Below are 144,179 nucleotides of genomic sequence, written 5' to 3'. Positions count from 1 at the left end.
ATATTTCCCTGGTTAAAAGAATAGGGTGGTTGACACTAGCGAGCCCTCTTACCAAAAAGTTAGATGATACCAGTAAGGTCCAGTATTATTTATAATATGTGGCCGAGAATTATTACTGTTACATATATGTCTGGCTGCTGATCATCTAGCGATTAAATGGAAAGTTATTTCATTTATCAATATATACCAGACACTTTGTTTATAAAATAAGACTTAGTTTATTTTATGATATATTTAATATACACACTTCAACATAATGACGGCGGTGAGGAGTTCATGGTAGGGGTGGTCGCAAACTGTGTCAATTTGTGTCCCGCATCTTTCCGTCTCTCTGTCTGCTGTTGCTTTGGTCCTCTCCTCTTTTTATTGATATCTCTTCGACCTCTAAACCTATTTCCTCACCAGTTTGTTATTGAACTTTTGCTGGTTTTTGGTCTGACCCATGACTGATTGACGTCATGGATCCAGGTCACTACAAGTCCGGGGATTCCATTGTTTATTTTCGTTTGCCTAGATGTAGCTTAGGTCACCTTTCCTGGAATCCATTGTTCTTCCTGCTTGCCTGGACATTAGTTCGCTCGCACTTCTCCTTATTATGCTTTCAATTCCTAACATGAAATCAAACTTGTGTGTTAACGAGTTAATCTTTGTTAATGATTCGTCAGTAAACAAATTCGGTTGCTGCTTAGCCCTAGCAGCTGCTGTAGTCTAAATTGACCAGAGTTGCTGGCTAGGTTTGGGTGAGAATTCTAGAATCTTTTCTTTCATGGTAGCCTGTTGTTCAACAGTGTTCTCCTTCAGGTTTGGGGTCAGTGTAGCCTGGACTCCAGAAGGCAAGTGTAAAAAAAAAAAAAAAATTTGATTGATGTGTTTTCTGCCGAGGAATTAGAAAGTTCATTAAACTGTCTTTAAAACTCTGTAGGAAACTGTTACGGTTTCAACCAAAAGAAAACTGCTCATTAAAAAAAGATCCAATTCAAATCATAAACACCACAGCCGATGACCCTTCGACAAGTACTTCGACATGAATAATTATCCCATAAACACTAATAGTACAATTCCTGCTAGAATAATATTCCCAACTTTAATTTGGTATGAGACATAAATATGAACCTCATACAGATGCCTCCCTAAACAAAAACAAACACAAATCAAAAATGAAAACGACGACCAGTGCTGTCTACAACTACGTCCGCTGGACGAGTGTAAATACAGTGAGTTGTTTCAGCCAGAGACAAACCAGCCCGGCTCGTCAGGCAGCGAGTGTAACCCCCCCCCACAAGCAGCTCAACCCAATGCAGCATCAGCAGCAACCAAACCACTACAGAACGGGCTAGGCTAACTCCCCAGACAGCAGCCGAGCCCAGCCAAACCTAGTAGCAGCAGCAGCCGCAGCCGCAGCCACTCGTCATCGATGCGTTCGATTCCCAGCAGCCCAGCATCTCAAGTCAGCATGTATTTCCTATAGCCACTGGCGACGACCTCGTAGCTATGCCAGTTCAAACACCAGCTGGACTCCAACCCTCAGCCTGAGACCTTCTACTACCATTCAGTTTTTTTTTGGAAAATAGACCGAAACGGATTTATATTTGTTCATGATGGTATCTACTGCGTTTGCCAATCTCTTCTTTGCCATTGTCGTTTATCATCTTTTTTTGCCTGTAACATCTTTTAGTTGTAGGGTCGATTGCCACCGACATTCAGCCCCGCAACAAGACCTGCATGAGCATAAAAATAATCTGCTTTTCTCTGATGCAGTGTTGTCCTTCAATACCTCTGCTTTTAATTCCTCATAAATAGGAAGTTTACAAAAGGGTTTTAACAAGTGGCTTTTTTTTTTTTTGTAACAAAAAACTGGAAACATTATGTTAGTTATTAATTGGTTAATTTGGTTAGAACAAAGATGGCGGCTTAGTTCAGATCAGTAAGCAAGATGGCGACCAAGAATCAAATGCAGTACGTCGCGTAGCAAATGGCAAACTGATTGAATCCGAAAGGATTTTTCCATTATATCAAAAAAGGGTGTGTGTAAAATGAGACGAATGGATTCGCCAATCATTTTTATAAACAATCAAAATGTCGCAAAATTATTATAAAATCGTTGAATTTTGGATTCAATCAGTTCGCCATTTGCTACGTCACGGACCGCATTTAATTCTTCACCGCCATCTTGGTTACTGATCTGAACTACGCCGCCATCTTTGTTCAATATAATATCTCAAAACTTAAGAGGTTAACTACGTGACGGACCACATTTGATTCTTGGTCGCCATCTTGGTTACTGATCTGAACTAAGCCGCCATCTTTATTCAACACAAATGTCTCAAAACTGGAAAGATGGTGGAATCCTTCTACCGCTCCAGAAGATATCTCACTACTGATGCAATTCTCTATCTATATAAAAGCCAAGTACGTCCAAGGATGGAATACTGTTGCCATATCTGGGCAGGAGCTGCTAAAAACAGCCTATCCTGCCTTGACAGAGTACAAAATAGACTTTGTGGCTTAGTGGGGGATGCCCTTTTCTCTACCCTGCAACCTCTCTCCCACAGAAGAGACGTTGCGAGCCTATCTTTGTTTTATCGTTATTTCCATGGCAGGTGCTCGTCTGAACTCCAATCTCTGGTCCCCCCTCGCCAATCTTTCACGAAAAACACCCGTCTAGCTGAATCCACTGTGAAAAATTTCCCCCACTCTATATCTGTGCCTAAATCAAAACGCGGATTCCATGAACAAAGCTTCTTTCTTAGAACTGCACACGTGTGGAACTCTGTTCCGTCTGCCTGCTTCCCACCGGACTACAACTTGGATGTCTTCAAATCCAACGTTAACAAATTCCTAATGAACCGCCCCCTTAAGTAAACACTTCATCAAATCTCCACACTAATCTAATGTACTTGCAATAACCCGTATCCCTGAGTGGCTTCCGGGCCTTGATAAGTGGTGATCACTGTGTAAAAAAAAAAACAAAAAAAAAAAAAAACTTAACACTGGAGATGGGTTTATAATTAAGTCTCGGACTGTTTTTTGCTAGAGATGCAGACATGTCACAGTACAACACACATAACTATTGAGGAGAAACAGTGTGTATTTCGAAGAATGTGCCTACCTACGCGAACCACACTTTTGCATCGTTTGCATATGAAGGCAGTGATTCGAAACACATTGTCGCCGTTTAGACACAATGAAAATTTATACAACAAACCAACCAATACTTCTGTTAAATAGAAACAACAAAAGCAAATAATTTAAATAAAGTTCCAACAGCTGGGAACAAGTTTGCTATGTTTGTTGCAATTATTTTTCTTTTTTTCTTTTTTTTTAACTGTGAGAGGGGAAAAAAAGAAGATGGCTGCACGTGTTGCTATTGTAATATTCTTATCCTTGAAGAATTTTTTTTTTTTTGAGTAAGCTGAAGTTTTTTTTTTTTTTTTACATAGGCATCACCACTTATCAAGGGCTAGAGGCCACTCGAGAATAAGGGTTAAAGAGTGTACCGCAGAAATTGGACACTATAGTAATCGTTAGTAATGGAAATTCGGTAAATTTGTTAACTTATATGGAATGGCTCATCAAAAACTTGTTTACGTTAGACTTGAAGACAACCATATTATTGACAGCTGGAAAGCAGGAAAACGGAAGTCAATTCCATAGGCCTGCAGTTCTAAGAAAGAAGCTTTGTTCATGGAATCTATGTTTAGGTTTAGGCACAGATAAAGAGTGGGGGAAATTAGTGATAGTGTTTACAGCTAGACGGGTGTTTCTTGTGGAAGTTTAATGAGGGGGAACCATAGATTGGAGCTCAGCTGAGCACTTGCCATGAAAATAGTGATAAAGCAGAGACAAACTCGCACCATCTCTTCTGTGAGAAAGTGGTTGCAGGGAAGAGAAAAGGACATCCCCTACGAGACTACGAAGTCTATTTTGAGCTCTATCAAGACAGGATAAGTCCTTTCTAGCAGCTCCTGCCCAAATGTGGCAACAGTACTCCATCCTAGGACGTACCTGGCTCTTATATAGATAGAGAATTGCATCAGCAGTGAGATATCTACTGGATCGATAGAAGGATCCGACCATTTTTCCAGCGCCTTGGCAACGGATTTAATGAATGTGTTCCATTTAAGATCAGGAGTAAAGGTCAAGCCCAGAAGCTTGTCAAGACATGAGGCTTCCCCAAGACGAGAGCCATTCATTCCAATTGATGCCAGGTGGGGATCAGAGCATGGATGATGTAAAGATAAAAGCTTGGTTTTAGATGCATTAAAAGTAACAAGCCACCTCTTTCCCCATTGTACCACTTGCTCAAGATCAGAGAGAGAATCAGAGAGAACTTGGTCATTTACGGTCTTAGATGTGCTACCATAGATAATTGTGTCATCAGCAAAAATGTCTACGAATGATGTAAGGATATGATTTGGAAGATCATTAATGTAGATCAGGAAGAGAGTTGGGCCCACGATGAACCCCTGAGAGACTTTTTTTTTTTTTACAAGGTGGTCACCACTTGTCAAGGCCCGGAAGCCACTCAGGGATAAGGGTTATTGTAAGTACAGTACGTTAGTGTGGATATTTAAAGTATCTACTTAAGGGGGCGGTTCATCAGGAATTTGTTTACGTTGGAGTTGAAGACATCCAAGTTGTAGTCAGGAGGGAAGCAGGTGGACGGAACAGATTTCCACAGGCGTAAGTTCTAAGAAAGAAGCTTTGTTCATGGAATCTACGTTTTGATTTAGGCATAGATAAAGAGTGGGGAACATTTTTGACAGTGGATTCAACTAGACGGGTGTTTTTGTAAAAGATTGGCGAGGGGGGACCAGAGATTGGAGTTCAGACGAGCACCTGCCATGGAAATAACGATAAAACAAAGATAGGCTTGCAACGTCTCTTCTGTGGGAGAGAGGTTGCAGGGAAGAGAAAAGGGCACCCCCCCACTAAGCCACAAAGTCTATTTTGTACTCTGTCAAGGCAAGATAGGCTGTATTTTGCAGCTCCTACCCAGATATGGCAGCAGTATTCCATCCTTGGACGTACTTGGCTTTTATATAGATAGAGAATTGCATCAGTAGTGAGATATCTTCTGGAGCGGTAGAAGGATTCCACCATCTTTCCAGCGACCTTGGCAATAGACGTGATATACGTGTTCCATTTCAGATCAGGAGTGAAGGTCAAGCCCAGAAGCTTGTCAAAACATGGGGCTTCTCCTAGACAAAAGCCATCCATTTCAATTGATGCCAGATGAGGATCAGAGCGTTGATGATGTAAAGATAGGAGTTTGGTTTTAGATGCATTAAAGGTAACCAGCCACGTCTTCCCTCACTGAACCACTCGTTCGAGATCAGAGGAGAGAGAATCCGAGAGAGCTTTGTCATTTACAGCCTTTGATGTGTTGCTGTAGATGGTCGTGTCAATACTGAGAGCTTCTGATTTCTGCCCATCAACCACTACTCTTATGAACCTATCAGAGAGAAATGATTTAATAATTGAGAAGACATTTCCAGCTATACCATAGCTGGAGATCTTGTGAAGTAAACCTTTATGCCATACTCTATCAAAGGCCTTTGCTATGTCAAGAGCAATTGCCCTAGAAAGGTAGCCTCCATCGAGAGATTCGCTAATCCTATGAGATATAACTGTAAGCACATCTGCTGTAGATCTAGCAGAACGGAAACCATATTGAGTGTCACTAAGAAGGTTATTTTTGTTGAGATGTTTGATTACTTCTCTATGTAACACAGATTCCAGCAACTTACTCATGACGCACAGGAGACTTATTGGCCTGTACTGAGAGGGAGATGAGCGATCACCTGATCTTCTTAAATACAGGGCATACTGATGAGATTTTCCAGGGTGATGGGAAGCAATTCTCCTTAAGACAACGTTTAAACAGTTTTGTAAGGATGGGCATTAGTTCTGGTTGAAGTCTTTTAAGTACTATAATTGGAATGCCATTAGGGCCTGTTGCTTTACTGGAATCAAGGTTCTTGATTAGCTTGGCAACATCACATACAGATATTTGTATATCACATAGTGTGTTTTCTGATACAGGAGGAAATATTGGAGGTTGGTAGCCTTGGTCGCAAAGGGTAGAATTAGCTGCAAAGTTCTTGGCAAAGAGTTTGGCTTTGTCTAATGCTGACAAGATTACCTCAGGTCACTTTATGAGAGTTGGGATAGAGCACACGCTTCTGTTCAGGATCCTGTTTGCTATTTGCTAAAACTGGTGGGAACCAAGCCGTTGCTCAGCTACTTTGGACTTGACGGACTGAGCATACAACTCTCTTGCGTTCTTTATTACTTTTTTACAGTGGTTGCTGGCAGTCCTGAAAGCGGCTTTAGTCTCAGTACATCTATTATGTTGGAAGCAATGGAAAAAGTGATTTCTGTGCACAATGGCAGCAGCACATTCTGGAGAGAACCACGGCTGGCTGTTAAGTTGAAACGTGTTTGGTGGTTTAAACACGGGTTTGTTGGCCTGTCATGTTTGTTTGTTAGGATATCTGTTTGCTACAGTTAATCTGTTTACTTGTCGGGGTCACCATTGTAATAAGGTTGTAATTGTTCATTGTGTCTCTTTGCGAGTTGAGTGCGTCATGTCGATTGCGTACTTGCAGGTTGTAGGTTCGAGAATATGCATGCCTGCACCAATCAGCTTTGACAAATTAAAGATATTTTAACCCGTAAACCCACAAAACATCTTTGCTGGTTTGTCACGGATGTAAAGAGACCCTGCAGGCATTTTTTCTTGTTCTCACATAGCGCTCTACACTACTTGTTTTGCGAACCAAATAAACATCTTACATTAAACGAAAACACTAAAAACTTATTCGGTTAGGTAGAAAAGTAACTTATCTTGCCTTTGATAACATTTATTTGCTATATATTTGTTTTTGACAACTTTTTCATGCCTCTGTGGATTGTAATACAAACCCAATAATTATCTTGTGCTCGTACTCGGAAAAAAAAAATTACAAATTTTTTTTTGTCTGTGCATAGCATTTCTTTTTTGTATATTTTATTTGGTGAGTTGTTGGCGTTAAGCCAAAGAAACCGGACATCTTACTTAACTTCTCTAGTAGGCCAATGTAAATATAAAGAAAAGGTCGTATTTATGCTGTGTCATGGCGATGACTCAAAACATTTTAATCTTGTGGTTACTGTCCAAACAAAAAATCCTTTCTTGAGTGATCATAAATAAAAAAAATTTTTCTTGTATTTAACACACACACACACACACACACACACACACACACACACACACACACACACACACACACTGATGGAAATAAGTTACACACTATCGACTATAATTATGCAATTCTTAGAAACTGGAGCTGTTAAACCTGACATAGTGATATGAGATAAGAGGGAGAAAGAAGCAACCCTAGTGGAAGTCATAGTCCCTATTGAAGCTGGCTTAAATAGAGCTGGGAGGGAGACAAAAGCGAAATACCATGGTCGAGAACTTTGGAAAAATCTTCATCATTCCAGTAATTGTAGGAGCAACCAAGTTCATGGAAAAGACTTAAAGAAAATAAACTACTTGGTGAATATACCCGATGAACCAAGTGCAAGAGAGATATAAACAATTGCAGTTTAAGGGATGGTTAGAATCTTAAAAGAAATCCTTTGGTTGGAGTTTCTGAAATAGCAGGTAAATGTCTGGCATCCGATAGAAAAAGTAGAAAAGGAGAGAGAGAGAGAGAGAGAGAGAGAGAGAGAGAGAGAGAGAGAGAGAGAGAGAGAGAGAGTCATATCGCATCACAATGATTCTATGATACCTTTCGACTTTTGTAAGGAATGATGTAAATAAATCAAAGAGATTGAGAGAGAGAGAGAGAGAGAGAGAGAGAGAGAGAAATAAAGAGAGGGAGAGAGAAAAAGTGTGTGAGAGAGAGAGTAATAGAGAGAAATATATTGAGAGAGCCTTATAGCATCACAATGTATTCTGATTTCGTGAGAGCCTTTGATTTTGTAAACAATGATATCAATAAAGAGAGAGAGAGAGAGAGAGAGAGAGAGAGAGAGAAAGAGAGAGAGAGAGAATAAGAGAAAAAGAGAGAAAGAGAGAGGGAGGGAGAGAGAAGAGGTAAGAGTACAACAATAAGGAATAACAAGAGATTGAGTCATTTTTTTAAATCAAGGCCCGGAAGCCACTCGAGGATAATGGTTAATGAGTGCACAAAAGTCAATTGCACAATATCCTAGTAATTGTTAGTAGTGGAAATTGGGGATGGTTCATCAAGTACTTGTTCACCTTGGACTTGAAGACGACCATATTGGAAAGCAGGAAAACGGAATATTTTCCGGATATCACAATACGGAAATGTGAATTTATTTCAAAATTCCGAGAAAATTCGATATAAAAACATACACATAAAACAAAATAATAAAATGAATAAAACTCACACTAACATTTCAAGTTTAAAATAAACTCGTCAGACAAGTTATCGTCTGCTTGTGACAATTCTCGTTCAAACATAACTCTTTCAATAATTTTTAAAAAGTTATGTGATAATTTTAAACAACTTTATTTAATTGATGTAATAACCAAACGATCAACTGAGCACGCGTTTGTTTTAAAAAAGTTAAATTCTTGTTGATTCGTTCATTTAAATAATAAAAAAGGTCCTTGTCCAGAATTCGCCCTATATAAAAACAACAAATATAAAGAAAATCTGTTTGATGTACGTGCCCATAACGGAAAGAAAATATCAGGCACCAAAAATCACATAAATTGATTAAGTAGTTTTATTTTTTATAAAGAAAATAATTTTTTTTTAGCAAACGTGAGTTTTTTTTTTCAATGTCTCTCCTCTGCTTTCCATATTAAGAATGGCATTCTAAAATCTTGAAGTTTGAATTATTTGTAGTTATTTCCTTTGTTCCTTCAGTGTGTTTTTAAAATGGCATCACAAGACAGTCGCTTCTTGGTTAGCCATATTATTTGATTTGTTCTCATCATGTGTGTTATTTTCAAAACGTTTTGACTGATGTAATCTCCGACCTTCTTCAGGTGTAGTTCGTCGAACTCGGGAATCTTTCTGTTGAACTCAAAAATCTGCAAGGAATTTCGAATGGAGCCCTTTATTAAATCCACGAGGGTAGCATGCTCTCGTTTTGTTAGCCATGACTCGGTAAAAGTTCTAAGTAATTCGTAATTGTATTTAAAAAAAAAATTTTGATTGTCTTTTTTTACTCCAAACAAGGCACAGGACCACTTGGATGTAGGGGGCTACTATTTGGGACAAAATTTGCAGGAATACTATGTAGGGAGTTGAGCAACAAGATGCTTGTTCATGTTACACTTGAACTTCTGCATGTGAGTACTGTCAGGGAAGCAGAGACCTGAGAGGAAATTCCAATTTGAGTGTCGCCTACATTGAAGATCGAACCTTCAACCTCCAGAGGAGTGTAACTTACAACTGAATTTTACCAAGTACCACAATTCCACTGGCAATGACCCGCAGCATAAAAACAATAGTCTGAATAAACCAAATAATACTCACTATATTCTTTATTTCTATGCTCATCTCTTGCTGTCTCTATACCTCTTTCTAATAAAAGCAATACAATTAAAATATATAAGTATTAGGAACGGGCAAAATGAATGGCGATGCTCAAAATGTATAAACATTCTAACCCCTCCCTTTACTTAAAAAATCACCCAAAATCAGGGAATTAACCAATTTTAATGAAATTTTCAGTATTTATCAAATAACGATCGCGGAATATAATGAACTAATTATTTTTATTTGAATCTTAGTGGAAATGTATTATTTTGTTTAAACAAAAAATACCTTTATTAAATTTATAGTTTTCAATAGTAAATAAAAAAAATGCAAGACTTTATTTTTGCTTTTTTTTTTATATATAAATAAAGCATCGTAATTTGTAACAATAAAGATAAAATAAAATAATTTTTATAGGAACATTAGGAAAAAGGCCCTAAAATCCGTATTAATGAATTCTATATAACTCGAAGAAAAATGAATTTCTCCAACTACCGATATTACCATTGAATTAAGCATTGCTATTTAATATTTTCACACACATAAAAAATATAATTGCAAAAAATGTTTTTTTAATTACAGGTTTCGCATAATTTTTATATGCAAGATTTTAATAATTTCCTTGCTCGCAAGAATGTGAAACTTTCGGTGTAACATATTTTTTATATAATATTGAACAATAATTAAGAAAAAAATTAATTTAAAAATACAAACAGAAAAATAATTAAATTAAAAAATTCAAAAATTAATACAAACGTTCAAAAAAGGAATGTACGGATGGGGGGGGGGAGAACTTCCTCCATTTTAATTACATGACGTCATTTTCACAACTAGGTCCGTCCATTTTTGCCCGTACCTAATAAGTATACTCTATTATTTATCCCAATACCTCTGTAATCTCTTTCTCTTTCTGTAGCTTTATACCTCTCTTTACCTCAGTATATGCCTCTTTCTCTCTTCACCTTTATATCTCTCAATACCTCTCTTTCACTCACTCTCTCTTCCTGTATCTCTCTCTATACCTTTGTATTTCTCTCTGTACCTCTGTACCGCTCTCTCTCTCTCTCTCTCTCTCTCTCTCTCTCTCTACTTTTGTAACTCTCTGTACCTCTGTTCCTCTGTCTATATCTCTGTATCTATTTACCTCTCTTTATCTCTCTCTGTACTTTTACACCTCTTTCTATTCCTCACTCTCTTTCTCTCTCTCTCTCTCTCTCTCTCTCTCTCTCTCTATATATATATATATATATATATATATATATATATACTAGCAGGGAGACCCGACGTTGCCCGGGATTTAATAAGGATCAACGAATGTTTCACCATCTCATATTTTATTGTCATCGAAATCGGTAAAATCGTCCATTTTTCAATCCTCCCCGCAGTGACTTAGTCCACAATACATTGTAGTCTACATTGCACTGTAGAGAACCTACTGTTGATTTTATAAAATTCAGAAACATTCATTTCAAACGCGCCCCTGTCATATCAAAAAACCTACTGTTGATTTTATAAAATTATTTTTATATAATAACTTATAGTTTAAAATGCAAATATCAAGTATCATCATTCAACTGTGCTCTAAACAGAAACATTCATTTTAAATGCGCCCCTGTCATATCAAAGAACCTACTGTTGATTTTATATGCCGGTCTTTTCTACTTGTGTGGTGATAATGGCTTGAATTAAAGTTTAAATGCAAAAGTCAAGTATCATGGTTAAATTGTTTTCTAAACAGACACATTAATTTTGAATGTGCCCCTGTCATATCAAAGAACCTACTGTTGATTTTATATGCTGGGCTTTTTTACTTATGTGTTTCTCTTTCTCCGTCTGTATCTCTCTCTCTTTCTCTCTCTCTCTCTCTCTCTCACTTCCCCTCTCTATACCTTCTTATGTCTATCTCTTTCTCACCCTCTCTGTGTCTCTATATTTATCTTTCTCTCTATACATTTGTACCTCTCTCTCTCCTTCATATTTCATTTCTTATGATAATGCTTACGTTGTTATGGAGTTTATTACAAAATATTTACATCCGTTGCAGAGCACGGTTTATATTATTCTTTTGTAAATACCTATGATGCAATCAGGCTACGTGACCAAGTCTTGATCTGTGTGTGTGTGTGTGTGTGTGTGTGTGTGTGTGTGTGAAACGCCACTAACCCTATTCGAGTTTAACTGAACTCCTCCAAAGTTCGATGGGGATATGAAAGTGGTCTCCAGTCGCATGTATATTCCTGTTAGGGAAGATGACGACATTAGGTTTTTGCAACTCTTGCAGGGAGGTGTCGACATTCTCCTATATACAGCACCTAGAATTCCCAAATTGGTCACCTATTATAGTAATGACCAGACTCAACGTTGCTTAACTTGGATGATCTGCCGGGAACGGGTGTGTCAACGTGATTATGCCGTATATCTCAACGCATATCTCAACGTGATTATGCCTTGATCTGGTCTAAGATTAATAAGAAGGTGAATCTGTAGAATTGGTCGACAAAGTCTCATTCTAACATCTTAAAAACAACTTTTTATTGATTATCTTTGCTAGGAAGAATGGAGTAGAAGAAAGAAGTGGGTCAGTCGTAGAATAATTCCATATGTATGAACAAAGCTTCTTTCTTAGAAGTTCACACCCGTGGAACTCTCTTCCGTTTCCCTGTTTCCAACCTGACTACAGCTTGGATGTCTTCAAGTCCAATATAAACAAGTTCCTGATAAACCGCCCTATTAAGTAAGACACTTTATCAGATCTCCATTACTAACGATTACTAGGATATTGCCCCATTGATTACTGTATATGCAATAACCCTTGTCCCTTAGTAGCCTCCGGGCCTTGATAAGTGGTGACTTCCTTGTAAAATAAAAAAAAAAAAAAAAGAGTCAAAAGGTTAGGAAGTCCTGCTCAAATAGAAAAGTTCATATATATGTACCGTATTGAAGTTAGGGTCTAGCAGTAGTCATGCTGGATTATTTATCTCTGCATCAAAATTAAAACCAAGTCCGGATGACTTTTGTTACACTTCAGAGGAGAAGTTTGGGGATTGATCCGAGAGAATAATCTTTTATCTTCCAGAAAAGAAAATACAGTCATTTTGAACCAATTTCATAAATCCCTCAACAATTTCTTTGAGAACTGAAAAAAAAATCAATATCCTCATAACAGCCATGATAGATTATTTATCTCTGCATCGAAATCGAAACCAGGGCCAAATGCCCGGGTGGGTTTTGTTACACTCTAAAGGAGAAGTTTGGGGACTGATCTGAGCCAAATGAAGTGTGTTACCAATACCGAGAGTCGAAAAGGAATCAGTTGTTGTGTGCTTAAGCCATTTTATAAACTCTGTCGATAAACATGCATATTAACTTATTCAAGCGTGGTCAACGTAAATAGAAAGTAAATAAATATTAAAGTCACATAACCTACTGAGATGCAAAATAAAGTACAATGGCCATGGGTAGGTGATAGGTTACGAGGATTTTTAAAAAAATGGATACATTTTAAAATTAATAATTAAATACATTAAAAAAAAAATAATAAAAATACTTCCTTTTAACGTCACGTGTCCAAACGTAAAATAATTCTTTATCTTTCAGAAAAGAAAATGCAGTCACTTTTGGACCATTTTTATAAATCCTTCAGTAATTGAAACAGAAAATAGCTATCCTAGTCATCTAATCGTAGCCATTGTGTACTTGATTATGTGACGTCAGCAGGTTATGTCACTTTAATAGAAGGGCCTTCTATTTACATTGGCTTGAATAAGTTAATATGCATGTTTGCAACTCTGTTATATGTTTAGCTCGTCTGAGAGATGCCGTCTGATTGGGCAAGCTAGAAGAGAAATTGAATTTCTCAGCCAATCAGCACTGAGTTTATAAATCAAAGATTCAAACCAGTAATCTGCGAAGTGTCACTGCTGCCTGTAATCGCTGCTGATACAAATCTGACAAAGAAAAAATTGATACTTGGCTGAGCAAACTTGCCTTAAATTCTTATGTTCCTTAAGGAAACATTAAATGAACTTGATTTTATTATAGAGATGACCTTCTTTTCGCCTTCAATTCAAGTCAGCTGAGTCAGCTAAATATAGGCATGACTGATTCAACAAAATAATAATCTCTCATTTACAGCCAGCGACTCTTTAATTCGCTCCAACCATCGGTTATACTTTTTGTGATTAAAATCGAAATATGTAACCTCACGTTGCTGTCTACGTTCTACACTTTTGCAACAATTTAAAAAATTTTTCATTTTGTTCTAGCTGGGGATGGTGTACCCTACACTGCGCCATATCTGCAATATCATAAATTCCAACTGAGAGATCCTTTTAAGATTCTAATCGTTCCTTTAAGCGCAATTGTTTGTATCTCCCTTGCACTTGGTTCACCGGATATATTTGCCAGGTAGTTTTTGAAATTCTTTTTTTTTTTTTTTATTATGAGACCGGTTGCTCCTATAATTACCGGAATGGTGAAGATCTTCTTAAAATTCTTGTTTCTTTGTTTCTTTTAATGTCGGACATAAAACCTTAGTATTTCATTATCGTTTTCTTTTACGTAGGCCAGAGTGTGCTTATTCAAATCTGATGACATTGCCAAACCACACTTGACCTTTTATTTTTTATTAAGATGCTTGAGAGTGAAAATGTTATAAATTATATTATTACCTTCCCTTGCATTAATTCTTAAGTCAGTCTGTCTCTCGCTAAGCAAACAACTGTATAAATCTTATTCTTCTCATTTAAAAAATCTTTGTTACACCTGCTGTAGAAGTCACATGACACATCTATTTTTTCTATATGAGTTGTGGTGTCAGTATTTGAATAATAGACAAGGAAGAACACAGTAAGAGTTAAATAAATATGTATTAACAAAAATACATGAAAAAGGTAAATTGGGCAATATCTTTGCTCAGCTGCTGGACTAGTGAGTGGTAACCATACTCTCTGCATGTCTGTCTCTGACTGTCTTGGTAACTGGTCCTCTTTACCAGCAAATGACATCATGAACAGAAGTAACGTCATGGAATAGTTCATTATTCCAGGCAGTAGGAGTACATCCTCAACAATATGTACATGCAATCTCTCGCATTATGTTTAGTTGTTGTTCAGTTAGCTAAAACAGACATATCCAAACTCATGTAGTGATACACAAGAGGATTAGTATATAACTGCACATACTTTTTACTATGATTTCAGCAAAGTTTGGTTTGTGTGCAAATACAATTCAAGTTCTCTATGAGATAAATACCAAAGTCAGAATCTACCAGGATCCGCCATAGCTGTGAAACTCGACCTGTATAGGATAGCAACCTACGCAAACTGGAGGTATTAGACTATTACAGCTTACACTGTATTCTCTGTGTCCGCTAGCAGTAGTTTATCCCCAACAATACAATTTGTACTCGCTGTAAGATCTACTCCTTCTAAAAATCTCGTTGCCAGACGCCTTTGTTGGCCCTTTGACAGCATCCAGGTGACTTAATCTGAGAAGTCATCAATCGAGCACTGCCACGAGGCTTAGGACAGTGACGACAGATGCTGAATTGATTCTGGATCCTCATCTTTTCAGGATCATAGTAAAAGCAGCCTTGAAGCAGCTTTTTTTACATAGGAGTCACCACTTATCAAGGCCCGAAGGCCACTCGAGGATAAGGGTTATTGCATGTACAGTAATCGATGGATAATATCGTAGTAAACGTTAGTAATGGAGATTTGATAAATTGGATTACTTAAGGGGGCGGTTTATCAGGAATTTGTTTATGTTGGACTTGAAGACATCCAAGTTGCAGTCAGGTGGGAAACAGGTAAACGGAAGAGAGTTCCACAGGCGTGCACTTCTAAGAAAGAAGCTTTGCTCATGGAATCTACGTTTTGATTTAGGCACAGATAAAGAGTGAGAAAAATTATTGACAGTGATTTCAGCTAGACAGGTGTTTTTTGTGAAAGATTGGTGAAGGAGGACTAGAGATTGGAACTCAGATGAGCACTTTCCAAGAAATAACGATAAAACAAAGACAGGCTTGCAACATCTCTTCCATAAGAGAGAGGTTGCAGGGAAGAGAAAAGGGCATCCCCCACTAAGCTACAAAGTCTATTTTGTATTCTGTCAAGGCAGGATAAGCTGTTTTTTGCAGCTCCTCTCCAGATGTGGCAGCAGTACTCCATACTTGGACATACTTGGCTTTTATACAGATAGAGAATTGCATCAGTAGTGAGATATCTACTGGAGCGGTAGAAGGATCACACCATTTCTCCAGCGACCTTGGGAACAGATTTGATGTGCATGTTCCATTTCAGATCAAGAGTCAAGGTCAATCCAAGAAGCTTGTCAAAACATGGTGAAAGCCTGGTCAGCCAATGTTTGAGACTTGGTGAACTTGTTGGAAAGAACTGGCCCAACCCACCCAGGGTGAATGATGCAACTATGACCATGATATGACTGTATGAGATGCTAAAAAGATGTTCTTGTTCTTTGCTAGAAAATGGCAAAATGAGATGGAATTCTGGAACTTATAATTCTGTCTTTAGCTTAATCCTGCATACTGAGCCAACTTGTTTTACAAGATTATTTTACTGTTTTAATGAAACATTAATTAAAATTGATTTTATTATAGTGAAGATGTTGGTATTTTACCTGGAACTTGGTAATGCTTTTTTCTTCAATTCAAACCAGCTCAACCAGATAAATACAGATATGGCCAAATCAACAGAATGGTGATCTTCCGTTTCTGAGAAGTGAGTCTTCAACTCACACTAACCATTTCCTATAATAATATTGGTTCTAACAAGCATTTATTATTTTTAAAGGAATATTACTATCAACAATAGCCTCATAAGTCTCTCTTCCCTTATTTTCTCCTTCCATCTTCACATCTTATGAGCAATTTTTCTGACAAAGGGGAAAGAATTGCTGTTATTTGGAGCAGAAATATATCCATATAATATTATTATTATTATTGTTTGCAAACTTTTTACCTTAAGATGGTATTTTTTCCGTTCTTGACATCAAGTGGCTTCAAGCCTTGTCTTGAGCAATTTCCATTAAAAAAAAAAGTAAATTATATATATTGATAAAGAACGCACCGTGGAATTTCTATGGAGTCTCACTAGTACATATAGTCTGGACAATCCAAATATTTAAGTTTAAGGCTGACGTAAATACATATGGAAGCAAACACGTCCACAGACGCTTAACAATTATTCATATATGAATTACTAAATTACAAAGACAAAGGCCTTGGAAATATCGATTGTAGCATGGACAAAACTTCATTAGTATTCATTAGATTAGAGATAGATAAAGAGGTAGATAAATGGAGACAGAAATATCTATATTATACTAGCTAGGAGTGGGGGTGCGCCCAGCTTTGTCTGGCCATAAAATAGGCTTAAATATGATATTTGAATTTGTTCAGATTTTGTATATATTATTATAGATTTGTGATTTCAAAAGTAAAAAATAAAAAAGAAGTATTTGGGTGCCATAGGCTAGAATTGAAACCGAAAGCAAAACTGTAGCATTCAAAGATGGTGACGTTACCACTGCACCAATTTATAAAAATAAATCAAGAAAATAAAATTTATAACGATTTTTTTTCAATTTTGACCCCTTTTTGATCCTTTAAAAACTATTTTAATCAGCTAAAAACCCATAAAATAACGGTTAATAAAAAATCCAATCATTTGAGGCCCCCAGCGCTGCTCTGCGACTTTTAGTTTCAGAGGAGATAGAGTTTGAAAATATGGAGACAGACAGACATATAGCCTTTTATATATTAGACTAGCCTGGGTGCCCGGCATTGCCTGAGTGTTTAGAGGTGTGTGTTGAGCAAAAAAAAAAAAAGTGGTTGTTGGCAGGCAGGAAGGCAGGCTCGAACCCATACTGCAAAGGAGGAAAAGAAAGTGAAAAAAAAAACCCATGACGTTTTTGTCATTGCATTCATTGCCAACCGGAAGTGATGTGGGTTTAACTTAAGCCAAGTCAGAGGGAATGACCTTCGAAAATATCGGCAAAAAAAGCGACCTCTCCTTGTAGAAAAATGCCGAGTTGAGAGTGAAGGAATTAATGTTTTTAGCCAATTTTTCGATATTTGTCACCCGAAGGATTAGTCTTCAAAATGATACTGATCTTGTGAAAATCCGTCGCCTCTGTCAGAAGTTTTAGGCAGACATGCATACATATATTTAAACAGACAGGTCAGATTTATATTATAGACTAGCGGGGGGTACCCGGCGTTACCCGGGAGTTTGGAGGTGTGTGTGTTAAAAAAAAAACATTGGCTGGGTGTTTAGAGGTGTAAAAAAAAAAGTTTAAGTAGGAAGGTAGGATTGAACCCCGAAGCCTTGACGCAAAGGTGGAAACGAAAGGGGAAAAAAGCCAGACATCTAACCATCTTGGCCACAAGGGGAGAGCAATTGATAAGCATATTAAGATAAGGTTTATAAAGTGAAATATGCAGGTGCGAGGAAGTGGCGTGATGTTTGACTGCAAGCCAGTTACTGTTATCCCCGCTTTTAAATGACGCGACAAGCTGGTAAAAGTTGGGTAAAATAAATACACACATGACCCCCGTTCTTAATTCGTAGATATAATGATTTAGGCGTGATATAAAATGTTTTAAGAAGGAGCGAGAAGGCCGACGAAAAAAGCCTTTTGCAGACATACACAAAAAGCGAGCATACATCCATACACACACACACATTTTCACTTTTATATATATAGATTTCTCTTAGTCTGTCTGTTTGTCTATTCCACCTTTTTTTTGGAAACTACTGAGCTGATCTGGCTGAAATTTTGTATTGATCTTTGTCATGATGAGATGTAGTGAATTAAATATTATGGTATCCATCCAATGCCCAGTTAGGGATTAATAGAGATTAGTATCAAAGTTCTACTTTTTCTTGGAAACAACTGGACCAATCTGACTGAAATTTTGTTTGGACCTTTGTTATGGTAAGGTGCAGCGAATTAAATACTATAGTGTCTGTTCGATACACAGTTAGAGATTAATAGGTATTAGTGTTTTGGTTCCACTTTTTCTCAGGATTTACAAGGGGCCGATCTGGCTGAAATTTTCTATGACTGTGATGATAAGGTGCAGTGGACTAAGTATTATGGTATCCGTTTGATGCAAAGTTAATGGTTTATAAAGATTAATATGGATTAGTATTTAATGCAATAATGAGCATAAATGTAATCATATTTAATCATCGATATAGCATAAAGCACTCATCTTAAGTAAACAGATGGAACTTTTGTCCGTTTTTAATGGGTTAAAAATGTTTTAATGGGTGTAAAAATTTTTTAATTGGTTAAAAAGTCTAGTTTGGTTTATATATTTGTAGAGCACCTTTTATGTCTCTGGGAAACTGGACGTCACAACACCATAATCTTGAAACTATCAAAGCATTCAGATAAGTATGTTTCAGTTTAAACAAAAATTGATACAATGATATTGTGGGGTCTTCGTCTGCACCGGATGTCCATATAATGGCAATAAGGTACTAGTGCACTTATTGATCCGTGCTGAAATAATAATGTTATTATTTAGAAAGCCATTCTTAACAGGAGGAAGAGAAGAGTGTCTTGTACCTATTTTGTACTTTAACCTTACAATTTGATAAAAACAGATATCATAAAACTTTAAACTGGAAAATGCTATTTAAAAAATAGTGCAGATCAATAAGCGCACTAGCACCAATAATAATAATAATAATAATAATAATAATAATAATAATAATTCTTATAATTATTATTAATTATAATAATAATAATATTAATAATAATAATAATAATAATTATAATAATAATAATTCTTATAATTATTATTAATTATAATTATAATATTAATAATAATAATAATAATTCTTATGATTATTATTAATTATAATAATAATATTAATAATGATAATAATAATAATAATAATAATAATTATAATAATAATAATTCTTATAATTCTTATTAATTATAATAATAATAATAATAATAATAATAATAATAATTCTTATTAATAATAATAATAATAATAATAATAATAATAATAATAATAATAATAATGCAACCTACATAAACAAAGTCAACCAACCAATCAGCCACAGGTATGTTGAACTACGAGAGAGGTTACAAAAGTAATGCCTCCTATTTTTTATTCCGCCTGAATGGATCAGAGAGGATTGCAAATTGCATTGTTATGATGACTGAACTTATGCATTCATGACTTGAAAGTTTCATCTCATTGTTGCAGATATTGACCGTGTGAAACTCTAAGAAAGCAACCCCTGTCATGGACGTGCATCAGAAGCAGAGATGCATCATTGAATTCCTCTATGCAGAAAAAAATTGGACTGATCAATATTCTTCAGCGCCTGTTGAACGTTTATGAAGCTGATGTAGTTGATGTCAGCACGGTTATGGGATGGGTTCGTTGATTTCAGAGTTGTGTCAGAGATGTTAGTGACAAAGTACACTCTGGACTTTACAACCGAGGCATCAAAAGAGGCTGGCAAAAGTGCATTGTGATAACGGTGGTTACTATGTAGAAAAATAAATTCTGGAACACAAAGGTTACTCGTTTTAATGGCACCACTCCAGTTTTCATAGCTCTACAACGTTTTAGTTTTAGAGTTTAAAAATAGGATGCATTATTTTTGGAACGAACCTAGTACAAATAGATCAGAAAAATATAGAAAATATATTACACGAGTCCAACGAAACTGAAACTGCCAAAAAATCCCGTAATCTATCATTTCACCCTCGAAAAAAAAAAGTATCAGTCAAACACCAGTGTTTGTGGGGTGAGTTCTCTGGTAAGGTGTATCACTTGCCCTGATTTAGTGTAAATGCATAGCTCTTCATAAAAGAATAGAGCTCTCTAGGTAGCTGTTGTGAAGGAACATAACTGGCTATACACCGGTTACAAACTGTATATATATATTGGACTGTTGGGCAGACCGCGGCAGACAAGCAGTCGCAGTAAGACGGATAGTCTTACGTGTTGATTATCAGACTTTCTTCCCCATACTTGTTACTATGTACTTCTATTTACCTTAGGCGAGCAGCCTTACGTTTCTGTATTATAAATAAACCCCATTACACATACCACTCGGTGTAACTCACGTTTGTCTTTATTTCCTAAGTATTTAGGAATATAACAATGGCGACGAAAGGATGTTCTTTCTCTTAACAGAGATAAATTACCGTACCAAGGACTGTGTACAATGCAAGGATTTTTTGTTTTACGAAAAAAACAAACTACACAAGGATTTTTGACCACGTGCGTCAATGAATTTAAAAATTTTTCCTACCTAAAGTAGCGAAAAGTACGGATTTTTCTTCGTAAAGAACTCACAAGAAATTATAGAAACATGTTCAAGGTAAAGTGGAATTTATATTTATTTTGACAAGTAAAAAAAAAAAAAAAAAAAATGGTCGCAAGTTGAATTCGAAACTACACTAAAGGATTACGAGTTTGAAAGAAAAAATATAAATACAACGACTATTGTACCATTTTATGCCACGTGGGAACGGCAGCCATATATTTTTTTTTTTGGAAAATTAATTGTTTGTTATTGCCTTTATATAAATAATTGGAACTATTTGTCGTGGGAAGTAAGAAATATTTTGTGTATGAACTTACGTTGTTGAAAAAAAAAAAAAAAAAAAAAAAAAAAAGAATTATTTTACAAAGCCTGTTGAATTACTATGGATGAACTTTGTTGAAACGTGTTGTGTCTGCATATTGCTACTAATTTACGATATACGTAAATTTACGATTTTTCTTTGGAATTATTGTGTAGAATTCGAAAAGACATTTTTGTACTAGAAGCTAACATGGAACAATTAGCAGAGTTAACTAAGGCTCTAGCCCTTAGCATCCAGGAACAGACAAAAATGACTCAACAATTTTTAGCGCAACAACAACAACAACAACAAATTCAACAACAACAGCTACAGCAACAGCTGCAACAACAACAAGAAAGAACACAAAAAACTTTAGAGGCACAACAAGAACAAACAAACATACTACAACGACAAATGTCGACACAGCAAAAGAATTTAGAAAAGCTAATTCTAACGTCGACCGGGAAGAAGACTAATTTTTCTGCCGAGGGTATTTCAAATTCACTAACGGAATTTCGTTACTCCCCGGATACTGGTGTTACTTTCCCTGCATACTACAGAAGATACGAAACAATTTTTACGAAAAGATGTTTAGACTGGACCGATGAGGAAAAAGTTACCCTGCTACTACAAAAACTGGGTACTGATGAAAACACCAAGTATGCAAATCTAATTCTACCAAAAAAACCGGAGGAGGTTTCGTTCGAGGAAGCAATTAGTACCTTGTCGAAAATATTTGATAAAAGGGATAGCCTATTTCACTCTAGATACAAATGTTTGAACATTCAGAAGGCAGAAGCTGAAGACTATCTAGAATATGCTTGCACTGTGAACTGTTTATGCGAATCATTTAAATTGAATGAAATTTCCGCAGACCAATTTAAATGTTTAATCTTTGTACAAGGTCTCACAGCACCAAGGGACAAAGATATACGTTCACGGATCCTAACAATTATGGAGGCGGATCCTAACATAACATTGCAAAAAGTCACTGAAGAGTGTCAACGTCTGATTAACATAAAGAAAGACAACACTCGCATTGAAGAGAAAAATATTTTTAAGGTGCAGCAAGTAAAAAGGCAAGGGACCACAAGAAAGTCCAGGTTCCAAGAACACAGGATCCTTAAAGGATACAAAGACCCAAAGCTAAAGTGTAAATGTTGTGGTAGTTTAAGACACAACAATAAGACCTGCTGGTTTAGGAACAAAATATGTTATGAATGTGGTCTCAGAGGTCACAAGGGAACATACTGTGCCCAGAAGAAAAGACAAGGGACCGATAATGTAAATACGCTTCGCATGAATAAAGAAAAAAGCTGCGAAAGACGGAAATATGTTGATGTTCGGATAAATGGACATCTGGTTACATTGCTTCTGGATAGCGGTGCAGATATTAGTATTATAAATGAAGATATATGGAAAAGGATAGGTCGACCTGAATTAACGAAAACCAGAAAGACGGCGAGAAGTGTGTGCGGCAAAAGATTAGAGTTCAAGGGAGAATTAAAATGCAAAGTGACATTCGCTAACCAGACTCATAAATCCAAAGTGTACGTCGTACCAGGAAAGAATACATGCCTGTTTGGGGTAGATTGGATTGTCCTGTTTAATTTATGGGAGAAACCCATAAATTCGTTTTGTAACGTTTTAACTGCAGAAAAAGCAAACCAAAGGGAAGACTTCCTGAAGGATTTGAAAACTGAATTTCCCAATGTTTTTGCCGAAGGACTAGGACTCTGTATTAAGACAGAGGCAAAATTTGAATTAAAGAAAAATGCCACTCCAGTATTCAAACCTAAAAGGAATGTGCCTTTTTCAGCGATGGACGCAATCGAAAAAGAGTTGGATAGACTTCAACAACTGGAAGTCATTGAAAAAGTTAACCACACAGATTGGGCAAGTCCAACCGTGTATGTAAAGAAAAAAAATAACAGAATAAGGGTCTGTGGAGATTTTTCAACGGGTTTAAATGACTGTCTATTGGACCATAATTATCCCCTTCCGTCCGCAGAAGATCTGTTCTCTAAGCTTAACGGAGGAAAAATTTTTTCTAAGATAGACCTCTCAGATGCTTACTTGCAAATTAAGATCAGCGATGAATGCTCCAAATACTTAGGCATAAATACTCATAAGGGCATTTTTAAGCTAAAGAGGCTTCCTTTTGGATTAAAGGTTGCTCCTGCTATTTTCCAGCAAATTATGGACACGATGCTGGCAGGGTTGGAATTTTCAATGGCCTACCTTGACGATATCCTAATTAAAAGTGAAAATTTGCAAGATCATAAGAAGCATGTAAAAGAAGTATTCAAAAGAATACAGGAATTTGGTTTTAAATTGAGCCCAGAAAAATGCGATTTTTTTATGAAAAAAATTAAATATCTAGGTCAAATAATCGACAAAGAGGGTCGAAGACCGGATCCACAAAGGACTGAAGCAATTGAAAAGATGCCTGCTCCAGATTCAGTGACAAAATTAAAATCGTTTTTGGGATTAGTTCAATACTATGCAATTTACATCCCTAACATACATAATTTAAGAGCTCCTCTTAACGAGTTACTGAAAAAGGGTGTTAAATGGAACTGGAATAAGGAATGTGAATCTGCTTTCCAAAATATCAAAAGATGTCTACTGTCAGACTTAGCATTGGCACATTTCAATCCAGAAAAGGAACTAATACTAGCAACGGACGCCAGTGATTACGGTGTTGGCGCTGTATTACTTCACAAGTATGAGGATGGTAGGACAAAAGCTATCGCCCATGCTTCAAGAACGTTGGTTGCAGCGGAGAAAAATTACAGCCAAATTGAAAAAGAGGCGCTGTCGATAATATTTGGAATTACAAAGTACAATCGATTTCTCCATGGACGATCTTTTATTTTGCAAACCGACCATAAACTTACCATATTTGGATCAAAGAAAGGCATTCCCACACATACTGCGAATCGATTACAGCGATGGGCTGTAACCCTCTTAAACTATCAGTTTAAGATGGAACATGTATCCTCAAAAAAGTTAGGACACGCAGATGCATTATCACGGTTGATCCCTAAAAGAAGCGAAAGTTTCGAAGAAACGGTAATTGCTGCGCTTAAAGACGAAAGTGAATGTACAAGTTCAATGTGTAATATGATACGTGAACTTCCGGTAACTTTCGAAAAAATAAAAAAAGAGGCAGTAAATGACATTTTCATTAAGAAAATGAAAAATCAATTGGGATGGATAAAAAAAAATAAAAAGGTAGATCAAACAACGCCTTTTTCCATCTGTGAAGATGTGCTCATGTATGGTGAGAGGATCGTAATTCCACTAACGTTACAGAGGAAAATTCTGAAGGAATTTCATACAGGTCATCCGGGCATTTCGAGAATGAAATCCCTTATGAGAGGATATGTGTACTGGCCTGGTATGGACAAGGAAGTTGAAAAATGTGTCAAGACATGCAGAGGATGTCAATTAGCAGCTCGAGATCCTCCAGTAAAAACGACGCCATGGCCAAAGACGGACCTACCCTGGTCACGTCTGCATATTGATTATGCGGGACCTATAAATGGTTATTTTTACTTGATTATTGTAGATTCTTTTTCAAAATGGCCAGAAATATTTAAGTTTAGACATCCAACAGCAAAAAACACTGTGAGTGCGCTTAATGAAATTTTTAGCCGTTTTGGAGTGCCAAAAACCTTAGTGAGCGATAATGGAACAGCATTTACTGCTCATGAATTCAAAGAATTCTGTGACTCACTAAATATTCTACATATGACAACACCTGTGTACCATCCACGATCGAATGGGTTGGCCGAAAAATTTGTAGATACGTTTAAAAGGGCACTTAAGAAAAATCTTACTACGGACACAGACGAACAATGTATTCAAACATTTTTAGCAATTTACAGGGTGACACCAAATCCTAATAATAATGTCAATTCTTCCCCGGCTGAGCTAATGTTTGCAAGAAAGATAAGATCTGTCTTCGATAGGCTGCTACCAGAGAAAAAGAAAGTTTTCAAAAAAGAAAACCTTAATACCAAGTGCTTCTCCCCAGGTGAAAATGTATATTTCAAAAATTTTCAAAATGGACGAAATCAGTGGGTTGAAGGTATTATCAAAAAAAGGATTGGGAGCATGGTCTATACCATCCAAGGATTAAGTTTTGTCTGCAAAAGACACAGAAATCAAATACGTCCCAGACTGTCTCCAAATGTGGAAGAGACACCAATGGAAACATTGTGCGATATTTTTGATATACCAAAACCAGCGTGTGTACCGCAAACAATGAATATTTCACCTGAACCGACCATACGGGCTGGACAGAAACCTTTACCCCGGGTAACGCTGACCAGAAGGAAAAGCGCAAGAAAGAGAAAAGTTACCAGGAGATTAAGCCCTGACCCTAAAAGGAAGAGGTATTTAAGCTAAAATCAGGAAGATTTCAGCTTCAGGGGGAGGTGTTGTGAAGGAACATAACTGGCTATACACCGGTTACAAACTGTATATATATATTGGACTGTTGGGCAGACAGCGGCAGACAAGCAGTCGCAGTAAGACGGATAGTCTTACGTGTTGATTATCAGACTTTCTTCCCCATACTTGTTACTATGTACTTCTATTTACCTTAGGCGAGCAGCCTTACGTTTCTGTATTATAAATAAACCCCATTACACATACCACTCGGTGTAACTCACGTTTGTCTTTATTTCCTAAGTATTTAGGAATATAACAGTAGCCGATTACTCAAATAAGCTAGCATTATAGATTATCATTACTTTGAAGTCAATAACACATTAATAAAAGCTAGTGTTGGGACGATTAATCGGAACTTCTGGGCGTATCAGAATCGGTATCAGAATCAAAAATATTTTGCTTGTTTTCTGATGCCAAAAACGATTCTTTTAATTGTTTCACTTTTTATCTTCGTTTAAAAATTAATTTTCCATTACTGGTACTACTAATAAAATAATACATATTAATGCGATAGCGTGTTTGTTATTTTGTGTGTCACGCTTACATCTTTTTTTTTCTGAGTGACTATCGTTTAATTCTGCATGTCAGTACAGTTGGGGAAACAGGGAACTGGAAGGGAATTCCAAATTGTGAAAGGGTGGGATTTAGCTGCTTGTCTGGTTTGTCGGGGGGTATTTACGTTGAGGGGGTACAAGTGCTTGCAGTTCGTCGGAGCATTCATTGTTAAAGTACTTGTAGAACAGGCAGAGGGATGCTACATTTCGTCGATGGGACAGAGGCTGAAGCTTAGATGACAGTTCAGGTTGGCGACTCTCTTTTGAACCTTGTCTAGGAGCGAGAGACTAGTGCATCTGCTATTCCAATTCTTTAAAAATCTCTAAACTATAAACTATAAAAGAGCTATTTTGTCCTGATTACTGTAAAAACGCATCATAAATGTACATACATTTTCTTAAACGTAAAAACAAACTTGTGAGGGGGGGGTGATCTAGAGATTTTAATCATACTGGAAGTTTAAATCAATAAAATATTCATTATTTTATTATTACTACAAGCAGTGGAAGATGTTTCTTAAACCAAAATCAAATAAAAAAGACAATTAAATGGAATTGGTTTTGGCATCAGAAAATAGGCTCAATTTTTTCGATTCCGATACCGATTCTGATACTCCAGAAAGCTCCAATTTTTTCAATTCCCGATTCCAATTCATCATCCCAATACTAGCTTGAAATCATATTTCCTTTGTCAATTATGATGCATGTTTTAACCATACGTTGACACAATTAATCGATTAATCTGCTGGAAAATGTTTGACATGCATTTATGTAACATCTATTGATCATCACTTAACGCAAATCAGTGGGAAGTTCATCCGATCTCATTTGATTATGTAATCAAAGTTCATAACATAAGCAACCTATCAAACAAAGAATTACATGATCTGTTGATCAATACTGTTCTTGTTAATTCATCTTCCGGTTTTGTTCCATGTGAACAGTCCTTGTTAGTAACTGGGATGACGCCCCTTAAATGTCTCAAACATGCATATACATTGTTCCTTTTTGTTTTTATTTGTCTTTTTTCTTTCATATTTGTAATTAACTTGCTTCATCATATATATATATAGTCATACACACAGTGGGCTATAATTATATAAATCTCTTTAATAATATTTGCCAAAGGCTGTGTCAACTGGCATCAATAATAAGATCGACAATGTTAATGTTGTATAAGTTAATAAAAAAACCTAACACGACAAAATACTAAACAAAATATTAGTTATAATGCAACCTCATCCCAACATAGGATATGTGTTATATATTTATTACAGCCAGTTGTCTAATGTGTTTTTCAGTCTATATAATTTCTCAATCGATTTTTGTTGCTGGCCTATGATATATACACACCGACAGAAAATAAAACACAACAGAGCTGATTTATAAAAATATTTTGTTTATTCCACACTGACAACAGTTTTCAATTTAGTATGACAGGTGTTGACATCAGTGAAGGCACATGGCGGGGGGGGGGTGTTGCAGATGTTTTGGCAGTGAAGAAAATGTGTCAGCTTGTCCTCGCTCTGTGACCAATTGTTCTGTCCGACTGTTCTGTGTGTCAATTTATATAAACATTCTTTCATCCTGGAATGTTTAATATTTCCTATTATCTACTGTCTCGAATTTTTGATCGATATCCTCTGACATTTTTCTGGTCAAATTATGCATTCCAATAGACAATGGGGGAAAGCCTTGAATTCCTCAAATGGAAGTAATTTTCATGTGTGCAACTCATCAAATGCTTCTCACCTACCAAATATCCAACACATGTAAGTGTTGTAACACATTTAATTGCATCCTTAACAAAAACTGCTTTACTAATAACATAATATCTATCTATTTTTATACTAAAAGTTTGGATTTTTTTGTCATCGTCTCAGATTTTAATGTCATGGCATCATTTCTAGTGTAACAGAGCGCAGACATGCGTGTATGCAAATACGTACGAAATGTGAAATGACGTCACTGTATAAAAACGAGAGACAGCATGTTAGAGAGAACGATCACGTGAGTGACATCATAGCCATAATTGAGAAGTCACGCGTGGTGGTAGAATGAAGAAATAAATACAAAAAGTGCACGAAAAGTGAGTTCGAGTTATTCTTTGTCTTGATCTCCTTTGTGATGTAGACCGCATACAAAGTGCTGGGTCCCATGTGTAAACATGGTGTGTACGACGTTACTCTAGCAAACTTTTTAAACTTAATGACTAAGGTTGGAATGCCATATGTTTTGGTTTTGATTCTAGCTGATGGCACCCAAGTCATATTTTTAAAAAACTTTTAAAATCACTAACATATATTAGATACAAGATAATAATCAATGGAGTATTGGCTCTACAATAATAAATACGAAATCTGCATGAATTAAAATATCATAATTAAGCATACTTTATGACCGAGTAATATGGAGGGAGTACTAAAATATATAGGGCACATATAATATGATACCTAATAGGCATTTCAGCCAACTATTCTGGCTCTGGTGATTGCTGAAAAAGAGGAATAGGGAGGCAAAAAGGTACTTGCTCACTAAATTTCGAAAACGGTTTTGTACCTTGTCAAGACACGAAAGATTACTCTTAGAAACTCTTTCCAACATGTAGCAACGGTACTCCATCTTGGGATGTATTTGATTTGTATACAGGTAGAAGATTGTGCCAGGAGTAAGACACTTTCCATAGCTATATTTTTCCAGTGATTTTGGCAATGGATTTTAAGGGTACTCATATGTTACACCAAAAAATGAGTGTAAGAGTTGCATATAACATACGACACAATCACGTTGACACTGTTGTGGACCAGGATATAAAATGCCCTAACTAGCTACAAGAAAAAATAATGAAACGAATTGAATGAAGGAAACAAAGAACTCAAATGCTGGAATAAAATAAATATGTCGTTTATTTTCTGTTGAGAAATGAAAGTCTTCGGTGTACACGTATTCATTCAGCCGTTGACGACAATGCGTGTGGAAGGAAAGGGAGAATGCAATAGAGAAACGCGAAGTGGCAAGCCGGCCTGTAGAAAGAGAGGGTTAAGCTCAGTAGAACGTCGCGCACATGTCTGTTTTAATGGACCAAAGGCGAAGGGGAGATAAAGTGACGTTAGAGCACCCGGTCGGTTCGTCGACTAAGCAGCTCGAACGCTGGTCCGGACGAAAAAGGGGAAGTTAACAGGTTTTGTTGACTTTTATACTGGAGTTAGTGTTCTGGGTGCGCATGTCTGGTTTTCACTTAAAAGGAAGTGACGTCACAGCTCGGGTGTGTGTATGCGCATGAATGTGAGTGTATGTATGAGGCTGTGTATATGCGTGCGTGTGTGTGTGTGTGCGTACGTGCGTGCGTACATGTGGGTGTGTATATGTAAGGGAAAACATGTTCGAACAACACACTGGTTCTTGTAAGATCACCAAAGTTGAGCAACAATGAGCCTAGCCAGTATCAGATGAGTGGCCGTTTGAAAGGGCTAGGCGTTGTATGTACCGCGCCGAGTCATAAGAAATTTCCAGGTTGGTATCTGGAGGCGCAGTAATTCACTAGAAGGGATGCACCCCTAGTTTTAGTTAAGACATGCATATAGGAGAAGGTAACTCTGATGACGTCGGCAGCAGAAGGTTAGATGCCCATGGAGAAGGATGAATCTTTAGCAGAGTTACGTTATTCTACTGCAGTTATAAAGGAGTCGAGTTATTGTTCTATGCTCCTTGTGACATAGACAGCATACAACGCGTGTGTAAAGGTGGGCAACATTACATATGTTTGACATGCTCATTTGCTGGGGAGAGTAACTTCGATTGTTTGCACTGTGGAGACATTTCTTGAAGGACTGTTACATCCTGGGTATAGCACAACCAGCTCTTTTGAGGGTAAATGATAGATACATCTCGTTCAATAGAGGAGTTAATGCAGTTTGTAGTCTTGAAGGGTCTTTCATCGGTTGTCAGAGTTAATAATGCGCAAGGTTTTTGATGACAAACTCTGAAGTCGCCATGCTTTAATAATGCACCAAGCCTCAAAGGAAAAGAAAAAAACTGCTCGGCGAATGGAAAAGATATCCAGAAAAATCGGAAAAAAGAATAACTTTGTCATGTTCAATCAGACACGCTTGAATAATGACTTGCTGCCAATATATATATATATATATATATATATATATATATATATATATAAAAATAAATGTTTAGAAGTACAGAATTTAAATAAAGTTTTAAATATAATTGGCGGAAGTTTCTCGAGAGCTCTTTCAGCTATCATCTCATCAGGAGAAAATCAATAGCATTGTGCCAATATTTTAATCGTTTTTTAAACGTTAATAAACTTTATTTTAGTGTCCCCGTAATTTTTTGGCACATTCAATAGTTCCCCATTTTACTTTTGACATAGTATTATTATTTTTACACTATCGATTTTCTCCTGATGAGATGATAGCTGAAAGAGCTCTCGAGAGACTTCCGCCCATTATATTTAAAATATCGGGTATATTGTACATATGCAATTTCAGGATCTGGGTAAAGCCAGATGTTAAATCCGATTGCTGATGTAATTCAATTAAAACAAAGTGAACAATTGACATTGGGAGCCATGGAAAATGACCTAAAAAACGGAAACAATGGAATGACATACATAAGTGAAATGTTGACCAAAGACGAAGAACACAATGAAACATTCCGATCAAGACCCACCCTCACTTCACTTGTCACTTCGTAACCCTTGTCACTAAATGACATTTATAGTAAATAAATCATTATTTTTATAAACTCTGGCGTGAAGCGGTTGTTATTAAAAATATATATCTTTCAGTTTTAAAAATCATGGTGAAAGAATAACAATGTGTATATAAATTGGCATGCAGTTGATAAAAGTGCCACCATTAAATTATATAGACTTGACTAAATAACATATATATATATATATATATATATATATATATATATATGTTATATATATATATATATATATATATAATAAAAATATTATATATATATATATATATATAATAAAAATATTATATATATTAGTATATATAATAGTTATATTTATGTCTCGGAAGTAGAGTGAAAAGCATATCTTATTTTTCTTTTATTAATATTATTGGAATCTTTTCCTTTTTTTCCTTGTACACATTTTTGTGAATTATTCCATGGATTTCTGCCTTTGGATTATTATGGACCATCTTTTTTTTTTTTTTTTTTTTACATAGGCATCACCACTTATCAAGACCAAGAGGCCACTCAAGGATAAGGGTTAAAGAATGTACAGTAGACATTGGACAATATAGTAATAATTAGTAATGAAAATTTGGTAAATTTGATAACTTATATAGAACGGCTCATCAAGAACTTATTTACGTTAGACTTGAAGACAACCATATTGTAGTCAGCCGGAAAGCAGGAAAACGGAAGACAATTCCACAGGCGTGCAGTTCTAAGAAAGAAGCTTTGTTCATGGAATCTACGTTTAGGTTTAGGTACAGATAAAGAGTGGGGGGAATTATTGATAGTGTGTACAGCTAGACAAGTGTTTCTTGTGAAAGTTTGGCGAGGGGGGGACCATAGATTGAAGCTCAGTTGAACACCTTCCATGAAAATAACGATACATCAGAGACAAACTCGCAACATCTCTTCTGTGAGATAGAGGTTGCAAGGAAGAGAAAATGACATCTCCTACAAGGCTACGAAGTCTATTTTGAACTGTATCAAGGCAGGACAAGTCCTTTCTAGCAGCTCCTGCCCAGATGTGGCAACAATATTCCATCCTTGGACCATCTTCTTCCAATTACGGGATGTCCTTGGATTTTACTTGTACAATTGGAAATTCTTTTAACTTTCTTGAAGTTATACATTTGGATTTTACCGTCACTGGATTTTTTTTATCTTCCACCACACTATCCATTCATGTGTAATCACCTTTTTCTCCACCATATTCCCTCTGCTTCACTTTTTTTGTTTTCAAGTAAGATCTTTGACTTACTTGTTGTTTCATCAAATACTTCTGCATGCAAAATCCGATCCTGCATTTTGCTAATTCCTACCCTCTGATGAGAAGGAAAGTATTTCTTTGAAACTCCCCGGATTAAGGACTATCCACTTATTTAGTGTTTCCTTTTCAAATTAAATATGTTTTTAGCTCTTTTTCAAAGTGATTTTAACATGTTTTATTAAGTATTAGCATGGGCGCTCGGCGTTGCCCGGGTGTTTGGATGTGTATGTTAAGCAAAAAAAAAAAAGTGGTAGTTGGAAGGCAGGCTCAAACCCCTACCGAAAAGGAGGAAAAGAACGGGGTAAAACCTAATGTTATGCTGTTACGACCACCACCAAACCAGAAGCAACATTTTTAAAAATTAAGGCTAGACAATCTAAAGGAGAGGATAACTTTAAAAAATATCAGCGAAAAAAGTGACCCCCCTGTAGAAAAGTGCCTAGTTGAAGGGGAAGATATTAATGTTTTTAGCCAATGTTTCGATATTTGTTGTATGAAAAATCGAACTTTAAAACGATGCCGATCTTGGTAAAATCCGTCGCCTCTATTGAAAGTTTAAGGCAGACATGCAAACATACATACATACATACATACATACATACATACATACATACATACATACATTCATATATTGTTAACTAAAAAATTTCGACCCAAACTGATGAAAAAGCTTGCCTTATCTCTGAATACCCTTTATGTAAAATTTCAAATATTTAGACCAGAAATTGTCTGAGTAATTTGGAAGAAACCGCAGAGGTCAATTTAAAAATTTTTTTTACCCCTATTATGACCCCTTAAAATTTATTGTTTTGGGCTCAAATCAAGTTATTAAGTTAGATCCATGTCCAAGGAACCTATATCTAAAATTTCAAGTGCATAGACCCAAAATTGTCGGAGGAGTTTGGTAGGGTTCTAAAAGGTCAAATCGTTGAACTTTGACGCCTCAGTCGCCAAATTTCTGGCCAAAAACTGATCACATCGATTTTCCCAAATCTCAGTAACCTGTATATCAAATTTCGAGTCTGTAGACTAAAAATTGACAGAGTTATTGCGTAGGGAAATGTACACAGACACACAGATACACAGACACCTTCACTTTTATATATACATAGATTTGCTCTTATATATGTGTGTGTGTGTGTGTGTGTGTGTGTGTGTGTGTGTGTGTGTGTGTGTGTGTGTGTGTATGTAAGATTTGTGGGAGAGAATCTCAGCAAAGTGCAAAGAAAAGTCAATATAAGAGTTTAATATTTATTTATATATATGTGTTACAGAAGACATTGGTACCGTCGATTGGTTGAGATTACTTTATAAATATTAATTCTTTAATATTTATAATATACTTTAGTTTTACCATCTCGGATCATTTTGGTAAATTCAATTGTAATTTTTTATTTTATTTTATTTCATATATATATATATATATATATATATATATATATATATATATATATATATATATATGTAATTTAAAGGAGATTAGAATAATAGTCTAAAGAGCTAAGTGTATTTTAATGTAATAGTGAAATTACTAGTTTAATTAAAATACAGGAAATGCTCGTTGTAATTTAGATATATAATAAGCTCGATAGTTAAATGTCCTAGAGCTAATTCAATATTAAGTAATGTGATTTATAATTTAAAAATTTAAAAATTTTTTTTTAAATTTAAAAATCAAATCTTAATTAAATTAAAAATCAGTTTCATAAGAAGGAACAACAACAAAGTCAATTATCTGTACGATCGTTTCGGAAATCCGTGCTTTTTATTTATGGTATACATGAAGTTATGTAGAACAATTATATATATATTTTTTTGGTAAGCACGGTCTCCTCATCAGCAAATTTAGGAGGATTTTTATTGAATTTAAAAGACACCAAAAAGTTTATTTGTATGTATATATATGATGATAATTCCTGAAAGGATGAAATACTAGTGTCTTTAGATATTCAATAATTATTATAGTAAATAATTATGTCAGCCCCTTTAAGAAACTTGTTTCTTATTGTTGAGCACTTTCAGTTGAATTAAGTTGGTTAATTTAGCTCTTATGCGCAGATCATCATATAATGATTAGATCATTCTGACAGACATTAAAAAGCATTTAAAAAAATAAATGTTTAAAATTCAATAGCATTTCTTGTGGTTAACAGTAGCTGAATGGATTAGGTCCTTTCTAATGAAGCCAGGGATGTCTTCTGTCGTTGGGTTCGAATCTATCGACTGGTTTTAATCGTGACATCCTGCACTGATGATTCCTGAAAGGATGAAACACTAGTGTTTGTAGGTATTCAATAATTCTCAGGTACATGGTATTATGAAAACCTAGACACCACAAAAGCATGTGGACCCAATCTCATCCTGGCTGTGCTATTAAAAAAATACTCCACTGAGGTTGCTCCAGTTCTCTTCAAACTTTACAACAAATGCCTTAACGAATCCTGCTTTCCTGACTGTTGGAAAACTGCTTCTGTTGTACCAGTTTTCAAGAATTCTGGCAAATTATTGCTCCATTCACCTCCTCCTGCTTTTTGTCAAAATATTTGAGTCCATAATTAATCAAGCTCTAGTCCATCATGTTACAGCTGCTAAACTCCTGATCGGCAATCAATATGGATTTAGACAAGCCCGTTCCACAACAGATATCCTAACTGTAATCTTTAAACATATATACCATTCACTGGAGAAAACAGGGAGGGTAGAGCGGTAGCCCTCGATATATCTAAGACTTTTGACAGGGTATGGCATGATGGTCTTCTAAGGAAAATTAGATCATATGGTATCACTTGAAGAATACACAATGTAATTAAATCCTTCTTAAGTAAGAGAAAAATCCAGGTTGTCCTCGACGGTCGTACATCTAAACAATATGATATAAATGCGGGAGTACCTCAGGGGTCTATCCTTGGGCCTTCATTATTCCTGATATTCATAAATGACCTCCCTGATAAAATTGTTTCTGCGATGGGTATATTTGCTGATGACACCACTCTCGATAACAGGCACGAGGGGAAAACAAATGAACACATATCTAAGGAAATGGCAGAAACACTAGAGGATGACCTTCAATCTGTAGTGAAATGGGGACAAAAATGGATGGTTACATTCAATACTGCCAAGACTAAACTTGTTTCCTTCAATAATTACAAGAAACCTTCTCTACCACCAATAGTAATGGCCAAGAACACATTACCTCAAAGTAATTCCTTTAAACTCCTTGGCAAGGAACATGAACTGGAATAGATACATTGAGAGCATTGCCAAGGCTGCTGCGAAAAAGGTGGGCTCTCTCTACCATGCTAGAAAACTACTTACGCCTGAAAGTATCCTATACCTCTATAAGGCCATCAATCGCCCATGTATGGAGTACTGTTGTCACATTTGGGTTGGTGCATCTGCTACTAGTCTCTCACTCCTGGACAGGGTTCAAAAGAGAGTCGCCAACCTAATAGGTCCTGAGCTGTCATCTAGGCTTCAGCCTCTGTCCCATCGACGAAATGTTGCATCCCTCTGCCTGTTTTACAAGTACTTTAATGGTGAATGCTCTGATGAATTACAGGCACTTGTACCCCATCAACGTGAATACCCCGACAAACCCGACAAGCAGCTAAATCCCACCTCTTCATTGTAGAGATCCCTAGGTGTAAGAAAGCCTTCTACTCCATTAGTTTCTTGCTCAGAACTACTAGACTTTTGAACTCCCTTCCGGGATTCTGCTTTCCCAACTGTACTGACATGCAGAAGTTCAAGTGTAATGTGAACAGACATATTGCTACTCATCTGCCTTCATAATACCCCTGCAACTTATGCCTCCTATTTCAAAGTGGCACTGTGCCTTATTTAGGGTGAAAATTGAATATATATATATATATATATATATATATATATATATATATATATATATATATATATAGTATAAAGCTGAACGTCTGTGTGTGTGTTTGGCCATGAATAGGCTCCTATATGGTTGACTATTATAGAAAACTGATCACATATAATGATAGAAGATGTATCGAGACCCAGAAATAGGTATGTTTGATCTGGCATAATGATAATTCATTAAAATTGTGGGGTCTGCGTACGCGCCTGGTCCACAAAGTATGGAAATAAAAAATTTAAAAAAAAAAAAAAAAAAAACGTTTACAAGTGTTTTTGATATAGGTGTACATAATAATACTTTGATAAGTATGTTTTAACTTAAATAGGGATGGTATAATAAAATTGTGGGGTTTGCGTCCGCACCTGGCCTCCATAGAATGGAAATAGGCACAAACTTTAAGAAAGACTTTTCATATCTATCTGCGTAAGTATACTTTGATAATTATGTTTCAGTTTGAAGAAATATGGTATAATAAAATTATTGGGTATTCGTTCACGCCTGACCTCCATAGAATGGAAATATGTCACAAAGTTTAACAAGGTTTTTTAATATAGATCCACAGAATATTGTGATAAGTGTTTCAGTGTGAACAGGTATGGTATAATAAATTATGGGGTTTATCTATTTTATTTTTACTTTCATCATATTTTGCTTTTGTTTTGATACCCCCAAATTCGAAGCTATCTCTTTACAACCTTTCCTTTTCATAACCTATCATACTTTCATAAATCAGAGTCCATTTTCTGTAGGCTGTTTTTGAACCCAGTCAACGATGGGTACTTTTGCTAGTATATATATATATATATATATATATATATATATATATATATATATATATAAACATTATTGGCTACATGTACATGTTTCTGCTGCAACTTCTTTAGAGAAGCAGCATTTTCAGGTGTAATCTTCTTTTTAAACCAAACTTTAAATAGTTGTTCTTTTATACAATTATACAATTTTTTTTTCATTTTAACAAATCGTAATCTGGATCTTGGACTGACACCATCTTCACATAGGACGTCAAACAACCCACCTCAGCCTTCAGGCTCGACTAAGACAAAGAGATAATGAAGCCAGCATGTCAAGTGGACTTTAGTACGGTTCATAAATGAACTCTTATCTCTCTGCAGTGCTGTCTCTAATCTTCTGTGCCCATCCATACACACTGACGCACGGTTCTACTACTAACTTAGACACACACACATACATGAACTCTTTCTCTTTCAACAGACCTGTCTAATCTTTAATCTACAATCTACAGGAACTCTTTCCGCGACGAATCATTTTTCTATACAAACCTACTAACGAAGATAATCAATAAAGCTGTTATTTAATGTGAGAAAGAGATTTCTTGTCTTGCCTTCTATTTCTACAGGAGATTTGACCTGATGTCGTCCGTGTGATTTTGTTTACTCAGATAATGCTGACACATTTCAAGCCTACTTTTCTCAAGTTTACATGTGTAATACTAAGTTGATTTTAAATCAAAACGATTCCTCACCTAATAATATTTAAGAAAAACAGCAACATAAGAAAAAAAAAACTTATAATACAGTTTTTCTTGCGTTCTTCTCTACCCATCATGTGCCCTAAAGAAAATGTTATTTAAACCATAAGTGTGACGGTTCAAAGAAAATGTTATTTTGAACGCAAAAATATTTACTTCGATTTCCACTGCAGAAAGATTTGACACAAGGCCAGGGAGGTAAGTAAAGTCAAGTCAACAGATCGTAAAGGAGGAGCACTCTGGTGTTGTAAATAATGCCTGAGCAGACTCGTCGGTATTCTTAGTTCAGCGCAACCGAGGCAGTAAGCTATAAACTTACTTTACCCAAAAGACGGGAGGTAACGACCTGGGAGAATGGACCTCCTTGAACTACACCTCAGCCCGGCATATGCAAGGGAATTTCCCACTAAAAAAATGACCAAGACTCTGTCAGACTAAGTGTCGAGGACGTATCTTCGACTGGCGTGAATATAACCTACTCAGGCTGTGCACGGTGGGCGTCTAGTGAAACTACACGTTTAATGATGGGATAGCTATTTTAATAGGAAACGTGACTGACGAATAAAAATAAAGTGAGGGGTGGGGCGGGAATCAAATAATTTAACAGCGTTTCCGCGTTCGGTTATTGGGTTTGGCTTTGATTGGTTAATTTCATTTCAACCGGATAATATCCGTTACTGATGGCCAAACGATATATAAAGAGAAAACATCCTATGACACACCAATAAAACATATTTTACCCCGCTGTTTAGACTATTGACTTCGATGTAATAGGCAAGAGAAACACGAGTGAACAGCATAACACTTACGTGTTAACCTATTTATTGAGTGGCTAATATAACCTTCAAGGGAATCCTAAAATATGGCGCTCAGTACATATTGTTTGACTGAATACTCCAAAACAAAATTTACAAAAAACAATTTGGAGTATTCAGTTGAACAATAAATTTTGATTGTAAAGTTCAACTTACAGTTTTAATTTTCTTTCTCTTATAATAAGCTCTACTCTCTATTGCGTATTGAGCTTTTTTATTCGGTTGGGATTAAATTATCTATTTATAAATACTGGTATTTATATTTGTTTGAAGTTTACCATTGCGTATATCAGGTAAACACTACATCCTTTTGATTTCATTACTATATATATATATATATATATATATATATATATATATATATATATATATATATTACTGTAACTATTTTTTTAAATACCTACAGACACTAGTGTTTCATCCTTTCAAGAATCATCAGTGAGGGATGTCACGATTATGGGAAGAATATTGGAAATAGTATTCCGACAAAATAAAAAAATAAAACAAACAAACAAACCAACAGAAAGAAACTGAGACATGTGCATGCGAGTATTATGTTTTTTCTAAACAATTCAGTTCTTGTAAATAAAAAAAAATTGCTCAAGCTGAGATCGAAACCAAAACCTAAAGACAGTGACTCAAGCATAATAACCATTAGACCAGCTTGACATGATCTTTAAAAGGTGTTTTCAAACCAACTTATACTTAACATAAAGAAGCTGTCATGTTTCATAACCTTGTATGTGCAGTTGTGAAACGGGTGGAAACAGATACACCCCGATCATCCCATGTACGAATTTTTCAATTTTTACCCTTTATCCCATTTTTCTGGATGAAAACCGATCAAAAATTTTTTCCATATGTCTGAATACTCTATATACCAAATTTCAAGACAGTAGATCAAAAATTCGTTGAGTATATAGGTTGAGAAGTGTCCTCACACACACACACACACACACACACACACACACACACACACACACACACACACACACACAAAATTCTCACTTTTATGTAATATATGATGGTTTTATATATATATATATATACTCGGGTTTTTTTATTTAAAAGTAATTGACTAATGAATTCAACGAGGTTGTTAGATAGTGCTCAATAAAAAGAGCTGATAATACTTGTTTATTGTTATATAAACATGTTCATCAACAGATATCATCAGGCAGCGACTTGACTATTCAAAAGTTCATTGAACTTTTGAATAGTCAAGTCGCTGCCTGATGATATCTGTTGTTTGATTGAAACAAGTGGCTATTTGTAGCAGCAGGATGTGACCATGTTTATATAACAATAAACAAGTATATATATATATATATATATATATATATATATATATATATATATATATATATATGTATATATATATATATATATATATATATATATATATATATATACACACAATAAGATGAGTAAAATCACAGATTAATTAATCTTGTAGTTTACAGTCTAACAAAGTATCGTTGAAAGGAAATATTATGATACAAGGCAATCCCAGCCGAATAAAATAGCTCAATATACAAGGTAGACCAAAGTATGAATTGTATGATCTATATTTAAATTTTTTTTGCAGGCAAAATATAGAATTTTTAAACAAAAAATTAATCTTTGAAGAAAGGAATACACGATATTTAAATAGTGTGCATTCCTTGCTTCAAATAATAAATCTCACTATATTTAGCCACTCTGATAAGTCATAGACGACGAAACACGTGTCAGTGGATAATTAATAAATTTTTGTTTAAAAATTCTATATTTTTACTTCACAAAAATTTAATTATAAACCATACAATTCTCTTTCTCTCTCTCTCTCTCTCTCTCTCTCTCTCTCTCTCTCTCTCTCTCTCTATATATATATATATATATATATATATATATATATATATATATATATATATATGAAATAAAATGGAGATGGAAGGACCTGGATACTCAACGTTTCGCCCAATTTATGCGGGCTTCTTCAAGAGGGATGGTCATTGAAGAAGCCCGCATAAATCGGGCGAAACGTTGAGTATCCAGGTCCTTCCATCTCCATTTTATTTCATATCGGCGGATTTAATCTAGTTCAACAATCATATATATATATATATATATATATATATATATATATATATATATATATATATATATATATATATAAAATAAAAAGCTATAGCAAACATCTAAATGACTACTTTAAACACAGTTCCTGATTTCAAAAAAAGAAAAACTAAAAGATTCATCTGCCTTATTTTTAATGCTAGGTTTATTTTTGGTGTCTTTTCAATTCAATAGAAATCCTCCTAAATTTGCTGATGAGGAGACCGTGCTTACCAAAAAAACTATGTATAATTGTTCTACGTGACTTCATGTATACCACAAATAAAAAGCACGGATTTCCGAAACGATCGTACAGATAATTGACTTTGTTGTTGTTCCTTCTTATGAAACTGATTTTTAATTTAATTAAAATTTGATTTTTAAATTTAAAAATTTTTTTTAAATTTTTAAATTATAAATCACATTACTTAATATATATATATATATATATATATATATATTTATAGTAAGTTTTAAAATATATATGGCAATTAAGCTACACAGAATATTCCACGTTTCATCCATGCTAGGATTTGTCAGCATGGATGAAATGTGGAAAATTCTGTGTAGCTTAATTGCCATATATATTTTTATAACTTCGTCAATAGATTCAGCAGATAACCTACCGCCATAGCCGTTAAGGATACTTCAGCTGCAACAATAGCCAGAGCCATACTTCAGGACTGGACAGTCATTTTTGGAGTACCCACAGTCATTACAACAGACAGAGGTTCGCAGTTCCAATCGATACTCTTTGGAGAATTTAATCAATTACTGGGAACGAACCACATCAAGACTACGGCATATCACCCCTCCTCGAATGGGTTGGTTGAACGCTTTCACAGGCAGTTAAAAACCTCCCTGGCAATGAGTCTGAACAGCACAGACTGGGCAGACAATATACCTTTGATACTATTAATGATACAGAACTCTGTAAAAGAAGACTTACAAAGCACACCATCAGAGGTAGTTTTCGGTTCCACTTTAACTCTACTGAGTCAATATTTTGATCAACACATGGGGATCTCACCTACAATGACGTTCGTAACAGAGTTGAAAGACAAAATGTCTCGTCTAAATTTCACACCCACCAGGAGGACAGACAGACAATCCTATATCCCAAAAGATCTTTACACCACCAAATACATATTTGTCAGGAACAACTCAGTGAAAAAGCCATTTTGTCCAAATCATTTGGGTCTATACCCAGTTCTGGAGAGGCAGGATAAATATTTCACTGTTCCAAAAAACGGAAAAGAGACACTATCGCGTTGGACCGTCTTAAACCGGCATACGTAAAAGAAGATTTTTAGATCATTTCCCACTGAAGCAACCTCTTACAGAACCTACTGCTGACGCGACTGCCAAAACGAAAACCGGCCGAAACGTTTTAAGGAATACATTACATAATGAAAAAAAAATAGAGAAAAACAGTTTTATATTTTTTTTTCAATCTGGGGGGAGTATTTGTGCTGTCACACACACACACACACACACACACACACACACACACACACACACACACACACACACACACATGCAAATAAACGAATGTTCATTGATTTTAATTTCCCCGCGCATTTGCACAAAAATGAGTTCTCCAGCAACGACATAATTTAATTCAAATACGCCCACACGCTTTTCTCACAACAACAAAAGCAAAATGGACATATTTCTGGCGGACGTAGGCAAAGACAATATCACGTGACAATATCGACCAATGAAAAATTTTAGAAGATTGTTTTTTTAACGCTTTCCTAAACCAAATATCGGCAGCAGCAATCTTGTGCTGGAATCTGATTCCAAAAGTATATAAACGCAACAAACATTCTTTTTCTCTCTCTCTTCTCGCTCCAACTTGACACGAGAACATGTCTCTTGTTTTCATCTCATCGTTGTTTTCAAATCTGTCGAAACCATAACTACACACGGCACACGGGTATCCAAAAAAAAACACACTTATGCACACACGCACCAATTCCGTACATTTTCTATAAGAATTACTAACAACGGAATACTTTCCTCATGGGACTTTCAAATAAGGCGAACTTCGCCAGTTAAAACAAAAACCTTGAAATAAGGACATTATTTTCACAAAAGACTTTCACCTTCCAATCTTATTATTTTAATGCTAAGGCAATTGCTCTTGACATATCAAAGACCTTCAATAAGGTATGACATAAGGGCCTACTTCACAAGATTTCCAGCTATGGTATAACTGGAAATGTTTTCTCAATTATAAAATCATTTCTCTCTGATAGGCTTATTAGAGTAGTGGTTGATGGGCAGAAATCTGAGGCCCACAGTATTAATGCTGGAGTCCCTCAGGGGTCCATCCTGGCCCAACTCTCTTCCTGATCTACATCAATGATCTCCCAAAACACATACTTAAATCATTTGTTGACATCTATGCTGATGACACGACCATCTATGACAACACATCAAAGGTCGTAAATGACAAAATTCTCTCTGATTCTCTCTCCTCTGATCTTGAGCATGTGGTACAGTAGGGGAAGAGGTAGCTGGTTACTTTTAATGCATCTAAAACCAAGCTTCTATCTTTACATCATCAACGCTCTGATCCCCATCTGGCATCAATTGAAATGGATGGCTCTCATTTTGGGGATGCTCCATGTTTTGACAAGCTTTTGGGTTTGACCTTTACTCCTGATCTTAAATGGAGCATGTACATCAAGTCTGTTGCCAAGGTCACTGGGAGGATAGTGGGATCCTTCTACCGCTCCAGAAGATATCTCACTACTGATGCAATTCTCTATCTGTATAAAAGCCAAGTATGTCCAAGGATGGAGTACTGCTGCCACATCTGGGCAGGAGCTGCTAAAAACAGCCTATCCTGCCTTGACAGAGTGCAAAATAGACTTCGTGGCTTAGTGAGGGATGCCTTTTTCTCTTCCATGCAGCCTCTCTCCCACAGGAGAGACGTTGCGAGCCTGTCTTTGTTTTATCGTTATTTTCATGGTAGGTGCTCGTCTGAACTCCAATCTCTGGTCCCCCTCGCCAATGTTTTACGAAAAACACCTATCTGGCTGAAACCACTGTGATTAATTTTCCCCACTCTTTATCTGTGCCTAAATCTAAGCATAGATTCTATGAGCAGAGATTCTTTCTTAGAAGTGCATAACTGTGGAACTCTCTTCCGATTGCCTGTTTCCCACCTAACTACAACTTGGATGTCTTCAAGTCCAACATAAACAAATTCTTGACAAACCGCCCCCCTTAAGTAAGACACTTTGTCGATACTACGATACTATCCCATTGATTACTGTACATGCAATAACCCTTATCCCCGAGTGGCTTCCGGGCCTTGATAAGTGGTGACCTCCATGTAAAAAAAAAAAGAAAGGTGGACTTTCATCTAACATGACCTTTTAATCTTAGTAATTCCACATAGGATTTTCACCTAATTTGAATATTCTAACCTCAATGATTTCACAAGAACTCTTACCGATCGGATTTTGCTTGTTCATCTGGTTACTTTGTTGAAAAATAAATGTGGCGCATTTTAAACGAGAAAGAGGTGTCATTGTGTTTTATTTCTTTTTTATTATTATTATTATTTTGTTTTGGGGCAGAGGAATATAATTTCTCTTAAATTTCTTTTCCCCTAGAAGCTTTTTAAAAATAATTATTTTTTAGAATTCTGTTTTTTGTTGTAATTCAAATAATTATATTACCGAGAAAAAAAAAAAATTTTAAATAATTTTTTTTTTTTTAACATAATATGTTAAAAAAAACATGATGTTATGATAATAATATTGATGTTATGCCCAATTTTATTTACAATTTTAAGGTAAGTGAAATAAATGACGGGATTTTATATATATATATATATATATATATATATATATATATATATATATATATATATATATAAAACTATTTTTTAATTATTTGATCTTTTCAGCTTTAAAAAAGGCCAAGAACAACAGAAAAAAGGCAAGCCTCTTAACAACGAATAAATATCGAAAATTTCAGGAAAATATGACGATTATTTGATTTTTGCTAGATTTTTAAAACATGGGTGTGTCTATGGCTTAAAAAACGTCACTACATAGGAACGTTGTTTTAAAGTGTCGATAATGTAAACACGATTTTTATCTCGCATTTTAACTATTTTTATATGCTGTAAAAAAATTTTTTTTTCAACATATTAGCAGTTTATTCGAAGCTTCTTAGGATGATAATATTAAATTAAGTACATCCATACATACGGGGAGGAGGATAAAACTGTGGCGCGCGTTGGAGGTACCTGATGAGCAGGTAACGCCTGGGAGGATGGCCTTGGTGTCATGGAGAGGTGGTGATGATAAGACACTGTTTTTGTTTTCTCATAAAATTTTACTTTCTTGGTTAAAAAAAAACATACAAAAAATACTTGATCAATTTACGTGATTTTTGGAATATGGCATTTTCATTTTGTGGCGAGTACGGTTTTTCTGTATTTTTTAGGATTATTTTTTTTAAAAATTAGGTTGAATTCTGAACTTGTGCCCAAGTTTTCATCGCATTGTATTCAGGGCACTAAACTAACTGCGGTATTACCGTTAAGTTTTAGGTTTAGTTCAATTCACATTCTGTAGAAGCAACCCCTTAGCCTGATGAAGGAAGATTGTATTTATTTGCTTCCCCACTGAGCAAAGTAGGCACAAGGCCGTTTTTAAATGTGGGGAAGAAAAACCAGCTCCCCCAAGGGGGGCACTTCGGCAGGGTCCAAAATTAGTAATTGTTTGATACGGTGGGTTACCCCCACATTGACCAGAACTGATTACTTCCTTTTCCCGCTTCTCGCCCGAAGGCGAAGAACAGCCTCAAGGAAGATCACTGTCGATTCTGAACATTGTCAAACAGATACTACAGTTTTTGTTTTAAGCAAGAACACGAACACCCCAGTCATTGGACAGTCCAGTTTACGCACGACAACAATAAGACGGAAATAACTTATATAAGTCGGGCGTGTTTTGCGTTTCCTTGTCACGTAACATACACACGAGTCGATTTACACCTACGGTGTTCTAGATAAAGACTAAAGTTACAGGAGTGTTTGGAACAGTGACACAGCATTTTTTTTTCGCCTTTATCGTTTATAGTATTTAGATTGTATCACAAGTCAAGTCATTCATTCTTTCCGTCCGCGACAAGGAGTAGAATAACAGAATTACCGAATCAGCCCATTCCATTATTCTCGGTAATCTGGGAATAACCTCGTGGAGAAAAAGAAGATAAAAAGAGGAGGAGAGTATTTTGGCGCTCGCTTCGCCCAACAAAGGTTCATTTCCTAATTATTGTTGCGGGTAAGTACAGTTAAAAGAAGTTTTACAAAAAGAATGGAGTAGAGGTATTTCCTCTGTAGTTTATATTTATTTGTCTGTACTCCGTTTCAATAATGAAATATAATACATATGTGTTACGACATAATACTTAACAAAAAGAACTCTCACTTATTAAGTAACAAACACGATCTTTCAAGCGGTTTCAAACCTGACCCCCCCAAAAAAAAAACAACAACTGACCATTATTCTCGTCTTGGTTGTTATTTTTCACAACGCTTCGGCCGATGTAATCTCCGGCCTTTTTCGAATTATTTTTTTTTTTTTAATTTTTTATTTTGGAGAACCTTCTAGTAAAACTCTGGAACCCGGGCTTTCTTCAAGCAAAATTCAGCGACGCTTGCTGCAGGCCTGTCAGACTAAAATCAAACCTCATAAAAACCAAACACGCAAAAAAAAAAAAAAGATCGGTGCTTATTCAAATTGGCACTTGTGGCGGCAATTAAGAGTAAAGAAAATACAGTATGTATGACGTAAGTGCTCGTTACAGAACGAACGAATATATATTCGCAAAATTTTATTTAAGACTAAGAAAATGAAGATTTACGATTTTTAGCGATTTTCCTACTAAACTGTATTGAACATAAGGCTGGTTTTTCACATCGACATTTCGGTTTGAGTTGTCTCTTCTTTATTTCATAATCACGGCCGAAAAAAAAACAACTCGTTTAGTCGTAACATTTGATTGTTTTGAATATAAAAAAAAACTTGATAAAATTATACGATTTTTGAAATATTTCATCTTCGCTTCGTACACACCTTTCTGTATTTTTTTTACTTTTAATTGTCCTCATAAGTGCCAATCTGAATTAGCGCGTGCGCTCACACACACACACACACTAATGCATACTATTCCCCCAAAGTTTTTATTTACTGAAATAAAACTATTTTGGGAATATTCTATATTGGACATGGTTATTTGGTATTATTATACAAACACCGTGACAGCGTTAGGGTTAGGGTTAATTCGCTGTCACGGTGTTTGTATAGTTTTACCGGTTATTTTTGGTTAACCTGTACGGATAGGGTCCCGACTCGTTCCGAGTTCGGGGAAAAGCCGGCTGCCGTAAGCGGTGTCGAGGCAGAAAATTACCCTAACCCTAAAACCCCTTCAGCATGGATTTGACAAGCATGAGCAAATTTTGGAGTAGTTACAATGAGTCGAAAATTTTCTTACGAGAAAATAACATCTTACGAAAAAAGAACAAAAATTATTGTTGGAGGTGCTGTGCTCTTCCCTTTCACATGAAGAAATTATTAGCAGCCCAAACAAAATTAAGGGGCCCCGGAATAATTGTGGGGATAGATGAAAGTCAGTGTCGTAACGAAAAGAAAATACAACCTAGGGCGCATACGACAGAAGTTTTTATTTTTTTTTGAATTCTGATTTGAACTGTTGAATTAAAAAAAAAAAAAAAAAAAAAAAATCGGTATACCAAAAATTCTAATTTGTGGAGTTTATAAGGGGATAAAAAATACTAATTATTTGAACTGTGAAAAAAAACAAAACAAAAAAAAATTCTAATTATTATTGGATTTTTAAAATTTTTTTTTTTTTTTTTAAAGTTAGTAACTTGGCACTTTATTGAAGGAGTAATTTTTTTGCCTCGACACCGCTCACGTTAGATGATTTTTTCCCCGAACTCAGAACAAAGCTGGACGTCGGGACCTTATCCGTACAGGTTAACCAAAGAAAGTTGTTTTCTCGAATTAAAAAAGGAAAAAAAGTGAATCTGAATAAAGTAGAAAGTTACATCGGCCGAAACGTGGAAATAACCAATATGAAAACAATAGTTCAAATAATCCAAGTTCTCAATCCTCATCTAAAAAAAAAAAAAATCCGATACTTATAGGTACAACTGTTATTTTTACTTTCATTTTGATTTCGTTTTAACATTTTTTTTTGTTTACTTGCCTCCCCACGAGGGCAGAGTTAGACATGAGATCGGTTTTTAATGTGGGGGAAACCACCAGCTCCCCTCCAATAGGGGCATTCTGGTTAGTAACAAAAATAAAGAATTTATCGGTCATGAAGGATTTTTCCTCCATTAACCGAGGCCAAAAAGTGCACTGCACTGCACTAGTGCACTGCAGCATCTGAAGAACAGATGGTGTTTATTTGCTCCCCCACCGAGCAAATTAGGCACAAGGCCGAGTTTTAATGTGAGGAGTGAAGGGAGGGGGAAGGGAAAAAGGGGACCAGCTCCCGAGAGGTGGGAAATGGGAGCTGGTTAATGGTCAGGCATGTGGGGTTTCCCCCACATCTGGTCTTTGCTAGTCATAGCTAGTCATAGCTTGCAGCATCTGCCGGAACAGATACTACACTTTGATCTTGTCCCGAAGGCCAAGAAAGAAAAAAGGCAATCTAAAAAAAAAAAAGATTAATTATTTTTTTATTTTAAACTGTTCTGTTCACTAATTTAAACTGGTCACTTCTAGAATATCTCCGGATGATGACCTACTCCCCTCGGCTGTTACAATATCTTTTGTTATGGCGTACAGAAGTTTTTTGGGAATTTTTGACAACCCTAACAGAAAACTGCGAATAAAATATAAAAAAAAAACTCGTAATTTCTCTTTTTAAAGTGGGTTGTTTATTTTCTGTATGGAATATACTTCCATAATAAACCATTAAAGTTGTTTGGGCCGAGATCAAAGTGTAGTATCTGTTCTTCAAATGCTGCTGCACTACAATTTCTTGTTCTCTCTCATTGGAGAAGTCCTGCACGACTGAGACAATTTTTAATTTTTGTTCCTTTTTTCCGCGTTAAAAACGACCCTGGTGTGTCCTGTGGGGAGGCATTGTAAATAGGAACCATTAAAGTTGTTTAAAAAAATAATAGAAATATTATTTTTTATTTAAAAAAAAAAAAAAAGTGTTTACAAAGTGCCGGTTCGGTGCGCATTCAACCAGCCATTTTTTTTTTTTTTTTACGTATGAAATCAATAAAATTTTACGAGTGAAATTTTTTTTCAATTTTTAAACTTTAAAAATCTATCAAAATTTTTCTATTGGTTCAATTTTTACGATATTTTCAGGGTCAATGTGAAATTTTATGCTCTTTCCAATAAACCGAATATAATATTTTAAAATATATATATATATATATATATATATATATATATATATATTTTTTTTTTTAAATTACCCCCTCCCCATTTTGAACTGTCTATTAAAATTTTAATTATTAATTTACTCACCAATTGAAGATAAAAAATAATTTACTCACAAATTGAAGATAAAAAAATCAATAAATAAAATATTCTAATCTAAAACAAGTGTTTTTTTTTTTTGAAAATTTACCTGTAAAGTCCAAAGTGTAAAACCCTTTTTTTTTTTTTTTTTTTTAATGAAAGCTCATGTTATGCTTATATATCGTCAATTAAATACAGGACGCTGACGGGAATTTTTTCTATTTCATTCAATGTTTTTTTTTTTAATTTAAAAATTTTTTAAAAATTTTATTTAGATATTTAAAAAAAAAATTCACTCGATAAATTAGAAATAAAATATAATCAAAAACTCGTGTATTTCATTAAGAGAATTAAAAAAAAAAAAAAAATCGGTCGACTGGGTTTTTCGTTTCACGGCAAAAATTTATAAGTAAATGTGTGCCTTTTTTCATCTATGGAGGCCCAAAAATTCTAATTTTGGTTAACAGCACGCAATAAAAAGAGATATTAATTATGGTGTTTAGAAGTCACTGTAAAGATAATTGCAGAAAAAAAATCAGATTTGTCTCCTTTAATTTGAACAGTCAAAAAATGAGTTTGTGGCTTTTTTTTTTTTTTTTTTTTAATCTTTATTTAAAAAAGTATTTTATTTAAAAAGGACATGGAATATAAGGTATAAATATAGATAAATTCTTAACAATGGAAGTACACATTGAATAGAATTTTTTAAAGGTAAGTGATTTTTTTGGAATTTATATTTTTCATAATCGAAGTAAGTAAAATTTCGTTGATTTTCTTTAAATCTTTTTTAAAGAAAACAGATTTAAAAAAAACCAATATTGTGTAATTTGCTATTTGTTATTTTTTTTTTTTAAATTTGGTCTTTGCTCCTTTTAATTGAAAAAAAAAATTAGGGTTTGAATTACGTTTTTCAAGTTGTTATAAGTTTCGAAATATAGTAAGTTGATTTATTCAAGTTCATATACGGCATTTTTAATGGCCGATTCTGATACACCTAGGCATACACATGAGCCCTTTTGTTTATTAAGTTGTTAGGTAAAAGTACAGAAGAGTGTTTGTCTTGTTTCGATTCAAGCTGATGCACCAAAGTCATATGGATATTTTTTATTTTTGAAATCACAACTTTATAATGTATAAAAATCGAGAATATTTACTCTGTAATGATATATACGAAATCTGTAAGAATTAAAATATATTTAAGTATACTTTACGACCGAGCTACGCTGGCCATCTCTGCTAGCCTAGATAAATACTTTTGCAGTTTTAACAAAAGAGCTACAGAATATCAAAGCGTCTCCATTTACACTGAACATCTACAGATTGCCACTGGAAAGAATTAAATGATCCTAATTATGATATAATAAAATTATTAATTTTTATGTAAATTATAAAATTATTAATTCCATCTACTAACTAACTAACTAATGAATTAATTTTATTCAAACAATTTTCACTACATAAATATATGCAAATAATAGGGGGGAAATAAGTTAAATCCAGCGACTGACACCCTTTCTAACTCAACAATAAACAACAACATATGCAAATAATAAATAAAATATTTATCAATATTCAAATTTTATTTTTAGCTGCAATATTTTAAGTCTAAAAAATTCTTATTTTTTACTTTACTAGAATATCTTGTTCTTTACTTTTCCAGGTTGAATTTCTTGTCCTTTACTTTTCCAGGTTTAATAAAGCCTTAAGAATATTACTTTTCATGCGCGCATTTTTCCATATAATTACATATGAATGAGTCGTCCGTGGAATTTCCACAGGTCTCGCTTGTTCGGAGTATTATTGATTTAAAAACCAAATTCGGTTCATATGAACTTTCCGTGCCCTCCTTACAATTTTTTTCCTTTTAGTCTTTCGTCAATTATTTCTGCGGAATATTAATATATATCAAAGCTACTAGCAATGTCAGATGTTGCCATTAAAAATGAGTGATAAAAATCTGAATAATTAGACTCCCTATCTTTTGAAGCTTATAACTACTTGAAAAATGTAATTTAAATCCTAATTTTGTTTTTTTAATAAAAGGAGCAAAGACCAAATTTTTAAATAAGTTTTAATAGAAAAATGTGCAATATTTTTTTTTTTTTTTTTCTTTTTAAAGATTTCAAGAAATTCAACGAATTTTAACTTCTCCAAATATAATAAATATATATAAATTCCAAAAAATCACTTACCTATAAAAAATACTAACCAATGGGTACTTACATTCTTCATTTATAAGAATATGTCCATATTTATATTTTATATTCGATGGACTTTTTAAATAAAAGAATTTTTTAAGCAAGCATCCGAAAAGACTACGATTTTAAATTCTAATCTCAGATGTTCACAAAGCGGATTTGTCTCCCTTTCTTCCAGTTGACAAATGCAGAGGCCTAATTAATTATTTCTAACATGTGCCTTATCTCCCCTTTGTATTTCTGACATGTTTGCTGTCAACAACAAAGTTAGTGGATATGGGTCACCGTACTTGAAAAATGATCACATTTCAATCATAAGTTTTCCATTGTTTTTTTTTTTATTCTCTTAAAGAAATACAGGAGTTTTTGATTTAAAATATTTTACACAATTAATTTTTTTTTTTTTTTAAATATCTAAAAAAAAACAAAAAAAAACAAAAAAACATTGAATGAAATAGAAAAATTGTGAGTGTCCAATATTTACTGGATAATATTTTCAAATTATGAGGTTCCACTTAAAAAAAATGAAAAAGGTTTTAAACGACTTCACAGGTAAATTTGCACAAAACTATTTTTTTTTTTTAAATTAGATTATTTTATTTATTGATCTTTTCTCTTCAATTTGTGATATATAAACTTCAGATGAGAAAATTATTTTCATTTTAATAGATATTTCAAAATGGGGGGGGTGAATTTAAAAAAAAAACGTTTGTCTAGAATATTATATTCGGTTTATTGGAAAAAGCATAAAATTTCACATTAAACCTGCAAATATCGTAAAAATTGAACCAATAGAAAAATTGATAGATTTTTAAATTGAAAAAAATTTAGCTCATAAAATTCAATTCATTTCATTACATAGAAAAAATGGCTGCATGAGCACATTCACTTTGTAAACACTTTTTTTTTTATTAAAATAAAAACAATATTTCTATTTTTTTTTTTTTTTATAAAAACTTTAATAGTTTATTTTGGAAGTATATTCCATAAAGAAATTAAACAAACTATTAATTAATTAAACTTTAAAAAGAGAAATTATGAGTGTTTTTATATTTTATTCTGCAGTTTTGTGTTAAGGGTGTCAAAAATTCCCCAAAAATTCTGACACGCCTACTAAGCTACCAGATTATAAAAAAAGTTGAAAAAAAAAAATGCAACATTTAAAGATTTGGAAGGGAGTTCAATTTCACAGGCAACGTTCTAGTAAATCGATCCCCCATTTCTTAGACTAATTTACGATAGCTTCGTTTTGACCTTGGATCCTTCACCCCCTCCCTCCCCAAACACCACTAAAATTATTTTTGAAAGACTATCTAGATTCCAAATGAGAGAACTTTATGAAATTTGGAGTATATAAGTAACTCTGAGGACTCTACCAACATGGCTTTTTCTTTTAGACTTCCGTCAATTCGTACTAAATGTTCAGGGCTACCCATCATATTCCCATCTTTAGCCATTTTGCTAGTACATATCTCTGCAATATTCGTACCACTGAATTGCAGATTTACACAAAATTCCATTCAAAGTTGCTGAACCTGTCACAGGTAGTTGACAAAAAAAAAAAAAAAAAATTAACACTAATACCACTGATAAACTATGGTGTGACCTTTTAAAGAAGGTCCCACTCCTTATTGTAAATTGTTTTTTACGCTTAGAACATCTCCAGCAAACTTTATCTAGTTTGGCTTTTGAATAAGCCTGCATGAACATAGGATGTCCTCATGAACAAAACTTTTTTGGGGCAATTAAATTTTTGGCTTGACAATATTGTACAGCTGAATCCTTGAAAAATTATCTCCATACATAATATTTTGATTGCAGAAATTCCCCTCTGGACCAAAGTACTGTAGGTTTGCATCAACAGATGCCACATACAAATTTATTATGTCTAGACTATTAGCCACTATCTTATGTAACTTTAGAACAACATTTTAGACACGTTTAGTCGTTATCATAAAATCCTACATTTCATCCTAGGAGTAACACCATCACAATTGCAACCATTTGTAGAGGAAGTAGTTTCTATTTTCCCCTCTAAATATCAAATTCTCTGACCACCCCCAGTCAGCACCAGGAAGAATTCTGCACTTTCGACAGATATGGAGTTTCGCTTTTCTAATTTGATCATAAACACATAGCATACCTTTAGCTTTTCCTTTTCTGACTCCTAAATAATGTCTCCCTAGACATATTCTGTCCAATCTGATTGGTTGAGACATGGGATTCTTATATTCCGGAATGAATATATTTTACATTCGCTCCACCTTCTGACTATGCTGATTTTTGTAAATTTTTACATCCACAATTTTCTTTAAAATGACTACTTTCCAACTATGCTGATTAGAGACAATTAGTTTTCGAGATATAAAGACTTGGCTTATGCACTGTAATTTATTGGCCGTCGGGTTTATATGCACGTGCGATAAACAAATCTACTTTTCTCCTACCGATATTGTTGCTCCCGATTTTTTTTTTTTTTCATATAACATTTGCAGGTGAGTATGCTGACAATGAATATCACTATTAAATTTTGGGAAAAAGTATTTTCCCTCTGCCTCCAAATGTTCTTTACATGTGGAGGTTGGGGGGTGTCTATTCCAAAAGTCGTACGTAACCTGGGGAGGTTGGGGTTGTCTATTCCTAAAACTGTTCTTAACATGGGGAGGTTGGGATGTCTGCTCCAAAAGCCGTTCTTAATATGGGGAGGTTGGTGGTGTCCATAATAATGGTAGTGGGTTGGGTGAGGGGGAGGGAGGCTAAATGACCCAATGTCAAAACGAGGCTATAGTAAATTCAAGTTGAAGAAATGGGATCGATTTATTACAACATTGTATGTGAAATTGAACCCCCCTTCGAAATCTTTAAATATTGATTTTTTTTTTTTTTTTTTTTTTCAATTTTTGTTTATTATCTGGTAGATTAGTGTCCAGTCGATGATAATCCGCATAAATAGTTGAAAAAAGATGAAAAGGAAAAATTTGTAAGGAGGGTATGGAAAGTTCACATGCACCTCAAATTCTTATTTTATAATTATCCTGTTAAAATTTTAGAGAAGGGTTCAGTCTGTTAAATTTTAAGGTAAAATGATCCCCCCCCCACCTTCATTGACTATTCGGAAAAAGGTGTTTGTAAACAACTACATTTTCAGGCTAAGTACCGATAGAAAAGAAAATTGTTACATTTGCATAAACTAGGTGCTTCTTAAAATAGTCGACAGATCACGTTTTTAAATATGTGGTTTTAAGCAAAAATAGTACTTGCCATGTTGAAAATAGTAATATATCCAAAAATTAGGAAAATTCGAGTAAAACAACTATTGTGTTTTTAGTGAAAAAAAAAAAAGTATTGGTTAAAATAAAATGCCAGCCATTACAGTGACGAAAAGGGAGATAAGTATGTTGCCTGTATTCACCATCTTCAAGGTTTTCACATCTAGGGAAAATGCTATTTCCCCATTTTTCCGTAAAAATTACTTTTAACTATAATTTTCTAATTGATGAATTTTTAGAATTTTTGAATATATTGCTATTTTGAACATGACAATTAAGTATTATTGCTTTTGCTTCAAACATTTAAAAAAAAATCGATCTGTTGACTTCTTAGAAGCACCGAACTGAAACCCTTTTCTAAAAATTAAAAAGGCAAATGTCTGCGTGATCCCCCCCCCCCCTCTATATTCTGCAATTTATTATTAGCATTTAGCGGAAGAGACAATAACGAAGAAAAGGGTAAAAAATTCAAATTACAAATGTTACCAAAGGCAAAATAAATACCTGGATAAGTTTGGTGTATTTTAACGGAATTTTAAGCGTTTATTCAGTTCGAAAGACAAGTAGTGTCGAGTAAGTAAATTAAACAGGCAATCAACATGGCTGACAAAAGCATGCTGTCTTCAGAGCGTCGATAATAGTTCAAAAGTGGAAAACTTAACAAAATACTGATAGAAATCCACCATCACAAAGTGTCACTGTATAACTTATTGGGTGAATATAGTAAGAATTATTGAGTATCCAGGATTAACTGATGATCAACAAAGGTTTCACCCTCCTAAACTTTTATTGTCATTGAAATAAAAAAAATTTTTTCTTTTTTTTTATCAAATCGATTGCTTGCCTGCTTTAGTTAGGCCCCCTCCCCAATCCACAGTAGACTGAAAGGAAGCTTCACATGCCTCCCTGCAGTGACTTCATACATAATATCTTGTGGTTTACTGTTACTTTTATAAAATTATCTGTAAATAAAGACTTTACTTAGTTTAAAATGCAGAAGCCAAATATAGTTCAGTTGTGCTCTAAACAGTAAAAATTCATTTCGAACGCACTACTGCCTTATGAATAAACCAATTATTTATTTGATGGAATTATTATATAATCAATTGAAGTAAAGTTATTGTATTTATTTGCTTCCCCACCAAAGCAAAGTAGGCACAAGGCCGTTTTTAATGTGGGGTAAACAATCAGCTCCCCTAAAAGTAGGCAAAAAGGGGGCACTCTGGTTACCAAAAATAATAATTGTCCCAGTATAGAGGGTTTCCCCTCCATTGACTGGTACAAATTATCTTAAGTGCAGCATCTGCAGAACAGATGGTATTTATTTGCTCCCCCACCGAGCAAATTAGGCACAAGGCCGATTTTTAATGTGAGGAGTGAAGGGGAAATGGGGACCAACTCCCCGGGGAGTAGGGGAGCTGGATAGTGACAATTGGTATGAAGGGTTGCCCCTACATTGACCAAGGTCTTATCTGTGGGGTCGCCCCCACATAGGGTCTTTGCTTGCAGTATCTGCCGGAACAGATACTACACTTTGAGATATTAAATCTTTTATTCATGTTAAAAAATACAGAAAAAATCAACGATGAACAAAAAACTTAGGCACATGGCCAACTCAAAAGGGGGGATTTTGGGGGTCGTTGGTCATCCTTGTCACTCCAGAACTAAACAAAGTCAAAAGTTTCTCCCAGCTAGTATCTTCTTTCACCATAATACCGCATTCACCCTTTCATATTGGGGGACGTCCTAGTAACTCCCAATTTTTAAAACATTTTTTATTGACGTGTAAAAACAAAAAAGATAACAATAAAATGGTAACAATAATTCATTTGTGTCGAGGGCGGGGAAAGAAAAAACAAAAGGTGATTAGTAGGACCCTCCCAACCCCGTCTAATTGATAGACTGCCCGTTCCACTAGGTTTGTAAAAGGAACCTCGCTTCTGCGGGTCAGTCTCTAGGTGGGGATGCCCTCTAGATGGGGGTGAATGGAGAAAAGAAGATTTTTGTGGGTAAGGGATGGAGGTTAGTTTGTATTTCTTTTTCTCCAAGATGGGTAAAATTTAGAGGAAGGGGTGAAAACAAAAATTGCAGGTAAGAGGGGATGGGGATCTTGGAGGCTTCCTAATCGGGGAGGGATGGAACACACACTCAGCTAGCTGAGAGACTACTTGTTTAATTTTACTTAACAGAACTGCGCGTTCCACACCTAGGCGGGGAACACGTATTCAAATTTGGCTCCTCTTCGTATCCCGGCCCAAAGGCCAAGAACAATTGAATTAAAGTTATACAGAAGTCAAGTATATTGTCACATTGATTATTTATTTGTAACACAAATTTAAAAAAAAAAAAAAACATTTTGGGGTCATTTATTTATGTTGGTAATGTAGAAGAAAATGTATGAATGTTTTAAAAAAGGTGTATTAAAAATGGAGAATAAATTTTTAAAAAAATGATGCCGGTGGATAAATTGCCGTTGTAAAATGCTCTTATGGTTGTCAACGGGTTAAAGTAGATTTATTTGTAAGAAAATTGCATTAAAATAACTTAAACGTAATACGGAAATAAACGATGTAAAAAAATGCAGAAAGTATTAAAAATTGTTTACTTGGATAATTTAAACGTGAAAATAAAACAGTTGGGATGCTGAAAACGTACACAGTAAAACAATACATTTTATTGTCGCGTTGATTATTTGTTTATGTACGCATGCGCAACCGGAAGTCGTAAACCGGATGTTGAGTTACAACACCAGTTACAAGGTCATTTGTTTTATAATTATATAGGTATATTATGGTTGAGTGGAAGAACACTAACCTGTAAAGCTAAGGTTGTCTTTGTTAGTCCTGCGACCAGCAGTAATAACCACTTCCTACACTGATGATTGCATAAGCATGAAACATTAGTGTTTGTAGGTATAAAAAATCTATATTTATTGAAAAATATATTAGTTAAGCATCAGCTAAACATAATCTGTTGTAAAACTATTCTGCAAGCACCTCTTCCTTTCTTGCAAAATATTTCAAATTTGTTGATTTTTAAAAAATTCTTTTGTGTCAATAATTTATCAAAATGAATACAGATGTAATACTGATTTCCTGACAACTTTTGATCTATAAAAAAAAATTGCAATCCTGCTGTTGCCAAACTGGTTCACTGGGTAACTAACGGATGGCTCCATATATAGTGTGTCATCAATTTACTTAAACTGCACCTGCTGGTGGTAATCTGATATTTTTATTAATGCAGATATTCCGCAAAATAAAATATTTTGTTTGCACGCACACATATATGTATATATATATATTTTTTTTTGCCGTTAAATATGTTAGTAGTATTAGAAAGTAAAGTCCAAAGAAAGAATTCCCAACTATTAAGCTTTCCTTCTCGCATTTCTTGGTTATCAAACCCCAGTGTACATCTGTCAGAACTTCTCTCTCAGAACGCTCTCTCTCTCTCTCTCTCTCTCTCTCTCTCTCTCTCTCTCTCTCTCTCTCTCTCACACACAGGCTTTTTATTTGAAAAATCGACTGCATCTCATTTGCATATTTTCTCCAACTCTCGTTACCTCACGTGACCACCAGTTCAGGAGCGGCCATTTTTTTTTTTTTTTTTTTTTTCTTTAACCCTTTCCTGAAACAGACGCCATGTTGTACGAGGTCGGTTTTGTACTACTTCTTAATCATACGCTCCCTTGTTCTTTAAGATTAATGATTGGTCTCATAGTCTACCATCCATGCCTTCATTTTTTTAATTTATTTTTTTTATTACATTTTCACCCCAAACAAGACACATTGCAACTTTGATATCGGGGGTTACTATCTGGGACATAAGCTACAGGGGTACTATGTAGGGAGTTGGGCAGCATAATGTCGGTTCACGTTACACTTGAACTTCTGCATGTCAGTACAGTTGGGGAAGCATGGACCTGGAAGGGAATTCCAAAGTCTAGCAGTTCTGGGGAAGAAACTACTGAAGTAGAAAGCTCTCTAAAATCTAGGGATTTCTACTGTGAAGGGGTGGGATTTAGCTGCTTGTCGGGGGTAGTTACGTCAAGGGGGAGGTCCAAGTGCTTGCAGTTAGTTGGAGCATTCACCGTTAAAATACTTGTAGAACAAGCAGAGGGATGCAACATTTCATCGATGGGACAGAGGCTGGAGCCTAGATGACAGCTTAGGACCTATCAAGTTGGCGACTCTATTTTGAACCTTGAGCCCAAATATAACAACAATATTCCATATATTTGTGGTGCGACCGTTGTATAGGTTATTCTTCAGGAACTTCGTCAACCTCCTCTTCCTCTGCTGGTAAGGAAGCTTTCTGTATGTCGAAGTGAGGTTATTTCATTAAATGGCACTTTGTTTTTGGAGAATACTTCAGTTACAGTATGTCTTTCCGAGTAGGTTTTCCAACGAGAATTGGATGGTTTCATTCGCACCTCCTAACCCTAGCCTCACCGACACCTCCTCACCAACCATGATTTCCATGTGTGCCTGTTCCACTCTCTGTTACAACCAATGGATGTTGCCATTCGTATGTAAAAATAGATAGTGTGGCACTGACTTTTCATCTTGGCCGGCCTTTGATGCCGTATTATACCAAAATACAGCTTCTTTAGCCAAAATTAGTCTTCTCGATTCCACAGCTTTTATAGTGCGATGGTGCCTCTCTATAATTCCATTACCACTTGGGTGGTATGCAGCTCTAAAATATAGCCTAATGTTCCGCTTTGCACACAAGTTTCTAAAAACTTCTGAGCGGAAAGACATACCGCTATCCACCAACACCTCCTTGACAACTTTTTTCACCTCTTCTGTCATTTCATTTCTGATTATTCACTATATTGCTACTCTCCCACAGTCAAAGGTAAATACGATTCATAATGTATGATATCAATAGCCATCGTCGCCAATTTTCTTTAACATGCAATTCCCCCTTTTCGTGTCTAGCTGGCACAGGGTCAAGTGATTGACATTTCCTACATTGTTCCACCACCTCTCGGACATCTTGCATTGTGATGTGCAGATTCACTTTTCTTGCTAGCTATAAAGTCAGTTCCTTTCCAAAATGATGCATCTTGTGCAGGTGTTTTAGATGCACTACTGCACAACACACCGGAGCCATGTCTTTCGCTTTCCTTAGACAGACTTTCTTCACTCTGGTTAGCCCGTCTGTTTTATTTTTCTGTGATGGAACCAAGGTGACAGTTACCTTAAGTCTGAATTCTTGGATCAAATCTCCAAGAGCTCCAAGTCGACACTTAATAAACATCTCCGTTGCTCTTTTTGTCTTGATCCACTTATCAGACGGCCCTGTCAGTGGGGGATTAGAATATGCTGACTGCCTCCCTGCAGAGGGTAAAAGTCCCTTAATGGGGGTCCTGGATATGACCTTAAACTATATCCAGTGGTGAGGCCCCAGCTTGTGGGCTTTGGGGAGTGTGGAGCCATCCTTTAATTACCATTGCTCCCAGGTCCACTCTGACCCGGAGTGGTAGTATCTGTTAGGGTTCCAACTATGGGTTAAATAGAAACCGATGTGAAAACAACAAATATATTCTATTAAAAAAAATTTTCTTCAAAATCTTTGGATTCGGCATTAAATAACCCGAAAAGGGTTGATATGCCGTAAAACAAAAACAACCAACCAACTGCTTATCAGACATTTCTGATTTAATCCATGATGCCATATGTGCCATATGTCCGCTAATTGCAGCCTCCATTTTAAAGACAGATTGATCCCCTTCATCATAGCATCCAGTTCTGCAACATTAATATTAGTGCTATCATCCTTTTTTTTGTAGCCAAGCAGCATCTTCAACAGTCACTCCTATTTCCAAAAATACCTCTAATGCCAGATTGCTAGCATCACTCCATATTACCCCTTCATGGCTCCTTTTTATATGCCATTCTCCTTTTATGGGGTCCATTTTTTTTTTTTTTTTTTTTTTTTTTTTTTCACTTCTGCAATGGCTTCTTGCATCATGAGCAGCACTGCTTGATCAATTGCATCCTCCCAACTGTCTGTACCCGTCTGCCTTTCAATTAAACTGCACGCAATTCACAACCATCCAACTATAGGGTAATAGCCAACCAACCAACTTTCCACATACAAAGAAAAGCTCTCTCTTAGTCCGTCCATCCTTGGTTCTATTCAGCAAGATACACCTGCAGAAGGTCGACGATTGCATCAGCCAAAGTGTTGAAATAACACTCAAGAGAACAGTAGTCTGAAGAATCCAAATATGATCCAATTCCATAGTCACAGTATAAAAAAAAAACTCAACTTTTTAGTACGCTATTAATACCGGAAGGTTAACTAATTTGCATATTTCTTCCTGAAAGGACATCTTATTAATCAGTTATTTTCTTTTTCCTCATTTTAATCTGACGATTATTTCTATTTACAAATATTTTATTTTTTTTATATTTTTTTATATCGTGAATAAATGTTTAGCGTTTTGAGTGGAAAGAGTTTTTCCAGGCCTCTTATTATTGGGGATTGTGACTCTTGGTTTCCTTCATTTTCCTGGACATCAAGGGACCAGTTTTCTGCTATTTTAGTAAAATCTTATTCACTGTAGTATTTGTTCTTATGTTGGTTAGGGTTAATCCTACCTCTAACTCGCAGGGTTTTGCATTGGCAAATTTAAATAAGTGATATTCTTTTTTTTTTTTTTTTTTTCTGGTTAATGCTCTAATTGCCAACCTCGTTTATGCTCTCAAGCGTTATTGGTCGATGTGACAGCCATCAAACCTAGTGCAAACTTTTATTTTTTTTTTATATATCTTCAAAAGCATCTATGACATTCTTTGTAATTGGGTCAAGTTGTTTTTTTTTTTTTTTTCTTTTTTTTTTGTTCAACAAGTGAAAACTTATTGAAATGTGTGTATAAATAAATAAATTCTGAATTGAAGTCAGTTGTCCTCCATTTCATTGATCAGTATAGCTCTGTAAACAAAAGTTGCGTATAATTCTGCTTCGTATGTGTTTCAGTCCAATTCTTTACGCGTCTTTGCAGAAATTATAGGTTTTTGTTTGTATTCAGCCTTTTTAGAAAAAAGATTTTTACCAGCAGGGGTACTCGGCATTGCCTGGAACAAAAGTGCAACATACAGTAGCGTCCAAAAGTTAAGTCGATCATTTTTTTTTTTTTTTTTTTTTTTTAATGGTTTCTAACTTTATCTATGAAAAAGGAAAAGAAAAGTTTTTGAATTTTTTAATATTTAAAAAAAAAATTTTTTTTTTTTTATTTTGAATACATATTAGTTTTTTTTACATATAAATAAATTTAATTAAATTACAGACATCCAAAAGTTAAGGAACGCGGAAAATTAATATAAACTTTAGCAATTTTAATAACAACTTAACAAAATGTTGACTCTGAATATTCGAAAAAAGCTATACAAGAAAAACAGCTTATTTGTGATCAATATGATGAAAAGAAGTCCAAATAAAATATAAAGGTCTAAAAGTGTTGTTTTTGGGTTATATAAAATAGAAAAAAAGGTTTACCATTGACTGAAAAAAAATATCGGGTCAACCCCAAATAACAACTAAGAGGGAGGATAGAAAAATCACTCGATCATCTTGTTCTGATCGCTTTAAAACTGCGGCTTCAATATCCCGGGATTGTACATCCGAAACTGGACAAAAAATTTCCTGAGAAACAATCTCACGAAGATTAAACGAAGTTGAATTATTTTCCAGAAGTCCATGCTCAAAGCCTTTAATTTCTATGAAAAATAAGAAGGCCAGATTGTTATTTGGCGAAGAACATTTTTTTTGGGAAGAAAAAAATAGGAAAGGTCCATTTTAGTGATGAATCTTAATTCAATCTTTTCGGATCAGACAAAAGACCACATGTCAGAAGAAAAAAATGAAGAAAGACTGTCTGCTGTGCGTTAAAAGTGTAGTAAAATTTGGCGGGGGCAGTATAATGGTATGGGGCATGATATTTTCAAAAGAAACTGGCCCCCTTCTGAGTATTCATGGAAAAATTAATGCCCGAATGTACAGGGAATTGATTGGAGAACATGTGGTTCGTAATCTTTCTGATTCTGATATCTTTATGCAAGACGACGCACCGTACCATAAAGCAAAAATAGTTTTAGAAGAACTAAATGGATCCAATTAAAAATGTTTGGAAAATTATTGGTGATAAGATCACAGAAAAAAAACAAAAAAATCTTGATGATTTATGAGAATGTATAAAAAAAAAAATCCTGGCATAATATCTTGCTTATAACATGTGAACGATTGGTTCTGTCTTGCAGCAAAAGATGCCATAGTGTGATTGAAAAACAAGGGTATTTTGACTAAATACTGAAAGGATTCTTTATTTTTTTATTAATAATTTCCGCCGTTCCTTAACTTTTGGACGCCTGCAGTTAAATTTATTTATACGTAAAAAACTAATATATATGTATCCAAATCAAAAAAAAAAAAAATTTTTTTTTTTAAATACCATTATTAAACATTAGAAAATTCACCAAACATTTTTTTTCCTCTTTCATAGATAAAGTTAGAAGTCCTTAAAAAAAAATGATCAACAGTTCCTTAACTTTTGGATGATACTGTATTTCTATTAAAACTTATTGGTCTTTAAGCAAAAAAAAAAAAAAAAAATATAAATATTTATTTAAAGTTACTTTTGAGGAAGTCTGGTGATACCAGATTAAGCTGCCTAAAAATATTGGTTTCCCCATTTGAATACACTAAACATTGATGTTATTTTTTTTATTTATTTTATTTTTTTTCCCCTTTGCAAAACTTAATCATGTTCTGCAAATCAAAAAGCATAACTTTTCTCTACACAACAACCAAACCAAACACTATGAATAAGTATTTAAAACATAAAAACTTTTTTCCAAAATTACCGGATTGAATATGAAATAATAAATGTGAATAAAGAAATGTAATGTCCGTCTATCTGAATCCGAAACTATACTATTACTTAGATTATTATTGAACTATCTTTTAATACTAAACTAGCATGGGTGTCCGGGTGTTTCGAGGTGTGTTGAGCAAAATAAAAACAAAAAGTGGTAGTAGGAAGGCAGGCTCGAACCCGTACCACGAAGGAGGAAAAGAATGTGAAAAAAAACTTGACATCTTTGCTGTTATGACCATCGCCAAACCGGAAGTGATGTAGGTTTAAATTAAGGCTAGACAATCGAAAAGAGGGGATGACTTTAAAAAATATCAACAAAAAAAACAACCCATCTCTGTAGAAAAGTGTCCAGTTGAGGGTGTTTTTACCAATTTTTCGATATTTGTCGTCTGAAGGATCGAGCTTCAAAACGATATTGATCTTGTGAAAATTCGTCGTCTCTGTGGAAAGTTTTAGGCAGACATGCAAACATACATACATAGATTTATATATTTGTAGCTCAAATTTTCGACTCAAACCGATTAAAAAGCTTGCCCTATCTCTGAATACACTTCATGTAAAATTTCAAATGTTTAGACCAGATATTGTCTTTAGTAATTTGGTAGAGACTGCAGAGGTCGAATTTTTAAAAAATTATTATGACCCCTTAACATTTATTGTTTTGGACTCAAATCAAGTTATTAAGTTAGATTCATGTGCAAGGAACCTATATCTAAAATTTCAAGTGTTTATACCCAAAATTGGCGGAGTTTGGTAAAGTTCTCAAAGGTCAAATCATTGAACTTTGAACTTCAGCGAAATTTCTCCTAATGAGGATATACATGCGAATAGGGACTGCTTGTAAATTTTATACTCCCATGGAACTGCATAAGGGTTAGTGCTGTTTAAAGAAAAAAGAAAAACCCAAACGTTCAAAGAAGAGCACTAGGAAAACATGAAAAGTTTCTAATTAAAGAAATATTGCAAACTTCCCTCTCTTTGATTAGTTGGACACTTAATGGGGATAACCTTATTTGTTAAATGAATCGTAGAAACATTTTCCTTTCATTGTTAAATAGCGGTCTTAGTGGAGGCAAAGATGTCCACTAGAAGTCAAAGGTGATGTTAGTTCAGAGTTCAAATCTTGTGACTGGTCGTACAATTACACATAGCCACACTGATGAGTCCTTGGTTAAGATGAAACATATCTCTGTGCATCTTATAAATACATGTGACCTTGTCTGTTTAAGGAACACCAAACTTGTCAATCTTTATTCTACAAGCTTTAAACTTATATCTAGGATTGTGACTTGTGGAACAAATTAGATTTGGTTTTTAGCTAGTAAAAATAGATGCTGAAGGGGTTAAAATTGAAAAGAATTAGAACTTCATAGATGCATAAAAGTGCCTTTCTACACATATGCAAATATACACTCGTGAGCAAAAAAAAATGGGCCAAACAAATTTTATAAATTTTATTGCACTAAAATCTATATTGAACAATGAACAATTGAACAAGGAAACTTAAACGAGACTAATAACACAGAACAAGATATTTACTTTAATAAATGCTTAATATGGAATCGCATTCTCTTTTGGTTTCTTTAAAAGATCGATCCTTTTAGACATGCTCTCAACCAAAATGGAACACTGCGAAGAGGAGATGCTATTCCATTCGTTTTGTACAGCTTCCCACAGTTTGTCATTATTCAAAAAAGTTCTTCCAGCCAATGCACGAGATATTATGGACCAAATATTCTCGATTGGGTTTAAATCGGGGCTTTGACCTGGCCAAAATATCACATTAATTGAATAATCAAAAAAACATTTTCTTGTGACTTTAGCAGTGTGTGCAGGGGCATTATCATGTTGAAAAATAATGTTCTGGGATATTCCCAGCTTCTGGATACTTGGTAACAATCCTGTTTCTAATATTCGAATGTATTTCTTTGCATTGAGTGGCTTCTCACATCCAATGTTCCCCGACTCCTCCTGCAGTAAAAGTTCCCCATACCATTATCCCTCCATTCCTGGATTTAACTGTCGTTTTTGTGCAACTTGGCGAAAATCTTTCTCCAGTTCTTCGATCGCACCGTTCATTGAGCATCAGGAGCATCACTAACAAGACAAAATCTTAATTCATCTAACCAGAAAACATTCCTGAACCAGTCTGTATCTTTTCTTGCCATAACATGAGAAAAATCTCTATCATTGATGTCCTTCTTAGATAAAAATGGCTTCTTTGCACACCTTTTAGAAGAAAATCCCATTTCTTTCATTCGTCTAGATATCTAGAGATTTCCAGCCCGTTTTGAATTCTTTGCTATGCTCAACATAAGTTTTCTTTCAATCCTTCAAAACAGTTAATTTAAGCCTATGGTTGTTCTTCAAAGTGGATGCTCTAGAGCGACCAGATCCAGATTTCCCTTTTACTAAGCATTCGACATCGAACCTTTGACCAATTCACTTCACTATAGAAAGAGATGTTTTCACACTTTCTTTTCTTAAAATGTCAAAAATCTGCTTGTAAGTCATTTTTGACTGCCTTTTTTTATGTCCTCGCCAAAATGCGGTCCTACAATATTTAGGATTAATTTTTCCACTTATGTTATAGTAATGATCTGCAAAATAGAAATTTTCAGTTAAAATTAAAAAAAAATTCATAGAAAAATATTGAAAAATCGATTTCTTGACCCATTTTTTTTGCTCATGAGTGTACATCTATAGGTTAAACAGTTATTTTTTGCATGCGTATGGATTTTGGTTTGACAGTAATGGATAAGGCTACAGAGCTAAATCTGTTGGTTTCGATTCTAGCAGATGTCACCCAAGTCATATTTTTTATGAAATTTTTTAAATCACTACTATATATATTGGGTACAATATAATGATCAAGAGAATTGGCTGTATAATAAATATGAAATCTGCATAAGTTAAAATATCATATTTAAGTGTATTTTATGACCAGGCAATGCCAGCAGCATAATAGTATTTATATATATTCAGTTAACTGGTGTCTCATTGTTTACTGATTTCATTATGACAGTAGGATTGACGACTCCTCTCACAATCATAAGTCCCCTTTTAACCCACTACAACGTAACAGAAATACACTACAAGTCTAGTTAAGGTCTTTTTTTTTTTTTAAATCCTACTATTGGTACAACAGTTGTATCCGGCTTGGAGAGAGTGGTACCTAATAGACATGAAAGAACTCGATGTATGTGTTCATGTAAGCTTAGTGGCGGTAGGATTGGCTCATAACACCCATAGTTATCATTGAAGACACATGCTGGCTGCGGTCAGCAAAGTACCCTAAGGTGGTGGAACTAAATGCTTTATTAAAAGAACTCCACCTTATGTCCAAATGACAAGTCACAGTTGTGCACATGAAAATAGGATCTCTTTGCATGTACCACTTGTATATGTTTCGGCATTCACCCTGGAATGATTGGATCAGCTTTATCCAGAGAATTTATCACATCTCAAACAAGTGCTGACCGGGTGCGATGGTCCACTACAGCAGCAAACACCACAAAGACAAGAACCCAGGATCAGCATGGCATGCTGTTTCGCTATCATGTGCCATGCTTTCAGAGGCTGCATTGGTGGCTTTGTGGATGAAGTTATCTAGATCAGCGGTTCTCAACCTTTTTTGACCCATGGACCCCTTTTCCCTTCTTTTTTTTCTTGGTGGACCCCCTTATAATTTTTGGTCATAAAACAATATTCTATTTCTCAATATAATTTTTTGAGCTTTTAATAAACAAATAAATATTATATTGGATTTACTGAAATAAATTGAATATTCAAATATTATATCGGATTTACTGAAATAAATTGAATATTCAAAACTGACAATTCATTTATAAGAGAGCAATTCATAGGTCACGTGACCAAAGTTTCGCACTAATAGTTTAGCTATGCGTTTATACTTTAAAAAAATGTAAAAAATTTACTCGCAAAAATGTCAATTTTTCACAGATAAAATTGATTGAAAATCGCCCCCCAAAATTTGATTTTCGCCCACTAGGGGGCGATTCGCCCCCGGTTGAGAACCGCTGATCTAGATGATGAAGAGCGTTACCGAACCAACAAAGATGTTTTGTGAGAATATGTTGCAGTGAGAACGAACTGCAACATTTGAGATGAATTGTTGTCAGTAGTAATCGAACATTTCAAGCTTTCCTAGGTTGCTTGCTTTCGAAAGCTTGTACCACTGGATAACTGATGTCCTTACAGGAAAATTTCTGAATACCTAGCATAGCAACCATCATGCGAGTCCGCAAGGATAAAAAGTGAGGGTCGCACAGTGTATCGCTCATCGGAAATTGAACTCTGAGCAATACGTTTAAAAAATAGAATCTTGTTATTTGTGTGCGATGACGAGACTTCATTTATACAAATGGGCATTCAAACAAAAATAAAGGAAAATTTGTATAATGTGACAAAACAAAAGCATCGTATTCCAAAAATCACCTTAATTGATCAAGTACTTTTATTTTTTATAAAGAAAATAATTTTTAAGCCATTAATATAATTTGTAAGCATTACAACATAATTTGAGTATGAATGATTGTCTCCCTTCATTTCTGGTCCTGGATATGACCTTAAAGTATATCCGATGGTGAGGCCCCAGCTTGCGGGCTCTGGGGAGTGTGGAGCCACCCTTTAATTGCCATTGCTCCCAGGTCCACTCTGACTTGGAGTGGTAGTACCTGTTAGGGTCCCAACTATGGGTTAAATAGAAACTGATTTGCAAAAAACAAATATATTCTATTAAAAAATTTTTCTTCAAAATCACCGGATTCGACATTAAATAACCTGAAAAGGGTTGATATGCCGTAAAACAACCAACCAACCAACCCTTCGTTTCTTGACTTTTTTTTTTTTTTTCAAAATGGTGGGTGACAGGGTAGGGTGACTCCTCAGATACTCATAAAATTTTATATTTTTTTATGTAGAAATAAAACTATTTGATCAATTTATGTGATTTTTGAAACATGATAGTTCGGTTACAGCTTTTTCATTATACAGATTTTTCTGCATTTTTGTTTAATATAGAGGAGTTTTGAATAAGGACCAGAAATACTTAAAAATGTCAATTTGTGACAACCGAACATCACGTATCATAGAAACAATAATTATTAGATCAAACCCGTCTAAACATGGTGCAAAATCCTCTTCCTCATCGAAGAACTCATATGGTAGCACAACTTTATGCATCTAGCTTTCATTTCAATAGTTAACACGTTGAATCGAGTGCGAGTTTTTTTTTTAATTGTAAATCACCCCCCCCCCCCTCTTAAATTTGGACCATATAAAAGCAATGTGGCAAAATTTAATTCAGGAAAGTTTTAAATTGTATTTTTATTTTTATAAAAGACAACTTAAATCCTTATTAATTCAACCATTTTCTTATTTTTATTTTTTTTATTACATTTTCACCCCAAACAAGGCACATTGCCACTTTGGTGCAGGGGGCTACTATCAGGGGCAACAACTACTGGGGTACTATGTTGGGATTTGGGCAGCAAGATGTCAGTTCACGTTACACTTTAACTTCTGCATGTCAGTACAGTTGGAAGCAGGGACCTGGAATGGAATTCCAGAGTCTAGCGGTTCTGGGGAAGAAACTACTGGAGTAGAAAGATCTTTTACATCTAGGGATCTCTACTGTGTGGGGATGGGATTTAGCTGCCTGTCAGGTTTGTCGAGGGTGTCTACGTCATGGGGGCACAAGTGTCTGCAGTTCGCCCGAGCATTTACCATTAAAATATTTGTAGAACAGACAGAGGGATGCAACATTTCGTCCATGGGACAGAGGCTGAAGCTTAGATGGCGACTCTTTCTTGAACCTTGTCTAGTAGCAGATGCACCAGCCTAAATTTGACAACAATACTCCATACATGGGCGAATGGTGGCCTTATAGAGGCACAGGATACTTTCGGGTGTTAGTAAGATGGAACTATTTTTCATATGTATTAAGACTGTTCACTTCTCGGGCTTTTTAGCTGTCAACCCCAAATTTACCAGATTATAATATTTCTGTAATGACCTGTTCCCTATTGATTGCCATGTAATAGTGGTTCTGTGCAGTTCTAGGAGGTCCACCCTCCCAGCCTTTGCCTTCTTTCATTGAGAAGAGGTTAATTTATTGCTAACTGCGTGAGCTTTCCTGCTGGGAATACCGATGGGGTTACAGAGGCATCTTTTGCAGAGTCAGAGAGCTCCTCCTCTTTTCAATCCCACTTTTTGACCCTTGTGTCACATGTCTTGCGGTGGGAAAGAACGAAATATCCAAAACACAATATCACAAATTTGTAAAACTCGATAAAAAAAAAAAAAAAAAAAAAATCTATCATTACCAAAAATAGTAACCCAAATAGAAGTAGCCTGGAAACAAAAGAAAACAAAATTCATGACACAAAAAAACAATTGTATATTTATAGAGAAGATTAAATTCTGTTTATATAAAAAATTTTTCCAAATAGCCTTCAAAATAAATGAGATAATGTAATTTGAAATTGAACATAAATTCATATTTTTATTCACTTTGAACGCTTATCCTCTAGTGTCCTTTGGGTCTTGATAAAAAGGCGATTCTCTAATAAAAAGAAAAACCAACTAGATTGTTTTATGAAGGTTCTGCTATAGTTTGCCTTGAATAGCTTATTGTAGTTTTTATTTTATTGGTAAAAGAGAAACGGTCTACTCAAAGACTTCCGGTTTTGGTATCTGAAAGTGACAAGCAATATTTATCAAAAAGGAATCTCATTTTTGACTGCTTAGATTCCAGTTATCTACAAGAATTTTTCTGGTGCCATTGAATAAGAGACAATTTCTTCAAAAATATTCTGTATTGGATATTGTGGACATTGCGTGACAAGGTGAACATCATGCCAGTCGATGCAGAAATGGCACTGCATATGCGCAACTGCACTTAAAGCAAGGCATGTATTCATGTGAATATGTGCAAGCCTTGTATAGCATAAAAGATGGTGGCTTTTCTTATGTGGGTAGTATTTTGTTTCAGTTAGAGATTGCTGTACATCCTTAGTTTCAGGAGAGTGAGAAGAAATGGGAGATGATCAAACAAAAACCTTTAACAGATACGTTATTACTATGATTACTAGTTAAATTTTGTTAAATTTCTATTCATAAAAAACTGACTAGTTAAAAAAATTTTCAATATAAACTATTTGATGAGTATTAAAAAATATAAAACGAAACCTCTCCATTATTAAAAAAAAAATGTTTAAAAAATATTTTCAAACACAACAAAAAAAATCCCAATCATAAAGGTTTTTTTTGAAAAAATTATTTTTTTTATTAATAACGAAAAAGGTGAAAATGAGTAACCGTTTTCTAATTAAAAAAAAAAATGATTTAAAAACCCAGAAGTCATGATCAAGTACATTGCTTCTCTTTTCTCTATTATTTATTTATTTTTGTAATAAAAAAAATCTGGAATCCTATATGTATAATAAACCTGGGTATAGGAATTTACTAATCAGAGAGGTGGTAGCACTCTCTATATAGGGATGGCCCGTACACGCCTATATACGCCTACAAAACAAAACTATCCAAATCTCAACTAAAATCAACTTATAAGTTTCAAAAAGCACATATTCTTACAGAGAAGCGTCTTACGAATCTAGCGAGTGTCAGAACGTCGGTTAAAATGTCAAAAGAGAGAAAAAAAAAGGGTACAAAAATGGCCAATTGTTCTTCTTTCTTCTTTCTTTTGAGACGATGTATCTCGGTGTACGAACGGTCTCTGACGACAGTTCAAGCATCAATCGACTGCTCTTTACACGGAGAAGTGCAGTGACCCATCGCTTTTTAGCTAACTCCATAATTAAATAAGATTACGTGTAATAACAAGTTTTAAACACTATATACCCAATGTAGACAGACCACTTCGAACACGGAACTTCTCTCAAAAGGGACAGCTCCAAATAATACACCGGATGCTCACAGACGTTCCAGTTTGCCAGTGGCCTATATTTCTTGGACGCTGAATATTTGAATATTTTTCTTTAAACAGTAACCCACCAGCGTTAATGAAACCACGAAATCTTTATCTCAGTTGATCAAAATTGTTATAAGAGTAACCTATCAGCAAGTACGATGTCAAAAAACAATGTTATAAAAACAAATAATTCTTCAGATTTTGGACTGTATAATATGTACAAAATGTCAATGCTGTGACCAGGATTCGAACCTAGGTTAGCACGGCAACAACGTGGGGGTCCTAACCTCTAGACGATCACGGCTAACACTGACGTATGTCGTTCTTTGCAGAAAGACACATGACTACTGTCAAACTATTGAAAAATAAGGAGGAAACTTGAAATTCTCACGCATGCGCAAAAATACACTATAGCAACCATTGTTAAATGCAGCTGAATCTCTTCGCTCGCTAAGAAAAGTAGATCAGACCAGTTCTTCTAAGAACTCACCAAACGCCAAAGGAAATAAGTTAAATTAACCGCAAAAGAAACTGCAAGAAAGTCATCTTCTAAGAACTCACTGGAAGCTGACCAAAAAGAATCAAAATCCAAGCCCTAGCCACAAAAATAACTTGATATTGTGGCTACTATACACAATCTACTAATAAAAACAAGTAAGTTTTCTAAAATAAACTACAATAAATTAACCAAGTAACCTCACCCTGTCACTGATTAGAACTTCATATAAAGATAAAAACTACACTATTGGTGTATATACCGTTCCACACTAACTATTGGTGACGGGGCAGTATCTCAATTCTACGAGAGTTGTCTTGCTATAAGTTAAGTGATATTATAGTAAGATACACATAAGTGTTATATGTTTACATTTAATAAAAAATGCCAAAGTCAGCACGTAGTAAAAAAGCCCAGAGAAATATAGACTATGAAAAAAACAAAGTCAAGGTATTATCTGAGCAAAAAGAATATTATCAGAAAAATGCTGAAATAATAAAAATTAAGTATCATGCAAATCCTGAGGCAAAGAAGGCTGCCTCACGTGCTGACTCAAAAGCATGGTATAACAGGGATCCCGAGGGGAAAAAACTGCCTCACCTGCTCTTTATAACAAAGAACCAGAAAAAAAGAAGGCTGCCTCGCGTGCTGACTGAAAAGCACGGTATAACAGGGATTCTGAGGAGAAAAAAAGCTGCCTCACGTGCTCTTTATAACAAAGAACCAGAAAAAAAGAAGGCTTCCTCACGTGCTGACTCAAAAGCACGGTATAACAGGGATTCTGAGGAGAAAAAAGCTGCCTCACGTGCTCTTTATAACAAAGAACCAGAAAAAAAGAAGGCTGCCTCACGTGCTGACTCAAAAGCACGGTATAACAGGGATCCCAAGGGGAAAAAAGCTGCCTCATGCACAAACTATTATAAAAAGACCTAAAACCCAGCAGGAAGCGACCTGCTACTAATGGAGGCGGCAATGAGCCGCCTCCTAAAAAAGACAATACTATCATGAATGTAAGTTTAAAAATAAGACTGTAAGTAAAAATACTAATTAACAAGAATAAAAAAGCATTGGAAATGCAAAAGGATATAGGGATGGTATGCCAAAAAGTATACAAACAAGATAGCTATGAATGGCTAGGCACATGGAAATAGAATTGCATCCAAAGTATAGCCCTATAGCTTTTTACAACCGTAATTTTAATCTGTCTTTGATAAAATATAATAAAACCATTTTTTAAAAATCTTTTTTACAGAGATCCCATGAAAAAAAACAAAACTGTTCTATATATTTCATATTAAAAACAAAAATAAAGAACAATCTATATGATGTATGTACGCATGACGAAACAAAAATATCATATTCCAAAAATCAAGTAATTAATGGGAATTCATACACATAAATCTGGTAAGTATGAATCCTTGTCGAATTATCTCCATTTGTTTCTCACCATTTCTTTTTCAAAATGGCGGACGAGATAGTTACTCTTCGGATACTCATAAAATTTGATGTTCTTATTTAAGAATAAAACTACTTGATCAAATTATGTGATATTTGGAATATGATATATTTTATCATGGCTATGTACATCGTACACTTTTTTTTTTTTTTTAAATATAGGAAGAATTCTGGATAAAAACTGAATTTTGTTTTCTCCAGCGCAACTTGCCTCTTTCAGGAATCAAAAACAAAGCCCATTCAGAATAGACTCCATTCATGTTGACTTGCTTGAAATGGTTGAGCAATTATTGACTTTTTGTTTATTAAAATTTTAAACTGAAAATGAATTTTACTTATCAGTAAGCATCGAATCGCTATCAATCGAATAATCTATTTGTCATGAACCTCATCTGTTTTTAGTGTTGGGATTTCCTCACCTTTTTTTATATTTCAGTTTAGCATTTTTATTTCGTCATGCATATGTAATCATGAAAAAATTTATTTTTCCATGATGTAACATTGAATCGAACATGATTACGTCTTATGTTTTTGAATTTTTTTAGATGAGGATTGATAATTTCGATTGGGCTACTATTCTCACTTTGGTTGTTACTTTTACAAGGTTTTTGGTTGATATCATCTCCGACCTTGTTCAGGTGTGTCTTTTTGAACTCTTAAGAATTATTCTATTGAATTCAAGGAATCTATACTGAATCATAAACTGAACTCTTAATTTAATCTATGGAGGTAGACTGTTAACCGTTATATTTTAGGTTGGATTTTTTTTTTTTTTTTGTAGACAATTAAAAAAAAAAAAAAATTCTTAAAATTTATTTTATTTTTTGTAAAATCGTACAATCAAACTGATGTACATGATTGGGACAATTCAAAATGTTTCATTACAAATAACCAAATAAAACTTTTTTTTATATAAAGGAATGTTTTATTTATTTATTTTAAAATAGTTTATTTACTATTTTTTTTTTTTATAATTGGAATGTTTTTGGACTTTTGTTGGTTGCCAGTTAATCCATGCTATAGTAATTGTCTGTATTTTTGAGATGAGGTGTTTTCATTGATTGAGATTGTCGGACTGACTTCCTCATCTTGGTTGTTATAGTCCATCCTGTGCCAGCCATTTTATTTTCTTTGCATATTTTCTGACATTCTCATGGCTAACTGTTACATTGTGTGTATAAATACGTTCTATAACGACGTACATGTTGAATAGTTGGGTTTTATATTTCATCTGTATATTCATGTACATGTAAATGCGTGTATGTATATACGTATCATTTAGTTGGTCGTCTAGTGTGTATATTTTAACATTTATGCAACAGTTCTAACAGGAAATGATTGACGTGGACGTATCGAAACTGTTGTAGACAAACAGTTCTTTTTAACAGATGTAAATAATCCACCACATACCTGAATTATTTACGAACAGTTATTTTCATGATCTGGCCGGCATCTTCAGAGATGGTACGTTTTTACATCTTGAATAACGCCGCCCCCCTGTGCCATGGAGAGACCAACTCCTCTTTTTGAGACGACCGTTCTCTGATGTCCAGCTAACAACTAGAATCTCGCCAAATCTTCATTTTATCACGTGTCTCAGACCAACAGCTGATGTAACCTCAATCTAGTTATTTGTTTATGCAAACCAAAAATCATGTTTACATATATTTTCTATTTTTACATTCGTTTTGCGATATTATATTATTTCAATCATTCTTTTCCCATTCTAATTGTTTATTTTTCTAATCATAATAATTCATTCAGCGACGCGCCGTCACTCAAATCAATTATTAATAATAATGATAACAATAATAATAATGCTTTGGTCCAGCTTGCCACAGTTAACAGATACTACGCTATGGTCACAACATTACATATAACTATCCTTATGAAATATTTAAAAAACAAAGATCAACTTCACAAATTTTTTGCATGACTGATTTCCACGCAAAGTAGTGGAATTAAAAATCTGATCCAAATCTTAGCAGTGAAAAATGAGGGACTGTTATTTGATAGACATCGCTTGTCAATTTCTAAAAAAAGTCATCAAGTAGACCAATTTCTTTTACTAAATTGGTTCTCAGCTTAAATGCTATTTAGGTCCAACTTTTAAAATAGTTTTTTCAATCCAGCTATATTTGGTGAAAATTAACTTCTAGAGTTAACGTTTTGTTTCAGCCCTAAGTTAAGTGTATTTTAATCAAATCGAGAGGAATTCCTTCGGAAATTCTTTTATCAACTAGTATGAATACTTGCCATTGCCCGGATTGACATGAAGTTCCGTTTGGACACACCTGCTATACTAAGGATATTGAACACTTTCATCAATACCTCCACAACAATTTCAAAAATAAGAGAACAAACACGAAGATAAACCTATTCCTAAAAGTAGTGTATTTGTGTTTGTGTGTGTCATATAATGATGGGACGATTCCAAACTAAATTCCTGATTCAGATTCTTTTTAATTCTCTTCATATTTAACTGTAGAGTTATTTTTCACACATATAAAAAATGTCAAATGTGCAGGTATTTTCTCAAACGTAAAAATACTTGTGGAGGATGATGTATAGATTTTAGTTTTATTAGTTGTTCAAAATCAATAAATATTTATTTTCGCATTACTACTAGCATTTTGTTTTAAACAGAATCAAAAAGATAAAAGAATCGTTTTTGGTATCGGAAAATAAGCCTAAATTTTTTTAGATACTGATTCCAGTACCCCCCAAAAGGGGATTGACAATCATTTGATTTGATTAAAGAAAATGAAATTTTACTGATTTCAATGACAATAAAGATATGAAAGGGTAGAACATTTGTTGATCTTCATTCAATCCCAGACAACATCGAGTCTCCCTGCTAGAAAGTAATAATACTGGTACCCTCTTTCTCACATAAATTCTAATCTAGCCTATTATGTTGATTAATGTTATCTGTTCATCAGCTGATATCTTTTGATATTTGTACAAACCAATCCCATTTCTACTAAGCTTCTGCAAAATAATGTTTGTATGTTTCATAATTGCTTCAAAGGAAAGATTAAAAAAAAGTTATGTGCTTATTTAGAACCATACTTGATTTAAAAAGAAAAAATACAGAAAAATCTTTACTGTACGTATTCGTCACGGAACAAAGATGTCATATTCCAAATGTCACATGCATTGATAAAGTACTTGAAAATATGGTTAGTATATTTCTGTTGTCAGCCTTTGAATTTTAACACATTCTAAAACAATATGGCTGCTCTTGGCTCTATCCTTGCTCCCTCATAAAATTTGATTTTCTTAAAAACAAAAACAAAAAAACTACTTGATTAATTTACATTTTGTGCCGAATTTGTAGATTATAAAGATTTGTCTACATTTTCTGTAATTTTTTTTATCTTTTTTTTTTTTTCTTCAATAAATATAATTCTGAATAATGTAATGTTTCCACTTCAGCTCAGTTTTTGGGATAATTTATTTCAGGCAAGTTTAACTGCTGGAGAGATATTGCCAAGTGGAGCCCCCCCCCCCCCCCCAACCAGCCAATTATCTCTTGGGCCTTTTTTTTTTTTTTTTAATCTAATAATTTCCAAAGCAGACACTGGTGTGTTATTATGCAAGTCACTTTCAGTTTCTTAAAATGATTTGGATAAAAAAAAACCTCCTTTGTCTTTAAGTCTGCTTGAATTAAAATTCTTTTTTCCCCATTGTGTCACTTGTATAGAATTTTCTGTTCCAATTATTTTTGGAATGGACATTCAACAAAACATTTCTCCGATTTTTGATTCAAACAAAATAGCATTTACTAAACAAACAAAAATAACATGCCATCTTTTTTTTTTTTCCAATATCAAATGTGATGGCAGAAGTTATTGTTCTCGTGTTTCTGAATTTTTTAGATAAAGATTATTTTTATTGTCTTGATTTTTCGTTTGGACTCTTGTTCTCATCTTGGGTAACTCGATGAGAACAGTAGTCCAAAGAATCCAAATAATTTTTGCATTTTTCAAAATATTATCTCTGGTGTTTTTATCGTCACTTTAACTCGGCCAAGTGTGATTTAATAAAAATAACAATTTTGTTTACAGAAGGCTGCTAATTTCAGGCTTAAAAAAAATAGTTAAAATCTTTTTTTTCTCAATGATATGTTTTGAGATATAATCAGAATTCAGTATGGCTAACCCATCTGTTACTTCATTCCTTAAGAAAATAGAAAAAAAAAAAGGCTTCCCTTACTACTAGTCCTGTGGTTACAGTCAGAATTTTAGTGAAGTCACACATCCTAAGGTTTCGAAATAAGAAATTCAGTTACTCTCTCTCCTTTGTCTGATGAAGGGAGTGGAGAAACAATCTCAAGTTAAGGAAATTTACTTAAATCAAATCTAGTTAAAAATCATTGTTTTCAAAAAAACCTCAGACGTTATTCCTAAAAGGATTAAAGAACGTCTTCCATTTCTCCAGAAGAAACAGATCATTGTAATAAGATTTTCTTTGTTCTGTGTATGTGCCAGTGGGACCAGATCAGGCTGTCTGAAGATATTGTCTTCTGGAGATGAAATGCACCTAACATTGATGCTTTTTGTTTTTCTACTTCCTTTTCCAAAACTTAATTATGTTTTGCAAAACCAAAGCTAACAAAAAAAAAACAACCCACCTTTTCCTTTTTTTTCCCATTTCTCCTTTCTCTTTCTATATCCCCCACTTCCTGACTGGTTTCCTAACTTAAAATGTACCAAACATTAACACTGTAACCCATTTCCCTCTCTCATTACAAAAATCATGTTCTGTAGGGCAAGGTACAAAAAAAACGATAAAATGCACTATAAAACAACCAAACCAAACTCTACAAACTAGCTATTAAAGATACAAAAAGCTTGAATAAAAACCTACAAAATAACTGGATGCAACATGAATACTATTTCAAAAATAACCAGATTCGGCATTAAATAACCTGAAAAGGGTTGATATGCCGTAAAACAAAACCACTAAAGCAAACCGTGTATGTGTGCATACATGCCTACGTTATTTAAAGCAAAATACATTAAAATCAAATCCCAAACTTAAATTCTTATTTTTTATGCTTTTCAGATCTTTGAAATAAACTGAATATTTCTCTCACTTGGTTTCTGTGACTCTACTTGAAGCATAATGCCTCCTCTTGGGGAGTCTGGCTCCCTCCAGGCAATTGTTAAGGACTACATAGAGTCCAACAATGTTATGGTATTCAGCAAATCAACTTGTCCATTTTGTAAGAAGGTCAGTATTTTAATTTCACATTCTAAATTTTTGTTTGTTTCCTGATTTATTGGAGAGGAACCTATATTTTCAGTGGCGTCTGTGTGTCCGTGCATCTGTTAGTCCGGACGATTGTCTGACAACTGTCCATTAGTTTTCCTGAAATTTTGCCACAAATTGCATTTCATTAAATAGATGTGCACAGTAAAAAAAAAATTTTTTGCAAAAATTCCCGTTGCGTCCTCAGGTGCTGAATTCAAATATGTCTTAAGGCGTGAAACTGCATCGTTTGTCCATTTTCACTGGAATTCAGCATTCGCAGGAACTCAAAAGGGGGTCACAAATGCCCGAAAATTGCAAAAAATGACACTTTTTACCCCATAACTTTTGCTCCATCCATTAGATTTTTATGAAACTTGGCGAAAATGTGAAGGCAACGTTGGCCTGTCACACTTCTAATATTCATCGTTTCTTCACTATTTTTTTTTTTATTTATTTTTATTTTTTTTGTGGCGTCATATCACATGCAGCAGAAGAGGGGGACCACGCACGCGCGGCTTGTTACATCTAATGTTTTCTCATTTGCAGTAATTCTACTTTTATATTAAAAGAAGTTTATCTGTGCATCTGAGTTTGTTCCCTATGGATTCAAAAACGACTGGGCCGATTTTTATGAACTTTCACACAAATGTACTTTATGTATCTGGCAGTATTCTTAGATAGGTTTTGTATCAGAATGTCTGCAAGAAGTATGGATAATCAAAAAAATCCGATGAAAGAAAGAACAGGCGATTTTGACCAAAGTTAACACCCTACGCAGCCTAACATCACAAGTGTATTTAAGAAGTTTGATTACGACATAAGCCGAGAAGCTTGACATATAAAATTAATACATTCTTTGATATGACAGGGGCACATTTGAAATGAATGTTGCTGTTTAGAACACAATTGAGCCATGTCTCTTGACTTTTGAATTTTAAACTTAAATTCAATCCATTATATATAAAAATAATTTTATAAAATCAACAGTAGGTTCTCTACAGTCCAATGTAGACTAAAATGTATTGTAGACTAAAATGTATTGTAGACTAAAATGTATTGTAGACTGTCAATGTGGGGAGGTATGTGAAGCTTTCTCCTGGTGCACTGCAATGTGCTCCCTACTGGAGAAGGCAATAAATCGATTTGATTGAAAAATGAGTGATTTCACTGATTCTGATGACAATAAAAATATGGGAATGCAAAATATTTGTTGATCATCATTCAATCCCGAACAATGTTGAGTCACCCTGCTAGTTTCTACTGTTTGCCATAATTGATTTCAACCAAGTTTTGGTAAAAATCTATCAGACAAAACTTTCTGCAAACAAGCTTTTTTACTTCTACAAAAAAAGAAAAAAAAAACTAATCAAATTTAACATATTAGGTTAGAGCAATAGTTTTTGCCGGTTTAAAATTTAATTTTGAAAATTAAAAACGTTTTGAAAATCTTCATAACTATAATGACCTTTGTTCTCCATAACTTGATTCCACCTGTCAACAACAAGCTTATAAATGCCTCGCTTGTAAATTTTTTGTGAAATATGACTGTCATGTTCGATCTTCTCTCCTGATATTAACCCAAGGCCATCTAATTGTAATTCTCGAAAAAAAAAAAGTGATGATCCTCGGGAGCTAGGTCAGAAGAATATGCAGGATGAGACAGAATTTCCCAACCAAATTCTCCTAGATCTTTGGCCAGTAGTGCCTTGAGGACAAGGATTATCATAATGAAAGATGAATCCCTTTCTGTTAATTAAAAGTCGTTTTCGGATCAACATGGGTTAAAATATTACAGAAAAATATGAACGAGGCTTTAATAATCTGAAAGAAAAAGTTATAAATTAATTATGGTAATAACAATCGATTGATGCCTCAGTTCAGTCTCGAAAGACAAAGGATACCCCCTGTAGGGGCAGCTGCGCGTTTAATTGTGAAACAAGGGTTGCGCAGTTCCCAACCATACCTCTCCTGAATCGGCACTGTTTGAATCCAATGGCACAACTGGAAACAGTGCTGAGATAAGCAGAGAGGACATGCAGCACCTGGAAGTCCCAAATGGTCACCCATTTAGTACTGACCAGATTCAACGTTGCTTAACTTCGGTGATCCACTGGGAACTGGTGTGTCAACGTGATGATGCCGTATGTAGGTTGTATATAATAATATATGGTAATAACAATATGCATAAAATAAAATTCAATGGTTAAAAATGCTCCTTCTACAAACCAGTGGAAACTTTTGCACCATCTTCATATAAAGTTTATCTTGTCATTTTTTTTTAAAAGGTATTTAAATTTAAACTGACAAATGAGAATTTGTGTCTGACTAGCCAAATTTTATCCTTTGTAGTTGTGTAATCTAATGATTGTCTTCATGATCGCACTACAATAAAAACAGAATAAAAGTTGGTATAACTCGATTGAGCTCTGGGTGTGTATGTGTGTGATACTGTCACATAAGCATGGAAAAAGGACCCCAAATGTTGTCTGTGGACAGTCAGTCCCCAGCGATTATCTTCTCAGCTCGACCTACTTCTGTCTGACTTTGACTTCACTCTCTCTGATCTCTCTCTGCAGATCTCCGAGCTGCCAACCATTGTTAACTCCCGCAAACTGAAAACTGTTGTAACTGAATTAAACTTCTAAATATATTTACTTCAAGATTTTTTGTCTGACTTGGCTACACCTGATTAATAGAAACTGACTACTTTCACGCTTGTCCTATCAGCTATTGGAAATATTCTTAACAAGACTTTTTATGCAATTTGCATAAGTGACTTTATGCAAATTACTTGCTATTACTTGAGGAGAGGCTACATATAAAAACCTTCGACGAGCAGAGTTCAAAAAAAGAATTTACCAAAAGGATGAGAGGAGTTCGAAAAGAATTTACTGAAAGGAATGAAAACACTTCTCCTAATTTCTTCAACAAAAAAGAACATTCTCCAGAACAACCGTTTTGGCAACTATCAAACTTCAAACTGACTTTTATTGTATTTGTAGTTTTAATTGAATATAATTTGTTTTTGAATGCAATAACTTATTGGTTTTTAATTGCCTTCGTCCAAAAAATGGAAGGTTCTTCTGCTACAAAAGATTGTTCTTTTCTATAAACAAAAAAAGAAAGTATTAAAAATAACTCAAGAAAATTTGTAACATGGCCACTCTCAGCAGATTACTCATCCTTCTTTCTGATGTTGAGTGCTTTTGTGCATCTTGACGAATCATTTCTAACCATTGCCATGACTTAACTTTACTTTCGACAATGTTTTCTATTTTCATGAATCCCTTCCTAACACTCTGGGATGGGGTGGGGGTGACGTCCATAGCATCAGTTATACCCTGCTATTGGCCTTATAATAATATACTTGGCTTATATAATAAGTTAAGGGAACTTCTTTCTGTCATTACTAACTAGCAGAGCATTACCACTGTTAATCAAGAGAGGAATCGGCACTTCTACAGTCTAATTAAAAAATTAAAATACTGAAAAAGTTATATTGTATTTACCCGAATGAAGTTCTCCAAAAAAACAAAAATTTAACTTATTTTGATCAAGTATTTTTTTACCGTGAAAAGACAATTTTTTTATGACAGCGAGCCGAAGGTAGCCATGTTTTAATTTTTTGACCATGGGGAAGAGACGGGGGGGGGGGAGCACAAGGAAATAACTCTGTCTAAAGCGCCCCCCCCTCCTTACCCATGTTAAATAATAGCTTCTCTTCTTTCTGTATTCAAACATGGCTACCTTCAACTTGCTGTCATAAAAATTTTTGCCGTAAAAAAAAAAAAAATTGATCAAATTAAGTGAATTTTTTTTCTTTTTGGAGAACTTCATTCCATAACGGGTATGTACAATATATCTTTTTTTCAATATTTTCATTTTTTTAATGTCTTTATTGTTCAAGTACTGAAAAATCTATCGAGCATGTGTACGTAGTGTGACGTATGGAAGTGAAACTTGGTCAATGTGAGTTGATCAAATGCATTACATGAAGTGAAATAAAAGAATATGATCGATGTTTAATGCGAGTCTTAAATCTATTGACCTCAGGAAGATTGAATCTGTACAGTATAGGGGGATGCGTGAAGAACAGGAAACTTTGATGGTATGGCCACGCTGGAAGAATAGATGAGTTTTTTGGTTAAATGTAGAACAGTTGAGGTAGCTAGTTCAGTTATTAGTTTGTTTATCTTTAATCATGTTACAAATTTTGCTTTGATTAATTTCTATTTTCAGGTCAAAAACTTGTTTGACTCGTTTCAAATTAAATATCTTGCAGTGGAGCTTGATCAAATGGGTAAGATTTTATTTCAATTATTCTTTACAAAGTTGTTAATAAAATTCACAATCCAGTTTTGATAAAACTTTTGTTTACACTTGATTTGTCCGCCGAGTCTGAGTTGTGAATCTTCAGCAGTCTTTGTTTTATTCATGATATGGGGGACACTTTGTTAATCGTTTCATCGGTAGGAGTCTGAACAGGCTTCACATTCTCTGGACCGTAACCCGCCCCTTCAGATATTTAATTGTGGCGTTATCTCGAAGGTAATATCTCTCAAAACAATCCTCAGAAAATCTTTTGCTTATCTCCCCACAAGAGCTGAGTTAGACATTAGGTCAGCTTTTAACGTGGGGAAAATCCAGCTCCCTAGAAGGGGATTGTGGATTGGGCCAAAAAATAAAATCTTGGCTTGGTTTAGAAGGATCTTTTATTTACTAGCCTAGGACAAAAAAGATACTGAGTAAAATCAGAAGATATTACTCTTTGCCTATATCCCCCTCCCCCCCATTGCTTAGGCAAAACTATTTTTTCCTTGAAATTGCATCCAGCTTGCATTTTTCTTGGAGTGACAAGATATTCAAAGACAATTTCCAGATTAACAACCGATATTAACAATTTTGAATGTTGTAGCCCATGTTTTTATTGAGTGTTGAATCCAAATATCAAAGTAAATAAATGGCTTAAAAAAAAATATTCCAATAATATTTCCGATTAAATTACTGCAGCTAAATCCCCCAAAACACAAGAGCTGAGCTAGACATAAGGTCAGTTTTTAATGTAGAGAAAATCCAGCTTCCTAGAAGGGGATTGTGGATTGAGCCAAAAATAAAATATTGCCTCAGTCTAGAAGGATTTTTTTATTTACTGGCCTAGGACAGAAAAGGTACTGAGTAATATCAGAACAGATATTACTCTTTGTCACCCCCCCTCCCCACAAAAATGGCGTAGGCGTAAGTATTTCTTCCTTGAAATTATATCCAGCTTGCAATCATTTTTCTTAGTGACAGGATATTCAAACACAACTTCAAGATTAATGACTGATAATTTTGCATGTTGTATCCCATGTTTTTATTTTTGAGTGAAAAAAATGTTCTCAATTATATTTCTGATTAAATTACTGAAACCTGGTGGACTAAAACTAAATCCCCCCAAAGCACCAAGGATCCTTTTGAGTACTGATTTAAAATTTATTTAGCAAATAATTTCTATATCGGTGCATAATTCCATCAATGTTAATCACGACCTGGATTAAAGTGCAGCATGACCCCCGAATGATGCCACCCATAGAATCATTAATAGGATTCGGAATTTTCTTTACTTTGAAGAAAACCCTAAAATTATTAAAACTAAGTATTACAAATTTATTCCATTATTTTTTTTTTTTTCACAGAAGTCAGGGTGTTTTGTGTAGGTTAGGAACTACTTAGTTATGGTGGCCTCCATATGAAATGGACAAGAGATACATACAGACTTATGCTTCTCACTGTATTAACACAGCTATCACAATGTTGTGAGCCTGTTTCTGCTCTATTGCTGTTTCCATGGCAAGTGCTCGACTGAGCTCCAATCTTTGGACCCCCTTGCTAAACTTTCACAAAAACACACTTGACTGCCTACAACAACTATATATGATTTCCCTGACTCTCTATCTGTGTTGAAATCTAAAGGCAAATTCCATGAACAAAGCTTCTTTCCCAGAACTGTCCACCTTTGGAACACTGATCTGCTGACCTACTTCCTGGGTAAATGAAACATAGTAGCCTTCAAATCCAATGTAAACAAATTCTTGTTGAGCCGTCCTCATAAATAAGCGAATTCTACTCAATCTACACCATTTAACAATTACTACACTATCACCTTACATTCATTAACCCTTATGCTTGAGTGGCCTTCAGGCCTTGATAAGTGTTGACTTCCAAGTAAAACAATAAAAAAAAAATTATGGTGGTAGTCATGTCAAAATTATAAAATGGCCCTGTGTGAAAAGAAAAACCAAACTTAAATTGAACATTTTCTTCATTTTTAATTGCATTTATTTTGTTATTGTGTATTTTTTTACTCTAGAAAATGGTGCTGATATTCAGGCTACGTTAAAAGAAATGACTGGTCAAAGGACTGTCCCAAATGTATTTATAAACAAGACCCATATAGGTAAGTAAATTCCATATTCTGTTGCAATATTTTTAGCATAATTCATATGGGTGTGATCAAAGATTCGGACGATTATATTTATAGCCAAGGATAAGAATGAACCAATCGGGTACCAGAATTGCTGCATAGAATATACAGAATCTTTTAAATCATAACTTTTTATCTTAACAAGAGAACGGAATTATGCTCTACTGATCCTGACTGGATTAATTCTACCCCCCCCCTCCCCCCTCCCCCTTCCCGGACAAATGAGATTGGACTTAGTAATTCACTCTCGTTCATCTGTTCATACTTTTCTCAATAATCACGCCTTGGATTTTAACTTAAATTTATTCCCCTAAAAAAAAAAAAAAAAAACGTAGATGGAGATATTTCCTCTATCAAGTATTTGTTCAACACTAAACTTATACGGGCAGCAATTACCACTTGCTTTTACGTCGAGAACATGCTGATTGGCCAAAATCAGTGTTATGAAGATTAACCTCTATGACCACCATCCATAAAAGAAAGATAATTTTTCTCAAAAACATGTTTTCTCTTTTCTTTGACATGTTTTTGCCGCTCTTAATGATATTCTTACCTCATTTCTGTCAGTTTTTTCTGCTAAATTCACGTTTTCTCTTTCAATTACTTGAGTCTTTTAAGAAGTTCATATCATTAACTATTTCTCCATTTTTAAATTGTTCCAGGTGGCTGTGATGACACTCTTCAATTACATAAGGATGGTAAATTACATGAAGCAGTTGCTGCGAATGCTGAAAAACCTGAAGAAACTTATGATTATGATCTAATTGTTATTGGCGGCGGTTCAGGAGGTCTGGCAGCTTCAAAGGTTAGGGCATGCCTTTTTATTTTTATTTACTGTAAGAAATTTTCATATTATAAAAAAAAAAAAATCATCTAAAAATAATTAGATATTTACCATGTTATCCAAGGATTAGCATCAGCATTTCATCATCGGGTTATCAGTGATAAGATGGTTCGAGGACACAAGGTTGTTTTTAATGTTTGGAAAGTTCATTTCCTCAAAAAAGAGGTACTCTGGATTGGGACTAGTATAAAAATTGCCTCGGTCTAGGATTTTTCGTTCACTGGTAAGACATAAAGATGAAGTGTATTATCATTACAGTGTGGTGTCACCTGTTATTTCTCGTTACTCTCTAATTTACTTTTACTTGTAACCTATTGAAAAGTTGTCCTAACAAAAAACGATATCTCATTTGAAAATGCATTTTTTTTATTTTTTATTTTTTTATTTCATGTAATCATTCATCAAGGCCAGGAGGCCATTCAAGGATAAAGGTTAATTGGTATCATAATGGAAATTTGATAATTTATTTTTGAGGATGGCTTTTCAAGAACCTGTTTATATTAGATTTAAAAACTGTCATAATCAGTCGGGAAGCAGCTCTGTGGTATTGTGTTCCACAAATGAACAGCTCTAGGAAAAAAAAAAAACTGCTTGTGGAATTTTTGCTTGGATTTAGGCATGGAGAGGGAGTAAGGAAAATTACTTATACAGGATTGCATCAGCAATGAGATATCTACTGGAGCGGTAGAATGATCCAACCATTTTTCCTGCAATCTTGACAACAGGTTTGATGTGTGTTCCATTTCAAACTTGGAGTGACGTTCAGTCCCAGAAGCTTGTTAAAACATGGTGCTTCCCCAAGACGAGAGCCATTCATTTCAGTTGGTGCCAAATGGGGGTTTAGATAGGCATCACCACTTATCAAGGCCAAGAGGCCACTCGAGGATAAGGGCTAAAGAGTGTACAGTAGAAATTGGACAATATAGTAATCGTTAGTAATGGAAATTCGTTAAATTTGTTAACTTATAGATTTTATTATTTTAGATGCATTAAGGTTAACTAGCCACCTTTTCCCCATTGCACCACATGGAAAGATATGCAGAGTGGCCTCAACCCAACAACTTTTTACCATTTCTGCCTACATGAGAGATGTCTGTTTCTGCATGCGAGATGTCTATTTATACATATGTATTATTTGGATCTAAAACAAGGCACATTGTCACTGTGACATTAGGGTCCATATTAGTTTGGAAGTCAATTTTTAAAAGTCGTTCAATACCTGCAAACATGTAAAACGGTGGTTAAACCAAATATGGTTGAGATAGTATAAGGTTAAAACTGTTGCTTTTAACTGCTCTTGTTGCAATATTTTTGACTGATAATGGGGGTATGGCCCCTCACAGGTGGGACTCTATTTATAAACGCTGCTGCTAGGAACTGACGAATCAAATTAATTCACGTTCTGCTACCAACCAATCAGAAACCAGAATTGCTCCATAAAAATTAAACCTTTTCTTTAGCAATGTTGCATATGTGTCAACACAGGAAGAATCTTTAGCTTTGTGGCTTCCAACTCCAGAACTACTCACCTCCAGGACTTGTATTGAACAACGAACCATCGGAAACTGTTCTGAAACTAAACATAGCTTCCAACTCAAGAGCTCTTGTAATTGGGGTGCTGAATATACACTTGATTAAAAAATTTTCTTTAATTTTTCATATTTTTTATTTTTATTTTTCTCAGGCAGCAGCCGCATTTAATAAAAAGGTTGCAGTTTTTGATTTTGTCAAGCCAACCCCTTCTGGCACAACTTGGGGTGAGTAACATTTATGCTTTTTATCTTTCAAATTCCTTGGGTTGAATTACTGAAGTCAAGGAGAAGGTTCCTCAGCTATGTCAAAACCCTAACAACATCCCAGGAAGAGACCAGACTACAGCTGTAAACCAAACGGCTAGAGAATGGAGAATGCTCTTCTCCTATTGACACGGGGAATCTCTCATTCTGAGAGACCCCCCCCCTCTCCATTCCCTCCTGATTCAGAAGCATGTTAGAATTCTGATTAAAAAGATATTGGGTGGGCTGGGGTGAATGCCAACAATAATCAACTGATTTTGAAGAATCAGACACTAATTCAAAATGACCGCAGTGTTCAAAGACACAGAATAATAATAAAAAGTATATCAATGTGTAATTCATGTTGAGGCACACGCACACACACACACACACACACACACACACACACACACACACACACACACACACACACGTTTGAAACGCATAATTTAATTAATACATATATTTATAGTTTAATAATTCAAGGGAGAGAACTCTTGTGTAATTGTACATAAATTCTCTTTAATCAGTTTCAGTAAAGGAAAATGTCTCCACATGTCTACCTTACAACAGCTTGAAAGATTTTTGCAGGTTTTTTCTCTACCATAACTCATTCGCTTTTTTCCCAAGCAGCTGTCATATTTTTTCTTTTCGTCCTCTTCCTGACTGAAGGCCCTGTCGGTGGGGGATTAGAATATGCCGACTGCTCCCCTGCAGAGGGTAAAAGTCCCTCAATGGGGGTCCTGGATATGACCTTAAACTATATCCAGTGGTGAGGCCCCAGCTTGTGGGCTTTGGAGAGTGTGGAGCCACCCTTTAATTACCATTGCTCCCAAGTCCACTCTGACCCGGAGTGGTAGTACCTGTTAGGGTCCCAACTATGGGTTAAATAAAAAATGATTTGAAAACAACAAATATATTCTATTAAAAAATTTTTCTTCAAAATCTTGCGATTCGGCATTAAATAACCCGAAAAGGGTTGATATGCCGTAAACAAAAACAACCAACCAACCAATCCTAACTGAAAGCACTCATATGAATGAGATAATGTCATTGCCCTGCAAAAAAAAAAAACTGTCTTTTTATGCTGTCACCTCAAACCCCGATAGCGCCTAAATTTGCATTTATCTTATTTTTTGTATTGAACAGGTTCCAGGTTTGAGTGATAGTGCTTCTCTACAGAATACACACCAACCGTGGGCGCTTATTGCTGTAGCACTCCACATTGTTATTATATCTCGTTAAATAAAGAAATATGCATTCAAACAAGAAGCCTGAATAAAAACAATCCGAATTGAATGTATTTAAATGACTGAAGTCATATTTTTAGTCTGTAAGTGAAATTTAAAACCATTTTTTTTTTTCCAGGCCTTGGTGGCACCTGTGTCAATGTTGGCTGTATACCAAAAAAATTGATGCATCAAGCTGCTCTTTTAGGTAAGTAAAGTCTATATATTTAAACATGCTGTATTTCTTGTAGTTGAAAAAAACCCAAAAAAGATCCTGTTTAACTCTTCTTACTCTCTCTCTCTACTTTTGTAATACTTGGGTGGTGGGGGGTGCTGAATATTGCATGGAGGAATGTATATTGTGTAACGTCTAGTGGTATAAAACTTACGACAACAGATACATTTTTACAACAGACTTGAAACAAAAGGGACATCTTGTTTGACGGATCCTCGCGAAAAGCTGCAAATTATTATTATTACCAATGTTTCCCTATTGGAAAACTGCTGCTGGTCTTAATTTAATGCATTCTGATTTCCTCTACTGGCAGCCATCACCATCAGACTCTGTCCACTCTCTCTCGCTCCCAATTCTTGACTGATCAAATCATATCAAATATTACAACGATCATAACAATCGTTGACTAGCACTACCTTTTATCTAATATCTAACACTTTAATAGCACTAATATTAAAAAAAAAAAAATAATGAATATGGAATTAAACATTTTTTGTTTTGTTTTCTTAATGTGTGTGTGTTATGAAAATATTTAAAAACAATAGATAACATGAATTCTATACTTTTTAGTGTGCATACGTATACATGTCTGTATATTGTATAATCTATAATATAATAGACGTGTTTGTACGTTTGCTAAAAACTTTTCTCATCCGTATCAAACCAGGTAGAAAGAGCAATGCTCCAGATGCATAATGGGAAAATTAGAGAAAAAGATTAAATCTGGTGGTCAACTGGACCATTTATTTATTTATTTATTTTTTTTTTTTTTGCGTCGCTCTTTATGCAAGTCACGCACACGTATCAAACTAAAACTGCGTTTAAAAAGCTTATTTTGTGACGTCATAAGTGTGGACAAAGTAGTTTGTACATAAGTTTTTGCCTTCCCCTTTTTCCCGTTTCACATTTGAGCTCGGACATTGTGACTTTTTTTCTGGTTGCACTGGCATTCCCTGCTGTTTTGATTCATTTACCTTTTCTTTTTTGGGGGTATGGGGGAGGGAGTTTGTTTTTTATTTTTTCAGTGCATGGGTAACAAAAAATGCTCAGTATTAAAATTGTTGTTGTAGGGGTATCGATGTTGCCCATGATGAAAGTATTCAATATCCTTATTATAGCAGCTCTGTCCAAACTGAACTTCATGTCGACCTGGACAATGCCAGATATCCATGCTAGTATGAATATAAAGGATAAAATCTGATAGAATTTGTGTAAATAAACATATATATATATATATATATATGAGAAAGAAAATTAAAACTAAGTTGAACTTTACAATCAAAATTTATTGTTTGACTGAATATGCCAAAAAACAATTTACAAAGTCCTTATTCTGTGGAGTTTCAAAGAATGCTAGTCTTGTTATTCTTCTCATCAAAGGACATAAAGAAATCAGCAAATTATATTTGTAGCAATGCTAGAATTTGCTAGTTAAGGCATTAAGTGAAACCACAATTTAGTTATGTAGTTATAAATTGCCAAATAAAAAAGTGAAAAAATGTTAGATATGTAAAAAAAAATATATATATAAAAACAAACTGCGCATAATATTTCAGCTTGCATGAAAATCCTCTCAAGTTGATCCGAAATGAAAAAGAGTTCTTTAGAGAGAATGGAGTCCAAAATAAGTCCAGCGTGACGATGCATATAATCCAATTGGAAAGCCTTCAAAACAACTTAAATAATGAAAATTGTTTTTTCTGGGCATATATATATATATATATATATATATATATATATATATTAGATCTTTTTTTTTTTTTTTTTTTTTTTACAATAAATACGGTTAAATAGTGGCTCTGCCTTGAAGCTCATTTTTATTTACTTAGAAAGTTGCCCATAATTTATTTGGACGTATATAACATTTTATTATTATTCTTAAAACAGTAATCTACATACACGCGTGTTTCAAGGTAACTACCTCTCATCAGCATAGCTTGACTGTTTCTAGGAATCAAACTCTAGACCATGTGTATATTTTTTTATTTATTTATTTATTTATTTTTTTTAAGTTCTTGTCAAAATAAAAAAAATAAATATTGGTCTACTGATGTGTTTTTATATTTTGGTTTTCCATTTTATTTTTCTGTACATAATCTATATATCTAGAAAAGTGAACATGTCTGTGTGTGTGTGTGTACATTTCCCTACGAAATAACTGTCCATTTTCAGTCTACAGACTTGAAATTTGATATACAGGGTAGTGAGAATTGGGAAACTGTTTGTGATCGGTTTTCAGTTAGAAATTTGGCTGTTAAGGGGTCAAAGTTCAACGATTTGATCTTTTGAGAACTCTACCAAACTCCTCCGACAATTTTGGGTCTAAACCCTTGAATTTTTAGATATAGGTTCCTTGGACATGGATGTAACTTAATAACTTGATTTGAGCCCAAAACAAATGTTAAAGGGACAAAGTTTAAAAAAAAAAATTGATCGCTTTTTTTTGCTCAACATACACCTCCAAACACCCAGTCAACGCCGGGCTGAAATGCTAGTATTTAAAATTTGTTTAAAACATTTGTAGAATTGAATAATAAAGAAAAAAATACTTAATAAACTAGTTTTTAAACATAACTTTTCTGTTATTTTAACCCCTGAATCCCCCTCTCCCAGAAAGTTTATCAGATTTTCTCCCATTTTATTCCTCTTGTATCAAAAAGGAAGGCTGTAAAGCAGAAAGGCTTTGCCATCTTTTTTTCATTTTTATCTATTAAGAATTGTGTTGTATTATGTTTTGATTTATAGTTGATTATTCTTATCTTATCGTTCACGTTTTCGTTAATGTACTTGTTGTTGACCTATTTAAGGTGCATCTTTTTGAACTTGGTAACCGTGTGGAATTTTGAACTGGATACATTCTGTAATCCATGCAGAAATTTAATATGATGTAAACCAAACTTTTCACTTACATTGCCTCCCTATAAATATAACCTAAGTGAACAAAACAAAAAAAATTGTGTGCGTATATTTTTTTTTTTTCTAAATTCAAAATGGTATAATGTAAACATATTATAAGGTATTTACAACTTCTCTTCCAATTTTCGGATTTTTAATAATGTCAGAACGCACTTTATCTCCTTTTGATGGATTGATTGTTGCTATTTCTTCTGACAAGTTAAGGGCAAAATAGATTCACTGATTGATATAATAACTGATTTTGTGCTACGAAACAAATACTGAATTAAAGGAATAAATTGTAAGATGATCAACATAATGAACTTTGGAATATAGATTTTTGTCATTCATTATATATATATATATATATATATATATATATATACACACACACACACTAAAAAAGTAACTCCTTGAACTCTGATTTATTTGTTTGAATCAAGAAAATATGAGTTTTGATGATTGAATAAGGTTTTTGAATTAAATACTAATCCTATTAACTCGAACGGAAAGTTTGCATCGTATCATAACAAAAGCCTATACAAAATTTCAGCCAGATCGGTGCAGTAGTTTCAGAGAAAAAGTGAATAAAGATAGACTAAGAGAAATATGTTGTAAAGACAAAATTTATAATTAGTCTCTTTCTGCTCAGTTTCAGCTTTCATTTTTGACCATGGGTTAAATAACATTACTTGTGGTGTTATATTTCCTTTTACTTATCTCTATCGCTTCCTATATATAAAAAGCAGTTTGTGTCTGAGTTTATTCCCTATAGTATACCCTGATATAGTCTAACGTCACAAGTGCACTTGAGAAGTTTTATCACACAAGCAGAAGGGCCCGGCATATGAAATCAACAGTAGGTTCTTTAATAAGACAGACGCGTTGGAAATAAATGTTTCAGTTTAGAACACAATTGAATTATGATACTTTTACATTTTAAATTTTAATTCAAGCTATTATAAAAATAATTTTATAAAATCAACAGGCTCTCTACAGTGCAATGTAGACTAATGTATTGTGGACTGTCAGTGTTGGGAGGCATTGAAGCTTCTTCCTAGTGCACGACAGTTCATCCCAGACTAGAACATACGATCAATCGATTTGGTTGAAAAAAATAATGGACTATTTCACTAGTTTAGATGACAAAAGTATTGGAGGTATCCAACATTTGTTGATCTTCATTCTGTCCCAGGCAATGCTAGTAAAGAATTATTCCAATGTTTTAATTATTTTTCTATATTAAGTTCTATTTTTAAAAAGAAAAAGATCTAAATGAGAAATAAATCTTGTATAAAATAAGAGGGGGGCATGGGGTGGGGTTCCAGCAATAGAGAGATAATCAGAGTAATAGAAATTTACGGAGAAATGGATTACTTGCGGAGTTAATTATGGTAACGAAAACACTCAAAATGGTTGATGCTATCAGAGTAGACTGTAGATACCGGTTTCCTGACCTAAAATGCACTAAACTTGGATTTTCTTTTTTCTTTTTTAAAATACAATCATTTTTTGTAAAAAAAAAAAAAAAAAAAAAAAAAAAAAAATCGCTATAAATATGAATAAATATTTGAAAATATGAAGAATTTAAAACATAAAAACTTAACAAAATGATCGGATTCTGCATTAAATAAACCCCCAAAAAACAACCAAACCAAACCCTGAATAAATATTTGATGATATAAAAAACTTGAAACATACAAACTTTTGACAAGATAGATTCATTGATTGAGATTGTCGGACTGACTTCCTCATCTTGGTTGTTATTGTCACAACGTTTCGGCCGTTTTACTCTCCGGCCTTCGTCAGGTGTTTTGTATCGAACTGGGGAACCGTTTGTTAGGATTAAGGCCGGAGGGCAAAACGGCCGAAACGTTGTGACAATAACAACCAAGATGAGGAAGTCAGTCCGACAATCTCAATCAATGAAAACACCTCATCTCAAAAATACAGACAATTACTAAGATAGATTTACCATTAAATAACCCCACAAAAGGGTTGATATGCTGTAATGCAAAGCAATCGAATCATACACAATGAGTTTTTTTTTTAACTCACTTCCAAGTATTTCTGTCATCATCATCATCATCATCATCATCATCATCATCATATTCAATTTAGCACCTACATGTTGGACAACTTTTAGAAATTGACTTTCAAATTACCTTATCTTCAGCAACACATCCATCGTATAATTTCTTGCCTTGCAATGCATGTCATCAACTCCCATTGGCCAGTTTTCACTTCCGTACATCATCACAAAGTGAACATACATCTAACATTAGTGATTAAAAATGAGAAACAAATGTTGATTAACTTGGCTTTAATTTAAAATCTTTCTTTTTTAATTTGTTTTCCAAATAATGTTATCAATTCTAACAACTTGTGAAACAATAATTTGTTCATGTTTAATTTTGTTTTGAATTTTAGGTGAAGCTGTCAACGATAGTATGAAATATGGGTGGGCCGTTGAAGAAACTTGTGAGTATTTTAGTGATTTTTGAGTTCTTTAAATTCAGAATCTTAGATGGTCGGACAATAAAAAAATTTATTTTATTCATTTATGAATTCTAATTTTATAAATTAACTTTTTAAAACGTTTTTTAACCTATTTTTTAACGTTTTTTTTTTTTTTTTTTTAATTAACTGTTTTTTATTACATTTTTTTAGTTTTTTATTTAGGTTTTTTTCATTACCGTTTTTTTTTTTCATTACCATTTTTTTTTTTTCATTACGGTTTTTTTTTTAATTAGATTTTTTTTAATTAATGGTATTTGAAATAAAAACTGTAATTAAAAAAACGTTTCTTTAATTAGCGTTTTTTTTTCTTTGTAATTAGTATTTTTTTTTAATCACAATACTTTAAACACAGTATAGCACTCTTAAAGTTAATATTCGGTTTTTAAATTTGTTGGTAAAATATTTTTTCTTTTCAGACAAACATAATTGGAATATATTACGGGATGCTGTGCAGGTAAGTCAACCTAATTAGATTTGTTTTGTTGATTATCCAGGGGTGGGGCTTGGGTTCTACAAATCATCAAAAACCTGTAAATTACTAATTCATCTCATTTGAAATTCTTAGACTTGGATTTCAATCTTACATCTCAATCTAACCAATGGACTTGTGTTATATACAGAATCAATAAAGACTTGTGTTATATACAGAATCAATAAAGACTTGTGTTATATACAGAATCAATAAAGACTTGTGTTATATACAGAATCAATAAAGACTTGTGTTATATACAGAATCAATAAAGACTTGTGTTATATACAGAATCAATAAAGACTTGTGTTATATACAGAATCAATAAAGACTTGTGTTATATACAGAATCAATAAAGACTTGTGTTATATACAGAATCAATAAAGACTTGTGTTATATACAGAATCAATAAAGACTTGTGTTATATACAGAATCAATAAAGACTTGTGTTATATACAGAATCAATAAAGACTTGTGTTATATACAGAATCAATAAAGACTTGTGTTATATACAGAATCAATAAAGACTTGTGTTATATACAGAATGAATCTGTGTATGTCTAAAGTAGGCATAGTTCTTTTTATTTCACTGACATGTGTCATACGGTGTATATATGACCTGCCTCTGTAGATTGTTGAAAATTGAGTAGTAAGAAAAGATACCAAACAGTCAGTACACACCATGTTGCAGCAGTGGGCAGGTCATATATGCTGCAGGTCATATATACTGCAGGTCATATATACTGCAGGTCATATATGCTGCATGTCAGTTTCAAGGCTCCCAAAACAGCTTCTTTATGGTGAGCTCTCCAAGAACAAGAACCGTAGGACAGCAGAAACCGTTCAAGGGCAATCTGAAGGTCTCCCTCAAACAGTTTGATTTGTAGTCACACTGGTGGGAAAAAACTAGTCCAAGATGGATGTTTCTGGTATGCCACTAGACACAAAATGGCTGCAATTCCTTAAGTATTAAGTTTTTGATGTTTATAGATTGGTAGCAGATTGGCCGTTTCAAGTGGATGCTGACTGGATGGCCAGATTTTTTTCTGATGTGTGTATAAGAATATCTATATCTTCCAGGAGTCCTGAAATGAAACACGTACATAAAGTCGGTTGCCAAGGTCGCTGGAAAAATGGTAGGATCCTTCTACTGCTCCAGGAGATATCTCACTGCTGATGTAATTCTCTATATAAGAGCCAAGTACATCCAAGGATGGAGTACTGCTGCCACATCTGGGCAGGAGCTGCTAAAAACAGTCTATCCTGCCTTGACAGAATACAAAATAGACTTCGTGGCTTAGTGGGGGATGCCCTTTTCTCTTCCCTGCAACCTCTCTTCCACAGAAGAGACGTTGCAAGCCTGTCTTTGTTTTATCGTTATTTTCATGGCAAGTGCTAGTCTGAGCTCCAATCTTTGGTTCCCCCTCGCCAATCTTTCACGATAAACATCCGTCTAGCTGAGACCACTGTCAATAATTTTCCCCATTCTTTATCTGTGCCTAAATCAAAACGTAGATTCCATGAACAAAGCTTCTTTCTTAGAACTGCACGCCTGTGGAACTCTTTTCTGTTTGCCTGTTTCCCACCTGACAACAACCTGGATGTCTTCAAGTCCAACATAAACAAATTTCTGATAAACCACTCCCTTAAGTAAGACACTTTGTCACATCTCCTATACTAACGATTACTACAATACTATCCCATTGATTACTATACACGCAATAACCCTTATCCCCGAGTGGCTTCTGGGCCTTGATAAGTGGTGACTACCTTGTAAAAAAAAAAAAAAAAAAAAAAAAAAAAAGAAAAAAAAAGTCTAATTCTACCATTCCACACTTTACCTTTCATAAGAAGTTAGCTTATTGCTAATCGCCTGAAACACCCTTACCAGAAAATGCTGACGTTTGTTTGTCCAGCGTGCTTTATTTAGAGCGCTGGCTCTTTAAATTGCACTTTCCCGACCTTTTCACTGTGGTAGGGAAATAATCAGTTATTTTGAAATAAGTATTTTTTTTTTTTTTTCTTTTTTTTTTTTTCTTTTTTTTTTTTTTTTTTCCACCTACGTTTTTTCCATGAATTAATCTTTTTTTTTTCTTTCTTCATTTCTCAAGGATCACATTGGTTCATTAAATTTTGCTTATCGGGTCCAACTTCGAGAAAAAAAAATAACCTACGTGAATGCCTATGCGAAATTTGTTGGTCCTCACACAATAGAGGTAAGATTTATATTTTCTATAACTTACTACCTAACTCTACTCAAGTATTGAGCACTGTTGAAGTAAATCTAAAAATAGATACCTAAAATATTTCTAACCAAATTTTATGTGGATACATCAAATAATCTATAATATAAATCTCACCTGTCTGTTTAAATGTATGTATGTTTGTATGTCTGCCTAAAACTTTTGACAGAGGTGATGGTTGTATTGATTCCTCATACCACCTCTCTACACCCGGCAATGCTGGGTACCCTCACTAGTTTATATAATCTTTTCTTTTGATAAGAAAATATCTATTGAGATATATATTTCATAAATTATATTTCAAATTGCAATAAATATTTAGCTCAATGAAAGTTAATTTTCACCTACAGAGCATATTAGGTATAATTCCAAAAATCAAGGTAACTAATGTATATATCTATATTCCTATAATTTTTTTTTTTTTTTTTTTGTGTATTTACATTCATATTAAAAACTCTTTTCTATTTATTTAATGTATTTATTTGCTTCCCCACCAAAGCAAATAAAGCACAAGGCCGTTTTTAATGTGGGGTAAAAACCACCTCCCCTAAAAGTAGTCAAAAAGTTACCAAAAATAATAATTGTCCCAGTATAGAGGGTTCCCCCCTCCCCCCATTGACTGGTACAAATTATCGTAAGTGCAGCATCTGCAGAACAGATACATTTTGATCCTGGCCCGAAGGCCAAGGACAACAGAAAAAAGGCAAGGTATTTATTTGCTCCCCCACCGAGCAAATTAGGCACAAGGCCGTTTTTAATGTGAGGAGTGAAGGGGAAATGCGGACCAGCTTCCCGGGGAGTAGGGGAGCTGGATAGTGACAATTGGTATGAAGGGTTGCCCCTACATTGACAAAGGTCTTATATGTGGGGTTGACCCCACATATGGTCTTTGCTTGTAGTATCTGCCGGACAGATGGTGTTTATTTGCTCCCCCACTGAGCAAATTAGGCACAAGGCCGTTTTTAATGTGAGGTAAAAACCAGCTCCCCTAAAAGGGGTCACTCTGGTTACCAAAAATAATAATTGTCCCAGTATAGAGGGTTTCCCCTCCATTGACTGGTACAAATTATCTTAAGTGCAGTATCTGCTGGACAGATACTACACTTTGATTCTGGTCTGAAGACCAACAGAAAAAAGGGGAGCCTCTTTTCTATTTATTTAAAAAGAAAATACAACTTTGTTATATATTGTATTTATCACTAGCAAACGATCTAGCTAATTTGCATTTTCTTTTAAACATTCATTTTAGTTAATTCCCTATTAGTTGCTTCGGTTTTCTATTGAGATGATCATCTTTAGTTAACTATTATGTGTAATTATATTCATGCAGATATTCTACATGATTCATACTTGCGTAATATTTGAATAAAAGGTTATAATAAACACAAACCTCTTTCTATATCTATTTATGTATGCATATATATATATATATATATATATATATATATATATATATATTTGTTTAAAAAATTTTTCCTACCGAACTCCTGTCAGTTTTTGTCTACAGATGTGAAACTTATTATATAGGGTATTCAAACCCATTTGAAACTTTATATTTGGGTTTTAGCTGGGGGAAAATCAGTGCAAAATGTGAAAATTAAAGAAATGGAATTTGTAAGGTGAAGGTCGAACAATGGCATTACAAATATGCATGTGTAATGTAATAACTATTGGTTCATGTTTTAATTTTTAGCCTTGCAGCAAACGTGTCTTCATAGTACAGTCATTAACGTCAAAGTTAAAAGTAAATCGTAAGCTAAACGTTTTGGTTTCGATTCTCTGGTGGTGCACAAGTCATTTTTTAAAAACTTTTTAAATCATTACTATATATTGGGTCCAATATAATCTATATAAATCTATATATAAAAGCGAAAATGTGTGTGTGTTTGCTTTTTGTGTATGTCCAAGAAAGGCTTTTTTCAGAGAAGCGGTCGGTCGCCTAACAACTTTTTAAAAACTTTTTATATCACATGTAAATCGTAATATCTCAGAGTTAACAATGGAGCTCGCCTGTCTATTTAATTTGCTCGACTTCGGGAAGATAAATATTCAACAGTTTTCGCTCGCCGCATGTAGGTTAGGCCTTTTCTTATAATAAAAGCGACACTAATTCTTGCGTTATTTTTCCGGTCTCGATCGGCGGAAATGTCCAAAAGCAATCAGCTTTGATCAATGTGTAAATATTATTTCCTTATATCAATTTCGACAAGTGAAGCTGTTTACCCCTACCCCCCAACGTCTTGGGGGGGGGGGAAAGCATTCCCGCACTAAATGAAATGCTACCCCGCAGTCAAAAGTTGACCTCATTAAGTCATTAAAACGTGCACCTTCCAACTTAAGTAAATAAATTCAAACGTGTTTCTGTCAGTATGTCGTGGTGGCGCAATGGTTAACGTCACATTTTTTTATTTTTTATTTTATTTTATTTTTTTCACGCTTTAATTTCCAACCTTGCCTCAAGGGTTCAGGTTCGATCCTCATACTTACCTACCAAAACATTTTTTTTTTGTTTTAACCCCCTCCCCCTGGAGTTTTGATTTACCCAAAACCACACACACCTCCAAACACCCGGGCAACGCCGGGTACCCCTCGCTAGTATAATAATAAATACGAAATCTGCATTAATCAAAATTAATCAAAATATATTTTAGCGTATTTTATGCCCTGGGTGGCCTGCTAGTATATATATATATATATATATATATCTATATATATATATCTATATAGTCATCGACATAGTCCTGTTTCGTTGTATCACAGCTCATCAGTGCCGCTAGACTAGCACCTCTCCCAAGCCAATATATATTTTTTCTGTAAACAGTTTTGCTGTATGTAATACCACAATGCTTATATGGTGTCAATTATGGCTAACAGCAACAAAAGACCAACAGATTTGTGAATGTGATTTGAAAAATTTTTTTTTTATTATAATCCTAATTTGTATTTTAGGCTGTCAACAAAAAGGGTAAAGTTACCACACATACCAGCGCTCAGTTCTTGCTTGCCCCAGGACTGCGCCCTAACTACCTCAACTGCCCAGGTGCTAAGGAATATTGCATAACAAGGTAAGCATGAACTGTTAAATTAAGTATCCTTGGCATTTTTTATAACTGAAATAAGTAGGTAGACATACATATGTGAAATACGGCAATTCAAAATAAATTACATCGCAACACTCAAAAAAAAAAAAAAAGTACAGAACATCCGTGGTCATTTCTTGTCTTTCGTCAAGTTAGGTACAATTTTTTTGCAAAATTGTTGCTATCAGCTTGACAAGAAAGTTTGTGCGGGTTTTGACTTTTAATTTCAGGTGACCATATCTTGGCTCGAACAAAAATTTGTTGCTCGAAATGAGCACCATCGGAATCAGCATACATTTGCCAACGCAAAACAAGTGTATTTATGCCAGTAAGGTAAAAAATCTCGCGTTCTGGTGGCGATTAAGTCGCTGAAGGTGTTTTCGATATCGCTTAAATTTTTTAAAACATTTCTCATGCAGAAAGTTGAGATTCTTGAAAAGTAGTAGTCTGGAGAGTAAATCGGATGAGGCAGAAGTTCGTAGCCCAATTCGTTCAACTTCTGCAGGGTCAGTTTATCAATGTACGGTTGGGCATTGTCATGGAGGAAAATTGGGCCTTTTCTGTTGACTAATGCTGGGTGTTGTCGAAGTTTCTGATGAATTTCATTCATTTGTTGACAGTACTTCTTTGCTGTAATAGTTTCGCCTGCATTCAAAAAACGGTAATGGATGAAACCAGTCTCATGCCACCTAAAAGTCAACATCACCTTCTTTTGGTGCAACTCTGGCTTCAGGAAGTGTCGTGGAGCTTCGTTGGTGTTTAACCACTAAGCGGAGCATCGCTGGTTGTCATAAAGAACCCACTTTTCTTACCAAGTTCCATTCTTGATGCAGAAAAGTTTCTTTTGTCATTCAATTTGTGAATTTATCAAGTTGTTTTGTCTTTTCAATCTCTCTCAATGATTGGAAATTATGTATGTTACGTCTAAATTAGAAGCAAGTTCTCAAACAGTTGTGCGTGGATTGGCTTCGACTAAGGCTCTTAATTGATTGTTGTCAACATCCGATGGCAAACACTACGCTCATCATCTTTAAGACTCTCGTCGCTGCTACAGAATTTCTTAAACCACCATTGTGCTGTGCGTTCAGTCGTGGTTTCTGGGCTAAATGCTTCATTGATATCCCGAGCTGTTCCAGCAGCTTTTCGGCCAAGCTTGAATTGAAATAAGAAAAGTGCAAATTTTTTTTTTTTTTTTTTTTTCCATCTTGTATTCAACGTTCTGAAAAGAAGATATAATTGTTTTTAAAATGATTGTGATTTAAACGATTAGATTGAGCAAAAAACCCTCTTTATATAAGGTAAACATATTATAATGAAAACTTATTTGAAAATACATCATTTGAAATTAAAAATTTCAAAGAACTTTATTGTCAACCTAATATAACATGGCCTCCTATGGCGTCATGCATTTTTTTTTCTCACGACACACCTCCAAACACCCGAGCAATGCCGGGCACCCAGGCTGGTATGAAAATAAGCATTTAATCATTTCTACCTACGAAATTGCATGTTCCTATGTCTAATAACCTAAGAGGGAATTAGCATGCTTTTATTTTTTCTTTTTAATTTTTTTTTTTTTTTAATTTAAACAGGGTTATTACTTCCCATATTCTTTCGTTTACCCCACCCCACCCCCCTCTCTCACACACACACACAGCGTTATCTTAAGATTGCAGGTTTGATCCAACAGGGTTATTTATGCCATTTTTTTCTGCTTTTCACTGTTTTTATTTTTTTTTTTAATTTTTTTATTTTTTTTAAAATTTTTTTTATTTTTTTAATTTAAAAATATTTTTTAAATTTTTATTTTTATTTATTTATTTATTTATTTATTTTTTTTTTGGGGGGGGTTTCTGAATTTTTTTAACATCGTTTTTTTTTAATAATATTTAAACAGGGTTATTACTCCCCCCCCTACACACACACACACACACACTTAAAAACATCCGGGCAACGATATAATATAAACTATTTTTTTTTTTTTTTCTGTTTCTAGTGATGACCTGTTTGCATTGCAACATTGTCCTGGAAAGACGCTTTTAGTTGGAGCCTCCTACATCTCTTTGGAATGTGCGGGTTTCTTGAAAGCGTTTGGCCTTGATGTGACTGTGATGGTCCGTTCAATACTGCTGCGCGGTTTTGATCGTCAAATGGCTGACCTGATTGGGAGCTACATGGAAAGTCATGGTATCAGGTTTATACAGGAATCACAGGTGAAAAAGGTAAATGTCTTTTTATTTATTCATTCATTTTTTTTTTAAATTTTTTTTTCTTTAAATTTCATCTGTTAAATGGTTTTCAAAATAAATAAAACAATATAATTGTGTGAAAGTAATATAATAAACTCTAAAACTACATGGCACACTGAAATTAGCAAGAAATATTAATCATACACCAATGATGGTTTATAGCAAGTAAAATCTTTGTTTGGATGGATGAACAACGCATACAGAAATGTTGGCGAATTGAAATGCAAAATGTTCGTTCCAACTTGCTGACATATTTTTATTACTTTTGCACATGTGCAAATTCATTCATAGTTTGAAGTGGCTTAATTTAAAATCTATCTATTTGTTGATAGCTCAAATGGTAGGGAACATGGCTGGAGCACTAAATGATTGATTTCGATTCTAGCTGATAGCATTCAAGTCATTCGGTTTTTTTTTTTTTTTTTTTTTTTTTTTAACTTTTGAAATCAGTTTTATACATTGGGTACAATATAATAATCAATAGAGAATTGGCTCTATAATAATAAATATGAAATCTGCATGAATTAAAATATATTTAAGCGTATTTTGCGACCGGACAAGACTGGCCACTTCCACTTGAAAAAAAACAAAAAAAAGCATTAGTGTAAAAATAACCTCCATTTTCTTTCTAAAAGAGATAAAGTTTGTACTTTTTTGGGGAGGGGAGGGGGTCTACATTATTGATCACAAATCCCCCTCCCCTCCCTTTTTAAAAAAAATATTTTTTTTTTAGTATCTAAGCTTCAGAAACAAATATACAGTAGAATGCATTCTATGGATGACAGGTCTACGAGTGAAAAATCTAATTCATAAAACCCACTGTCTGTCTCCATTTTTTTTTTTTTTTTTTTTTTTTTTTTTTTTTACAAATTGCATTTTGTGGATCAAATGAATGCAACTTTTGTGAATCATTCTTTTGAGTTTTTAGCTGCTAAGGAATCAAAATTGAAAAAAAAATTGGAACTTGGCAGGCGTAAGTCAACTAAGTTTTCTTGTATGTATACACAAATACGCATACGTTTAACTTGTTTCATTTTTAATTTCTTCATCTGATGAAAGTTCAAATCGTAATAACTATATTTTGGGTTTGATTCTAGCGGTTCTGGGGAAGAAACTACTGGAGTAGAAAGATCTTTTAAATCTAGGGATCTCTACTGTGTGGGGATAGGATTTAGCTGCCTGTCAGGTTTGTCGAGGGTGTCTACGTCGTGGGGGCACAAGTGCCTGCAGTTCGTCAGAGCATTCACCATTAAAATACTTGTAGAACAGACAGAGGGATGCAACGTTTCGTCGATGGGACATAGGCTGAAGCTTAGATGCCAGTTCAGGGCCTATCAGATTGGCGACTCTCTTTTGAACCTTGTCTAGGAGCGAGAGACTAGCAGCAGACGCACCAGCCCAAATGTGACAACAATACTCCATACATGGGCGAATGGTGGTCTTATAGAGGTACAAGATACTTTCAGGTGTCAGTAGTTTTCTAGCACGGTAGAGAGAGCCTACCTTTTTCGCAGCGGCCCTGGCAATGTTTTCAATATAATTGTTCCAACTCATGTTTCCTGTGAATGTTAGGTCAAGCAGTTTGAAAGATGTACTCTCAGACAGCTCCTCTGTTCTTTCAAGGTTTTTCGATTTGGTCAAAGCCACGATCTGGCTTCAACTGTGTCCAAACTCCAACTGTCGTCAACAAACTGTTCTCACAGTTGTTAACTCCTAGCCACTCGCTCAAGTCTGCGTATGTCTACATCCATTGTTCTGTCCTATTTCTACACCATGACCAACAATCCTATGTCGTCCATCTTTTGTCTACCCAGTGAACAACTTCCCATCGATTGTCTTTTCATCAACTATATTTCCTGTTACTTGATGAAATTACTTCTTTTTCTTCTGTTATATTTTTTCTTTTATTTCCTCTTCCTAGCATTTTTTGGGGGAAACAATATCATAGATATCACATGAAAGTTGCCAACATCCAAAGTGAAAGTGATTTTTGTGAAACAAACTAGAGTCAAACTTGAGACATTTAGGTCGTCAGTCAGTGTCATTAACCACTACCCTCCCCCTCCCCCGATAGATAAACTGGTCCATGATTTTCAAGTGGATGGCTGTGTGGTTTATCATGAAGTACATCAATATTTGCAAGTGAAAAATGTTTAACTAAGATCAAGAAATAGGAAATGTATCTGACTCGAGGGTTTGACCCACCAGAATTGGAATTCTTTACTTAAAAAAAAAAAACCCAAAACTGGCATGAATGCTCATTCACACTTGTATAAAAACTCAGCCCGAAAATATGAACACAACCCGAGGTGCATTACTTTAAAAATACATTTCCAATGATTAGATGATTCCTGAAACTGTAGTGATTTATCAAGGTAATTCTCATTTATTATTGTTATAAAGCTCTATCATAAATGATATTGAGCCTTTTCTGTCTACAAAATCTAATGTATTGATTTTGAGAAGTTAATTTTTGTGTTGTGTATAAAATTTATTGATTTTTTTTTTTTTTAATATTTATTTTTATAAAGGTTGAACAGTTAGAAAGTGGAGAACCTGGCCGTTTATTGGTCACTTATGGCAACAACGCAGGGGAAGAAAGCAGTGAAGAATTCAATACGGTGAGTTTCATGCTCTTTGCTCTGAAATAAATATTGGTCATTAATCTTCAATGTCTTGTCACTCTCAGAAAAATGACTGCAATTTCAAAGAAGGAATGTGCAGTATGGGTTGCAAGTGAAAATCCCATTCAAAGTAAAAATTCACCAATATATTTATGTATCAAGTAAAAATGGGTATCCTCACTAAAAATAGGAAAAATTGAGTAAAATTTTAAAGGTAAAAATAAATTTTAATATTTTGTCGATTAGTCATTCATTATTGTTTGGTTAAATGATAGACTGACTTATCCCCCCTTGTTTTGCAATTGCAGATCAGCAAAATATGATAAAACTGATTTTTATTTTTAAAATGTTTCGTTATTTTTGGTGGAGATACCTATTTTTACTTGATACGCAAGAACATCAAATAGTTTTGGTGTTGGAAATGAGATTTTCACCTGTGCTCCATACTGTATAAGCGCTGGAATTATTAATGCTCATACATGCACAATTTTTTTATTTTTTTATTTTTATTTTTTTGTTAGAGACAAAGGAGTCTCTCTTCTAATACTACACCATTATCTTTTCGGTCTGGAATAATCCTTCTAGACTAAGGAAATAAGTACCCCCCCCCCATTTATTTATTTAAAAAATTTTTTTTATATAGAGCTGGATTTTAGTTGAATTAAAAAAAACAAAAAAACCCTTGTTTACTTCTGCCCTCCTAGGGAGGCAGAAGTAAATAGGGATACAAATTACAAATCTACAAGTACTAGAAAAATTGTGACCCATTCAGCCACCCATTGAAAAAAATAAAGATGATCTAAATTTCATCTATTTTTTTCTCTGAGGATAAGCGCCATTCTTTGAAGCTCCATGGAATAAGGAAAATTTTAAGGTTTTAACTTTTGTTCCTTGTCAAATAATAAATTGTAAATTCTCTTGTATCAATGCTCGATTATTGAGCTTTTTCATCTGGTTATTATTATTATTATTATTATTATTATTATTATTATTATTATTATTATTTATACTTGCTGTAAGTTTACAGAATTATTCAATTTGTAAACTTGTTTAAAAAATTTTTTGAATTTATGTGTGTGTATGTGTATATATATATATATATATATATAGGGTGATTTATGTGTATGTGTATATATATATATATATATATATATATATATATACACTTCTAGCCATCTCAAACAAGGCACTTTGCCAGTGAGACACAAGGAATTAATTACTGTGCTTTAAGCAAATTAGATTTATAGGACATCTTAAGTGGTGAGTTGTGCAGCCAGATATTTGTTCACATCACATTTAAATTTCTGCGTGTTGGAACAGTAATGGAACATGAGGTACGGAGAGAATTCTAAAGGTAAGTGGTTTGAAGAGAAACTGTTAGACTAGAAAGCCTTTAGACATTTGGGAACTTCTATAGTGAAGGGATATGATTTTGTTGCTTGTCTGATCAGAGATATTTGTGTATTTATGGAAGTTACATATAGATGAAAAATGCAGCCACAATGACACGTGATAGTTTTATACTTGCATAAATATTCTAAATACAATTTAATAATTGTTTTTCGACTTTAAAATGATTGTTGTTGCTTTTTAATTTTATTCTCAGGTCGTAGGGTTCCTCACTTGATTTTTTTGTGAACAATGTATATATTTGAGCGTTCCTATTTATTCCATGCAGGCAAAGTTGAACATATCAGTTTTTAATGTGCAGTCCAACTCTCCAAAAAAAAAAAAAGGGGCACTCTTGATTGGAACAAAAAGTAAAAAGTTGCCTCGGACTAAAAGGACAATACTAAGTGTAGCATCAGAACAGATACTACACTTTCTATTTTGATCTTTCCTACTTTACAAACTTTGTCCGCGTTAAAGAATAATTTGTACTTTTTAAAACTGATTTAGAGTATTTTTGCACTGCTGAATCAGGAAATGGTACCCGTCTTCATCAGGTCAGTTTTTTGTGCTAAGTTGATTTGAAAGAAAATTGTGGCATTATCAGTTGATTTTTTGTCGACATATCATCCGAAATGTTTTTAATAGAAAAAAATGTTTGACCAACAACATATATTGATTACTTGATAGAAACATCAATTACTGTAAACTGAATCGTGGGCATTAATAAAGGTAAGTAAACGTAAATTGCATGTTTCACCATTGTTCAAACTTCAGGAGTTGAACTTCCGTTGCTTCAAACTCCTGGAATGCTCAGCAGCAGGGCTCTCTTCAGATTCCAAAAGTAGTCAGCCATCATTACTGCATTTCAGTGATCCTGATACCTGCTCTCCAATGCTTTCAGGTCCTGATGAGATAGATCTCGTCCCCTTTTCACGATTCATTAAACTTAGGTTTTCCGGCAACTTGTCCATATGTGAAAATACGTAGTGCGTCTGGATGTTCACGTTGCAGTCCATGTTTCCGAAAGCAGCCAGCATGTTGTTGACGAGTTCCGCGTGGTTTCTGGCTTTATTGCTGCCGAGAAAGTTTTTCACTACCAGGACAAATGCCTTTGACGCTTCCAGTATCACTTCCTTTATTGAGTTTTTGAACTCTGAATCTCTGAACTGCCGTATCTGAGGACCGTTAAAAGATGCCAGCTTTCAACGTCTCCATGGTTAATCCTGGAAAAGCCTGGCACAAGTAAGCGAAGCAATATCTGTCTTTGTTCAGAGCCTTGGTGAACTGCTTGATGTACAATGAGATGAAGAGCATTCTGTCTGTCCACCAGTGGGTCGTTGATGACGTACGTCCCTTTCTTTGCAAGGCACCAATCCCTGTCGCACAAGCCAGTTTTTCTTTGTGTATGCGGAGCACCAATTTTTGGATGATTTCAAGGTTTTTTTTTTTTTTTTATGACTTCAAACTGATCCTTTTTCAACATACTGACCCAGAACTATCGGACCTGAATACTTGTCATTTAAATAATCATTTCCATTCGAAATAATTATGGAATTTTACCTCCACCAACCTCTAAAATACTTTACACATGTGAACAAAAAACGTAAAAAAGACATGTGGCCATAGCTCAAAAACTTGACCAGATTTTTGTATTCAGCGCATCAAATTTGTTCTAAATCAGTTGAAAAAAATGCAGACAACAAATTTGTTGATCAGTGTAATTTATTTTGTTTTGTTTGATCTTGCTGTATCGTACAATCAGAATTGATATGATATTGCAGAGTATCCAGCTTGGTACGATTATATGTGGTAACCTCAAAAGGAGCACAGGCTCTTTCCCCTTCTCCTTTCTCTGTTCCTTTTTTTTTTCCTTTTTTGTTAGTTAAATATTATATTATTTGAGCTTATGGGCTGTAGTTAAGTGACTTGTATTGATTTTAGATTATTTATAAAAACTTATGAAAATTGTTTTACATTAAAGGGAGATAATTTTTTTTTTTTTTTTTTTTTTTTTTTAAGGTGGTATTGGCTATTGGTCGTCAAGCAATGACCGATGATCTCAATCTTGGTGCTGTTGGGGTTAAAACAAATAGCAAGTGAGTATGAAGAGATTTTATGTATATATGCTAATATTTTTTGTTACTATTGGGGCATCACTTATCAAATCTAAAAGCCATTCGAGGATAAGTGTTAATGAGACGAACTGTTAGTTGAATGATAAATGAGAATTAAAAATGAGATTCGATGTAAGAGGACTTTTTATTGACATTACATTTTAAGATAACCATGGTGTATTCCTCAGGGAAGCAATCTTATGACAACATATTCCACAAATGGAAAGCTATAATTTTTGCAGTCATACTAGCACCTTCTCCACCCAGTGATCCAATAGTATCACCACGATAACAAAACTTGATAATCTCAATAACTTCACCATCCACATATTTAGTTTTCATCTCCATTGTCAATTGTCAGTTCTTGGCCAAAAATTGGTAATCTCTGCACTTCCTGTATTGTTGGAAATATTCTTAACAAGACTTTTTATGCAAATTTGCATAAGTGACTTTATGCAAATTTGCATAAGTGACTTTATGCAAATTTTCATAAGTGACTTTATGCAAATTTTCATAAGTGACTTTATGCAAATTTTCATAAGTGACTTTATGCAAATTTTCATAAGTGACTTTATGCAAATTTTCATAAGTGACTTTATGCAAATTTTCATAAGTGACTTTATGCAAATTTTCATAAGTGACTTTATGCAAATTTTCATAAGTGACTTTATGCAAATTTTCATAAGTGACTTTATGCAAATTTTCATAAGTGACTTTATGCAAATTTTCATAAGTGACTTTATGCAAATTTTCATAAGTGACTTTATGCAAATTTGCATAAGTGACTTTATGCAAATTTGCATAAGTGACTTTATGCAAATTTGCATAAGTGACTTTATGCAAATTACCCACTATTACTTGAAGAGAAGCTATATAGAAACAATTAAAAAAGAAGAAAAAAAAAAGAACCTTCAATGAGAAGGACTCAAAAAGAATTTACTGAAAGGAATGAAAACATTTCCTCTCACCTTTGTTAGCTAATTTTCTTCAACAAAAAAAGAACATTCTCCAGAAAAAAACATTTTGGAAACTGCCAAACTTCAAACTGACATAAGTATTAATCTTTATTGCATTCATAATTATAATTGAATATAATTCGATCTTGAATGCCACACGTTTGTTTTTAATTGCGGTTTTAATTGTGTTTTTAATTGCGTTTGCCCAAAAGATTCTTTTCTATAAGCAAAAAAAAAAAAAAAAATGTGTTAGAAATAACTCAAAATTTCTAGCAGTATATGCAATGTACCACAAAAAACTTGTTACTCTTAACTCTTTTTTTACAAATTAAGTGGGAGGAATTTTTTTTTTTTTTTTAATATTTTTTTATTTACATGGAGGTCACCACTTATCAAGGCCCGGAAGCCACTCGGGGATAAGGGTTATTGTGTGTACAGTAATCAATGGGATAGTATTGTAGTAATAGTTAGTATTGGAGATTTGATAAAGTGTCTTGCTTAAGAGGGTGATTCATCAGGAATTTGTTTATGTTGGACTTGAAGACATCCAAGTTGTAGTCAGGTGGGAAACGGGCAAACGGAAGAGAATTCCACAGGATTTTCCTTTCTGTGTGATTTTCAACGCTACAACAACTGATCACCACTTTTGGTGATGTTCACTCTTAAACTTTTACTTTCCGTAAAACCTTGAGGATAGTGGTTAACGAAAAAGAATAGCTTGATGGTTGAAAACGGCAATTCTTCCTACTTTGTCAGAATATCACTCCTGGAATGTGAGGACTTGCTGGTCTTTTAGTGGGTAGCATATGGACATCTTCATTTTTCATTCTTTATTTAAAAAAAAAAAAAAAAAAAAAAACTTGTAAAATCAAAATCAGTTCATGCAGTTTCCAGGCAGATTGACCTGCTGGTGGCGAATGTTGGTGCCCATACTTTTTATTGACATTACACTTAAAGATGACCATGTTGTATCCCTCAGGGAAGCAATTTTATGACAACATATTCTGCAAATGGAAAGCTATAATTTTTGCAGTCGCATTAGCACCTGCTCCACCCAGTGATTGAATAGTATCAACAAAGATAACAAAACTTCTTGACAATCTCGATAGCTTCACCATCCAGATATACTTTCGCCACATGTTGAGTTTTGATCCATCTCCATTGTCTTAGTTCTTGTACAAAAAGTTGGTTAGCTCTGAACCTACTGGTACTGCCACTGCACTCCTTGTACATGCAAGGCTTACAGGAAGCACAAAAAATTTGTTACTCTCAACTCTTTCTACAAACGAACCAGTGACATTTTCCTTTGATTTCCAACGCTACAACAATTGATCGTCGCTTTCGGTGATGTTCACTCTCAAACCTTTACTTCCCATAAAACTTTGAGGATCGTAATTAATTGTTACAGAATCTGTATGAGCGCATGGGAAAATATCAGCAAGAGCTGGTTTGCAAAGATATTAGCAGCAGTAGCCGAAAAAAAAAAAAGCACATATGCAAATTAGGAAGTGCACACAAGCTTGTGCGACAAGAAAAAGAAAAAAGGACATCACGTGGTCGGGAGAAGAAAAGGTTGCATCAAAAAAGATTGGATGTGTAAAGTTGAAGATTAGAAATGGCTGGCATGTTCAGCGTGTAGTGGAAGAGAAAGAAAAACGTAGCCAGGGGAGATGCACATGTGATCCTGTAGTGCCAGCAAATTATGGTGACTTAAGCTGGTGATGAGACTGCAGGGTTTTGTTAATCATGGCAGACAAAATGAACAGTTATAAAAAACAAGCAGACATTGTTTGGAAAGTATTGGTCTTTTGCTGAAACAGAAAGAAAAGCCAATTCAAATTTATTTTTGGTTTGGTTGTTCCTTTTTGACAATACTAGACAACGTGGAGGGGTCCGAGAAAGGTTTGAATTGTAACAAACACAGTTTGAGCGTAACGACTATGTTACACAATGAGAAAGATAGCTTCACAGTTAAAAAACAGTAATTCTTCCCACTTTGTCAGAATATCATTCCTAGAATATGAGGACTTGCTGTTCTCTCATAATATTCACTATTATTTAACAAAAAAACAAAAATGTTTTTTTTTACATGGAGGGCACCACTTATCAAGCCCCAGAAGCCACTTGGGGATAAGGGTTATTGTATGTACAGTAATCAATGGGATAGTATTGTAGTAGTAGTTAGTATTGGAGATTTGATAAAGTGTCATTACTTAAGAGGGAAGTTCATCAGAAATTTGTTTATGTTGGACTTGAAGACATCCAAGTTGAAGTCAGTAGAGAAACAGGCAAGCGGCAGTGTTCCACAGGCGTGCAGTTCTAAGAAAGCTTTGTTCATGGAATCTACGCTTTGATTTAGGCACAGATAAAGAATGGGGAAAATTATTGACAGTGGTGGTTTCAGCTGGACGGGTGTTTTTCGTGAAAGATTGGCGGGGGGGGAGATTGGAGCTCAGACGAGCACTTGCCATGGAAATAACAATAAAACAAAGATAGGCTCACAATGTCTCTTCTGTGGGAGAGAGGTTGCAGGTTGCACGAAGTTTATTTTGTACTCTGTCAAGGCAGGATAGGCTGTTTTTAGCAGCTCCTGCCCAGATGTGACAGCAGTACTCCATCCTTGGACGTACTTGGCTTTTATATAGATAGAGAATTGCATAATTAGTGAGATGTCTTCTGGAGCGGTAGAAGGATCCCACCATTTTCCCAGTGACCTTGGCCACAGACTTGATGTATGTGTTCCATTTCAGATCAGGAGTAAAGCTTATCAAAACATGGGGCTTCCCCTAGATGAGAGCCAATGTTACTTATAAAATCAGTTCATGTATTTTGTAGGCAGATTGAGATGCTGGTGGCGAATGCTGGTGCTCATTAAATTCTAAATGAAATCCTATGCTATTCTTCCTGACCTAAAATGCACCAAACATTCCTGTTATGTTTTTCTTTTCCTTTTGCAAAACTCTTATTAAATAACCTGCATTAAATAAATTTAACAAAACAACCAAACTAAACACCATAAATAAATATTTGAAAATGTATAAAGAATTTGTAGCAGAAAACCAAAATAACCAGATTCAACATTAAATAACCCAAAAAGGATTAATATACTGTAAAACAATCAAATCAAACCATTTACATGATCATAACTTACAACAAAGTAAAAAAAAAAAGACAACTTAAGATTTCTGAAAATCTGAAATGATAACTAATAGAAATGTTAATTCAATATTTCTGGTTTTACGAGAAATGCGAGTTTCAGCACTGATAGCATGGAATGGAAACCAAAGCAAACCCATTCCTTTCTTGTAACAAATCTCGAACACCTAATCCGTAACGAGTTAAAAATGATTTTTCAGATCTGTTTCAAGATTGTACCTATTTACTATGCCTCCCTACGGGACAGAGTTAGACACCAGGGTCGTTTTTTAACGTGGAGAAAAGGTAAAAAAATAAAAATTGTCTCAGTCGTGAAGGATTTCTCCTCCACCAAAAGAGAACAAGAAATAGAAGTGCAGCATCTGAAGAACAGATACTACACTTTGATCTTGTCCCGAAGGCCAAGAAATATTTTTTCAAGATTGTAGTGATAATGTCTTGAGTTTTTAAAAAATTTTTTATACCGTAATTCTTGTAATGTTTGACATTTCTTTAAAATTTGTTAAAAATTTTGTATCAATGCCTTTTTATTTTTTCAACTTTTCACAACACACAAAAAAAATCTGAAAGGAATGGCAAAATCATTTGTGATGAGAAAGAGGGCAGCAGTGTTCCTTACATTCATGCTGTAGGTGATGTTGTTGATGGGAAACCTGAACTGACCCCTGTTGCCATCCAAGCAGGAATTCTACTTGCACGAAGGCTTTTTAGTGATGGCAGCATCTTGGTAAGTATCATGTTCCTCTTCAAACAAAATTATGATCGGCTGAAAATTCTCTCATAGCTGAATGGTTACAAAAAAAATTTGATTTAATTGTGATTTTCTAAGACTATAGCAGTACGGCACAGTCATGTTGAAACACCGGTTCTCGCCAGATCACCGAAGTTAAGCAATGTTGAGCCTGGCCAGTACCAGATGAGTGACCATTTGGGAAGGCTAGGCACTATATGTACCTTCTGGGAAGGTTGGGTGTGGGGCCAGCACCCTCACTCTGTAAAAAAAACTCCTCGCTACAAAAGCATCTACAAAAGATGTAGATGGCCTATGCCCCGCCCCCAGGGGCTCAAGGCTAAGGATGGAAGACAATGGCAGAATTGTTACAAAATAACCTCCGCAGCGTTGTGGAATGGGGCCGCAAATGAATGGTAACATTTAATGCTAGTAAGACTACGTTGTTCTCCTTTAACAATTACAAGACACTTCTCCAACCACCAATATTCATGACAAATAACACCCTACCTGAAAATTCTTCATTCAAACTCCTCTGCCAAACATTCACAGGCAATATGAACTGGAGCAAATACATTGAGGACATTGCAAAGGCTGCTGCAAAGAAGGTGAGTTCCCTCTATCGAGCTAGAAGAAAAACCATTACTTAAAGCAGCTGATTAAACTCTAATTCAATTTCACTTCAACCTTCAAAATAATGTAAATATTATTTACATAAGAAAATTTGTCAAAATTTTCTCTATCCGTATTTAGCAACATGTCTTAGATGTCTTGTGTTTGTCGCATATCTTTAATATTTTATGTCTTTTGTAATTTCAGTGTGACTATGAAAACGTTCCAACAACAGTGTTCACTCCTTTGGAATATGGTTGTATTGGTCTGTCTGAAGAGAAAGCAACGGAATTGTATGGTATAGACGATCTTGAGGTTAGTTTTTGTTTTAATTTTAGTCTTAAACAAATTTCACATATTATTAAAAAAATTTCTTTCCGTAAGTTTCTGATTTATTTAATTATTTTTATCATACAAATTAAAATTCCATTTTTATTTGTATGATAAAAATTTTTCTAATAATTAAGATTTTTTTTAACTTGGCCTCGTTTTAGCTATTTCTTGCTAATTATTTGTTGTAAAAAAAGCTAAAAATGAAAGATCTGATCTTTTTATAAGGTTAAGATGTTAATATTACTAAATTTCTAAAGACTTTGTTTTCCATGAAGTATTTATTTCGTTTTATACTGACAACTATCCTCTTAAAAGCCATCCAACTCCTGCCAGCATGTAAAACTGAATATGATGATGATGATTAATTGTAATGTAATGGTATAATGACAATATTGTACTCAACAAAAGTTTCAAAGGTTAATTTTTGAACGAGTTTAAGTCAGATTAAAAAAGAAGACTTAAAAGTCAGCCAAATCTTCACTTCTGTCTTGTGATAATGGATCTAGATCATTTCTTGTTTTTTTTTCATTAAGCCATTGACATTAAAGCCATTAGTAATAGACAGAAGCTACCTAGTTAATTAGGGAATGCATAAAACTTAGTAACATCAGATAATAATTAGTCAATACAGAGATCTGAAAATATGACAGTGATATATGTTCTTTCACACAATTCTGAGGCAGAACTACAGAACGAAAACAAAGGATCTCTGAGCAAACACCAGTGTGATTATTAGGGCTGTGACAACAGCATATTCTTTTCATTGTTTTAACTCTTCAGTATATATCTGTTAATATCTTATATGTTTTTATATAGACGTATGTGGTTCTTGGTTGATTGACTGTGTTTTACTGTGTCTCATATATACTTGAGTCAAAAGAATGAAAAGAATATTCTGTTGTCACAGCGCTAGTGATTATGCAGTTGGTCGTATGTGAATGTATATTGTCACAGGTTTGGTTTGTATTTAAGCGTTGCGGTGGGGCAAGAAGCATGAAATGATCTGTAGGCAACGGAAGTAATCGTCACATTCCAGCAAGTAGACAGCAGATCTAACCAAAGCAGATCATATACTCCAGGCTCACAGCAAAGAGAGAGAGAGAGTGTGTGTGTGTGTGTGTGTGTATATATATATATATATATATATATATATATATATATATATATATATATATATATATAGTATATGTTGATGGATCAAAATTTTGTGGTGATAAATTTTTTTCAAATTGCTTTCATTTATCAACCCAAAATTGTAACAAAGAAACTAATGCGATACAACTTATAAAAAATTCAAATTTTTTTTTTTTAAGTTATATATTTTGCGAGTAAATCTGTTATATTTTACAATTATATTTTACAAGTTTGTAACTGGACACATTCAGCTTAAGACCTAAAAAAAAGATTTGTAGGAAGTTGGTGCTAAAGGTTTGAAACATAATAAGACTGCTTGATTCAAATTTTTCAGTCTATTTTAACACAGGCTGTCATTTAAGTGTGGAATGAGTTTAAAGTCGAATCTGTTCATCATATCGCCAAAATAACTATTTCTTGATTTTTAGCTAGATCTTTTTTCTCCTTGTCATTTGGGTGTTAATATTTAGCAGATGCATCACCAGTCAGTCATAGACGAGTCGTTTGCTTGACGCAATTCGCTTCATACAGATAGTACCTTACAAGGCGTTTATCATTTTTTACATCATTGAACATCAACCAAACGTGGATGTTTATTTAGCTGCAATAAACAAGATGGTGATCTTGTTTTATGGACTGCAGGAACAATCTTTAGGAAAATCTTTTCTCAATAGACAAATAACTCTTTCTATGACGGTGATGTCGTACGTGCCAAACAAATTATCTTTACCCTAACGGCTTCCATATTCTGGTCTCTGCCCATTATTTCTACCACAAGGTCGAGTAGATTGGATTTGTTTTCTTGCTTTTCGTGTTCTGGCCATTTTATCATGTACCATTTACTTCTAATTTTTATAAATGTGGCACACTCACACCCAGCATGATTCGAGATGCCTCCTTATAATGGTTCTCATTATAGAATTGATTTAAGATATCTTTTCTATGATATAAATCAGTTGGAGGAACTTCTGTATTTACCGACTTGTGGTTTCCACAAAGTTTCTTGGGTGTGCTCGGCTGTTGACGGAAATAACTGGAAGCAGCCGAATCCGAAACAGTAAACCACTACGAGAAAATTATGATAAACAGGAAAGACATGGAAATACAATAAATAAAATTACAAACATGTATCTAACCCAACCCTAATCTGCGCGATTAAAATTAATTTTTTTTTTATTTCTTCCAATTCATAAAAATGTAGTCTTCATAAAGTATTAGCTAAAAATTCCTATTAGTTAAAAATTGAGGTATGCTCGGCTGATCTTTTCCAATTATTTCCATCAGCTGCCGAGTAAGCCCGAGCCAACTTTGTGGAAATTACGGGTTGATAAATGCAGAAGTATCCAGTGTGACACTGGTTTTGCTGCTGTCGGGCTTAGTTATATTTTGTTCAGTTCTAGGCGGTCCACTCTTCCAGGCTTTACCATAGCTCTGAGAATTGTTTCAAGTTAATTGTTTGAGCATGCTTCTACGGAGGAATGCTGACAGGGTTGCTCATTTTTTTGTAGGCCAGTGTGTGCTTACCATAATGCACACTCTGGTCGACAAAAAAATGTGTGTTGGCTTCTTAAAACTGCATGTGTCTAACTTGTCCATATGATAAATAATATAGCTTCTCCCAAAATTTTAACCATTTTTAGAATTAACTGTTTGTTCCACAACTTCAGTTCCTCTAAAATATTTCTCCATCCAAATCACGATCTGACACAAGGCCAATCCATGCGATATTGAATATTTTAAATTGTAGAAAAAATTAAAAAAAAATTTTTAAAAAAAATTAAAAAAAAAAATTATAAAAAAAAATTATAAAAAAAATTAAAAAAAAAATTATAAAAAATTTTTTAAAAAAATTTTTTAAAAAAATTGAAAAATTTAAAAAAAAAGAAAAAAAAATTTTAATGCTTACTTTAATTCTACTCTTTCTTTTATCAACTTTTTTTAGAATTATTTTTTGTTTTTTTTAATTTTTTTTTCTGTAGGTCTATCACACCAACTATGTTCCATTGGAGTTTGCAGTTGCTCAGCGTCGCGCAAACGAATGTTATGTGAAACTAATCTGCATCAAATCTCTTAATGTAAGTAAAAAAATGTGTGTGAATTATAAATATTACAATTAATCTGAATGTATTGTGGATTTTTATGGTTGGCATCTAATTGAACAACAATAATTAAAAAAAACAATGACAAAAAGACTAGAACGACAAAAAACAACAAAAAAAAAACAATGCTGAATTTGTCTACATACGACTAAGGCTGTGACAACAGCATATTCTTTTCATTGTTTTGTCTCTCGAGTATATATCCGACACAGTTAAACACAATTAATCAACCGAGAACCACATCACTCTACATAGAAACATATAAGATATCAATGGATATATACCTGAGAATCAAAACAAGGAAAAGAATATGCTGTTGTCATAGCCTTACATATGACTAAAACTGGATTTTGTTTGTTTCTGTGCGCATTGGATGACCTGATCAAAATGATGCCCTTCATTTAAACTGAGATGGGGATAACTGAGCAAAGCTGATGATATCATTCATCAAATGAGCAGAGAGATCTTTATCTAGACGATGCATGACTCGGTCTATCAAGATGTCGACTTGGTGAATGTCAAGAGCTCTGGCAGTCGAGTACATTACTAAAATTGTTATTCAAGAATATGAGCTTTAGCAGAATTTTATTCTTTTCAGAAAAAATGGAATTCCATTTTTCTTAAGAAAAGATCAAATTGTTAATGTCCTCCTTTCCATTTGGTTTGATTTTATTTTTTTCTCTTTCTTCCCCTGTCTCTCTGTCTGTTTTTTTTTTCTCTTGGTTGTCATGTTTTGTCTTGCCTTGATTCACCTTGCTTGTGATTTCTCTAAAAGTGTTGATTTTTGCCATACTTCAAACGGTTCCTGGGTAGAAGACATGTTCCCTCAATGAAGGTTTTCCCATCTCCTTCGAAACATATTAGTCAATACTTTTAGAATGAAAAAAGGTATTGTAGATAACACCCTTTGCTAAATTCCCCACCCCCAAGAAAAAATTAGATTCTACGCCCTCCCCTTCTTAAGGCAATTATGTTTGAATACCATCATCTCATAGGTTTAAAAATTGGTGGGAGTTTATATACTAGACCTAAGCTAACATTAATAAAATAAAAAAAGGGTAAGACTAAAATCACATTATCTCCTCCCTAACAAGCCCTCTTACAAACATAGACGCTTACACTGCATGAACTTCACCCCCCCCCCCTTTATCCATTAACAAGTAAATAGCATGTCCCTAAATCACTTTGAGGAGTGTAACTAATCAGTAGAGATAAAATCCCTCGCAAACTAACCCATTAACACTAACAACGCGGGGTCGCAGAAATACCTGGATTAGAACCTAGGCGCGGAGAAAACCCTCTCAGGGCTGACGGACCCAGTAGGTCTTCCCAGATCATCCGTCTAGGAGAAGGAAAACTCTGAAACTAAACCAAAGGGGAGAGAGGCCTCTTCAGTCTTGGATGACAACCTTCCTAGAGCTGGTGACTCAAACAAATTCACCGGTTTGCAAACCTAAATTGCTTAAGGAGTAGATAGGCCCTGTCTATCGCCCGGCTTCCATACTCCTTCTTTGCCTATTAGTCAAGCGCAGAGACACTATCTCAGTGATTCGACAGAAACACCCAGCGGTAGATCTTGTTTCCTGGCTAGGGCAATGAACGCCGTTCTTCCCCATTCCCAGCATGCCCCACCCCTAAAACTGAACATTTGGGAGTGCTTGAGTATAAGATATGCCTGAGCGATTAGATTGGGTTGACCTTCTTCTAAAGGGTTGAGGGTACCGGATTGACAGTTCCTGGCTGCTGTTCCCGACTGGTAGTACAGGAGCCCTAACTCTTTGGTAGCGCTTAGAGCGGCTGCTCCATCAACAGTTGAATAATATCGGGTTGTTTGCAGTGCCATGACGCGCATGGAAAGGGACCCTGCACTCATCCCCGGTGGGCTTTCCTGAGGCCACAATCCTAATTGGAGAAAGGTCAGCTGATGGTCTACTTGTGATGCATGTCTGAAGCTCCGCATAACCTCTTGTTTAGCTCCCCCTTACCGAAACTCTTAAAAAAAAAATATGACGACAGTACAATCTAAAAATAAGCTTAAACCAGGATTAGGGACAAACAAATTCAACTTGCCTCCTCCCTTGAGGCTCTCATTCACAAATATCCGTGGGCTTAGAACTAACTTAGCTGATGTTGAAGCATTTCTCTTAACAAATACCCCGGATATCTTAGCACTAAGTGAGACTAACCTACACTCCTCCATTCCCTCTAACCACTTTAACATGCCTGGATATCTCCCACTCTGCCGTAAGGACTCTGACAGACATATGCACGGACTTGGAGTTTACATTCGTAATACCCTTCCCTTGACTAGAGAAACAAACCTAGAAACAGATGATCAAGCCTTTATGTGCTTTAGACTAAACGTGCAACACAGTATTAGCTACTATTATTTTCTCTACCGCTCTCCCTCGACTCAGGACTGCTCCATAATAAACAAAGTATCTGACAGCATAGACACGGCACTGTCCCTCGACACTAGCGCACAAATACATGTGTTTGGTGACTTTAATGTCCACCACAAAAACTGGCTTGGATTCTCTACTCACACAGATGCAGCGGGCAGCATAACCCATAGCTTCGCTATATCTCACTCCCTATCACAAATTGTTACGTTTCCAACCCGTTTCCCTGACCAGGAAGAACAACACGCATCACTTCTAGATCTGTTTTTGACCACAGCTCCCGATGACTGCATAACGAAGGCCCACAGCCCACTCGGGAACGCTGATCATGCAGTGATAATGGTTGAAATCGCCCTAAACTCTAGACCCAAAACTGAAGAGCCAGTGCTCAAAACAACGAGATATTATAATAAGGCTGACTGGGAAGCCATCAGGGAACTAATTAGAGATGCTCCATGGAAAAATATTTTCTCTCTCCCTGCTGAACAATGTGCAAACGAGACCACTGACTGGTTCAAAACTGCAATCGAAGCGCATGTTCCCATGCGGAAATTTTATAGTAAGCCCCACTCTCCCCAATGGTTTACGTCGACTTGTGCAACTGCCATTACACAAAAGCAGCATGCATACCGTAGGTTTAACCGACATAAGTCCAGTTCAAACAGACTGAAGTATATAGAAGCTAGAAATAACGTTAAGAAAGAAATAGCGACAGCTAAGAGAGAATTTACGGAAACCACTAAAAAGCGCATCGAAGCACAAAAACTAGGAACTCGAGACTTCTGGAAAATCTACAACAGTGTAGTAAATAATGGGCAATCAACAATTCCCCCACTAACCAACAATCACGAGGTTGTCTCCTCAGCAACCGACAAGGCTAACATGCTTGCCAGTCGGTTTGCCTCAAACTCCACACTGGACCCTTCCAACCACCCCCTACCTGACTTTCCTATGCGGACAGACGCCACACTAGACGATCTGAAAACCACCCCTGCTCAGGTGCATGCTATCATAAAAAACCTTGACACCTCAAAAGCATGTGGACCCAATCTTATCCCAGCTGTGCTATTAAAAAAGTGCTCAGCCGAAGTAGCTCCAGTTCTCTCCAAACTCTACAACAAATGTCTTAATGAAGCTTGCTTTCCGGGCTGTTGGAAAACTGCTTCTGTTGTACCAGTATTCAAGAATTCTGGCGAAAGGACAGACCCATCAAATTATCGCCCCATTAGCCTCCTCCCACTTTTTGCCAAAATATTTGAGACCATAATTAACCATGCTCTAGTCCATCATCTTACAGATGCTAAACTACTGACTGACAAACAATATGGATTTAGACGAGCCCGTTCCACAGCAGACATCCTCACTGTGATCTCTGAACGTATATACCATTCACTGGACAAAGCGGGGGAAGGCAGAGCGGTAGCTCTAGATATATCTAAGGCTTTTGACAGGGTATGGCATGAGGGTCTCCTCAGTAAAATCAGATCATACGGTATCACTGGTAGAATACTTAACATAATTAAATCCTTCTTAGATAAGAGAAAAATCCAGGTAGTCCTCGACGGTCGCACATCTAAACAATATGATATAAATGCGGGGGTGCCCCAGGGTTCTATCCTTGGACCTCTATTGTTCCTGATATTCATAAATGACCTCACCGACAACATTGCCTCTGAGATGGGTATATATGCTGATGACACCACACTCTATGGCAGACACGACAGGAAGACGAATGAACACATTTCTAAGGAAATGGCAGAAACACTAGAGGAAGACCTCCAATCTGTAGTGGAATGGGGACAAAAGTGGTTGGTCGCATTCAATGCTGCCAAGACTAAACTAGTTTCATTCAATAATTACAAGAAACCCTCTCTACCACCCATAGCAATGGCCAACGACTCTTTATCTGAGAGTCCATCTTTCAAACTCCTTGGCCTAACGTTCACGGGAAACATGAGTTGGAACAATTACATTGAAGGCATTGCCAGGGCCGCTTCAAGAAAGGTAGGCTCTCTCTACCGTGCTAGAAAACTACTAACACCCGAAAGTATCCTGTACCTCTATAAGGCCACCATTCGCCCATGTATGGAGTATTGCTGCCACATCTGGGCTGGTGCATCTGCTACTAGTCTCTCGCTCCTTGACAAGGTTCAAAAGAGTCGCAAACCTGATAGGCCCTGAACTGGCATCTAAGCTTCAGCCTCTGTCCCATCGACGAAATGTTGCATCCCTCTGCCTTTTCTACAAGTATTTTAGTGGTGAATGCTCTGACGAACTGCAATCACTTGTGCCCCCACGACGCGAGCACCCTCGACAAACCCGACAGGCTACTAGATCCCACCCCCACACTGTAGAGGTCCCTAGATGTAAAAGATCTTTTTACTCCAATAGTTTCTTCCCCAGAACCGCAAGACTCTGGAATTCCATTCCAGGTCCCTGCTTCCCCAACAGTACTGACGTGCAGAAGTTCAAGTGTAACGTGAACCAACACCTTGCTGCCCAAATCCCTACATAGTACCACAGTAGTTGTTGCCCCTGATAGTAGCCCCCTACACCAAAGTGGCAATTTGCCTTGTTTGGGGTGAAAATGTAATAAAAAAAAAAAAAAAAAAAAAAAAAGAATGAAAAAAGGTATTGTAGATAACACCCTTTGCTAAATTCCCCACCCCCAAGAAAAAATTAGATTCTACGCCCTCCCCTTCTTAAGGCAATTATGTTTGAATACCATCATCTCATAGGTTTAAAAATTGGTGGGAGTTTGTGGTCCTTCAAGTTAAGAAATTCATCTCTTTCAGATTTTTTATTTTGCCATTGACCACTCTCATCCTTGGTTATCTTGTTTGTCCCTGTGCACACTTGATGATGTCATCAAGTAAAAGATACAGGGATGCGAGTGCTGTTTTTTTTTTTTTTTTTTTTTTTTTTCAATCGAGAAAAATATATTTCTGCTTGAATTGCTTGAGATTTTATAAATGTGATTTTTCTAATCTTTAATCATAATCACATATCCTTTTATGTATGTGTTTTTTATTAAATTAAAGATACAGAGATGCAAGTGCTGATTTTTTCTTTTTTCTTTTTTCTTTTTCTTTTTTTTTCTTTTCTTTTTCTTTTTTTTTCTTTTCTTTTTTCTTTTTCTTTTTTTCTTTCAATCGAGAAAAATATATTTCTGCTTGAATTGCTTGAGATTTTATAAATGTGATTTTTCTAATCTTACATCATAATCCAATATCCTTTTATGTATATGTTTTTTATTAAATTAAAGATAGAGATGCGAGTGCTGTTTTTTTTTTTTTTTTTTTTTTTTTCAATCTATAAAAATATATTTCTGCTTGAATTGCTTGAGATTTTACGAATGTGATTTCTCTAATCTTACATCATAATCCGATATCCTTTTATATTTATATATATATACAGGGTGTCCGTAAAGTTACTATACAGTCTTACTATACAGACACCCTGTAATATATTAACAGTACAGTAAGATATTGTATTAAAATGTTTATTTGTAACAAAAGAAATAACACCTTTATGTTTATAAAAATCTCAGAAAATACACGTGTTACATTCGAAAAGACTAACAATCAAGGCAAACAATTTCTATGACAAATATTCAAATTTCAATCACGAATTATATCCTGTGCGTTTTCTGTTTTCTAATATCGCTTCAAAATAAATTTGCGCTCTTCCAAAGTTAGCTTGCGTGGCATGCTTGATTAAATAAACCTGTGAAAAAAATAGATATTAACTATTAATACAAATATAATACAATAAAACAATAAGACTGTATAGTAACTTTACGGACACCCTGTATATATTTTTTTTAATTAAATAAGAAAAAGCTGAAAACGTTAATTTTACTCTGAAAGCTAAGACTTAGAGCAAGGCATGATGGGAGTAAGGTGACTTTCCTTCCGCAACATATGCACTCGGCGTCTTTATTTCGAATTAATTGAAACTCATTGGAGTTGTTCAGGAAAATTTTTTTGTCTTGCTCTCTCCAACGTCAAAAAAAAAAATAATCATTAATTAAAACAACCAGCAATGGTTAGCTGTGGATGGAAATATCCCATTAAATAAATAAACATCCTAAGGGCGTGGCTAAATTGGCAGTGAAGATGAAATCCCACAATGGTGAATCCAAGGGTGTTACAAGTTATGTAATATCAACCTGAATTCTTGCACGCGTGTTCTCCTTCCGCAATAACCCACTCTCATTCACTGCCATCGACAAAGAATATATCATGTTTTTAGACATCAGTGTTTGATGTCATTTGTTTAACCATAAAAGAAATACAAGAATGAAGTGAATAGGAGGGGAGGTGGGTTATAAAATCAAGAACTCTGGCTGTTAGAGTGGATACTACTTGTTGCAATATTTTTATAATGCAAAAAGAAGTTGGAAGGTTCTCTTTATAAAGAGGGATGATAAAAAACTGATCAATCAGATGAAACCACGCTCTGTTACCGACCAATCAGAAACCAGAATCACTCCATAAAATATGCAGAATCGCTAAAGATTTTTTGCGCATAACTTTTCGTTTTCACACAGAAAGGAACTCTGTTATTCGCCTCCAGATTTCTTCGGATTGACTACCTACTGGGAACTCTATTCTTCATCTTTGTCTGCATTTAGAATTCAAAGTGTATCTGGATTGATATGTCCGTTTTGTTTGAAACAAAAGTTTTCTTTTCTCTTAAACCAAAATGACTGACAACTCCAAACTGTTCAACGCTAAAAATGATCCTATAATGTAAATCCACTCCTTTAGGCTGATGCTTGCCCCCGGGAATGAAATGCGAATGTTTCATTGTAGCTTACTTGCCATGAGTATATTTTTTAAATTAACCATTACATATATAGTTTAAAGAAGCTTTGACTAACAAAAAAAAAAAACAATATATAAAATAAAGAATGCAGTTTGAATTCCCAGAAAAAAAAAAATTAATCTATCGCAGACTTAGCACTAGCATAAGTCGACTTAAAAGAAAATTCTACTATATAAGGATGAAAAAAAGAAAACCTTAACTAAAATTGTTAAATAGAAAACGGGGATCATCAGCTGTCTACCATGTAGCTGTTTTGGAGATTTAAAAACAGGACAGCTGTAAAATACATGGCTCTCCAGTGGATATAATACCACTTCCCCATTAACAAAATGTAGATACAATACAGTTACTATTTATACTAATATAAAAAATATAATATTAATATTAATAATAAATTTAATGGTAATATTAATAAGATTAAAAATCTATTCTGCGACATGTTAAATAGCATTTAAATTTCATATGAATAAAACATGTTTATCTAATTGACATTTGATGAATCATTTATGAGCACTGATTTTTGGTCCAGTGGTTAGAGCTGCTAACTGTCAACGCAAAGGTTTTAGGTTCGATCCCGGCTAGGAAAAGGTGCTAGTCTAGCCACACTGAGTTGTGATACAATGAAACAGTACTGTATATGGATGACTATATTAAGCCTCCCCCTCCTCTTTGGGTTGAGCACTGTCGTAAATATATTTCACCCTCTGCTTATTTAGCGATTAAGCAAAGCCCACTGTCTGTCTGTTTTTAAACAAAGTAATAATAATAATAATAAGATTAAATATCTATATTGTGATATGTTAATTAGCATATAAATTTATAAGAATAAAAATGCATAAAAGCTTCAGTACCTTTGGTACCAGACAGGTAAAAATATATACTAAAATCAGGTGCAAACCTTTTATAATATTTGCTAATATTTTCCTTTGAGGAGATGTATAAACATTGAAAACTCATGGGTTAAGGAAATGTATTTTACTATACTGTATTCTTTGTCTTGCATGCTATAAAATTTCTATATTTGAAATTTAACTTTTTCAAATCACAAATTTTAAATTTCTAAATCATATATATATATATATATATATATATATGTTTTAAATTAAAAAAATTATTTTTTATTTTATTACTGTTTTATCTGCTTAATAACATATTTCGGTTACTGAATCGTATCAATGATCCAGCAACTTTGTCAAACTTTAATAAAAAAAAAAATATACATTTGCTCTGCACTAGTATCACTGCAGTGTTGTCCTTTGTTTACAAGTACTTTCATGGAATATGCTCTGATGAAATCATAGCACTTGCGCCCCCTTAATCTACATACTCCTGAAGCAGCAAAATTCCACCCCTTGAAATCCCTAAATGCTGGAAAGCCGTGTACTCTAATAGCTCCTTCCCTTGGACTGCTAGACAAGTAGTGCCGAGTAAGAACAAGAAAAATCGCTGATATTTAGACCGTCATCTGGGAAGTTTTGATAATCGCTCAAAAATCGAAAAACAAACAAAACACCGGAAGAAACCCACCCAATAAATCTCGGTGATATTTTCGGTACTTGTGCATCTATGTTACCACGCTAAAATAATAATGTTATTATTTAGAAAGCGATTCTTAACATGGAGAAGGGAGGGTGTTTTGTAACTCCCTGTTTCCTGCTTCCCTGAATGTACTGACATGTAGAAGTTTTAATGTCATGTGACAAACAGACATCTCGCTGTACAACTCTCCATGATCCCAAATGGTAGCCTCTTATGTCAAAGTTGCGATACGCCTTGTTTGGGGGTAATTAAAATGTTACTTGTACTCTTGCAAAACTGATCTTACCCCCCAATTGAATAAAGTTTCCAAATGATTTAATGAATTCTATTTTCATTTGTCTGGCATTTTTTTTTTTTTTTTTTTTCCCCCGCCCAATTGAATAAGTTTCCAAATGATTTAATGAATTCTATTTTCATTTGTCTGGCATTTTTTTTTTTTTTTCTACATTTTTACTTTCATCATTGACCAGTGAAACTTTGCTTTTATTTATAAACGATTTTGTTATATTTTATCATCCGACTTAATTCATTTTATTTTCTCCTAAAGGAAAAAGTGGTTGGCTTCCATTATGCAGGTCCAAATGCAGGGGAGGTAACTCAAGGTTATGCTGTGGCAATGCGACTTGGAGCCACAAAGCATGATTTTGACAACACTATCGGAATCCATCCGACTTGTTCAGAGGTAACGATTAACACTTTTGTTATTTTTCTTTATTCATCTTGTATATAATTATTGTCGCATCGTCAATAAATAACTTAAAGTTGAGCACTGTCTGGGGAAATTGAAAAGGCCTGTCAGCTGGTCTTGTGTGCAGATTGTGACTTCCTGTTACTTGGTCGTCTGCATTAAACATTTAGTTTCATGACGGTTAAAATTTCCCTCAATTTTGTGGCGATAAACAGTGGCCCTGGAGTATGTTCCTTATTAATGGAGTCAGGGGTGAATTTACGGTGGTATTCGAATTCTTCAACCAGCATCGATCATCATCTCCTGCACTGATGATTGCGTAAGCATGAAACTCTAGTATCATATATATATATATATATATATATATTAAAAAGTTTGACTCGTGTCCAGGTAACTTAGATTTAAAATTTCAAGTGCTTAAACCCAAAATTGGTGGAGGAGTTTGGTAGAGTTTGCAAAGGTCAACTCTTTCAACTTCAACCTCTTGGCAGCCAAATGTTTACCCCAAAACTGATTAAAAAGCTTGCTGCATGTCTGAATACCCTTTATGTAAAATTTGAAATGTTTAGACTCAAAGTAGGCTGAATAGTTTGCTAGAGATTGCAAAGATCAAATATTTTTAACTTTGACTGATTGGCAGCCAAATTTTCGGCCAAAAACCAATTAAAAAGCTTGCCATATGTCTGAATACACTTTATGTAAAATTTGAAATGTTTAGACCAAAAATTGGCTGAGTAATTTACTAGAGACCGCAGAGGTCAAATTTAAAAAAATTTTGATCCCAATTTTGACCCCTTAACATTTATTGTTTTGAGCTCAAATCAAATTAAAGTTTGATCCATGTTCAAGTAACCTACATTTGAAATTTTAAGTGTTTAGACCCAAAATTTGCTGACAAGTTTGGTAGAGTTTTCAAAGGTCATTGAACTTGGACCCTTTGACAGCCAAATTTCTGGCCGAAAACTGATTAAAAAGATTTTCCCAAATCTCAATACCCCTAATGTCAAATCTCGAGTCTGTAGACTGAAAATTGACAGTTGTTCCTATTTACAATGCCTCCCCACGGGACCGTTAGACACCAGGGTCGTTTTTTAACGTGGAGAAAAGGAACAAAAATAAAAATTGTCTCAGTCGGGAAGGATTTCTCCTCCACTGACAGAACAAGAAATTGAAGTGCAGCATCTGAAGAACAGATACTACACTTTGAGGTATTTATTTGCTCCCCCACTGAGCAAATTAGGCACAAGGCCGATTTTTAAAGTGAGGAGTGAAGGGGAAATGGGGACCAACTCCCCGGGGAGTAGGGGAGCTGGATAGTGACAATTGGTATGAAGGGTTGCCCCTACATTGACCAAGGTCTTATATGTTGGGTTGCCCCCACATATGGTCTTTGCTTGCAGTATCTGCCGGAACAGATGGTATTTATTTGCTCCCCCACCGAGCAAATTAGGCACAAGGCCGATTTTTAATGTGAGGAGTGAAGGGAGGGGGAAGGGAAAAGGGGACCAGCTCCCGAGAGGTGGGAAATGGGAGCTGGTTAAAGGTCAGGCATGTGGGGTTGCCCCCACATATGGTCTTTGCTAGTCATAGCTTGCAGTATCTGCCGGAACAGATGGTATTTATTTGCTCCCCCACCGAGCAAATTAGGCACAAGGCCGATTTTTAATGTGAGGAGTGAAGGGAGGGGGAAGGGAAAAAGGGGACCAGCTCCCGAGAGGTGGGAAATGGGAGCTGGTTAAAGGTCAGGCATGTGGGGTTTCCCCCACATCTGGTCTTTGCTTGCAGTATCTGTCGGAACAGATGGTATTTATTTGCTCCCCCACCGAGCAAATTAGGCACAAGGCCGATTTTTAATGTGAGGAGTGAAGGGAGGGGGAAGGGAAAAAGGGGACCAGCTCCCAAGACGTGGGAAATGGGAGCCGGTTAAAGGTCAGGCATGTGGGGCCGCCCCCACATCTGGTCTTTGCTAGTCCTAGCTAGTCATAGCTGCAGCATCTGCCGGAACAGATGGTATTTATTTGCTCCCCCACCGAGCAAATTAGGCACAAGGCCGATTTTTAATGTGAGGAGTGAAGGGGAAATGGGGACCAACTCCCTGGGGAGTAGGGGAGTTGGATAATGACAATTGGTATGAAGGGTTGCCCCTACATTGACCAAGGTCTTATATGTGAGGTTGCCCACACATATGGTCTTTGCTTGCAGTATCTGCCGGAACAGATACTACACTTTGATCCCGGCCCGAAGGCCAAGTACGGAAAATTGACAGTCGTTTGGTAGGGAAATGTACACACATACAGACAATTTCACTTATATATACTTGAAATTGTCTATATACAAAATCATCTACTGGCAGGCCACCTGGTGTTGCCCAGTTGTAGAATATGCACATTATATTTTAATTCATGTATATTCCTTATTTTGGAACCGATTCTCTAAATATTCTAATGACTTCAAGTTATAAAAAAAATGACTTTCGTGCCATCCGCTAGAATCAAAACCAGAACATTTAGCGTTTCAGTTTTAGTCGTTATTTATCTACCCATTGTCATTACCATTACAAATCGAAAGTGTGCTGCAGGTCCAAATACCCTATATATCAAATTTTAACTCCATAGACCAAATATTCGGAGAGGAGTTTGGTAGAGAATTTTCTTGTGCGCACCAACAAATATTTCAGTGTGCTATAAAGTTTTCATCCTCTAAACTATGCAGAATATAGAAACTATGCATAAATAGAATTCAGCATAATAGTGAAATTTTTGTTCCACAGAAGAACCAGTTCTGAAATCTTTTTTCCTTCTGTGGAAGGCAAACTTTATTAAGTCGCTTGATGAGGACTTGTGGTTTTAATCTACCATCTGTCCAAAACATTAGCATGTCCAGTGTCACGACCTTGTAAATTTCTTTATATCAGTGAAAATATATCTTGCTCCTCTTTATTGAGCACTCTTAATAACCTCGTTAAATTCATGAGTTTTCTCTCTTGAATACCTATAACTTTGTGTGTGTGTGTGTGCATATATATATGATGATTGCAACGTCTTGTCAGACGAGTGCCACTCCCTCAGACACTTAAAATCCATGAGCCCTACCATGACCCCCCCCCCCCCTTTTAATTCTTTTGGTACTGGCGAATTCACACACTCCAGCAGACATGACACTGAAGACAATCATTGCTATACACATATATACACACATTCATACACACACATATATCCATAAACATACACACATATATACATGCATACATACACATATATATACAAATACGAACACACATATACATACACATACAAATACATACACACATATATGCACATATACATATACATATTTAACTACATATATATCTATGCATTTATACACAAACATACACATATGCATATATACATATACAAATATACACACACAATCATATATATATACATATATACATGCAAACACATACAAACATGTATACATATATACATACATATACATATAGATATATACATACACATGTACATATATAAACATACGTACACATATACATGCATACACACACGGGTACATATAATGATGGCAGATCAATTATTACGTGCTTCCTGCATTTCAAGCCTACACACATCACAACTTTTCCATTGCTGGAGTATCTGTACACATGATGTTACAGTCTTAGCTTTGTACGACAGCTAAATTTCTCTCTCGGTTCAAAATGTTGAGATCCAGCAACAAGCAAGAGCAAGATAGCCAGCAACAAGTTAAACTGCAGGCCAGCTTAATGCGGGTACTGGTCTCCCGCTTTGTTTTTTTTTAAATCAGATTTGCTTCTCCTAGAGGGGTTGCCTTCACCACGGCTTACGGGAGCCCTCTCCACCTCACATACACATGAAAATAAACACATGCATGCACACACACATGCATACACACAGAATGCGCGCAAACATACATATGCATGTACACACACATGCAAACATACACACATAGAGGCACACATATATTCATGTACTTACATATATATACACACACACGTACACATGAAGGAGCGTCCAAAAGTCGTCTATCCTCAATGATCAGGATGAAGGTGATGGGTACAATTCAATGAGTTTGACAAAAAAACCCAAAACAAACTAAATATACTAAAAATCTGTGTGTATGTGTATATATATATATATATATATAATCAGACTAAAAAATCTGTGTGTGTGTGTGTATATATATATATATATATATATATATATATATATATATATACTACTTCAATTATTCTTATATATATATATATATATATATATATATATATATATATATATATATATATAAGAATAATTGAAGTAGTATTCCGACGAAATAGAGAAATAAAAAGGAACAAACTGAGGTATGAGTTCATCGTTTCATCTTTATTTCGAGACTTCGATAGAATATATTATATTATATATATTGTGAAAAATAACATCTTCTGCACCCAATTATTACTATTACACCTTCTAAAAAAAAAATTTTTTTTTTTTTTTTTTTTTTCAAAATCAAAAGTTCTTTCATCATTTGGAGAAAAAAGAATCTGAAAACGTCTATGAAACCCCAAAAGAATGTTTTCAGAACTTCCTTTTTTTCTTTTTCTTTTCTTTTTTTTTTTATTCCACTCCCCCCCCCCCTCCCCAAGTAGTAGACTTGTCAACTGTACTGTAGGGGAACTCTGTTTGTCACTTACTGTTAATGCTATTTGGGTTTGACTTTGAAAATCTGACTATAACTTTATATAGTAGATATAAATTGATTTACGTTTGAAAGATTTTTAAAAAAATACATTATAGATAATTAGATTGCCAATAATAATAATAACAAATGAAAAGTGGCTAATTAGAATCAAAGAGTGATTTATCAGCTTAAAAGCTATTTGGGTCTGACTGAAAATCTGATACAATAACTTTGTTTGATGTGCGTACAGAATATGTGGCAATTGTCTTTACAGTTGCCCTAAATTTAACCCCCCTCCCCCACCAACGTTACTTTAAAAGACAAAATGATAAACAACTGTGTTCAGAGATTGCTCAAGTAAAAGTACTCTTTATTTATTTATTTATTTTTTTTTTTCTATTGAACCAAGGAAACATTTTTTGTTCAGTTTTGTGCTTTGAAATGTTAAAATAACACCTGAATAATGTATTTTGTTTGCTCAATACAAAACTGGGTCGCTCTCTCTTCATAAAAGCTGGTCACAATTCCTTCCCTTGTTTGTTTGACACCAAACTTTCTAAGCCAACAATTATATAACAGCTGTTACTTAACTGCAAACGTTTTATTTTTTTAATTGATCGGAGCTGCTGAAAAAATTAATGTCTTCCATGGTTCATCGGCTGAGATCAGAAAGTGACAAAAAAAAAATTGAGGTTAAAAAATGTTTTAAATATTTAATAAAAAATAGGTTAACTTTAATAGATTTTTAAATTTAAAAATAAAATGGTTTTAATTTTTATTTAACTTTAATTTCCTTTTTTATAACTGCGTTTTTTTTTTTTTAAATTTTTATTTTTTTATAACCAGTTTTAATAAAAATGCGGAGATTAAAAGATGCAAGTCAATAATGAAAGAATATCAATAAATTAAAAAGAAAATGTTGTAAATATCAATTGATATCTATATATCGATCCGTTAAGGTACATATGTGTGTCACAGTTTCCAGATTATAAATTATTCGATTGGGAAATCTCATCTTTTTAAAAGGAGGATAAGTGATAACATAGTATGAGCATTAAATTAAGATACGCTAATAAAATTAATAGATACGCTAATAAAATTAATAGATACGCTAATAAAATTAATAGATACGCTAATAAAATTAATAGATACGCTAATAAAATTAATAGATACGCTAATTAAATAAATATACGCCAATTAAATAAATATACGCCAATTAAATAAATATACGCCAATTAAATTATTAAGTAGATACGCTAATTAAATTAATATACGCTAATTAAATTAATATACGCTAATTAAATTAATATACGCTAATTGAAATGATATAGACGCGCCAACTAAATTGATATAGAGACGCGCCAACTAAATGTTTGTAGTGTGTTATCATCTTCTATCCTCCTTTTTAATAAATAGGATCTCCCGATCATTGGAAAGGAAATGTAAAATAAAAATAAAAAAAATAAATACTGAAACTAAAATATACTTTCTTGATCTTCTAGCTAGGATCCAAGGATACTAACTGTTTTGTCTAAGGATGGTATAATATCGTGGGATTTCTTTTCATGCCGGGCATCCATACAATAAAAATATGTAACAGACTTCTGTATGGATACTGGAGATAAACCATAATAACCAGATATATTCTTACACTACATTAACCAGATTACTTAGATAAATACTTTTACAATTTTAGCAAAAGGGCTGCAATAGTATCGAGGGGTCTCCGTTCATGTTGACCGTCCAGATAGAATGACCAGCAGCAATATATTGCATATGAAAGCTGCCACTGTGGAATTTCTACAGGTTCTGCTTGTAAAAGTTTAATTTTATAAATATTTAAATATTCTATAATATAAATCTCATCTGTCTGTTTAAATGGATGTATGTCTCGCAAAAACTTTTGTACACTCGACGGATTTACACAAGAGCAGTATCATTTTGAAACTCGACCCTTTGGATGACAAATATTGAAAAATTGGCCTCAAAAATTAATTCCTTTACCTTCAACTGGGCATTTTTCTACAGGAAGGGGTCACTTTTTTCACCGATATTTTCAAAAGTCATCCCCTCTTTTCGATTGTCTAGCCTTAATTTGAACCTACGTCACTTCCGGTTTGGCGATTGATGCAGCAGCTAACTTGTCACTTTTTTTTTTTTCACTTTCTTTTCCACCTTCACATCACGGGTTCGAGCCTGCCTGCCTACTACCACTTTTTTTTTTTTTTTTTTTTGCTCAACACACCTTCTTCTTCTTCTTGCTCGTCCGTCGAAATCGACGATGACCAAGGTATCAATCAATTCGGCGTCAGGGGTTTGTGGGTCCTGAGATGGCTGATGAGGCCAATCCGTGCTCGGCAGACTCTTCCACACTCCGGACACGTGAAGGCGGTATCGGCAGGCTGTGAACCGGCAGCCCTCTCCTTCCTCCTCTTGCGCTTCTGCTGGTCGTGTGTCATGCATTGATTCTCTGCCCTGTCGGCTCCTAGGCTGATGACGCAACGCCAGGCCGAACGTTTAGCAGCGCGACTCTCCCAAGACTGGGGCTGATGTCAAAGTCTTTTAGGGACGTTCTCAGACAGTCTTTATAGTGTTCTTTTGGCCCCCTGCATTCCGCTTTCCCTGGCTGAGTTCCCCATAGAAAAGTTGTTTGGGGATTCGGCTCAACACACCTACAAACACCTGGGCAACCAGGCTTGTGTAAATATTTTATTGCTGTCCTATTCTAACTCATTTTAACTGCCAAATTTTATATAACATCAGTAAATTCGATTGTAGATCATGTTGGCTCGACAGACTGAATAAAGATGGCCAAATATTTTTAAAAATACATAATTTACCATGATATTCAGTTTTGATGAAATTTGAATATTATTTTTTTGAATTATTTATTTGCAAAAAATATTTTTAAAAAATTACATTTTAAACATTTTAGGCACAAGGCCATTCAACAGTGTGGGGAAAATGAGTACCCATTGACCATCGTTTGTCATGATAACTGGATAACTAAAAAATGTTCAAACCTACTCTTTGCTTGAATCATCAATCACCATAATACCACATTTACTCTAGGGTGCTGTTATACGTAAAATTTCCCAAGCTGTTTTTTTAATTTTTTTTTTTATTTTTATTGAAAATCCAGAATATTACAATGATAGTGAAAAGAAATTAGAAATATTTAAGGACTGATTTTCCAATCCTCTTAGGGTTTTGTATTTTTTTTTTCCCAGTGTCAAAGTGATCACCGTATTTACTTAGCAGATTAATTTTGACTTATCCAAAGTAAAAATAAAAGGTGGGGGATCTAGTGAATATATTCTAAACCAAACGCGTCAACAATTTCTAAAATCATACTGATACTATTAAAGATATGGAGTATTGTTGCCACGTTTGAGCTCGTGCATCTGCCACTAGTCTCTCTCTCCTGGACAGGGTTCAAAAAAAGTCGCCAACTTAATAGGTCCTGAACTGTCATCCAAGCTTCAACTACTGTCCCATCAACAAAATCTTGCTTTTGGTTTCGCTCCTGGCTGATGGCACCCAAGTCGCATTATTTTATTGTTTTTTCTTACGACTGGGCAATGCCAAGCGTCTCCCCCTTATCTACTAGTAGTTCATGAGACCTGACCCAAGGTTGTGTTGGCGTTTTCTGGCAGTTTATGAAAAAGCAGTCAGAAAAAGCTGATGAGATTAGCCAATTAAAAATCTGACGAGGAGGTGGTGCAAGAAGATGGCCAATTTTGACATCAGTCTTTCCTATTTTATTGGAAATTATAAAATAATATTGAAATGGCTTAAGCAAAGCAAAATCATAAAATTATATATCGTTCGAGAAATAAAGAGGAACATAGTTGTTTCCATGAAAACAAAATTGTAGAACAAAACAAAATATTATTTTACTGAAACTTTTCCTGCAAAAAAACTAAAACTAATTCATATATATATATATATATATATATATATATAAAAGCGAAAATGTATGTATGTGTGTTCGCTTTTTGTGTATGTCTGTAAAAGGCTTTTTTCACTGGACTTTTCAGTCAGCTCATTCCTTCTTAAAACTTTTTATATCACGTCTAAATGATAATATATATGAGTTATGAACGGGGGTCGCCTGTCTATTTAATTTGCCTGACTTTCACGCGTTATTTTTTCCAGATTTTTAGAGCGTCCCGTGTATCTTTCGTTTTTCAGTATAAAACAAGCGAAAACTGGCTTGCAGCCGCGTCATGTTTCAAGGTCAGACATCATGCGACTTAAGGTTCTCGCACCTGTTAATTTCATTTATAAACGTTAAATTAAGAGGTCTTTTCTTCCTCTTCGCTCGTGGCCGAGATGGCTAGGCCCCAGGGTTTTTTTTTTTTTTAGGTTCTGGGTTCAAACCTACCTTCCTCCTAAACTTTTTTTCTTTTACACCTCCAAGCACCCAGCCATGTTTTGACCCCCCCCCCTTCCAACAACACACCTCCAAACACCTGGGCAACTTTTTTTGTTTAAACTGGGTTGTTGTGCCCCCCCCCCCCAGCACACAAGCCTACAAACACCCGAGCCACGCCGGGTACCCCCCGCTAGTTAAAAATAAAAGAGAATATCACCATTTGTAGTAATAGTAATATTATGTATCTAGAGAGAAGATATGTCAAACAGAAAAAGACTAATTTTGGATTTTATTTTTTATTTAAATAAAATTGATTTTGTAAACTGAATTTTTTTTCTGTTTCAAGCAATTTAACCCAAGCATAATTTTTTCTCAGATTTGTTAGGAAATAAAAAAACAAATTTTAAACGTTTTCTTTTTTTTTTTTCTTCAGGTGTTCACCACTCTCCAGACAACAAAATCCAGTGGAATGAATGTGGCAGCTGCAGGATGCTGAGGTTAATTTGCTGCTGTCTTTTAAAACCCGCCTCTGTACAGTGTACGTTTGATCACTCAGCTATCAAACCCTGACTGAACCACTCTATGGCAAAGACACCAGCAATTTGGTCAACACATTGTTATCAAACAGCATAGCAATTGTCGGACTCTGGGTTTTTGTTGTCAGAATAATGCACGGATTGTTTTGCTAGTGCATTGTGGGATGAAAATGATCCGACCAATCATACATTTTTTTTTTGTACATGAGGTGTGGTGGACAGCAGCGCTATTAACGTTCCTTTTTTTTTTTTTGTAAACCTTTCATTGAATGCTTGCACTTTGATGTGTGCTTTTATGATGGCATTGTTCCGAAACCTTGTCAAATTGGGAGGAATTTTGCTTGATGTTGTGTTCAATGTTGGGTTCCTTTAAGGCTTAGAAATTTTATAAGCAAAATTTCCTAACTGAAAATTACCATTTTAAAAATTTTTTTTTTTTTTTTTTTTTTTCATGAACTAAATTTGTAAGCGTTCTTCTGAAATATTTCATCTATGGCTTCGAAAAGATATCAATATATATTTTTGTCTCTCTTCATATTTTCAACTAAAGTATTTTACTGTTATGAGAACTAATACGCATATTTATTGGCAACATGAATTATTTTAAAAGAAATACAGTTTGGAAATTTATCGATTTGTAATCTACTTGGGTTGAAAAATTGTTTAATAGAAGATGCGAGTATTCTAAGTCGTATATATTTTTTAATTGGAATTCATTATTGAGATGAGTATTATTTATTAATTTATTTATTGCAGATTATTATCCTCATCTTTATTATTTGTTGTTTCACGTTTCGGCCAACTATTCCTCTGGCCGTCGCGGTTACCACATGACAAAGGCTAGAGGAATAGTTGGCCGAAAAACAAAACAACTAAGAAAGCTGAGGATAATAGTCCGCAATAAATAAATTAATATTCTAAGTCGGTTTTGAACAAAATAATCAGCTTGTTGGTCGCTTGTTTGGATGAAGTATATAATTTTCTGTAACTAAACAACATGGCTACATTGCCCAAAACTGATATTTACAATAACTTATAATGCTTATATCTTCTATTAAATATTATTTATTTTATTTTTTTTTTAACGCAAGTAGGTTGTAAATGAGTATATAAATGAAAAGAAATAATTTTTGACTAATTTTTTTCTTTAAAATAAATGAAGTTGTCAGCATGTTTATCAATTCTTATTTAAAAATTTTTTTGTTTTTAAAAAATATAATATGAAAATAATGATTGAAAAATAAAAAACGAATTTATTTTTCTGTGGAATTTATATTAACTTCATGTGAGCATCTGATAATGAATTACATATGACTTTCTATTGGTTCATTTAGTTTAATGATTGGTGTTTACTAATGGGTGTGGAAACCAGGGTTCGATCCTTGGGCTAGTCATACCAAAGATTAAAAAAAAATTGTATTTAATGCTGCTTTGCTAAACACTCAGGATTATAAGGTGAGTGGGAAGGCTAAGTGTAGCTAATCAAGAAAAGAAGTGGCAGTCTCCCCTACATCTTGGTGTAGTAATCAATGAAAAGTGACTGAATTTGGGAGCTTTAATAAAAATTTAATTTTATAGTGTTAAGACGTTTAAAGGATGTTAAATGATAAAAATTTATTTGAATTTTATGTTTCATTAAAATTCGAAAAAAGAAAAAAAAAATTTTCCATAGCATATTGATTATTGAAAATGATTACCTTTTGTATCTAGTGCCATTTGTTAGTATTTGATAATGAGTCAGGTGATTGAGGTTCAATTCTTGCTTGAATTATACCAAAAACTTAAATAATTATACTTGATGCCTCTTTCATTCAAATTTAAAAAAAAAAAAAGAAAAGATTTCTATATATGTAGTGGCTGTTCCTACCAAATTTCAAGTTATGTTTATAGTCTAAGAGTTGGAAGACTGTATCAGGTAGACGGTGTAGCACTGTGGCGACCAATTCTTTGATTCCAGATCGTCACAAAATATTTCTGGCCAGCATTTTGTTATATGCTGTTTGTTGCCAAGTTGTTGCTCAGTGCATAGTGATGTCTCTGTTGCTTCTTGTTGCAGCCTTTGCTTTTTAATAACAACAGTTACAAAGGTTATTAAAAATAACAGCACAAAATCATGTGGGATTTAATCATGCTTCCGAGAGTTTTATTTTTTCTGATATAGAGTATACTTGAATGATATCCCAATCCACCCCATACTAAACCAACGTCTCTCTTCCACAGTTCAAAGAATATATATAAAAAAAGTTCTCTCAATTTTTCCCTTACTTGTCTCTAGTAACTTTTAGTCTATGACGTCATATCCTGACACGTAGCCCATTAACTTCTAATGAAGTTTTTCACTTTATCCTTACTCTAGCCTTTTGTGCAAAATTTCGTTTGCAACATTGTTTTTACTCGTGTACATCTAAATATGTTTACAGATATTCAAACGCTAAATTCCAATTTTCATGAAGTTGTATAAGTTCCGTCACATGAAGGGAAATAAATTCTTTCTACCGTGGATTCCAAATTTTCTCTGGAAAATAGTTTAGCTTTTTTTTTTTTTTTTTTTTTTTTCCGTATACATTGCTGATTTGTGCCTTAGATAAATTTTATGTTTTTATGGAAATATTCATCGTTGAGATTAATTTTAATAATAATGCAAAATTTTTGGAGATTTTGAATGGTTCATGAAATAGATTATGAAAATTTAGAAGTTCTTTAGTAATTAGAATTTTTTTAGGGGTGGGATGAAATTCAGGATATTTTGCTGATAAAATTTTTTCACCAAAAAAAAATTTTTTTCTTTTTTTTTTTTTTTTTTCCAATTTTGTTGCATAAATTTTAAACCAAACAACAAGGTTCAACTGTTATAAAAAAAAACAAAAAAAAAAACTGAATTTAACTTTTTTTTTTTTTTTTTTTTTTTTTTTTTTTTTAAGCAATTCTTCATGAGCATCTTATCACGAGTTTGCTTTTGTTCAGATTAATAAAAAAATTAATATAACTATTTTTTATTGTTTTTATTTTATTTATTTTTTGGGGGTTAGGTATTTTAAATCTGTTTTTTTTTAATGATTGGATTATTTCTTAATGTAACAGTGTACAGACTCGTGCAGAAATTAGCAGCAGCCAAAGGGTAGCTGGCTAGCGAAAATATTAGCAGCAGCAGCCGTTAAAGCACATGTAAATTATCAAGCATGCACGAGCTTGCATCACAAAAGGAAAGAAAAATTCTTCACGTTATTGAGAGAGAGAGGCAAGTTGAGCCAGGCAAGATGGACATGTGAGTCGAGAGCGAGAAAGTGCTAACAGCCAGTGTGAGATGGCGAGGAGAAAAATGATGCTTCTACAGAATTGGGACAAAATTTTGTAGTTGATAAATGGAATTTTCAGATAAAAAAAAAAAATGGTTTGAACTGTTTTTTTTTTGTCCATTCTAACAAGTTATAATAGTAGCTTCCAAATTATGCAGTCGGAATTACCTGAATATTATTGAATTATTAAACAAAACAACTCTAATTGTGTTAGCAGTTAAAAATTGCTGCCATCTTGTTTTTATAAAATGAAGCAAAACGAAACCATAAACAAGGGAAGTAACTCTAAATTTTTAATGTGACTAACGCAAAACAAATAACAAAATAAACATAAAGTGTTTCAGAGTCCGGTTTTCATTTAAGATTAAAATAACATACAAAATTTTTTGGCAACTGTTGAATTGTCTCCCTTGTAACTCTTCCTTACTGACGTGTTGAGAGAGTGGTGGGTGGAGAGAATATGAGAGAGGTAAATCTCTTCCTTTTGCTTCAATAAATGTAAAGGTTGCTTTTTATTATTTTCTTTTCTTCCTCTTCTGCAACCAAGCGATCAGGGTTCGGCAGGCCAAGGCGTGGCCGCTGATTGGTTGGCCGCCACTTGTAGGCATATTTGGAGAGGTGGGGTGTGGGGGGGGTTACAGCTAGCCGATATTGATAAAAGGAGGTGAGGAAGGGATGTGATGACGTGTCTTGCCACGCACTTGGACGACACGTCTCCGATATGCGTGTCTCTGATCTTTCCCTGCATACTGGCGATAGAGAAAACTAAGTGCTTGAAAAAAAGGAAAGAAAACTGTCAGCCCCAGTGCTTGCATGATTAACCCAGCATGTAACTATCATTTTTAAGGTTGAAGGCAATAATCAATTCTATGTTAAGAAAAGCTTTGACTTTTTTCTTTATTTGAAAACACCGTTGTTGAATGCAAAATATTTCTCAGATAGCCCAGGTGACCGTTTGGAAGCTGATTCAAAAGCGGAACCAGAGAGCGGGTGACGGAGACGAATTCGACCACTAGACGAAAACATGGGTGACACCTCAGGTATCGGCTACAGCTGCACCTCAACCCCCAACCCTGTGCATCTGAGGTGCCCTAAAAATTGGTTGGATCATTCTATTGCTCCAGTAGGTATCTCAGTGCCGATGCAATTCTCTATCTGTATAAGAGCCTATGCCTATGGTATAGCTGGAAATGTCTTCTCAATTATTAAATCATTTCTTTCTGATAGGTTCATAAGTTGAGAGGCAAAAATCAGAAGCTCACAGTATTAATGCCGGTGTCCCTCAGGGGTCCATCCTAGGCCCAACTCTTTTCCTGATCTATATTAATGATCTTCCAAATCACATCCTTACATCATTTGTAGACATTTATGCTGACGACACTACCATTTATGGTAGCACATCTAAGACAGTAAACGACCAAGTTCTCTCCAATTCTCTCTCCTCTGATCTTGAGCATGTAGTACAATGGGGAAAGGAGTGGCTGGTTACTTTTAATGCATCTAAAACCAAGCTTCTCTCTTTACATCATCAACATTCTGATCCACATCTGGCATCAATTGAAATGAATGGCTCTCGTCTTCAGGAGGCCTCAAGTTTTGACAAGCTTCTGGGCTTGACCATTACTCCTGATCTTAAATGGAACACGTACATCAAATCTGTTGCCAAGGCCGCTGGAAAAATGGTGGGATCTTTCTCTCGATCCAGTAGATATCTCACTGCTGATGCAATTCTCTATCTATATAAGAGCCAGGTACGTCCAAGGATGGAATACTGTTGCCACATCTGGGCAGGAGCTGCTAGAAAGGACTTGGCCTGCCTTGATAGAGTTCAAAATAGACTTCGTAGCCTCGTAGGAGATGTCCTTTTCTCTTCCTTGCAACCTCTATCTCACAGAAGAGATGTTGCGAGTTTGTGTCGTTATTTTCATGGAAAGTGTTCGACTGAGCTTCAATCTATGTTCCCCCCTCGCCAAACTTTCACAAGAAACACTCGTCTAGCTGTAAACACTATCAATAATTCCCCCCCCCCTCTTTATCTGTGCCTAAACCTAAACGTAGATTCCATGAACAAAGCTTCTTTCTTAGAACTGCACGCCTGTGGAATTGTTTTCCTGCTTTCCGGCTGACTACAATATGATTGTCTTCAAGTCTAACGTAAATAAGTTCTTGATGAGCCGTTCCATATAAGTTATCAAATTTACCAAATTTTCATTACTAATGATTACTATATTGTCCAATTTCTACTGTACACTCTTTAACCCTTATCCTTGAGTGGCCTCTTGGCTTTGATAATGTGGTGACGCCTATGCAAAAAAAAAAGAGCCAAGTACATCCTAAAATGGAATACTGTTGCTACATCTGGGCAGGATCTGCTCGGCGTGCTCTATCCTGCCTTGACAGAGTTCAAACCCGGCTTTGAAACCTAGTGGGGGATGCTCTTTTCTCTTCCCTGCAACCTCTTTCCCACAAGAGACGTGAGTCTGTCTCTGCTCTATTGTTATTTTCATGGCAAGTGCTCGTCTGAACTCTAATCTATGATACCCCCTCTTGCCAAACTTTCACAAGGAACACTCGACTAGCCAAAACCACTATATATGATTTTCCCTCGATCAATGGAGTCGAATCGAGCTGCGATGTCAACAAAGCAGAGGACTGTGGGTTGCTGAAATGTCCAACGATTTTCAAAGGTTGAAAGGTGTCTTGAGAAAAGCATGTATGGAACTCACATACACTTTGGAATTGATGCAACAGGAGAACCACAAAGGCCTTTGCCACAGCAATAACACTTATTTTTTGGTAATTTGAGCAGATTTTCCTTTTTGAAGAATAAGAGAAGCAGTGCTTTGCTTCAATCAGAGGGGAACATTACATTGCGCTAAATTGCCTCGTTCCATGTCTTAACAAGCTTCTGGGATTGACCTCCACTTCTGAACTGAAAATGGAACACATGCATCAAATCTGTTGCCAATATTGCTGGAAAAATGTTTGGATTACTCTACCACTCTAGTAGGTATCTCACTGCCAATGCAGTTTTCTATCTGAATAAGAGCCAAGTATGCCCTAAAATGGAGTACTGGTGCCACATCTGGACAAGAACTGCTCGGTGCTCCCTATCCAGTCTTGCTAGAGTTCAAAACTAGCTTCAAAACCTAGCAGGTGATGTCCTTTTCTTTTCCTTGCAACTTCTTTCCCTCAGAAGAGACGTTGCGAGACTGTCTCTGTTATTTTCATGGCAAGTGCTTGATTGAACTCCAATTTATGCCCCCTTCCCTTATCAGACTTTCACAAAAAAAAACACTCGACTAGCTACAACCACAATATATGATTTCCTCATTCTCTGTCTATGCATAAAGCTAAATGCATGAACAAAGTTTATTTCCTAGAACTGCCCACCTGTGGAACACTGTTTCACTGGTCTGCTTCCTGGCTGACTACAATATCGTAGCCTTCAAGTTCAATATAAACATGTTCTTCCTGAGCCGTCCCCATGAATAATCAAATTCTACCCAATTTACACGATTAACAGTTACTACACTACCACCTTACATTCATTAATCCTTATTCTTGAGTTATAACCGGTGACTCTCTTCATCAAACGGCACCTGGTCTGACAAGTACTTTTTGCAATCGTACGTTATCCCATCACAAGGTGGACTATGATCGTCTTTACACATTGTGTCCCAATGGTGGGGCACTTTGTTTCCCCGATCCAATCTTCTTTTGCCCTGTGTAGTCTCCGGGTTCATTAATCCCTCTGCTGGTCTGGTCAACTTGCTGCAAATAAAGAGTCCTCACCACAAACAAACAAAAATCTGGTTTATAAACAATAACAAACTATTTATTAATTTAATCAGTTCACAACCTAATTTAAGATGACTAATTGCAAGCAGAGAACGACGCCTGACCAGACCAAGTAAAAGCCACAAACCCTGTTAACATAGCCTAGTTAATATAACATCAGGCCCTGAGTCCCCAGGTCGGGAGCGCTTGACTAGCCCAGCTGTTCAGTTTGCTGGCTTTTAACTTGAATCACTTCAGAATCTTTTTTCTGAAGTCCAACCTTCTTTTCCTCACCTCTCCTTTGGAAAGGAGGTGGTAGTGGTGATTAAAAACATCTTTTCTCTCTTTGTCTCAACCACTCACCACCTCTCCTTCTCTTTCTTGCTGGTGATTAAAACATCC

General features: G+C 34.8%; 1 protein-coding gene across 1 annotated transcript; it reads left to right on the top strand.

Annotated features, from left to right (window-relative positions):
• Positions 1–45,247: 45,247 nt before the first annotated feature.
• On the top strand, positions 45,248–137,150 carry LOC145297796 (thioredoxin reductase 1, cytoplasmic-like). The gene is made up of 19 exons (XM_080144082.1): positions 45,248–45,747; positions 78,311–78,478; positions 82,739–82,799; positions 84,849–84,935; positions 85,625–85,767; positions 87,491–87,563; positions 88,950–89,018; positions 94,371–94,421; positions 94,877–94,914; positions 97,041–97,145; positions 100,122–100,237; positions 102,249–102,474; positions 105,033–105,122; positions 108,537–108,613; positions 113,314–113,470; positions 114,293–114,400; positions 117,532–117,627; positions 126,970–127,104; positions 136,599–137,150. The coding sequence occupies exons 2-19, from the start codon at positions 78,371–78,373 to the stop codon at positions 136,659–136,661; spliced, it is 1,803 nt and encodes a 600-aa protein (XP_080000208.1). The 5' UTR covers positions 45,248–45,747; positions 78,311–78,370; the 3' UTR covers positions 136,662–137,150.
• The last annotated feature ends 7,029 nt before the right edge of the window (positions 137,151–144,179 follow it).

This window comes from Euprymna scolopes, chromosome 18 (assembly GCF_053919585.1).
Source record: "Euprymna scolopes isolate OS-2025 chromosome 18, ASM5391958v1, whole genome shotgun sequence".
Classification (NCBI taxonomy): domain Eukaryota; kingdom Metazoa; phylum Mollusca; class Cephalopoda; order Sepiida; family Sepiolidae; genus Euprymna; species Euprymna scolopes.
Note: the sequence above shows the minus strand (reverse complement) of the source record. Positions and strands in the feature narration are given on the sequence as shown.

Coding starts and splice junctions, on each gene's coding strand:
- LOC145297796 (XM_080144082.1), top strand. CDS start 78,371: ATGCCTCCTCTTGGGGAGTCTGGCTCCCTCCAGGCAATTGTTAAGGAC. Junction 105,123..108,536: donor GCAGTGAAGAATTCAATACG/GTGAGTTTCATG, acceptor TTTTTTTTTAAG/GTGGTATTGGCTATTGGTCG. Junction 113,471..114,292: donor TTAGTGATGGCAGCATCTTG/GTAAGTATCATG, acceptor TTGTAATTTCAG/TGTGACTATGAAAACGTTCC.